Source organism: Pseudopodoces humilis, chromosome 26 (assembly GCF_049639895.1).
Source record: "Pseudopodoces humilis isolate 2021_Gansu_Grassland_sample_001 chromosome 26, ASM4963989v1, whole genome shotgun sequence".
Lineage (NCBI taxonomy): Eukaryota > Metazoa > Chordata > Aves > Passeriformes > Paridae > Pseudopodoces > Pseudopodoces humilis.
The window spans coordinates 5,168,371-5,301,104 of record NC_142225.1 but is presented as its reverse complement, the minus strand read 5'-3'; the positions used below and the strand labels follow the sequence as shown (position 1 = coordinate 5,301,104).

General features: G+C 56.0%; 5 protein-coding genes across 19 annotated transcripts; all 5 read left to right on the top strand.

The window, feature by feature from the left end:
- Positions 1-7,106: 7,106 nt before the first annotated feature.
- Positions 7,107-16,360, top strand: PRELP (proline and arginine rich end leucine rich repeat protein). Its single transcript, XM_005529298.3, has 3 exons — positions 7,107-7,233; positions 11,996-12,947; positions 14,972-16,360. Exons 2-3 carry the CDS (start codon positions 12,011-12,013, stop codon positions 15,148-15,150), a joined length of 1,116 nt encoding a protein of 371 aa, XP_005529355.2. The 5' UTR covers positions 7,107-7,233; positions 11,996-12,010; the 3' UTR covers positions 15,151-16,360.
- A 5,124-nt stretch (positions 16,361-21,484) lies between these two features.
- Positions 21,485-26,551, top strand: OPTC (opticin). Its single transcript, XM_088067056.1, has 6 exons — positions 21,485-21,706; positions 22,043-22,178; positions 23,713-23,871; positions 24,993-25,195; positions 25,933-26,028; positions 26,381-26,551. Exons 1-6 carry the CDS (start codon positions 21,485-21,487, stop codon positions 26,549-26,551), a joined length of 987 nt encoding a protein of 328 aa, XP_087923182.1.
- Positions 26,552-53,316: 26,765 nt separating this feature from the next.
- Positions 53,317-109,931, top strand: ATP2B4 (ATPase plasma membrane Ca2+ transporting 4). Of its 13 annotated transcripts, none has more exons than XM_088067050.1 (22): positions 53,317-53,462; positions 76,556-77,037; positions 82,215-82,412; positions 83,761-84,018; positions 84,868-84,993; positions 85,205-85,330; positions 86,753-86,788; positions 88,692-88,826; positions 88,913-89,127; positions 89,201-89,443; positions 89,523-89,764; positions 90,116-90,350; positions 91,039-91,218; positions 91,873-91,960; positions 92,062-92,168; positions 93,510-93,701; positions 95,052-95,265; positions 96,180-96,391; positions 97,287-97,394; positions 98,423-98,605; positions 100,425-100,514; positions 105,033-109,931. In XM_088067050.1, the coding sequence occupies exons 2-22, from the start codon at positions 76,842-76,844 to the stop codon at positions 105,327-105,329; spliced, it is 3,681 nt and encodes a 1,226-aa protein (XP_087923176.1). In that variant the 5' UTR covers positions 53,317-53,462; positions 76,556-76,841; the 3' UTR covers positions 105,330-109,931. The 13 variants fall into 13 exon arrangements, with proteins under 13 accessions (XP_087923176.1, XP_014113628.1, XP_014113632.1 ...); XM_014258153.2 differs by having other exon boundaries at positions 88,665-88,826; XM_014258157.2 differs by having other exon boundaries at positions 88,665-88,826; positions 100,425-100,617; positions 105,033-105,192.
- Positions 109,932-111,431: 1,500 nt separating this feature from the next.
- ZC3H11A (zinc finger CCCH-type containing 11A) lies at positions 111,432-127,559 on the top strand. Of its 3 annotated transcripts, none has more exons than XM_014258179.2 (18): positions 111,432-111,518; positions 115,284-115,336; positions 116,612-116,795; positions 117,652-117,771; positions 118,422-118,545; positions 118,856-119,053; positions 119,264-119,380; positions 119,888-119,968; positions 120,203-120,313; positions 120,581-120,643; positions 120,837-120,938; positions 121,202-121,267; positions 121,782-122,270; positions 123,424-123,497; positions 124,149-124,443; positions 125,040-125,185; positions 125,484-125,551; positions 126,381-127,559. In XM_014258179.2, exons 3-18 carry the CDS (start codon positions 116,742-116,744, stop codon positions 126,655-126,657), a joined length of 2,385 nt encoding a protein of 794 aa, XP_014113654.2. In that variant the 5' UTR covers positions 111,432-111,518; positions 115,284-115,336; positions 116,612-116,741; the 3' UTR covers positions 126,658-127,559. The 3 variants fall into 3 exon arrangements, with proteins under 3 accessions (XP_014113654.2, XP_087923178.1, XP_014113656.2); XM_088067052.1 differs by lacking the exon at positions 111,432-111,518 and adding an exon at positions 111,885-113,985; XM_014258181.2 differs by lacking the exon at positions 111,432-111,518 and having other exon boundaries at positions 119,888-119,965.
- Positions 127,560-128,380: 821 nt separating this feature from the next.
- On the top strand, positions 128,381-130,838 carry SNRPE (small nuclear ribonucleoprotein polypeptide E). The gene is made up of 5 exons (XM_005529300.3): positions 128,381-128,943; positions 129,174-129,200; positions 129,919-129,981; positions 130,148-130,226; positions 130,650-130,838. Exons 1-5 carry the CDS (start codon positions 128,890-128,892, stop codon positions 130,703-130,705), a joined length of 279 nt encoding a protein of 92 aa, XP_005529357.1. The 5' UTR covers positions 128,381-128,889; the 3' UTR covers positions 130,706-130,838.
- Positions 130,839-132,734: the final 1,896 nt, after the last annotated feature.

Sequence of the window (132,734 nt, the reverse complement as noted above, 5' to 3'; positions counted from 1 at the left end):
GTGGGGAATAAATCCCGGGGTTTTTTTTCCTCTAGGAATGCCGCAGACTTGAGCTGCGAGCAGGGAGTGATGGATGTCCTGGAAAGGGCAGGGAACCAGGATTGAGGAGGCTCCCTTGGGTGGGAGCTGGAACCCGCTGGGAGGGGCAGGAGCTGCGGTGATTAACGGCAGTAATTAAGAGAATTAAAGCCGTTATTAAAGAGGGGGGAGAGGAGGGTCCGGAATGTGCAGGGAGAGCGGGAAGGAGCAGCGGGAGAGGGATGGAGCCCCGGGAGAGGGATGGAGCCCCGGGAGAGGGATGGAGCCCCGGGAGAGGGATGGAGCCGCGGGAGGAGCTCCGGCACCGCCGGGAGCGGGAGCGGAGCCGGGATGGGCCAGAGGGAGCTGGAATGCGGGAATACAGGGATACAGGGAATGCGGGAATGTGGGGATGCAGGGATGTGGGAATTCAGGGGTGCAGGGATACAGGGAATGTGGGGATGCAGGGATGTGGGAATTCGGGGGTGCAGGGATACAGGGAATGTGGGGATGCAGGGATACAGGGAATGTGTGAGTGTGGGGATGTGGGAATGTGGGGATGCAGGGATGTGGGAATTCAGGGATACAGGGATATGGGAATTCAGGGATACAGGAAATTCGGGAATGCAGGGATACAGGGAATGCAGGAATACAGGGATGTGGGACTTCGGAGATACAGGGAATGTGGGAATACAGGGATGTGGGAATTCAGGGATACAGGGATACAGGGAATACAGGGATGTGGGAATTCAGGGATACAGGGATGTTGGAATTCAGCAAAGCCCTTGGTGGGGAATGGAAGCTGTTTTTAGGGATGAGATTTCACTGGAATTCTTAGGGATTTCAGGATATTTGACCAAATCCTGCTCCCCCTCAAAGGTGTTACTCCGTTTTCAGGCAAAGCCTGGGGCTAAAAGAATAGAATGCTGTGGGGGTTTTTCCCACTTTGTGGGGGGGTGATTCCCAATTTCCCAGCTCCCAGTGCTGCTGCTGCAGCATCCAGGCGGAATTTGGTGCTCCTTTCCCTCTGGAATGGCTGAACTTATTCCTGCCCCATTTTCAGGCAAAGCCTGAATAAAGGGAATTCCAAGGGGAGGAGGGATCCCAGGGGAGAGCCCCAGCACGATGGTCCCGATGTCCCCATCCCTTCTCCAGGAGCTCCAGAGCAGCTGCTCGGCTTTGCAGGGATAAAAATGAGGAAAAAGCTCGGGATTCTGGCCTTGTGTCCCTGGGAGCCGCGAGCGGGATGATTTAATCCGGCAGAAATGCGAGCTTTGCTGAGCTCCGGATCCCGCCCTGCGCTTAAAGCGGCCACGGGGGCGGTGGGGATGGGTTTGGGGTTCAGGAGGGGCTGAGGTTCACAGGGATTTGGGATTCAGGAAGGGTTCATTCCCAAACCTTCCCCTCCCATTCCCAGCCCTCCCCTGTCCCCACGGCTCCCTGGCTCGCACTCCCAGCCTCTTCTCCCGGGAGATCTGCCCATGGATTTAATGCCCAGAGCAGCAACTGAGCTCCATCCAGGGCTATTCCTTGTTTTCCCTCTTTCCTTTAAACACCTGGCCGGGACCGGGAGCAGCTCCTTTGGCTGCTTTTCCCGCTTGGAAGTGAGCAGAGCTTGTTCTGTGCAGCCTGGCCCGGCCTCAGGCCAGCTGTGCTGGGAAACTGCACGTTCTGATCCTCGGGGATCCTGCTCCGGGCTCAGGGATCTGCTCCAGGCTCAGGGATCTGCTCCAGGCTCGGGGATCTGCTCCGGGCTCAGGGATCTGCTCCAGGCTCAGGGATATGCTCCAGGCTCAGGGATCTGCCCTGGGCTCAGAGATCTGCCCCAGGCTCAGGGATCTGCTCCAGGCTCAGAGATCCTGCTCTGGGCTCAGGGATCTGCTCCGGGCTCAGGGATCTGCTCCAGGCTCAGGGATCTGCCCTGGGCTCAGGGATCTGCTCCAGGCTCAGGGATATGCTCCAGGCTCGGGGATCTGCCCCGGGCTCAGGGATCTGCTCCAGGCTCAGGGATATGCTCCAGGCTCAGGGATCTGCCCTGGGCTCAGGGATCTGCTCCAGGCTCAGAGATCCTGCTCTGGGCTCAGGGATCTGCCCCGGGCTCAGGGATCTGCCCTGGGCTCAGGGATGCTCAGGGATTCATGGAGAGGCCAGGGAAGAAGGGATGGATATTTGGGATGGCTGGAATCTGCCCAGAATTCCTCCTCCTCCTTGTGCTGGGATAACCAAAGCGACACCGAGCCCGAGCTGAATTCCCAAATCCCAGCGCCTCTGGAGCCGGATTTGCTCCAGCACCTTCCACCCCCCACTGCCGGCTGTTTTGGGGATGGAAAGGTGGGAAGGGATTTGCTCCCCTCCCTTCACTGGGCTCCCCACGGCCACATCCGTGCCTTACATCCCGGAATTCTTTTCCCCTTCGCTCACTCCCAGCTCCAGAGCTTTTCCCGGAGCCAAGAGCTTCTCCCGGGTTCCCGGTGACGCTGTCCCGGCTCTGCCGTGCGGGGGCTGCCGGGGCTGGGCAGGAGCCTCTGCCCCGCTCCCCGCGGCCTCTGGGGGAAGCTGACCGGGATTTTCCAGCCTGGCACCACCGGGAACGCCCGGCAGAGCCCCGGGAAGGGCGGCACGGCCCCTTCCCACCGCATCCTGCGGGAATGGAGCCATCCCAAACTGCCAGACATCCTTTTGGGGTGATCCCTGCCCTCCCTTCCCTTCTGAGGCTCGGAGGTTTTGCTGCCAAACTCCCCAAATTTGACATTTTCCAGTTTTTCCTGGTTTTTTTGGCTGATTTTTTTGGTTTGGTTTGGTTTGGTTTTTTTTTTCTCTCTGCTTTTCTGAAATTCTTTTTTTTTTTTTTTTTTTTGAGCTCTCCAAATGGAATTTTGAAGATCTGGCCCTCGGAAAGATCCAGAAAGATCTTCATGGCACTGAGTGGAGGCTTGGCTTGGGGCAGGGATAACACCAGGAATCATCTCCCTGGAGCCAAAGCATCATTTTTAAGCGAATATTCCTGAGAAATCCTGGCTGGGATGTGGGGAAGATGAGCCTGGTTTGAGGACAGCTCTTTGCTCTGGAAAATTCCCATTCCTGAATCTCCTGGGCCTGGGATCGAGAGCTCCTGGCAATTCCATGACTGAGATCCACAACTCCTGGGGTCCTGTGGTGTCCCCAGGGCTGGGATTGGCAATTCCTGGTGATCCCAGGGCTGGGATTGACAATTCCTGGTGTCCCCAGAGCTGGGATTGGCAGTTCCTGGTGTTCCCAGGGCTGGGATTGACAATTCCTGGTGTCCCCAGAGCTGGGATTGGCAGTTCCTGGTGTCCCCAGAGCTGGGATTGGCAGTTCCTGGTGTTCCCAGGGATGAGATTGGCAGTTCCTGGTGTCCCCAGGGATGAGACTGACAATTCCTGGTGAGCTGTGGCGCTCCTGTAGTTTAATCCATGCAGAAAAATCCATAAAAATCAATTCCCAGGCTGCCACACCTGACAGGAGCTGCGGGCACCGTGGTCCAGGAGGGTGGATTTGGGATGCACAGAGGGGATGATGGAGGGATGGAGGGATGGATGGAGGGATGGATGGAGGGGATGATGGAGGGGATGGAGGGGATGATGATGGAGGGGATGATGGAAGGATGGAGGGGTGGATGGAGGGGATGAGGGCTCTCCCCCATTCCCAGCTGGAATGATGGAGTCACAGGTTGTGATGGGAATTCCCTGCTCCCACCCTGCCCTTCAACTCTGCTGCCTCTTGTCCAGCTTTCCTAAACTTGGGATGGCCAGAGTGACCAGGGGATGGTCAGGGTGACCAGGGGATGGCCAGAGTGACCAGGGCATGTCCAGAGTGACCAGAGAATGTCCAGAGTGACCAGGGAATGTCCAGAGTGACCAGGGAATGTCCAGAGTGACCAAAGAATGTCCAGAGTGACCAGGGAATGTCCAGAGTGACCAGGGAATGTCCAGAGTGACCAAAGAATGTCCAGAGTGACCAGGGAATGTCCAGAGTGACCAGGGCATGTCCAGAGTGACCAGAGCATGTCCAGAGTGACCAGGGAATGGTCAGAGTGACCAGGGGATGGTCAGAGTGACCAGGGGATGTCCAGAGTGACCAGAGAATGTCCGGAGTGACCAGAGAACGTCCAGAGTGACCAGAGCATGTCCAGAGTGACCAGGGCATGTCCAGAGTGACCAGAGAACGTCCAGAGTGACCAGAACATGTCCAGAGTGACCAGGGAATGTCCAGAGTGACCAGAGCATGGCCAGAGTGACCAGAGAATGGTCAGAGTGACCAGGGAATGGCCAGAGTGACCAGAACATGTCCAGAGTGACCAGAGCATGTCCAGAGTGACCAGGGAATGTCCAGAGTGACCAGAGAATGTCCAGAGTGACCAGAGCATGTCCAGAGTGACCAGAACATGTCCAGAGTGACCAGAGAATGTCCGGAGTGACCAGAACATGTCCAGAGTGACCAGGGAATGGCCAGAGTGACCAGAACATGTCCAGAGTGACCAGAGAATGTCCGGAGTGACCAGAACATGTCCAGAGTGACCAGGGCATGTCCAGAGTGACCAGAACATGTCCAGAGTGACCAGGGAATGGCCAGAGTGACCAAGGCTCCCCATTCCCGGAGGGACACACTGGGATCCACCAGGATCCAAATTCCTCCGTGTTCCCATTCCCTCCTCTGTCCCTCCTGCTGTCCTTGGTCCCTCTGGCTGTCCCCGCTGTCCTGGCCCCGTCCCCCGGCATTTCCACACTCCGGACATTCCTTCTCTCACCTCTGCCAGACCCAGGAGGGTTCTGGCTCCAAATCCCTGTGGGAAAAGGGGATCAACCAAGGTTGGGGACACCACGGCCACCCCCAGCACTCCCTTTCCCTGTGAGAACAGATTTTGCTCCAGACAGGGAAAAAACGGTGGCCGGAGCCACGTCCGAGGTTTGAAAAATGTAAATGGGCGCCTTTGAAGGTGGAACCGAAACTTGGCCGTGGCGGGGAAAGAATTCCTGCAGGGAGAAAATTCAACAAACAAAGTCCCCTGGCTGAGAGCAGCCGCTGGGAGGGGTCGGAGCCTCCCGAATTTGGAGCTTTCCTGGTGTGGGAGCAGCTCCGGAGGTCGGGCAGAGCATGGAAAAGGTCTGGGATGTGACACCTTTCCATGCCTGGCGTGCGAGGAGCTGCCCCGTTTGGTGCCTCAGTTTCTCCCTTTCCGTGCCCGGCTGAGCAGCTGTAAATTAGCAGGAAAAAAAAAAAAATAATAATAAAAAAAAAAATCCATGGAATCTCCACGGATTTGGGGATTTTTGGACCGGTTTTTAAAGGAATTAGTATCAAATTCCAGCAGCATCTCCTTTCCCTATTGATCCCGATCCTTTTCCAGCTGGCAAACTCGAGTCTCCATCCCGACTTTTTCTTTAAACAGCCTGGAATTCCTCCGTGGGTCCTCTCGATGCCTTTTCCTGGCTGGAATTCCATGATCCAGGAGAGGCTGTGGGATCATCCTGCTCCAGGCACCCCGCAAGGAGCAATCCCCCGGTTCTGGGGGTAAAAAACAAAAGCCCCGTGTTGGGAATAAAAACATTTAAGGCAAAACGGGGCGGTCCAGAGAGTGGGAATTTTGGGAAAAGCTCCGGTTTCGCTGCCAGCCGCTGCCAGCCCAGTGTGGAATTGCAGGAGCAGCCCCTGGCAGGGCCGGGATTGGGATTTCGAGGAGCCAGAGCAGCTCAGGTTTCCCGGTTCTGCTGCAGATGGAGAGAGGGGGATGATGGGGAGGGAGGGAGGGAGGGAGGGGGTCCTGGACCCCAAATCCCAGAGATTCCGGGATAGGGATGGCTGTGGGAGGGTGCCCCCAACTCCGGGATCTCTCAGAGCTCTGAACGAGCAACATGTCCCGGCTTCCTCTGATCCTCTCGTGGACAAAAATGTCCTTTTTGGAGCAGAAACGTCCCCCCCAGAGCCTTCCTGGCCTTGTCCCCTCGGTGTGGTGCTGTTTTCCAGCCAGGAAAATCCAGTGGCCGCAGGGCAGGGGACACTCAGCTCGTGCCACCACCGTGTCACCCCCTCCCCGTCTGCACCAAGTGCCACCAGGGTTTAAATTAAAGCTCATCCCCAGCTGGCAGCAAACCAAGCCCTGCGTCCCATCCTTCAGGCTCCATCTGCCAGGGGCCGGGAAATCGGGATGTGGGGACAGCCGGGAGTCCCTGTGGGTGGCGGCAGGGGACACCCACCCGCTGGAAAACTCCAGCCCGCTCCTGGGAAAGCGGAGCCGGCGGCGCGGGCAGGGCTTATTCTGTGATTAATTAGCTTTGTTTTGAAACAAGGAGCTGCCTCGGCAGCAGCAGCAGCAGCAGCGGGAGGAGGAGGAAGAGGAGGAGGAGGAGGAGGAGGAGGAATTGTTGCCGAGCGCCAGATCCGCGTGTGCGCCGAGCCCGCCGCGCTCGGTGCCAGAGAAAGACGTGATTGTTGTCACCGTGCCTCGCTCCCAGCCCTTCCTCCCAGCGCTCCCAGTGCTCCCAGTGCTCCCAGTGTTCCCAGTGCTCCCAGTGCCCCCAGTGCTCCCAGTGCCTCCAGTGCCCCCAGTGCTCCCAGTGTTCCCAGTGCTCCCAGTGCTCCCAGTGCCCCCAGTGCTCCCAGCCCTTCCTCCCAGTGCTCCCAGTGCTCCCAGTGCTCCCAGTGTTCCCAGTGCTCCCAGTGCCCCCAGTGCCCCCAGTGCTCCCAGTGCTCCCAGCCCTTCCTCCCAGCGCTCCCAGTGCCCCCAGTGCCTCCAGTGCTCCCTCCCAGTGCCCCCAGTGCCCCCCGTGCCCCCAGTGCTCCCAGTGCCCCCAGCCCTCCCTCCCAGTGCTCCCAGCCCTCCCTCCCAGTGCTCCCCGCCCTCCCTCCCAGTGCTCCCAGTGCTCCCAGTGCTCCCAGTGCTCCCAGTGCTCCCAGTGCTCCCAGTGCTCCCAGTGCCCCCAGCCCCCCCAGCCCTCCCTCCCAGTCCTCCCTCCCAGCCCTCCCTCCCAGTGCTCCCAGTCCTCCGCCCCCCTCGCTCCCACCGCTCCCAGCAACAAAACCCCCGCGCCCCGGCCGGGCTCGCTCGTGGCGGAGCTGGGAGGAGGAGGAGGAAGAGGAGGAGGAGGAGGAGGCGGTGGAGGAGGAGGAGGAGGTGGAGGAGGAGGGAGAGAGAAGCCAGAGAGAAACTTGTCTTGGGGATTAATAGGAGGCAGGAGGAGGGAGAGGTGCACACAGGTAAGCTCTGGGCAGGTGTTTCCCCCCACCCAGGCTCTTCTCACCTTGCCTGAGCCTCCCAGACAGGACTCCACGATGCTCCTGCCCTCTCCAGCCTCCCTTCCATCCCCAAAAACATCTGCTCGTCCTCTTTTTTCCCCCTCTCCTCTTGGTTCTTCTGTCCTGCAGCGCTCTGGAGTCTTTGTTCTTTCCCTCTGCTCCGGTTCCAGGAGTTTCTCTCGCCGCGGGATGGAGGGGGGGGGGGGGATTTGGGGGCTGTGGGGTCGCAGGGAAGCCCCGGGGGTGTGACAGCACTGCGGCCACTGCCAGGCGCGTTTTGGGGGACACTGAGGTGCCCTCTGTGTGTCCCCCACACCCCCAAACCCAGGATCTTTGTCTCTGCAGCCAAACAGGGGGGGGCGCGGGGGCTGCAGAGCCCAAACTGGGGGCGGCGGAGGCCGGAATTGGGGGAACCGCGGGGGTCGCACAGCCCCGGCCATGGCCAGGACAATCCCCCGCCCTGGAGAGCGGGAGGGAAAACAAGCGAGGAAAGGGAGAGAGGAGGAGGAGGGACCCCTCCGGAGCCAGGAATGCCACCAGGAGCTTTCGGGGACATCGGAACACCTTGTCCTGTGCGGAACAGGGGCTGAGCAGCCGGACCCGGCTTTGGGGGGGCTCTGGGGGGCTGCTCCCATCTCCCCGTGCCGAATTGGGAACAAGGAATTTCGGAAGGGACCCGAGCGAGGTGGGAGCGAGCAGCCCGACAACTCCAGGGCCGCCTCCAAGGGGCTGCTTTTCTGCCCAAAATGTAGGTGGTAAAGCCCTGCTTTCCTGCCTGGATCGCACCGCACATTCCCAGGACACGTAATCCCACTTTTCCTGCCCGGAGCCAGCTCAGCTCCAGGTGGGCGGGGAGGTGCAGCCCCCTCCCCGCGCCCCCCGCGGGGGTCCCGTTCGGAGCTGGCTCTTTGTCCCCGCTCCGCCAGGAGACGATGGGAGGAACGAGAGGGAAATGATGTTCACCGAAATCCCGGGAAAAACGGGTTTTGTTGCTTGGAAGAGGCTCATCCCAAAGCTGCCCTTCCCCGCCGGATGGAGAGGTTTAGGGAAAAGCAGCTCCAAAGAGAAACATGGGAATTCATCCCCCTGGAGAGCGGCACGCGAGGGCTTGGAAAGTTCCCTGGGATCCCGCGATCCTGGGATCCTGGGATCCCGCGATCCCGGCCCTGCCTCCTGTGGCTCCCAGAGCATCCCAGAGCTGCCTCCCGGGAAGCGCAGCGCCCTTTCCCGGGACAGCCGGAATGTGGGAATGGTATCCCCGGGGAATGAGGGATCCGCACTTCCAGCCGGGAAGAGATCAAAGCGCAGCCTTGGGAGGTTTCTCCTGCCCGTGGAAGAGGCTGGAGAGGAGGGAATGAGGCTTCGGAGCCGCTTCCCAGCCTGAGGGAGAAGCGGAGCGGGGCGAGGCGGCGGCTGGAGGGGGGAGCGGGGCGTGTGTGGGGTCCGGGCCGGCGGCGCTTTGGCAGCGGCTCCTGCCAGGATCCGCTTTTGTCCCTGTCCAGCCATTCCCACTGCGTGTGGCAGCGGGATCCCAGCCGGGAGCGGCGCTGGGAAGGGTCGGGACACGCAGGGAAGGAGGAATTGCTGACACCCAGAAAGCAGCGGGAAGGTGCTCCCTGCCAGGGCCGCCTTCCCACGGGCGCTGCCGCGGGAGGAGGGAGCAGAGGACGGGATGAACCCTTGGGAAGGATCCCGGGGACCGAGAGAACCCGGGAACAGAGGACGGGATGTACCCTTGGGAAGGATCCCGGGGACTGAGGGAACCCGGGAACAGAGGGAACCCGGGAACAGAGGACGGGATGAACCCTCGGGATGGATCCCGGCGACTGAGGGAACCCGGGAACACAGGAAAGGATGAACCTTTGGATCGGGAGCCCCGCGCTGTTGTCTCCCTGTCCTGGCTGAGCCCTGGCGGGTGTCCCCCATCCCTGCATGGACACAGCGCCTTTCCCAGCGGGAATGCGGCAGGACCGAGTCCCGGCTCCAGCCCGGCTCCGCTGCTCTCTGGGAAAGGGCGAGAACCGCGGGGTTGTTGCATCAGGGCTGCGCTTCCCAAGGGACTCAGGCGACGCCCGGGTGACAGCCTGGCTGCCCTCCCCCTTTTCCACGATTCCCAGCGCTCCAGACCCTCTGGATAACGAGCTCCGCGTTGGGCCAGGCTCTCGCAGAGACACGAGCGGGGTTGGACGCCAGGGAGGCCAAGGAATGAGCTTTGCCCGATCCTCGTGGTTATTTTTATCTTGCTCTCCCTGTTCTGCTCCGACATTCCCGCTCCCAGGCTGGAAGGAGGCTTTTCCCCCACCAGGGATGCTGGGAATTGCGGGAATGTACGAGAGGAGCTAACAACGGGCTGGAAAGGGGCCCTACTCCAGCCATCCAAGCTTTTCCTGCCTCTCCCAGAGTTCAAATTCCCTTTATCCCTCTGCGGGAGCTGGATCTTGGACAAATATCCGCATCCAGCTGCTCCCTCTCCCCTCACCGCTGCAGGAGGCACCCGAGGGACAGCGCGGGGGCTTCAGCCCGTGACGAATCCCCCGCACCGGGGCGACCTTTGTGCCGCTCCCTCTCGCCCGGGGTGGCGGCTTCTCCCTGCCCTTGGCTCCCATCCCGGGGCTGGCAGCCAGCGCCGCTGGGAGCTGGGGGTTACTGGGATGCAGGGAAGAGAAACTATGAGCAAAGCAAACCCCAGCGGCGTTCGGGGCTGGAATTTCCAGCTGCTGCGGCGATTTTTAATTTATTTTCTTTTATTGTCCGTTCTGACTGGGGCAGCTGAGGGAGCAGCTGGCTCCTTCTGGGAAAAACCCCGGGACCTGTTGGGTGCCTTGGTCTTGCAGCCAAGCCGAGCTCAGCGGCTCCGGAGGTGTCAGGACTGGTTTTATCCATGAATTGAGCCTTTTTTCCATGCCAGGCCGTCGGTTTCCTGAATTCCTCCGTTGCTCCATGACTTAACTTTGTTCCAGTGGCACGGATTCCTTGTGGGCAGCTGGAATCGGAGCTGTCCCGTCGGTCGGGAGCGAGGGCGAAGCTCGGGAGGGGAGGTTGGCAGAGCAGGGGCCGTGCTGGGGCTCCAGTCGGATCAGGGGGATCGGGAATTCGGCTCCCGGCATCCACGCCAGTAAATTCGACTGGATGGAGAACAGACTTCCAGCTTTTCCGGATCCAGGGGGGGCTGGCTTGGAATCTCCCAGCGGCTCGGAGGCGATTGTGACGCTTGTGGTGGCCTCGGGCTCGTCGCATCCCTGGTTTTTTGGGAATGTCACCGCTTTCCTGCAGTTTGCTTGGAAGTGGGTGCTGCTTTCCCCAGGCAGGCTGGGGACCCGCCCCGGGGAGGGGTGGTGGCAGTGCCATGGGGCTGGGACAGTCCCCACACGGATGTGGGGCGGGGTCGGCCTCCCGCCACAGGAGCCGAGTGACAAAATTCCACAGGATTTTGTCACTCTCCAGCCGGGATTCCTGGCTCTGGTGGCTGTTCCCGCTCTGTGCCGAGTCCCCAAACATCTGGGATGTCAAATCCTCCTGTGGAGGTGACGGGGCAGCCTCAGCGGGGTGACAGCACTGCCCTGGCCCCCACCCTGCTGGGACATTGCTGGGTGGCCTGAGTGGGTCCAACACCTGGATCACAGCGTGTCCCAGCTGGAATGTTGTGTCCTGGATGGAAGATCACGTCCCAGCTGGAATATCACCTCCCAGCTGGAATATCACCTCCCAGCTGGAATATTCTCAGCGCCCGACACTCCCCTGGGTGTTTGTGGGGGCTAAAATCCAGGTTCTGGAGCAGAGGAACCCCCTGGAAAGTTCTGGGACCCCATGGAAAGCTCTGGAACATCATGGAGCGAGATCCATGTGCTGTGGCCAGGGAAGGAGCGGGATGCTGGAGGAATGGGAAGGGCACCGCACAAACAGCAGATCCCATTTTCCCATTTTCCAGACACTGAATCCAGAATGCAGGGACAGGATCGCATCCATCCCCAGCCAGGACCTGCTGCAGCTCTGCTGGGCTCAGGATCCGGCGGCTCCGGGCTCCGCTGGCTCCTTCGCTGCTCCTCCCTTCCCCCAGCGAGATGCCAGAGCCCTGATGGAAAGCAGCCGGCTCGGGAGGCGTGCGGGGTTAACCAGAGCCAGATGGAGCCGGGAGGAACAGGCTGGGCCTGCAGGGGGGGCGAAAACGGGATCTTTTCCTGGAGAAAATCAATTCCTGGGAGCCCCAGGAAAGCGTGGGATCGCTCCGAAGGGAGCTGGGGCTGGCAGAGGTGGGGCTGAAGAGGGTGGCACATCCAGGGTGGGATGCAGATCCTGCTGGGGGTTGGTGTGGCCCGCTCCACGTTGGGTGGAGGTTTTTCCCTCTCCAGGGATGATGGAAATTGGGGGTTCCAGGTGTGAGGAGAGCTGGAAATGGGCTGGAAAAGGAGGGTGGACAGCGAATCCCACTCTGCTGTGCTGGATGGGAGAGCTGGAAGTGTCGCATTTCCCTCCAAAATTGGCACCAGCAGCCCCAGGGGCACCAAAGGCTTCTCCCATCTCAGCAGCACTTTCCCTTTTTCACTTTCACTTCCATTTCCCTTCTTCCTTTGGTTTTCCTCATGTTCCTCCCTCTCCCCTCTCTCCGTGCTCCTTCCCACCCTTCCTCTGCCTTGCCCGGCATCCGGCTCAGCTCTGATCCTGCCTGGGTGACGAATCCCGCTGGGAAAAGCCTGGTGAGCCCCCTCTCCTTGTGTCCCCTCAGGAAAACACCTGGACCATGAAGGTGGCCCTGGCCTTCCTTCTCCCACTCGTGCTCGCGCTGGTGCCAGCGGCCGGCGGGCAGCGGCGGAAACCCCCGCGCAGACCCACCCGGCCGCCCGCGCCCTTCGAGGAGCCGGCCGAGCCCACCGAGCTGCCCCCTCCCCTCCCTCCGGGCCCTCCGTCCATCTTCCCCGACTGCCCCCGGGAATGCTACTGCCCTCCGGACTTCCCGTCGGCGCTGTACTGCGACAGCCGCAACCTGCGCACGGTGCCGGTGATCCCGCCCCGCATCCACTACCTGTACCTGCAGAACAACTTCATCGCCGACCTGCCCGAGGAGTCCTTCCGCAACGCCACCGGCCTCAAATGGGTCAACCTGGACAACAACCGCATCCGCAAGGTGGACAGGAAGGTGCTGGAGAAGCTGGAAAACCTCATCTTCCTCTACATGGAGAGGAACCAGCTGAAGGAGGTGCCCGCCTTCCTGCCGCCCAACCTGGAGCAGCTGCGGCTCAGCAGGAACCAGATCTCCAAGATCCCCAGCGGCGTCTTCAACAAGCTGGAGAACCTGGTGCTGCTGGACCTGCACCACAACAAGCTGAGCGACGGCGTCTTCAACAAGAACACCTTCAAGGGGCTCAAGAACCTCATGCAGCTCAACCTGGCCCACAACATCCTGAGGAAGATGCCCCCCGGCGTGCCCAGCGCCATCCACCAGCTCTTCCTGGACAGGAACAACATTGAGGACATCCCCAGCGATTATTTCAAGGAGTTTCCCAACCTGGCCTTCATCCGGCTCAACTACAACCAGATCTCAGATAAGGGGCTGCCCAAAAATTCCTTCAACCTCACCAACCTGCTGGTGCTGCACCTGGCCCACAACAAGCTCACCAACGTGCCCTTCATCAGCTCCAAGCTGGAGCACCTCTACCTGAACAACAACTCCATCGAGAGTGAGTCCCAGGGGCTGGCTGGGGCATGTGGGGAGTTTTTTTTGGGGAAAAACCTTGGAAAGGTCATTTCTCACCTGGTGGGATGTGATCCCTTCAAAGGGGGAAGCGGCGGTGGGATGAGGTGGGAGCTGCAAGGGTCTGGGGGGGAAGGGGAGGAGCAGAGTGAAATCCACCCCCCCCCTGGTGCTGCAGGATTTTTCCTGGTTGTCTTCTTTGGGGCCACCTGCTCTTGGAAGAGCTCTTTCCCTGGAGAAAATCGGGATGTTTAACGAGGAGAGCCTGGGCACGTATTTCAGGACCAGATGCCAAACACACAGCTCGGGATGGTGAGGAAATATCCCAGCTCGGCTCCCGAGCGGAGCCGTGGGGGGAAGGAATGGGGAGAACAAGGCAGGGCAGCCAAGGCTGCTTCACACCATTCCAGGGAAATACAGCTGCAATTCCATGGGAGAGGAGCCTGGGATGTGTGGAAAGAGGGCAAGCACAGAGGAGGAGACAGAATCCCACTGCATTCCCATTTCGGCACCCAAAGGGGCTCCAGGAGAGCTGGAGGTGGATTTGGGGTGAGGGATGGAGGAACAGGACACAGGGAATGGCTTCCCAGTGCCAGAGGGCTGGGATAGATGGGATATTGGGATGAAATTCCTCTCTGGGAGAGATGTGAGGGTCTGGAACGGAATTCTCAGAGCAGCTGTGGCTGCCCCATCCCTGGAGGTGTCCAAGGCCAGGCTGGATGGGGCTTGGAGCAGCCTGGGATAATGGAAGGTGTCCCTGGGTGATCTTTATGTTCCCTTCCAACCCAAACCATTCCAGGATTCCTGGTCTCCCCTGATGTTTCCACTGTTGGATCTCCAGGACCCTGCTGTGATCACATCCACCTCCAACGCTCATTAATCTGAATTTTAATCAAACACCACAAAATCTGAGCCAGGAGGGACCTCGGGCTGCAGGTGGTGACTCCTGCTGGCTCCCCACACTCCCAGCATCCAGGTCCTGCCGGTGCTTTCCATGGACAGAAATCCTGTGCACGCCCTGACCCAGCTTCTCCTCTTCTGTTTCCCCGGTTTTTAAAAGGTTCCCATCCCTGGGGCCAGGTTCTGACATCAGAATCCCGGGGTTTATTTTCCATAACACAGGCCCCAGCTGGCCAGGGACACGTGGAATTCCAGAGGCGAGAACGAGCTGGGTGCTGACGTTATCTCCGGCGTGACGGGGCTGGAGCAGGATTCCTTGATGTTTTTTTGGGAAGCTCAGGGCTGGCTCGGCAGGTTCCGGGAGAGGGATGATCCCTTTTCTCCCCGGAATGTCACCGCATCCCTCACCACGCTCCGGAGGAACGTGACCTACTTCGCTCCTGATGAAAAGCCAGATTCTCCCTCTCGCTGGGGCTTTGGGAACAGCCTGGGATTGTCCCTTTTGCTGGCAAAACAGCCCCAGTTTGGGGTTCAATAACGGGGAGGGTTCAAAAATCCCCATCCACATTCCCTTTTCCCTAACCTACATCCCTCTGTTCCTCCTGTCCACATTCCCTTTTCCCTAACCCGCTGTTCCTCCTTCCCACAATCCATTTTCCCGAATCTACATCCCTCTGTTCTTCCTTCCCACATTCCTTTTTCCCTAACCTGCATCCCATTCTTCCTCCTGTCCACATCCCCTTTTCCTCAACCCTCTTTTTCCTCCTTCCCACATTCCCTTTTCCCTAACCCGCTTTTCCTCCTGCCTCCATTCCCTTTTCCCTAACCCTCTGTTCCTCCTCTCCACATTCCCTTTTCCCTAACCTGCATCCCGCTCTTCCTCCTCTCCACATTCCCTTTTCCCAACCCCTCTTTTTCCTCCTTCCCACATTCCCCTTTTCCCTAACCTACATCCCGTTCTTCCTCCTGCCTCCATTCCCTTTTCCCTAACCTACATCCCGCTCTTCCTCCTTCCCACATTCCATTTTCCCTAATCTACAACTCTCTATTCTTCCTGTCCACATTCCCTTTTCCCTAACCTGCATCCCGCTCTTCCTCCTCTCCCCACAGAAATCAACGGCACGCAGATCTGCCCCACCTCGCTGGTGTCCATCCAGGATTTCTCTCCCTCCGACCTGGACAGCGTCCCGCGGCTCCGCTACCTGCGGCTGGACGGGAACCTCCTGAAGCCGCCCATCCCTCTGGACCTGATGCTGTGTTTCCGCCTGCTGCAGTCCGTGGTGTTTTAGCCTCTCCCAGGCCCGGCTTTGCTCGGACATTTCACCCCCGGCGGCGTTTGACACGTGGGACCCTCTCTCCTCCCTCTCCCCCCTCTCCCTCCGCATCCCTCTCCCCGCTCCTCCCTTTCCTCCCCTGCAGGGACAGCCTTGGGGACCGCTCTCTGCAGGACAGCGCCGTGTCCCGGCTGCCACCCCAGCTCCTGTCCTTGTCCCCGAGCCCCCGAGCCGGCTCCGTCCGTCCCTTGGCACCCAGCAGAGTTCTGGGCGCGTTGGGTTCGCTCTGGATGGAGCTGCTGGAGGAGCTGGGCTTGGAGCGTGTCCCTGCTCCTGGGGAATGATTCCCGGTGGATTTTGGAGGCTGGACTGGCCTGGAGGGCGGGTGGGATCCATGGAAGTGGAGCGAGGATGGGCGATGTGGCCGTGCCAGGGGATGGGGACACTCCTGTCACCTGGGCCCTTCTGGAGAGCTTTGGCTCCACATTTCCCTGGAGGAGGAGGATCTAAATCCCTCCTGGAGCTGTGGATTTGCCGGGATGGAGCAGGAAGGGTGTCCTGCCCCTGGATCCTGCGCCCTGCGTGGGCCGCACCTTCCCACACCCCCTGGGCAAGACCCGCCCCTTCCCGGCTTCAAATCCCCCATCCCAGCACCGATCCATGGGGTCCCAGCCCCACCCCAAAATCCTGCACCTTTCCCTGTGAAATCTGGGATATCGGGCCACATCCACGGGGCCACAGCCCCATCCCAGCATCCTGAATCCTTCCCTGTAAAATCGGAGGATGCAGGGACACATCCATGGGGTCACAGCCCCATCCCAGCATCCTGAATCCTTCCCTGTAAAATCGGAGGACGCAGGGACACATCCATGGGGTCACAGCCCCATCCCAAAATCCTTCACTCTTCCCTCTGAGGATTCAGGGCCAAATCCACGGCTCAGTTTCTCTCTGGAGCCAATCACACATGACTGGGTTTTGCCCTTTTTTTTTTTTTTTATTAGAAATAAAAGGAAGGGGAAAGAAAAGGGAAGAATTATCCTTTGGAAGAGCTATTTTTATCCCTTCTCTTCCTCGTCCTCACATGTATCGCTTCCCCCTTCCATAGCTGTACCTGCATTTATAGGGTGTCCGGGTTTAGGGGGGATTATTCTCTTCTCTTCTTCCTGAGTCTCAGGATTTGGATTTAAAGGCCGAGCATTAGAGAGGGAAAAAAAACAAAACAAAATCCCACTGCAATGAGCATTAAATAAACCAAAGAAAGCTCCTTTGTGTCCAGCCAGCAGAACTGACCCTTCCCGGGATGGCCACGGACGGGCACCGTGTCCCTCTCCCTGCGGATGGCACAGGGATGCTCCCCTTTCCCCCTTAATTAAAACCTCGTGCTAATTAAGGAGGTTTTTCCAGACGATCAAATCCCTTTTCCAGCTCTCCCTGCAGTCGGGTGGGACAGGTTCCAGCCCTAAACCCGGACGGAGCCCCCGATAAATAGGATTTATCTATATTTATATCTGATGTGTATATAGACTGGTAGAATGTACAGATATTCCTAGAGCCACGTGTGCCTCCCAACCCGGCAACTTTATGGGATTTTCACTCCCACTCCCTGCAGCAGTGGAAATAAAATCATTCACAAGGGTCCCCGAGCTCTCCCTGATCCATCCTCGCCTTCCTCAGGCTCTGCTTCGTCCAGCAGCAAAATTTCCTTGCTTGGGGACAGCTCTCCCAATATTTTTGGGGGGTTGGTGGGTTTGGGGTTTTGGCTGCAGTGATGTTGAATTTGGGAAGGAATTCTTGTCTGGGAGGGTGGGGAGGGGCTGGGATGGGATTCCCAGAGAATCCGTGGCTGTCCTTGGATCCCTGGAAGTTTCTGGGGCCAGGCTGGAGCAGCCTGGGGGGGTGGAAGGTGGTGATGGAGTGGGATTTAAGGTGCCTTGACCCCAAACCAGGGTTTGAGGGGTTGGGCTCACAGCCCTGGAGTCAAAGGCAGTGTCACACGCTGCTGTCACCCCAGCAGAAGGTGACACCGAGCGTCGGGACAGGTGACAGCCATGAGCTGCTCCCGTGGCACCAGGGGAACTCCTAAAAACCTCCCTGGGGTGATTTTCCCAGTGGGAGCAGCATGGAGATCTCCAAAGCCGCTCTCCCACCCCTGGCAGCTGCCAGGATCCATCACGGGGTTCTATGGGATAACATCCCAAAATCCTGCATCCACATCCATGGGATAACATCCCAAAATCCTGCATCCACATCCATGGGATAACATCCCAAAATCCTGCATCCACATCCATGGGATAACATCCCAAAATCCTGCATCCACAAGCACGGGATAACATCCCAAAATCCTGCATCCACAAGCACGGGATAACATCCCAAAATCCTGCATCCACATCCATGGGATAACATCCCAAAATCCTGCATCCACATCCGTGGGATAACATCCCAAAATCCTGCATCCACATCTGTGGGATAACATCCCAAAATCCTGCATCCACATCTGTGGGATAACATCCCAAAATCCTGCATCCACATCCATGGGATAACATCCCAAAATCCTGCATCCACATCCACGGGATAACATCCCAAAATCCTGCATCCACATCCGTGGGATAACATCCCAAAATCCTGCATCCACATCCATGGGATAACATCCCAAAATCCTGCATCCACATCCATGGGATAACATCCCAAAATCCTGCATCCACATCCATGGGATAACATCCCAAAATCCTGCATCCACATCCACGGGATAACATCCCAAAATCCTGCATCCACATCCATGGGATAACATCCCAAAATCCTGCATCCACATCCACGGGATAACATCCCAAAATCCTGCATCCACATCCGTGGGATAACATCCCAAAATCCTGCATCCACATCCACGGGATAACATCCCAAAATCCTGCATCCACATCCATGGGATAACATCCCAAAATCCTGCATCCACATCCATGGGATAACATCCCAAAATCCTGCATCCACATCCGTGGGATAACATCCCAAAATCCTGCATCCACATCCATGGGATAACATCCCAAAATCCTGCATCCACATCCGTGGGATAACATCCCAAAATCCTGCATCCACATCCATGGGATAACATCCCAAAATCCTGCATCCACATCCACGGGATAACATCCCAAAATCCTGCATCCACATCCATGGGATAACATCCCAAAATCCTGCATCCACATCCGTGGGATAACATCCCAAAATCCTGCATCCACATCCATGGGATAACATCCCAAAATCCTGCATCCACATCCACGGGATAACATCCCAAAATCCTGCATCCACATCCATGGGATAACATCCCAAAATCCTGCATCCACATCCGTGGGATAACATCCCAAAATCCTGCATCCACATCCATGGGATAACATCCCAAAATCCTGCATCCACATCCGTGGGATAACATCCCAAAATCCTGCATCCACATACACGGGATAACAGCTCCATCCCAGCATCCACGTCCTTCCCTGTAAAATCTGGGATGCAGACCCCCATCCCTGGGGTCGCATCCCACCTCCACGGTGCTCTCCCAGCCCCGGCAGCCGCGGGGATCCGGGCTCGGGCTGCGCGTGTTCCCACACGAGCCGGGTGGGCGGCGGCAGCGGCTTCTCCTCCCGCGCGTCCCCTCAGCGTCCTCAAAGCCGCTCCTGCTGCCGCTGCCCCCACGCGAATCCCGAGTGGAGAGGGAGGACGGCTGTGGGGGAAGGTGTGAGGATGTGGGATGAGGCGTGGGGATGCTGCCGGGAGGGGCTGAGCGGCTTTGGGTGCGGCTGTGGGGCCGCCCCTCCCAGCCCCGATGTTTCGTAACCGGAGCGTGAATCCCCCAGTCGCGGCGGGGTTTTTTTCCCTCGCTCGGGATGTCAGACCCTTCTCCCACGGGAGCTGAGCACCCCAAAACTGCTCCCTGCAAACCCTCGGTGCTCCCCCTCGGGATTTGAGCTGATTTGGGAAGCTGCTCCTGTGGGGTGACGGGGAAGGCTGGGATTAGTGGTGTTAACCCCACATTAGAGGGGTGGGGACTCCTCAGCTGCTGTTCCCAGTGCTGGGAAGGTTCTGGATCCCCCAGGGGTTGGGATCAGGGGGAATTCTGGCTCCAGTCAATCCCCCCTCGCAGCTGGTGACGCCCCAACCCCATCTGTGGGTGCCGAACAGGGACCCCCCGCTCTGAGAGGCTTGGCACCCACCCTTCGGGGGATGCTGGGCGCTCAGGGACTTTTGGGACGGTGGCAGGCGCGGGGACCTTCCAGGTGACACCGACCATGCAGGGAACGCTGACGGGGGACAAGGGGAGGCTGCTGCTTGTGGGGACAAGGACAGGACATCATTCACGGGGACAGCACAGAAAAGCAAAGACCCCAAAGACCTCATAGCCCTGGGGACCCTTCAGTCCTGGGGACCCTTCACCCCTCGGGGACCCTTCACCCCTCGGGGAGCCTTCAGTCCTGGGGACCCCGCTGTCCTGGGGACCCGGGCCCAGCCCCTTTCCCCTGGCAGCGCTGTCGCCCCCCGAGCTGCCACATCGCCTCCCTCACGGTGCCCCCCGAGCCGCCTAATGAGGGGCTTAATGAAGATTAGCGGCCGCTCCGTGCTGAGCGGGGCTGTCCTGGCCGGGGCTGGGGGGGAGCACGGGGTGGGCTGGGGGCGCTGCGGATGCCGCCGGTGCCCACGGGGGGCTGGGGGGGCTGCGGGGGTGTCCCCGGCCGCCCCTCGAGCAGATGGGTGCTCCGGGAGGGTGGGTGGTGCGTGGGGGGCGATGCGCCGCTGGCGACAGGAACATTTTCGCGGCCGTGGGTGGGCACGAGGCTGCCCAGGAGGGGCTGCCGTGCTCGCTCTGCCCCTCCTGGGGAGTCCCAGCCCCGCGGTGACATCCCCCAGGAGGGGGGTGGCCCCCCGAGATAAGCCCTGGCCGGCGGTGGGGGGGTCTGTGCAGCCCCCCAAACCCTGGGATGGGGTCCCCCTGGTGCTTTGGGGCGTCCCCGGGGCCGGACCCAGCTTGGGGTCCCTCTTTGGTGGCACCAGCTGGGGTGGCGCTGGCTTTGTCGCCCTGCCCAGAGCCGTGTCCCCCTGCCTCTGGGGACACCAGGGAGCCATCAGCGCTCGTCCCCCTCTTCTGCCGCCCCTCTGAGCCCCAGCCCGGGCTGGAGCAGAGCCACCACCAGGGCCGGCTGGCCCTGGCGACAATGTAAGGTCGCAGCAGGGGACCGCCGGTTTGATTGGCCGCATCCTGCCTGTCCCCTCGGCCGGACCCCCAGAGCAGCCCCCCTCCTCCTCCTCCTCCTCCTCCTCCTCCTCCTCCTCCTGTCCGTGCTTTAAAAGCCCGGCAGCCCTTCCCCAGCAGCTCCCCCAGCCCCTGCCGCCGAGCGGGGCTCTCCACGCCGAGGAGGAGGAGGAGGAGGAAGAGGAAGGACAGGGGGTACGTCGGTGCCGGCTCCCTTTGGTTCCTCCAGAGCCCCCCCGGGCTGGGGCAGTTGGGGAATGGGAGGGTTTGGGGGGTGCCAGGGGGCTCAGCGCACTGGGAAAAGGCGGATCTAGGGGGAAACAGCAAGAATTTGGGAGCAGCATCCTCAGGACGGAGAGAAAAATCTCTGGGCTGAGTGGTGGATTTGGGATTTGGTATTTGGGATTTGGGTTGGGAGCCTCCCCCCACTCTGCCGTGGGTGTCCCATGGGAGGGAAGCCCGGAGGGAGGGAATTCTGTGGGAATGCGCCCTGGAGGTTCTGGATGTGGAGCTGCGAGGACTGGGGGGCTCCCCGTGCTGTCGCACGGATCCTGCGGCCTCTGGTTCCCCAGGATGTTGGAGAAGCAGAATCCCGGGATTCCGAGACCTGGATGTGGGAGCAGAAGGGGGGAGCAGCAGTTCCAGGGGCGGCTGGTTCCCCTCGGCTGCTGCTGGGCCAGGGACCGGACCCCCTCCCCATCCCCCGACCCCCTCATCACTCCCCGACCCCCTCATCACCCCCGACTCCCTTCCCATCTCCCAACCCCCTCCGCACTCCCCCGGGCTGGGAAAGCCGGGAAACACCGGCCGGGCCTCTCCTGCACAGCCGAGCGTGAAATGGGCTGAAAAGGGTCACCGAACAACCCCGGGGCTGGGGGCTGTCTGTCCCCTCTGGGGCTGGGGGGTTCCCTGTCCCCCCCGGGGCTGGGGGCTGTCTGTCCCTCCCCGGGGCTGGGGGGTGTCTCTATCCCCCCGAGGCTGGGGCTCTGTCCCCCCGGGGCTGGGGGCTGTCTGTTCCCCCCGGGCTGGCTCAGCCGCATCCCTGCCCCGCATCCATCCAGCTCTCGGTGCCCGTTCCAGGCCCCATCCCTCGGCGCGGTGACCCTGGCCGGGCGCAGGATGTGTCCCCTGGGCTGGCTGGGAGTGGCCAGCCTGTGCCTGGGGACGCTTTGGGCTGTCCCAGCCAAGGAGAGGAGGAAGGCGGAGAAGCCCAAGGCTGACCTGACCCTCTATGAAAACCCTGATTCGGACAACTACGACCTGACCTTGGATAACTACGGGGAGATCCTGGACCTGAGCAACTACGAGGAGCTCTACGACTACGGGGACCTTGTCCCGAAGGTGAGGGGGACGCAGGAGAGCCCCTGGGTGCATCCCGGGACAGGGATTTGGTGCCAGGGATGGATGTGGCACCGCAGGACGAGCAGCCTCTGGCAGCAGCAGCAGCAGCCCTGGCAGCTCTCCCGGTGCTGGGGAAGGTTTTACCCGAGCCAAACCTCTGCCAGCTCTTTGTCCCCCTGCCAGCGCCTGGATGTGAGGATTCTTTCATCCCTCTGGGCCAGGAGGGGTCCTTGGAGAGCTTGGAGAGCTTTCCAAGAAGGAAGTCCTAACCCCAACCCAGTGCCTGTGACCCCGGGGCGGGACGTCACCCACCCTCACGCCCAGCTGTGTTTGCAGATCGAGGTTGGCACCTTGGCTCCTCGCCCCAAGGACCCCAAAACCCACCCAGAGCTGAGTGAAACCACAGCTGGAACCCCAAAGCAGCCCCCGAGCGGCGCTGGCCCCACGCCCCCAGCTCCCATCCCCGGGCAGGGTGAGTTGTGTTCCCTCGGGATGCATCCCCACATCACAGGGGTGGAGTTTTTTTGGGGAAAAAAAGGGAATTCTTGTGCTGCCAGCAGCTCTTTGCAGGGTTTTGGGGTTGAGTCTGATCACACAGCGAGGCAGGAGGGCGACAGAGAGAGAAATTTCTGGGAAAAAAACAACTCCAGCAAAGCAGTGATGCTTTAATGAGCAGAGGCTTTGCCACAGTGGCAATTAAATTAGCAACAATTAAAATCCTGGAGCGAGGATAAATATCTTTATCCCTTTTCTGTCACTCCAGACCGGGACAAATTAAGTGGGAGGAGAAAGGAAATCTGTGCTGAGCTGTTTTGAACCCCCCCCGGAAGGGATGGGGAACCTGGGGGGGGATCGGGATGGAGCTCGGAGAGAGGAGGGGGATCAGGTGCAGGGGGTGGGCTCCGTTTTACTCCTCCTGCCCCCCATGCTGGGGCCTTTGGGGCCACTGGGACAGATTTTTCTTGATCTAAAATAATTTTCTTGAGTTCTGCTTCCTCCAGCGGGAAAATGGAAGGGGGCCAGGAGAGATTTGGGTGTAAAAAGCTGAATTTGGGGGCTTTAATCTCCCCTCCTCCTGCAGGAGGGATTTGGGCACTTCGTTTATTAACAGGAATTTTTGGCTGCGACGGTCTTGCCTGGGTGATGCTGGGGCTGTGACAGCTCCTGGGTGTCACAGACCCACAGCAGGGTGGGCAGATCCCTCTGTTGTGGGGTGTTTTATGGGGTCAGGGGGCTGTGACAGCTCTGGGTGTCACAGACCCACAGCAGGATGGGCAGATCCCGCTGTTGTGGGGTGTTTTATGGGGTCAGGGGGCTGTGACAGCTCTGGGTGTCACAGATCCATGTCCCCATGGCAGGGTGGGCAGATCCCGCTGTTGTGGGGTGTTTTATGGGGTCAGGGGGCTGTGACAGCTCCTGGGTGTCACAGACCCACAGCAGGGTGGGCAGATCCCGCTGTTGTGGGGTGTTTTATGGGGTCAGGGGGCTGTGACAGCTCTGGGTGTCACAAACCCACAACAGGGTGGGAAGATCCCGCTGTTGTGGGGTGTTTTATGGGGTCAGGGGGCTGTGACAGCTCTGGGTGTCACAGACCCACAGCAGGATGGGCAGATCCCGCTGTTGTGGGGTATTTTGTGGGGTCAGGGGGCTGTGACAGCTCTGGGTGTCACAGACCCACAGCAGGATGGGCAGATCCCACTGTTGTGGGGTGTTTTATGGGGTCAGGGGGCTGTGACAGCTCTGGGTGTCACAGACCCACAGCAGGATGGGCAGATCCCGCAGTTGTGGGGTGTTTTATGGGGTCAGGGGGCTGTGACAGCTCTGGGTGTCACAGACCCACAGCAGGATGGGCAGATCCCGCTGTTGTGGGGTGTTTTATGGGGTCAGGGGGCTGTGACAACTCTGGGTGTCACAAACCCACAACAGGGTGGGAAGATCCCACTGTTGTGGGGTATTTTGTGGGGTCAGGGGTGGTTTCCATGCCCAGGCTGTCTCTGCACCCCCAGGGCTGCCCAGCTGCCTGCTGTGCCTGTGCCTCGGCACCTCGGTGTACTGCGACGACGCCGACCTGGAGCAGATCCCGGCGCTGCCCCCGGACACCGCGTACCTGTACGCCCGCTTCAACCGCATCGCGGCCATCCGTGCCCGAGACTTCTCCGGCCTCGGTGCGTCCCGGTCGGCGGGACCCACAGGAAAAACCCCTCACAGCAGAGTTAGGGTAGAGCAGTTAAAAATCAGGATTTGATGGGAAGCTGGTGGTGATGGGCACAGCCGGGATTGAGTTTCTGCAGTTTTATCAGGTTAATTATTACCTGTCTGAAGGTGCATTTGAATTTCTGCAGTTTTATCAGGTTAATTGGTTGGGATATTTAATAGGTGCATGGAATAGGATTTGGTCGTTCCAGCCTCGCATCGACCCCATCCTGCCCCACTTCTTATCGTAGGTCCCCTCCTTGGAATAACACCAAACAATATCTCAGGAATATTGTTTGTTGAATATTATTCAGTATTATTGAATAGATGTATTCAAATAGATATTTTATATATATTAAATATATATAATATTATATATAGTATATATTATTATATTTATTATTTTAAAATATAAGTAATTTAAATATAAATAAATATAATATCTAATAATATAGAATATATATACTATATATAATATCTAATAATATAATATAATATCTAGTAATATAATATAATATCTAATAATATAATATCTAATATAATAATATATCTAATAATATAATATAATATAATATCTAGTAATATAATATAATATCTAATAATATAATATATAATAATATCTAATAATATAATATCTAATATAATATCTAATAATATAATATAATATAATATCTAATAATATAATATAATATAATATAATATAATATAATATAATATAATATAATATAATATAATATAATATAATATAATATAATATAATATAATATAATATAATATAATATAATATAATATAATATAATATAATATTATTTATTTATTTATTTTATATATATATATATGAATATAATCCAATATTATTGAACATTTCAGGAACATGTTTGGAAGGTCAGTTTATTGTTCCAGAACCTGAGAGAGAGGGTGGGAAAATTTCCAGAGTTGGTTAAGGAGCTGGATAATATCAGCCTACAGAGCTACAAATATATGAAAAACGCATAAAAATCATCTTTGGGCGGAGGGAAATGAACAGGATTTGGATGGGGAATGAGGGGAATAAACGGCCCTGGCTTTCTCCCTCTTTCCCTGCTCCCCTCAGAGAAGCTGAAGCGCATCGACCTGAGCAGCAATTCCATCTCGTGGGCGGACGTGGACGCGTTCCGGCTGCTGCCCAGCCTGCAGGAGCTGCTGCTGCCCGAGAACCGCCTGACGGCGCTGCCCGAGCTGCCCCGCAGCATCGTCCGCCTGGACGCCCGCCTCAACCGCATCCCCAGCGCCGGGCTGCGCCCCGAGGCCTTCCGCGTGCGTCCGGCATGGCAACCGCCAGGCCCGGGGGGACACGGGGGTGCAGAGGGGTGGGAGCTGGGGGGTCAGGTCTGGGGGGTGAGGTCTAGAGGGGTCAGGTCTATGGGGTCAGGTCTATGGGGTCAGGTCAGTGGGGACAGGTCTAGAGGGGTCAGGTCTAGAGGGGTCAGGTCTATGGGGTCAGCTCTAGGGGGTCAGGTCTATGGGGTCAGGTCTATGGGGTCAGGTCTAGAGGGGTCAGGTCTAGAGGGGTCAGGTCTAGAGGGGTCAGCTCAAGGGGGTCAGGTCAATGGGGACAGGTCTATGGGGTCAGGTCTAGCGGGGTCAGGTCTAGAGGGGTCAGGTCTAGAGGAGTCAGATCTATGGGGTCAGGTCTATGGGGTCAGGTCTAGAGGGGTCAGGTCTATGGGGTCAGGTCTATGGGGTCAGGACTATGGGGCCACGTCTAGAGGGGTCAGGTCTAGAGGGGTCAGATCTATGGGGTCAGCTCAAGGGGGTCAGGTCAATGGGGACAGGTCTATGGGGTCAGGTCTAGAGGGGTCAGGTCTAGAGGGGTCAGGTCTAGAGGGGTCAGCTCAAGGGGGTTCAGCTCTAGGGGGTTCATTGGTTCATCTCTAGGGGTTCGTTTCTATTTGGGTTCACCTCTCAGGGTTCATCTCTATTGGGGTTCATCTCTCAGGGTTCATCTCTCGGGGTTCATCCTTAGCAGGTTCCTCTCTGCCCTCTCCCCGCAGGATCTGAAGCAGCTGCAGTTCCTCCATCTCTCCGATAACCAGCTGGATTTTATCCCGGTGCCCCTTCCCGAGAGCCTGCGCTCACTGCACCTCCAGGTGGGACGGGGTTTGTCTGTGCCTGAGCAGAGCCCAGCCCTCCTCATCCTCCTCCTCATCCTCCTCCCCCTCCTCATCCTCCTCTTCCTTGTCCTGGTACTGGCCCTGATCCTGATCCTGGGCCTAGGCCTGGACCTGCTCTTCCTCCTCATCCCTTTGACTCAGATTTGTCCCTTTCCCTGCATCTCCAAGTGGGATGAGATTTATCTGAGTTTAGCAGATCCTGCCTTCTCCATCCTCTCCTCCTCCTCCTTCTCCTCCTCTTCATCCTCCTTCTCCTCATCTTCGTCCTCATTGTCCTGCTCCTGCTCCTGCTCCCTCTGACTCGTCCTCGCCCCTTTCCATGTTCCAGAACAACAACATCCAGACGATGCACGAGGACACGTTCTGTGACAGCCAGGACCAGGGCCAGATCCGCCGGGCGCTCGAGGACATCCGCCTGGACGGGAACCCCATCAACCTCAGCCTCTTCCCCAACGCCTTCTTCTGCCTGCCCCGCCTGCCCACCGGGCGCTTCTCCTGAGCCCCCGAGCTGGAAATGCGGGAAAATATTCCCAAATCCCGTCCCAGAGCTCTCGGCCCCTGCTGCTCCGTGGGAAATGTGGATAAGGCGGGGGTGTCTCACCCCAGTGTGAGCTCGGTGCTGGGGCAAACGCAGCGGGGAGTAATGAAATAAAAATAAAATGAAGATTTTTAAATGCACCCAAAGTCTTGTTCTTGGCAGTGAGAGTGGAGGGAAGTCCTCGGCCAGACCCAAATTTGCTTGAATTTGCACAGATGGGATTTCCCTGAGTCCTGTTTCTCCCTCCATTCCCTCCCAGAGCCTCGGGAAGATCCTGAGATCCTGTTCAGGGTGTCCTGGAATTGCTCCAGGGAGGTGACACTCGGGCCCTCTCAGGTGTGGTCCGTCCCCAGCTCCAGCTGTGCAGCTCCAGGGGGTGTTTCACATCCAGATGTGACCTCTGGGCACAGCTGGACAGTCCCCGTGTGCTCCCAGAGAGGATAAAATGGGAAATCCCTGCACAGGGAAACGGGAATTTTCCATCCCCTCATCCCAGACTCACTGCAGTCCCAGGAACAGGGACTGGGAGCTGTCCTGGCGTTGGGTGGGATCTCCAGCACCCCTGGATTTGGGAGGGCACCCCTGGATTTGGGAGGGCATCCCTGGATTTAGAACGGTATCCATGGATTTGAAACTGCGGAGAAACCTGGAAATCCTCACGTCCAACAGCCCCGCCAGGAGCAGCAGGAAAATCACTGGGATGGAGTTAAAATCTCTGGGATCATCCCGGCTTCCAGCAGCCGAGAGGAGCTGCCCAGTGGTGTGAGATATTTTTGACACGATGTATTCATCCCCTATATTTTTATCCACGTGTGAGGAACACCGCGAGGGGGATGACACATCCCCGGAGAATCCAAACCCCTGAACTGAAACCAAGGAGCTCAGCCCACATCCTCGGAGCCCGGGGAGGCATCCGAAGGCGGCTGGAGAAAACCTGGGAAGAGGATCCAGCTCCTCATCCATGGGGACCAGGAGCCCATGGCACAGCACGCAGAGGAGAGTGGCACCTTTATTTTTCCATGCAAAACCCAGCTCAGGCATGGATTGTTGACCCAAAATCCTTGGGAAATGGGAATTTGGAGCTGTTTTATCCAAAGTTCCGGGATTTGTTGCCGCTGTTGTCGTGTCACCCCTGAGACAGCTCAGCTCTGTCCCCGCATCCTCCTCCATCCCCATCCACCCTTTCAACACCTTCCCACCAGCATTTATCCCGCTGTTCCCATGGGATGGAGCCCCCAGTCCCAAATCCAGCCCCGCTTCTGCCCCTCCAGAGCTCTGGAAAAGGTGGGAATGCCCCTGTCCCATCCTGTTCCCTCCTCCCCGGGGGTGAGGGGACCCCAAAGCCGCCCAAGGCAACACAACGCCCCCAAACTTCATCTCTCTTCCAGCAAATCCCCCTCAGAGCTACTCATTTCTTTTGGAAAAGTTGGGATTTCTGCAAATCAGGCTCCAGCAGGATGGAACTGGCCGAATTTTCCCAGCCAGGTCCTTCGCGTTCGTCCCGCTAGAGGGCAAAGGCAGAGTGTCGGGAATGCCGGACCTTCCCTCCGGACCGCGCTCTCCCTCCTGGAGGCTTTGGGTCTCCCGGGAATGCCCGCCGGGATTGGGAATATCCCGGGAATTACCGGGGAAGGTTCAGAGGAGGCTGGGCTGCGGCAGGAGGGTGAGGGCAGGGCAGGGATGGCTCCCGGGTTTACAGAAACCCCAATTTTTCCGAGAGCAGGGAGGGGCTTTGGGGGGCTCTGCTGGGGCAGAGCTGAGATTCAGGGCGGGTGCCTTGGGTGGCTTTGGTGTCCCTGTCACCCCAGGGAGGAGGGATCCTGGCGGGACCCCAGGAGTGGCTGGTTATTGATTATTGGGGCAGTTATTGATCTCGCCCTCGTGTCCCCGCTGGGAACGGCCACCCCCTCCTGCCACTCCAGCCGGCAGGGGCTGTCCCCAGGCTGTCCTCGAGCCCCGGGACCCTGTCCTGGAGCAGCCAGGAGGGCACAGAGCCATTCCCCGGTGCATCCCTGTCCTCCCCTCCATCTCTCCTCCCTAGTCCGGGAGCATTCCCGTGCGGAATTCCTGGCTCTGCCTCCCTCCTCGCTGTGCTGCTCAAGGTCACCTTCCCCCGGCGGGGCTGGATTGTCGCATATTGTCACATATTGATCGCTGGGCTGTGGCAGCGCGGGCTCGCAGCGCTCCCGAGCCCCGCCAGCTCCGCATCCTGCGGCTCCCGGCGGATCCATATGGGCCCTCTCCCCCTCCTCCTCCTCCCCCTCCTCCTCCTCCTCTTCCTCCTCCTCCTCCTCCTCCATCCCGCCCGCCCCGCTCCGCTCCCAGCCCCGGCACCGAAGCACAGACCGGGAATTCTCCACATTTCCCGAGCCCCGGAGAGCGGGACCCGCTCCCTCTCTGCCTCCTGGGGGATGCGGCACCAGCACGGCCCTGCCCCTGAGGGGGCTCGGGGGAGCTGGGACAGCGAGTGACACCCCCGGGGACAGTGAGTGACACCCCTGAGACAGCGAGTGACACCCCTGAGACAGCGAGTGACACCCCTGGGGACAGCGAGTGACACCCTCGGGGACCTTTTGTGTGTCCAGGAGTTTGCTCCGTCCTCTTCTGCCCAGGAGTTTCCAAGTCCAACATTCCCAATCCCCCTTCCTCACCCCAATTTCCTCTCCCTTGTCCCCCCAGCGGGAGCAGCCGGTGTCCTTTGGCCACCACGCGGGGACAGAGCTGTCCCCTGGCGTCCCTCTGCAGCTCCTCAGCCAGGGCGGGCTCAGGGATGTGAAACAGGAATCGGGGAACGAGGATGGAATTTTCAGCCTCCAGGAAAAGCTGGGAAGATCCCCCAGAATGACCAAAACCTCATTTTCCTGCCTCAATCCCAATGGGGATTTTGGGGTCGCTGCTGGAGTCATTAACTCCCCCTGGGAATTAAGAAATTATTCTGATTATTGATGGTGCTGCTCCAATTCCGGACATTTTCCCTTTTTTCCCCCCCAGAATATCCCAGTGCTGGGATTGATTAGGTGGGAGCAGGGGATGAAAGGGCAGCCCGTGAATTATCCCTGAGGTGTGGACAGCTCTGGGGTCCCTCCAGGAAAACTCAACAATGGGAATGGGAATGGGAACAGGATGGGGGGAACAGCCTGAGCTTTTCTTCTCCTCATTTTCCCCTTCACCACTGGAAAAACAAACAAAAAATAAACAAAAAAAAAAAAAAGAAAAGAAAAAAAAAGGAGGGAAAAACACAGCAAAACGCAGCAAAACGCAGCAAACACATTCCTTGTTGTTTTGTTTTTTTTCACATCCCCCTCCCCCTCGAATTGTGTAAAAATAATCAGTAGAAATTCAGCTTTCTCCAGCTCAGCCCCCTCCCTGCAGCACTCCCAAGGGACTGGGGGTTCCTGCAGCATCCCGGGGCTTTCCTGGCTTTCCCTTGGATTGGGATCCCGCGCCCGGAGCGGCTCCGGGGTGGGAGATGTGACCACGACACCGCTATTTTTAGCAGCGACTCGTTAGGTCCTGTCAACAGGAGCCCTGAGAAAGCCTGGGAAAGGCTCCGGGATGGGAAGCGTGAATTCCCGGGAAGGGGGGCCTTGGATGAACCCGGTTCCTGCACAGGGAACGGCTCCAAGGGGCCTGGATTTGTGGGAAGGGGATGCAGGGATGAGGGATGGGACAGAGGATGCCGGGGAAAGGGAGGTGGTGGCCCTGTGGCAGCCAGGAGTGGCACTGTCACCTCCTTGGGGGGTGACAGCAGCGCGGCTCCCCAAAATCGGGAGCGTTCTCCCGCCCTGCTGCTGCTCCCAACCCAAGGGCTCCTGGATCCCACCCCAGGGCGTCCTGGAGCAGGGAAAATTCTCTCCAGCTCCCATTCCCAGGGGGATCCTTCCCCATCTGATTGTGGAGAAATGACGAAATGGAGGAAAACACCGGCTCTTCCATGCCGCAATCCCGGCTTTTCCAAGGAGCACATCCAGCATCCTGATGGGCACGAGGCCCTCCCCAACTGGGAATTCAGCGTTCCCCCATTTTTTGCTTTTAGATTTTTTAATTTTTATTTATTTTTTTAAAATTCTGAGGTGAATTCGAGCTCTTCCAAGAGGGATTTGGGTTGGTTTTGGGGGGGATGCTGTGCTCAGGAGGGGTTTGGGGGGCAGCACCGTGTCGGGGAGCGGAGGATCCGGACGGGAGGAGGGGACCTCTGATTGATCGGCGTCTTTTAAAATAACCACGCGGAGCCTGGATCTTCCCTTTCTGTGGGATGTGGAAAACCTGGAGAGGGGGAAGAGAGAAACAGCTCCGAGCGAGCCGAGTGCAAGGATCGCTAATTTATGATCAGAGAAATGCTGGAGTTGGAGGATTGCAGGGAAAGGACATGGCGTTCAGCTGAGGAGAAATCTGTTTTCTCCAGGCCTCGGGAAAAGGCTTCCCCACAGGGAAAATTGTGGGAACACTGAGCGTGCTTAGCCCAAATTGCTGCTCGAGGAATTATTCCTGCCTTTCCCTCCCCGCTGCTTCCAGCTGCACCGGGAGGTTCGGCTTTTCCTGGCCCTGCCCGTTGGGATGCAATTCCCCGTGAGGATTTGGGGATCACTGCCAGCCCTGAGAATTCCTCTTTCCCTGTTTATTTTTTTTGGGGGGGTGGATGATATTCCTTTGTGCACCCAGAGCAGGGCGGGGGAATTGGAATTCCCACATCTTTCCATCCGGGCCCTGCAGGACATTGATTTTTCCCCCTGGGAATGTGTGACCCGCTTGCTGTGGCCGCTGGTGACGGCGCCGGTGGCCCCGTTGTCGCTGTCCCCGCGGGCTCGTGGCCGTGAGGTGATGTGGGGGTTTTACCTTCATTAAATGTCCCTGAGGAGCCGGTTGAGCATCACAGCACATCCTAGGGATCACTCCTTCCTCCTCCTCCTCCTCCTCCTCCTCCTCCTCCTCCTCCTCCTCGTGTCCCCTCCCTCCCAGTGCCATCCTTAAAATTACACCCCATGGGTTCATGGACGCACCTTAGCGCGGTGTGAAATGTGAGGAGGACCTGATGGCAGAGATTTTTCCTGGCGGCTGCCACCATGGGAATGAAAAGCCACGAGGAAACTTGTTTTTTCCAGTGGAAAACTCTCCATGGAACCACAAGATGAAACTCCTCTCTCGCTACAAAGGCTGGTGGAAAGACTTTTGTGTAGTTGGGACTGCTTTAGCATCCCAGGTTTTGTCCCTGTGCTGTCAGCTGGACAAGGGATGGGAGTTGGCCCTGGAAGATCCTTGGAATGGTTTGGAGAACCCTTAAAATGGCTCAGAGAACCCTTGGAATGGCTCAGAGAATCCTTGGAATGGCTCAGAGAACCCTTGGAATGGCTCAGAGAACCCTTGGAATGGCTCGGAGTAGCCTTGGAATGACTCAGAGAAGCCTTGGAATGGCTCAGAGAAGCCTTGGAATGGCTTGGAGAATCCTTGGAATGGCTTGGAGAATCCTTGGAATGGTTTGAAGAATCCCTGGAATGACCCAAGTTGGGTGGGAGGGGAGAAGATGTTTCTGGAAGTTTTATTTTGGTTTCTTGTAGTTCTGTTAATAAATTTTCTTTATTCTTTTTAAGTTTTGAGCCTTTTTTTTGCCCTTCTCCCAATCCCTACCCAATGAGTAAATATTCTGGTGATTTTTTAGATCATCAGGTTTAAATGTCCAGATTGTTATTGCTAAAAACCACCACATTATTTGGTGCGTGGAAACGGAAATCAGTGAATCTAAACTACCCCAGCCTGTCCTCATCCAGAGGCTCTGGGGTTTGCCAAAGGTGCCGAGGAATGGGGACAAGGGGACACCGTGGATGGACAGACACTGGGACACCTCTTGGAGAAGGAAAAGTGGGATGAGCCGAGCTCCAGCAGCTCGTTAGCTGGCTTTGGCAAGCAGCTAATTAGCCCTGGAAGATCCTTGGAATGGTTTGGAGAACCCTTAAAATGGCTCAGAGAACCCTTGGAATGGCTCAGAGAATCCTTGGAATGGCTCAGAGAACCCTTGGAATGGCTTGGAGAATCCTTGGAATGGCTCAGAGAACCCTTGGAATGGCTCAGAGAACCCTTGGAATGGCTCAGAGAAGCCTTGGAATGGCTTGGAGAACCCTTGGAATGGCTCGGAGAACCCTTGGAATGGCTTGGAGAATCCTTGGAATGGCTTGGAGAACCCTTGGAATGGTTTGAAGAATCCCTGGAATGGTTTGAAGAATCCCTGGAATAGTTTGGAAAATCCCTGGAATAGTTTGAAAAATCCCTGGAATGGTTTGAAGAATCCCTGGAATAGTTTGGAAAATCCCTGGAATAGTTTGAAAAATCCCTGGAATGGTTTGAAGAATCCTTGGAATGGTTTGAAGAATCCCTGGAATGGTTTGAAGAATCCCTGGAATGGTTTGGAGAATCCCTGGAATGGTTTGGAGAATCCCTGGAATGGCCCATCCTGCCCTTCCCCGCCCGGCTGTGCCCGGGTTCGGCTCACACGGCTCCAACCCCCGGAGGAAATGCCGGGAAATCGATGTCTGTGCTCATGAGTTATTGATCCCCGGGTGGATCGATGCCTGCTGAATTCCTGCTGGAGCGGGAAAGGCCGGGAATGTGCTGCTCCAGCGCCTCCTGCACCTGGATTTATTTCTCTTTAAAGTCGATTTATTCGGGGTTTAAGCTGCCGGAAGTGATTCCCAGCGGGTGCTGGTTGTTTTTGGGAGAGGGATGGATTTTGGGAAGGACTCCACGAACAAGGAATTTCTGATGGATCCCCAGGTGGCACTCCCAACAATTATCTCCACAATTAAAGCCTTTTTTTCCCCCCCCCAAAAAAATTCCATGAGGAGCTGGCGCTGATCCCGGGATTTGGGGGAAGTTCAGCCTTGGGCGTGTCCCTCTCCGCCACCCCCGATGTCACCGGGGACACCGGGCTGTCCCCCCCGCTGGGTTTTGTCCTTGTCACCGCGGCCGTGTTGGCGCAGTCCCGCATCCCTGATGAAATCCAAATCAATAAATTCCCGGGAATCGGGATGAAATCCCGGTTAGGGGGAGAAACGACGGCGGCGCCATGGATCAGCTTCGACCGCATCCCGCTCTCCCCGTTCGCCGTCGGCAGAGCCGCGCTTTGGAAAATTTGGCTTGGAATCCTTAATTAATGGGAATTTGGGAATGTGCTGGATGCTGTCTCCACGTGGGAGCAGGGCTGAGATTCATGGGATTTGTTTATCCCGCCCTAAAGCAGGAAGAAAATGGAAAAATTGAGATTATTGGGGGGAAATTCCTGCTCTGGCCCATCTCGATTTTTCCTGCAGGGATTGAGAGTGGCAGGAACAGGAGGGAGGGGATTTCTGGTGCCATTAAGTGAGGAAAAAAAAATCAAAATCAATTAATAATCGTGGTCCCATCGATCCGCGCTCTTCCTGCTCTTCCCTGCACTGGGAGCAGATGGAGCTGGGGGGATGGAATGGTGCCAGAACTTTTCAGGTGAAAAATAGGGAATTTTTTTTCCTGAAATAAAATGTGAATTTTTCCATAAATCAAGTAGGAGCTGCGGGGTCTGGAGAGGGATGGTTTTGTTTCTCCGGGGTTTTCCCCAGGAGCCCCCAACTACAAAAAAAACAACTTGAATCCCGAATTTTTGCAGCTGGAAGTGCTGGAAGTGCTTCCAGAAATTGGGAATGGCCTGATGAAGCTCAAGGAAGGACAGGAACGTTTGGGGGGAAAATTCAAACCATGGGAATGAGACCAGACCCAGGGAAAACCAGATTTTAGTGATTGGAATAGAAAACCGAATTGGCTTTTTTCTGGGAAAATGGGGATTTGCTGAAACCTCACAATATTTATTGATTTCCACAGATTCCTGCTTTCCAGTGGGTTTTTTAGGGGTTTTTGGGGAAGGGAAATCTTCCCAAATTTCCAGAAGATCCCAGGCGAGAAGATTCTGCTGGAGCAGAATCCATTCCTCAGCTCCCAAAATTACTTTCTCATTTTGCTCTGGGTGTTGCAAAATCCCCTTGGAAGGGGCTGAAATCCTGCTGGGAATGGCTGGGAAGGATCTCAGGCAGGCTGGGATTAACTCCTTCCGTCCTGGGCTCTGGGATTTTCCAGATATGTCACTTTTTCCCTCCCCTTTCTTTTCCAGGAGAGTTTTTCATCCCATCCCATCCCAAATCCCATTGATCCCATCCCATGGATCCCATCCCACCCCAAATCCCATCCCATCTCATGGATCCCATCCCATGGATCCCATCCCATCCCATCCCATGGATCCCATCCCATCCCACCCCAAATCCCATCCCATCCCATCCCATGGATCCCATCCCACCCCAAATCCCATCCCATCCCATGGATCCCATCCCATGGATCCCATCCCATCCCATCCCATCCCATCCCACCCCATCCCATCCCATCCCATGGATCCCATCCCATGGATCCCACCCCATCCCATCCCATGGATCCCATCCCATGGATCCCATCCCATCCCATCCCATCCACCCCATCCCATCCCATGGATCCCATCCCACCCCAAATCCCATCCCATCTCATGGATCCCATCCCATGGATCCCATCCCATCCCATGGATCCCATCCCATCCCATGGATCCCATCCCATCCCATCCCATCCCATCCCATCCACCCCATCCCATTCCATGGATCCCATCCCATTCCCTGCCCCATTTCCACAACCAAACCCCCAGGGATTCCTCCAACCCTTCCAGGAATTTTACCAAACCCCTGAGATCATTCCCAAACACATTCCCAGATTTTCCTGGGAAAGGCAGCGGCGCTGGGATCCTGCTCCTCTCCGTGACCGTTCTGCCCCCATCCCAAACCCTTTTCCCCCTAAATCCCCTCCACATTTTCATCCTCATCCTTTCTGGATCCTGCTTTTTTTTTTTTTTTTCCCAGGGATTTCACTCCCTCTTGCCTCCTTGCAAAACCTTTTTCCCCGAGAACTTTGCCACGGAAAAAAAAAAAATTGGGAAAGAAGAACCATCGCCTTGTTCTGAGGCTGCTCTGGCTCTTTTTCCAGTCACAAGGGTGAGCTGGAGCAAAACTTTCCATCCCCGGCAGGAACAGAGAGGGAAAGGGAAGGAACCAACCCTCCCTCAAAAAAAACCAAAAAAAAAAAAAGTTTAAGATTCCCCAAAATTGGCAAAGCTGATTTTTTGGGGGGAAAATCAGGGAATTTGTGGCTTTAAGCAGGAGGAGATTCCGGAGTTCTTTGGGATGGGAGGGGTGAGGGGATGGAGAACAAATGATGGCAAATATTGGTGGGTTTAGGTTCCCAGGGACACTGGGAGCCATCCTGGATCCCAGCGCTGGAGCCAGGGCACCAGGGACCTTGAAATCCAGGGATTTAAGGGATTTTTTTGGGAGAGACAGGGCCGAAGAGGTGGAGATGTGGTTTAAATTCCGAAGGTCCTCACGCAGCCTCAGAATTCCAGGAACTGGGGTTGTGGGAACACCCTGCCCGAGGAGAAGTGGGATCAGGCGCTGCCTTTCCAGCTGGGAATTGTCTGGGAGCACCCAGGGAGGCCTTGGAGAGGGGAAGGGATGTTTGGACACAGGGATTTTTTGGGAATGTTTGCTCTGGGGCATCTTTGGCTTGACAGGGGTGCTCGGGAGGGGCGATCCCGGCTGGAAGCTGGCAGGGAAAGGCACAACCCTGGATATCCCGGAGCAACGGGAACACAATTCCAGCCTCCTGGAGCCGCTCCCAGCCCTGCTCCATGGGGACAGCAGCGACGGCCTTAAAAGGGGTGACAGGAGCAGCGGGATGCTCCAGAGGTGGCAATTCCCCAAGAATTCCCAACATCAGATCCCAACATCCCCTGGGGGCATCTCGGGAGCGCGGGGGGCGGGGGATGGGGCTGCCGAGCCTGGGATGGCCCCAAATTCCACAGGGACACGTCCTGGCTGTGACATCCGCAGCCAAAATCTCCGCCCTTGGTTTGCAGGGGTAAAAGTGGGAGTGCCGAGGGATGAAAATCCACCCCCCCTCCTCTGGGAGTCACCCTCCCTGGGGACACGGAAATTCCCGGGAGATGCCTTCGATCCCGAAATTCTGAAACTCCTGAAATCGAGCTGCGACTCGGGACAAACAGGGGAAAAAATAAGGGGGGGAAAGGGGAATAAAATAAGGGAAAAAAGAGGAATAAAATAAGGAAAAGAAGGGGAATAAAATGAAGGGGGAAAGGGGAACAAGATAAGGGGGAAAAGGGGAGTAAAATAAGGGGGAAAGGGGGATAAAATAAGGAATAAAAGTGGAATAAAATAAGGAATAAAAGTGGAATAAAGTAAGGAATAAAAGTGGAATAAAATAAGGAAAAAGAGAGAGATGTGAGCAAATGAATGCAGGCAAAAAGATCCAGGCAGCTGGATCTGGGGACGGGGATGCTGGGAAGGGTCTGGATTGGGAATTTTCTCCAAAGGGGCTTTTCCAAAGGTTCCCAGTGACCCAGGAGGCTGACGGGAGTGGCACGGAGCCGCCGGGATTCCCTGACCCAAATCCCGCTGGTTTTTAAGCCCCACATCCCCTCTGGCAATGATGGGGACGCCCAGGGCAGGGTCGCATCCCTTGGAGCGTTTCCCAGCTGGATTTCTGGCCTCAAACCCATCCGATTTTTTGAGGTCGCTTTGTCACCGCCGCCCCGAGTGCCAGCGGGGCCGGGTGACACCGCCAGCCCCAGGGGACCGTCCGGGTGGCACCGGCTGCTCCCACACCCCGTGATTTTCCCGAATCCAGGGTTGATTCCGTGCTGTGGGATGGCGGAATGTCCCTTCCCTCTCAACCCCAGTTTATTTTGAGCCTTTTCCCGGCTCGTGCTGCCACGGGACTCTCTGGGAGCCCACGGTGTCCCCGAGTGTCCCTCGCCACCCCCAGCCCATTCCTGAACTTTCATCAGCTCCGGGAAGCAGCTCCATAAATCACCGGAGAGCCGGGAAATTAAAATCGTTACGGTGATAAATGGGGTTTATTTCGCTTTTAAGGAGCGGGATCGTGGAAAAGAGCCGGGCAGGAGCAGGAAAAAGGAGGTGCTGCCTTTTCCAGCTGGGAAAAACTGTGGGATAAAGGTGATGGGAGGGGGAGAACCGAGGGAATGCAGAGGATTCCTTGAAGGGACAAAGGGAATTTGGGAAGGTGTGAGGGTTTTCCAGGCGGCTCCGCGTTTTTGGGGTGCTGTGCTGCACTGCTCAGGGGTGTGAACGCCCCACAGGAGTTTTCCTGGCTGTGGAATGGTCCAACTCCACAAGGAAATGTTATCCTTGGATCCAGCAGGGGTGATTATCCTGGGCCTCACCAGTGCCTGCAGCACCCGCGTCCTGCGGCACCCAAATCCTGCAGCTCCCAAATCCCACGGGATCCAAATCCTGCAGAACCCAAATCCCACGGGATCCAAATCCTGCAGAACCCAAATCCCACAGGATCCAAATCCTGCAGAACCCAAATCCCACGGGATCCAAATCCTGCAGAACCCAAATCCCACAGGATCCACATCCTGCAGCTCCCAAATCCCACGGGATCCAAATCCTGCAGAACCCAAATCCCACGGGATCCAAATCCTGCAGAACCCAAATCCCACGGGATCCAAATCCTGCAGAACCCAAATCCCACGGGATCCACATCCTGCAGCTCCCAAATCCCATGGGATCCAAATCCTGCAGCTCCCAAATCCCACAGGATCCACATCCTGCAGAACCCAAATCCCACAGGATCCACATCCTGCAGAACCCAAATCCCACGGGATCCACATCCTGCAGAACCCAAATCCCACAGGATCCAAATCCTGCAGCTCCCAAATCCCACGGGATCCACATCCTGCAGAACCCAAATCCCACAGGATCCACATCCTGCAGCTCCCAAATCCCACAGGATCCACATCCTGCAGCTCCCAAATCCCATGGGATCCACATCCTGCAGAACCCAAATCCCAGGGGATCCACATCCTGCAGCTCCCAAATCCCACGGGATCCACATCCTGCAGAACCCAAATCCCAGGGGATCCACATCCTGCAGAACCCAAATCCCACAGGATCCAAATCCTGCAGAACCCAAATCCCACAGGATCCACATCCTGCAGAACCCAAATCCCACGGGATCCACATCCTGCAGAACCCAAATCCCAGGGGATCCACATCCTGCAGAACCCAAATCCCATGGGATCCACATCCTGCAGAACCCAAATCCCACAGGATCCAAATCCTGCAGAACCCAAATCCCACGGGATCCAAATCCTGCAGAACCCAAATCCCACGGGATCCAAATCCTGCAGAACCCAAATCCCACAGGATCCACATCCTGCAGAACCCAAATCCCTCCCCACATCCCAACAATTCCTGCATCCCCCAGCACCCACAGCCCGCTCAGCCCCAGCCGGGCTCCGTGGCCACCGCGGGCTCAGGCAGCGCCTCCCTCAGCCAAGCTCTGCCTGGAATCACTTCAGGATTTGGCCCAGGATGGTGGGGATGGGAGCCCGGATTCATAAATCCTCGCTGACCCTATCACAGGGCATTTCCTGGGATTAATGACCGGCTCCAGGAGGAGTTGGTGACTTGGGATGAGGCCAAAAATCCCATTTACCCCACCCGGCGCTGAGTCCCTCCACACTTTTTGTGCCAAGGTCAGAAACACCTTTTCCAGCCAATTTTTAAAATTATTATTAATAAAAATAATCAAGTGCTGGAAATGGATTTTCATTCCCACCACAGTGATGCCGCCAGGTTCCTGCAGAGCAACGGTGGGGTGGAAACCCCTCACATTAAAAATGGAAATGGAAAGAGCATCCCTGTCCCCCAGGAGCCTTTTCCTGGCTCTCCCAGCAACAGGAGAGTGCTTGGGACACTCCTTGGCCTCTCCTGGGGTTCCCAGCGGGATTTGACACCCTGGAATTGCCGGGAAGGGATGGGGCAGGGAAAAGCCGGTCCCGGGTGGAGCAGGATGCGGGTTCTGTGTGATTCTCCCGATGGATGCTTGCAGGTTGCCGCAGCAACGGGAGAGCCGGGCTAATCCCGGCTTTCCTTTCTTCAGAGGGAAGAAAGTTTTGTGCTCCTGTCTGCAGGCTCCCAGCGTCCCAGCTCCCATGTCCTCAGTTCCCAGTGTCCCAATTCCCAGTATCCCCAGTTCCCAGTGTCCCCAGTTCCCAGTGTCCCAAATTCCCAGTGTCCCCAGTTCCCAGTGTCCCCAGTTCCCAGTGTCCCCAGCTCCTGGTATCCCCAGTTCCCAGTGTCCCCAGTTCCCAGTGTCCCCAGTTCCCGGTGTCCCCAGTTCCCACTCCAGTCAAACCTTGGGATTTGGTCTCTCCGTCACCAACTCCACAGCCTCAGCAGCAAATCCAAGGAGCAGAGGGAAGCGGGTGAGGGTGGAAATCAGGGAGCAGGTTGGATCTGCAGCGTGTCCCAGCATTCCCTCCATCCCAGTCAGGCTCCCCTGGCACCGGTCACCTCTCTCTCCCTGCCTGAGCCTTCCAAGGAATTCCAATGGTTTTCCAGAGAAGCAGCTTCATTCCTGGAGGTTTTTCCCTCCGGCCTCTCTGCCCAGGATTCCCAGCCTGTCCCGGCACATCCGTGCTCCACGTGGCCGCCGTGTCCTCCGGTGCCACACGGCCGCAGCCGCCCCGGCCTCGCCTGCCCTTCCCTGCTGAATTATTGAAAGCTCCAGCGGCAGCCACGAATATTTAATCCCTGCTTCATCAAAAATTTACCCTGGTTTGAGCTGCCGGTGGCAGAGATGTGTGACAGGGCTGGGGGCAGAGGGGAGGGCACATGGACCATAAAAGATCGGGAATTTGGGATGTTATGGGGCAGGGGGATGTCTGGGGGTGGGACCCTCCTTGCTGAGTACAGAGGGTCAAAAGCCAGCCAAGTGTGGCAGTGCCACCAAATCCTGCTCAGGGTCCCCTGTCCCCTGCCAGGGGAGGGCACAGTGTGGGCTCAGCCACTCCGCTGAATTCCCAGTCCCATATTCCTGTCCCAAAGCCATGCCAGGGCTCTCCAGGGTCCCATTGGATGAACCTGGGGTGACTCCAAATCCATCCTGTCCCCACTGCCACCCTAAATTCATCCTGTCCCCAAATCCACTCCAAATTCCACCTGTCCCCCAGACTACCCCAAATTCATCCTGTCCCCCAAACTACCCCAATCCAGCCTGTCCCACTGATACCCCAAATCCAGCCTGTCCCAAAAAACACCCAAAACCAGCTTGTACCCAAAACCAACCCAAATCCAGCCTGTCCCCACGGCCACCCCAAATCCATCCTGTTCCCATCGATACCCCCAAATCCAGCCTGTCCCCACTGCCACCCCAAATCCATCCTGTCCCCCAAACCACCCCAAATCCATCCTGTCCTCAAAACCACCCCAAATGCATCCTGTCCCCACTGATACCCCAAATCCATCCTGTCCCCCAAACCACCCCAAATCCATCCTGTCCCCAAAACCACCCCAAAACCATGGGTCTGGGAGCTAGGGCAGCCCCGCTCCACCGCCGGTGCCAGGCGGGCAGAGGGGACAGCGCTGTGACCCGGAGCCAGCAGCAGCGATGGCAGCAGGGACAGAAAAGGCCGCCCTACTTAGCAGGGTTTATATAAGGAGCCATCTCCGCGGCGGGATGGGAAAACAGACGGGATTGGGAAAAGCTGCTGGGAGCAGGGGAATCCCGGCTGATGGGAGAGGTGGCGCCCGGGACCCGCGGTGACACCCGCGGAGGGCACAGCCACCCCCTGCCTTGTCCTCACCGTGGAGCAGGGGTGCTCCTGCAGTGGGGGCACAGCCAGCTCCTCCCCCCCTTAGCGCCAATTAACACTCATTCATTAATTAACGGTCCCTCCGCCTTCAGGGCTGTCCCCAGCACGTCCTTCCCACGTTTGGGGTGAGCAGCGGAGGTGCTGCCGTGGCGTGGGTTTGGGCACATCCCAAAATCGGGGATTTTTGCCGCAGCCTTTCCCTGGCTGGCCCGCGGTGACCGCCGGGCTGGAAAGGAGCCGGGACAGCGGCACCTCGGCCAGCAGGTTCGCTCCCCTTATGGAAAGGCATTTGGGATGTGTTTATTCCTGTCGGAGCCCTTGGCCCGTGGCAGGGAGCGGGATTAATCCGGGAGGAGCGGGCACCTGCTGCCAAGAGGCGCAAGAGGCTGGATTTGGGGGGCTCCGGGCGGCGGGGAACAACTGGGGGGTCCCGTTGGAGGAGGGGGGTGATGGGTGGATGCTCCCTCTTCTCTAGGGGATCCCAGGAGGTGCAGCCACAGCGGGAAATTGAAGTGGAGGAAAGGGAGGAGAAATCCGCCGGGATCACTTTGGGTTCTGGAGCGGAGTTTTGGGACAGATTCTGCCCCAGCCTGGCTGCTCCTCGGTCAGGGCACGGTCACAGCCGGGCTGGGCGAGCTCCGGAACTCCAAAGAGGCAGGAATCGGGAGAGGATGTCCTTAAATCCCCATTCCCAGCGGGATCTCCTGGGGGGACACACGGGTGACACCCGAGCAGGGCACGGAGCGCCACTGGAGACCCGCCCCGGCTGCCTCGGCCGGATCCAGGCGCTGCCACCCCCTGCGCTCCGTGGCATCCCGAGCAGCCTGGCACGGCCGCTGCTGGCAAAGCAGGATGATGTCGTGGTGGCCCCGGGGCTGGCGGTGACCCCGGGCCAGCGGAAACAGCGGGAAGGGCTGGACCGACTTTATTCCCTGAACCCCGGAGTTTGTTAATTACCCCAACTCATGATTATCGCTTATTATCGCCAACAATTATCATGTTGACAATTATCGCTGTGAATACGCGACAATTGTCATTATCCTTGGCTCTTCGGGGACATTGGCACCTTCTGCCCGTCCTGTGGCACCCTCCGCATCCATCACTGCCCTCTCCTGCCTGTCCATGCCCAGCCGTGCCATTATCCATGGATTTCCTCGCGTTTATCACTTCCCCCATCCTCCTGTCCCAGGGCCCGAAGGGATCTTTAGGGGATTTCTCCCTCTCCGAGCCCTCCAGGGTTATCCTCACCCTCCTCAGGCGGGCAGGAAATCCCTCCTTGGCAGCTGCCGCAGGATTCAGGGATGCCCTGCAGAGCCCGCCTGCCCCAGGGAATTTTCTGAACCCCCAACCCGGCTGGAAAATCTGGATATTGCTGGGAAAACGCGATTTTGTGAGGATGGCGGCGGCTCAGGCGGAACTCTGTCCCCTCTGAGAGCGGGGTCCCGTCACGGAGCCCATCCCTGGGGTCTGATCACTCAGCCTGGAGCCGCACCAGTCCCCGGGAGAGCTGGGACCAGTTGGCCGATGCCAGCGTGAGTCACGGCGGCCTCGCTGCCATCCAGCCATAAACATTCCGGCTTAGGAGCCGCGTCCCAGTTTCTCCTCGTGCTGTTTGCATTGATCTGCCTTCCAGGCTCTGCTCTGCTCCAGTTTTTCATGTAACTTCACCAGCCATCAGCCCAGAACGCTGCTCTGCCCCTCCCTCACTTCACAGCGGTTTTTCACCATTTTTTCCCCCTAACTTTTTCCTAAATTTTTCCCTTTCCCCCGATATCTCTATTTGAGATCGCCTCAGCAGCAAAACCCTCACGGTTTTTTTGGGACCCTCACCACGACCTGTCAAAAGCAGGAGCTTTGTGCCTCCCCAAACCTGCCCAATCCTGCTCAAACTGCTGCCAAAACAGCCCAGAGAGCCTCCTTGACCTTCTGGAAGCTTCTCCAAACCCTTGGGAATGACCCTTCACTTCACCCAGATGATTTCACCGGTGATTTCCTGGAGGGTCTGGGTGTGTGGGGGGTGTTATTTTTTTTTTTTTCCACGCTGAGGGAAAATGAAAATGCTGAGGCACAGAAAGACTCTCACTTCCCTAAATCCTAATTATAGCACCCGGCGCTTTCGGGCTCATCGGGTGCCCCGAGCCTCGTGCAGCCTGCGGGGGTGGGAAACTGAGGCACGGGAGCTCTCAGATGGATTTAAGGAGGTTTGGGAAAGGGTTGAGCTCCTCCTGAGTTTGCCCCGAGCGTGGTGGCGGTGCCACGGGGTGGGGAACATTCCCTGTCCTTCCCCGGGCGGATTTCCCAGGGCACAGGGAAAAATCGTGGGGGGGAAAAAAATGAGGGAAACGGGATCCTGGTGTCCCAAAAGCTCGTGGGGAGGAATCAGAGAATCAGAGCCCCCAGCTCCAACCGCGGCTCCCTCGGGGCTCGGTGACAAGGAGCGGGCAGGCGGGGACACGGGGTGAGCGGGGACACGGGTGTCACGCCAAGCCACAGCCCCTGGGGCTGCCAGCGCCCACGGGCAGCGGCTCCAGAGCCGGGAAAAAATGCCCAAATCCCGCTTGTCCCAAAGCCAACTTTCCACTGGAAGCCACCAGCTGTCCCCCGGCCAGGTACAGGGACTTTGCCACGGGGCTGGACGCTCCCCTCATTAGTTAACCTGATTAATTACCCTGCTGCCTCCTCTCCCAAACAGACCTGGGTATCCAGGCACTAATGAACAACTCCAGCAATTAATTGCAGGGATAGTCCACTCCTAATTAGGAGCAGATTTAGGGAATGAGGGCTGGGAGAGCTTTCTTTGGCTGCCGGTGCCCGTGCTGGAGCGCGGGCTGCGGATTCCAACCTGCGGCTCTCTAATGATTAATTGAGGAGTTGATTAAATCCCAGCTCGAGCCGGAGATGTCACCAGGGGTTTGTGTCAGCGAGGCTGGCTGGGAATCGGGCAGGATCCAGCAGGGATCCAGACAGAATCCAGCAGGGATCCAGCCAGAATCCAGCAGGGATCCAGCAGGGATCCAGCCTCACTGGAGTGGTTTTGCTGCCAGGAAAGGAGGGGTGAAGGTGGCCGTGAGCTGAGGGGTGCCCAGCTCTGCTGAGGAACTCCAGTGAGGCTCTCCGTGGGTGGGAACCTTTTTACAGCTGCCTCCAGAGCCCCAAAATATGCTCAAATATCTGAATTTCCCGCTGTGTTATCGGAGTGTCACCTGGGGGCGACAGGGCTGTCCCTTTTGGATGATGAACCCCACGCTGCGCCAGAGGCGATGCTTTGTCCTCCAAGGGTCAGCCAGGGCTGGGGGGACAGCTGGAAATTAAAAAAATTAAAAAGTTAAAATTAAGAAAAAACAACACCCAAACACCCTGGAGAGGGAGGGCCAGAGAGAGGCCGAGTTTCCATCAGCGCTGGGTCACTGGAAAATCTGAGTGCGAGCGAGAGGGAAGGAGCGAACTTCTCCTTCCTGAGAGCGGCTCCTGCCAGGGAGGGAGTGGCTCGTGGTGGGCTGAGAGCCTCGGGACCTTCCCCAGGCTCCCCTTCCCTCCGAAAACACCGCGGGAATGAGGATCCCGGCTCCCGGCACTGCGGGGCTGCTGGGACAGAGAGCAGCTGATGTGTCCCCACACCGGACAGTGATGTGTCCCCAGGCCGGACACTGATGTGTCCCCACACCAGACACTGATGTGACCCCAGGCTGGACACTGATGTCACCCCACACTGGACACTGATGTGTCCCCAGGCTGGACACTGATGTCACCCCACACCAGACACTGATGTGACCCCACACTGGACACTGATGTGTCCCCAGACCGGACACTGATGTGACCCCAGGCCGGACACTGATGTGACCCCACACTGGACACTGATGTGTCCCCAGGCTGGACACTGATGTGACCCCACACTGGACACTGATGTGACCCCAGGCTGGACACTGATGTGACCCCACACTGGACACTGATGTGACCCCAGGCTGGACACTGATGTGTCCCCAGGCCGGACACTGATGTGTCCCCACACCGGACACTGATGTGTCCCCAGACCGGACACTGATGTGACCCCAGGCCGGACACTGATGTGTCCCCACACTGGACACTGATGTGTCCCCACACTGGACACTGATGTGACCCCACACTGGACACTGATGTGTCCCCAGGCTGGACACTGATGTGTCCCCACACTGGACACTGATGTGACCCCACACTGGACACTGATGTGACCCCAGGCTGGACACTGATGTGTCCCCAGGCCGGACACTGATGTGTCCCCAGACCAGACACTGATGTGTCCCCAGGCTGGACACTGATGTGACCCCAGGCTGGACACTGATGTGTCCCCAGGCTGGACACTGATGTGTCCCCAGACCGGACACTGATGTGTCCCCAGGCTGGACACTGATCCTCCAAGCTGCAGCTGCTGGGTCTCCTCCAGGATCTGTGCTGGAGAGCCTCGATCCCGATCCCGGCTGGGATTCCGGGAAGAATGGGAGGAAGGATACACAAAGGACACGGGCCTGCGAGCCGGACAGCGCTGGGGGGTTCAATCCCTCCCAGTCCCATTCCCACAGGGAATCTCTGCCTCCTGCCCCTGCTGCCTGCCTGGGCTCCTCCCTGCCGGGCTTTGCTGGGCAGAGCTGAGCCCGCACCTGCTGCCGTGGTGCCCCGAGGGACCGCACGAAGCCTTCTCCTCCTCCTCCTCCTCCTCCTCCTCATCATCCTCATCCTCCTCCTCCTCCTCCTGCTGCTGCTGCTGCTCCTCCTCCCCGTCTGCTCGCGGCGCTGCCCACAGCTCCTGCCTGGAAGGAGAGTCTGTTCCCAGAGTTGGGATCCGCAGCCAATTCCAGCTCTGCGGAGCAGAACCGGCTCCGTGAGCCGCGGGAGGGGCGCGGAGGCTGCGGCTCCCCGGAGGCCGCGCTGCCCCTTGTGGGTCCCTCCCTGCAAACCAAGGAGTTCCGGGGATCCCAGGGATTCCCCACCTGGGGAATGCTGCACCGGCCGTGGAATCCGGGAATGGACGGGAAAGGTCGCCCAGAGCCACCCCTGCCATGGCAGGGACACCTCCCACCATCCCCGGCTGCTCCAGCCTGGCCTTGGGCACTTCCAGGGATCCAGGGGCAGCCACAGCTGCTCTGGGAATTCCATCCCGGCCCTCCCCACCCTCACAGGGAGGAATTCCTTCCCAATATCCCATCCATCCCTGCCCTCTGGAAGCCATTCCGGTCCCTCCAGTTCTCCTCACAGCTCTCCTGGAGCCCCCTGGAAGAGGCTCCAGGCTCTCCCATCCCGATCAGCCCAGCTGCCCTTTGCCATCCCCCTGCACAGCATCCCAGAAGCGCTTCCATCACCAAATGTCCTCTGGGATCAGCCAGTGGAGCTGATCCCAAACCTGGACTCAGGTTTGGATCCTGGAGCACACCTGGACAGGGTTTTGGCTCCGGGAGCACACCCGGACTCAGGTTGGGATCCCAGAACACACCTGAACTCAAATTTCCATCCCCACCTCCAACACCCACCCTGGATCTTTGCCCCTTCACCCCCCAGTCCTGCAGAGACCCTTCACCCCCATCCCCTGGGCTGCAGCGTCCCCTTCCCGGGCTTTGGGGACAGATTCTCCCTCCCCTCCTGCCCTTCCTTGGTTGGATTTTTTCCCGGGAGCTCATCCATCACCATCCTTTATGGATGAGATGTGTCACTGCTGACCCGGGTTCACCGCCCCGGCTGCCAGGGACGCTGCCAGCCCAGCCCGTGGCCCTCATTAGCTTAATTGCTCCTGGGGAGGCCTCCCGGTGCCAGGCCCGGGGCCTCCCGGTGCTCCATCACCGCCTGTCACCTCCTGCGCCGAGCAAAGCGGGGCTTGGCAGGGGGAAAAAATCCGGGAAAAGCAGCTGGGTGGCACTGGAAATGAAGATTCCCACGTCAGAGCCGGGAGCAGGGATCGGCTGTCTCAGCAGCCAGCGGGGACAGGAGCTGCTGGCGTCACCGCTGATGCGCGACACTGGCACCGGAGGAGGGAGGGAGGGAGGGGACATCTGTGCCAGACCCTCCGCCGATCCCCATATCCGAGGTGATTCCTGCAGCCCGACGTGTTCCCAGAATCCCAGGCCAGGATGGAGAACCTCTCCAGGATGGTGGAGTCCTGCACCTCCCAGAGCAAACCCCAAACTTTTCCCTCGGGAGCCGTGGGTGCCGCCACGTGCTCCTGGAGGAAAGTTTCTCCTCCGTTTTTGTGATTAATTCCTTCCTCCCACCACAGCCGCCCGCAATCCCATCTATATCCATGGCTCCCCACTCCTCCTCGCCTGTAAAATATTTATAAATCCCTACATTTTTTTCCATTTTTCATTTTTTTCCTGCCATTTCCTCCCCCCCCCCCCCTCTGCCTTCCACCCGGGCTCCCCGGCTCTGCCGAGCTCCAGGAACCGCTTCATTTCCATAAATCTCGGGGAAGCTGCGAGGAATAATTTCATTTTTTTTATTTTTTTTTTTTGCTCGGGGAATGCGCTGCTTTTTTTTTTTTTTAATTGCGTTCATCTGCAGCTCCTCGGCGATGCATTATTGATGGGGATTATTCCAATAAAGGAGCCGCTCCAGGTTGGTTTTTCCAGGGATGGATTTGGGAAGATGCCTGGTTTTCCCTCTTCCCTTTTTCTCCCTGTTTTGATGGAAGAGGTCACCTTTGCATCCGAGATTTTTCCACCCATTTTCACACCTTTTTTGGGTATTTCACTCCTCTTCTAGGTATTTCACTCCTTTTTAGGGTATTTAACTCCTTTTTAGTTTATTTCACTCCTTTTTAGGGTATTTAACTCCTTTTTAGTTTATTTCACTCCTTTTTAGTTTATTTCACTCCTTTTTAGGGTATTTCACTCCTTTTTAGGGTATTTAACTCCTTTTTAGTTTATTTCACTCCTTTTTAGGGTATTTAACTCCTCTTTAGTTTATTTCACTCCTTTTTAGGGTATTTAACTCCTTTTTAGTTTATTTCACTCTTTTTTAGGGTATTTAACTCCTCTTTAGTTTATTTCACTCCTTTTTAACTTATTTTACTCCTTTTTAGCTTATTTTACTCCTTTTTTTTGGGTATTTTACCCCTTTTTAGGGTATTTCACCCCTTTTTAGGGTATTTCACCCCTCTTTTGGGTATTTCACTCCTCTTTTGGGTATTTCACCCCTCTTTTGGGTATTTCACCCATCTTTTGGGTGCTGCCCTGTGGCACCAACATCGGTGATGTCCCCTTATTGTCACCCAGCGTCCCCCAAGGACCCGAAGGTGGGGTTGGGGGAAAAATCGACCTTTCCAGAAGCAGGAATCCGGAGGATCCTGGAGGACGGGAACGTCCGGAGGCTCCGGGTGGCTTTGCTGGGACACCACGGGGAGCTGCCCCTGGGGTTTTCACCGCTGCTTTGGCCTCCAAATTTTGGATTTCGGGAGCGTCTTGGGAATCTGCTCCTCTGGGAAAGCTGCTCCCGACCCCACAGCTCTGTGCAGGTGACAAAAGTGGCCCGGCTGGGGTCATCCCTGCCCTTGCTGTGGCATCCCGGGATTCCAGCCCCGCGCTCTGCGGGGCATCCAGGTGGGACCGAGGGCATCTCCAGCCCTTCCAGCACCTTTCCCTGGAGGGAAGAGCGGCCCCAAAGTGGGTCTGGGGAGCTCCTCCGCCTCGCCAGCTCGGGGCTGACAGCTCGGGAGTGACGGGCAGAGCGTTTTTCCCTCTCTGTCACTTCGCTCCCCTCCCTTTCAGCACCGCCCACCGCGCTGTCACCGCCGGCAGCGGGGACTTTCCTCGGGCCCACCAAGGTCCCCGAGCTGTTAGCGCGCTGCAAACACCGAGTACGAGGTTCCTCCTTGATGTGAGGAATGAAACGAGGTCGGAACTGGAGGGAAAAATGTTCATTTCGGGAGGGAGGGAGAGGAGGATCTCGGGGGGGTTTTCCCTGGAGTTGTTTCCCTGGGAATTGCTCGGGAGGGATCCATGGAAAAGCACGGATCCAGCATCCTGGAAATTCCCTTTATTTCCACCCAGGGATGCTCGGGAAGGAGCAGCCCAGAGGCTCCTCCTGAGCTGTCACGAATTTTGAGGGTTTAATAACAGGCCCTACACAGATTTATCAACCCTGCCGTGCTTCCAAGCGGGAATGTGCAGGGATGGGGAAGGAAAAGACTCACAGGCACTTTGGGGATGAATTCCGTAGGTGAGCAAACAATTTCCTCATCCAGTTACAGCCATAAAGAAAAAATCCCTCCCAATCCCCAAATTCCTCCTCTCGCCTTTTCGCTTCTCCAGTCAAGCCCCTTGATGAAGGAGCTGCTTAATTAGGAATTAACGGGGCTGTTGGAGTAATTTGGAGCAGAAATGGGCTAGGAGAGGTTCATTAGTGCGGTGATGGGTAATTAGCAGTTCCGTGGCTGCCGGAATTTTTTTTTGAGGCCTCCAAAGGCTTTGGAGCGAGGGGAAAGCCGGGAGCAGAGCAGGGAATCGCTGTGGATGCTCATGGGACCGGGATGGGACCTTTCCCATTGGCATCCCGAATTCCAGGCAGGAATCCCAGCCTTGAACGGGCACCTCTGGGTGCTGCAGCTCAGGGATGAGCAGGGAGAGGGGGAAGAGGAAGGAAAAAAAATCCTTTAAATCCCTTTTCCCGCAGCTGCGGGAGCATCCCCAGCTCCGCAGCACCCCCAGGACCCCCGGCATTCCCGGCAGAGCTTTTCCAGGGTTTATTTATCCCCGAGCACCGCGAGCCACAGCGCTGGCGCTCTCTCCCCCTATATTTAGCCCTTGAATGGAGAGAGATTTTACAGACGCCTGACTCTGCCTTGTGCTCAAAAGTCACTCAGTGTTTCCATGAGAAACCCGGGGGGTCCAATCCGGAGCTCCGCTCGCCGGCACCGTGACAAAAAAAATCCTTCCCCGCGTCTTCCAGCGGCGCTGGATTTACCCCCTCCGCCCCCTCCGGGGATGAGATCAGGATCTGGCCCCGGGTTTTGATGGGTTTGTAACTTGGTTGATACAACTCGGCTGATTTAATTCATTTTTCGGGCTAAAAAAACTCCACCTACAAGTTCCCAGCCTGGGAGGCATTAAAGGCAAATTAATCCAAATATTAGAGGCTGGGTTTAAAGGGAAATCATCAGGGAAGCGGGATATTTTTTTTTTTTAATTATTATTTTTATTTTTTCTTAGGGAAGAGCCCGGTGGAGACTTTTTTCTATTTTGGGGTTATTTATTTTACCTTGGTGCTGCTGGGTCTCCTCGAGGCCTGGCACTGCCTTCCAGAAAAGCGCTGGGAGAAGAAAAGAGGTGGCAAAAATCGGGATAACAGCGGAGATTCCCATCGGGATTTAGGTCCCTGGTGGAGAACTCGGGCGCTGCCGGTCACTGGGGGAGTTTGGATGATTTTCCATGGAATGGGAAGGGAGAGGACTTTTATTTTTTTATTTGGGGTGTGGTGCGGATCCAGAGGAGCCTGCAGCAGGTTCTGGGTGCAAGGAACAAGGAGAATCCAGCCAGGAATCCCTCCTGCATCCAGGAGAGGGTTCCCGGCTGCGAAGGGGGGTTTGATCCCCGCATCCCTGACCAGAGCTATGAAGAAAAGGGAATAAATACCAATAAATACCAACAGATAACAATAAATACCAATCCAGCCATGATCCGAGGAGGATGAGGAGGAGGAAGGCACAGCACAGCCCTGCAGGGACTTCCCTGGGGGGAACATCCTTCTCCTTCCTGCTCCGGTCGCAGGGTGGGGACACCTCTGTCACCACCCCGGGGGTGGTGGCACCACCAGGAGGAGCAGGTGGCACCAGCAGAGACACACAAAGGGTCCCAAAATATTCCATGAAGGAATTTTTCCGCTCTGCAGCTCGGTGCTGGCTCGGCCGTGACCCTCCATGTGCTTCTTAAACACGGCCTGGAAGAGGCTCCGGGGTTGCTCGTGGCTCTGGGCTGGAATCGCCTCCCGTCACTGCGTGGGAATCACATTTCCCACATGGATTTTGGCTGCTCCCTCCCCGGGTGGAAAACCTGCTTTTCCTCCGTTTCAACCCAAACCCAGGAGCCCGAGGAGGCTGCAAATCCCCGGCACTGCCGAGCTGCCCTGCTCACACGGCTTCCCTGAGGCAGGAAGGCTGATTTCCTTCCAGGAGCCCGAATCCAGATGGTCAGAGATTCCTTCCAAGCTCCCAGAACCTGTTGGAAAAGGCCATTATGTCTCAATAGCAGTTTTGCATCCCGGCCCGTTGGAAGTGGCGCCTGCCAGCTGCTCCAACACCTCTTTTCCAAGCTGTTCTGCGCTCACGGGGAACCAGTCTGGTCAGGGCTGGCTGATTTTGCTGGAGGGATAAAATCCGTGTGTTTATTCCCCGTTTTTTTTTTGTGTCGGGGAAGCGCGGAGCCGTTCAGAGGAAGAGGCCAGAGGTTGTTTTTTGAGACTCAATGTTTGTCTCGTCACGAGAATCTCCAGCCCCTGAAATATTTTATTTTCAGAAGGAATAACCCTGTGAACTCCCCAAGAAGATGCCAAGGAGGAATTGAGGCGGAATTCCCAGTCCAGGGCATTTCCCTCTTCTCAAAGCAAAGCTCGGGGCCAGGTCGTGCTCCAAAGGACGCGGAGATGGAATCAAACCCAAGCTGGGCAGCTCTGATGTCACTCAGGTGACTTCAAACAACATTCCCTGCTCCCAAAAAAACCCTGGATCAGCTCAGCTGAGCGGGAAGGTCCATCCCGGTGAGCTGAGGGAGGGATTTTGCTGGAAAATGGGAAAGAGGAATTCCCAGGGTCGGGCTCTGTTTCCAAGCCCGGCTCCTGTGCAGCACCGCGGCGGCCGGGGAGCGCTCGGGAATGTGGAATTCTGGAGGTGCGGGCCCTCGAGGGGGGAAAAATCCGTTCGGGAGCGCTAATGAGGGGCTGTGCCCGCACGGGCGTTCCACTGGTTTAACTGGAACCGCTGCGAGCCCAAACTGGGCCTCGGGGAGGGGATTTAAGGTGCCCCCTGCCAGCCCCGCTGGCCCCGAGGCCACCGCGTTCTCGTGCTTTGGGAAGGATTCCATGAGGAATTTGATGCCGGTTCCTGTAAAAATAAAAAAGGGGGTGAGGGTGAGATCTGGGATTGAGGGGGGTCGTGCTGGACCCTCGTGGCTCTCAGGGTGACAGTGACCCCAAAGTGATGCTGTCCCATGAGGGGACAGCCGCTCCCAGGGTGGGTCAGACACCAAAACTGCCATAACCCCACAAAAAAACCCAATTTTGACGCAGGTCATGAAGTTCCTTCTGCCTCCCCCACACATGGAGTGGGGAGGGGTTTGGGAATGGGGCTGCCCTCGCTTTTTGGGGTGCCCGCACTGCCCTGGGGGGGTCCCCACATTGCCCGGGGGTGTCCCCACTCTTCGCGGGGGTGTCCCCACATTGCCCGGGGATGTCCCCACGTTATTTCGGGTCACACGCCCCACTCTTTCCGTGGGGTCCTCCCACCGTTTGGGGTGTGCACATTCTCTTGTCCTGGGGGGTCCCCAAAATTTCCGGGGGTGCACCCGCTGCCCAGTCCAGTGTGTCCCCATCCTGCCCAGGGGTCCCCACATTGCCCGGGGGTGTCCCCACATTGCCCAGGGGTGTCCCCACATCATCTGGGGGTGTCCCCACTCCGTCCCGGGTGTGTCCCCACATTGCCCGGGGGTGTCCCCACATTACCCAGGGATGTCCCCACATTGCCCAGGGGTGTCCCCAATCTTCTCGGGGGTGCCCCAAATCTTCCCGGGGGTGTCCCCACTCTGCCCCGGGGGTGTCCCCACTCTGCCCCGGGGGTGTTCCAAGCGTGCACCCCCCACTCTGCCCGTGGGCTCCCGCCCTGTTTTGGGGCTCCCCACGCCGCTGTCCCCCCGCGCTGGGCCGTTCACCCCGTTCCTTTCGCCGTCCCCCTTAAGCAGCCGTCGGGGCGTGCAGCCACCTTAAGGGAGCCCCTCCCCCGGCGGGCTGGGACGAGCCCTCCCCCTCCCTGCCCGCCGTCCCCTCCCTCGCCGGCCCGGCCCCGCACGGCCCCGCACGGCACGGGGGTTGCCATGACAAGCATTTTCTCCCGTTAGCTCCGGGACCGCTGCCCCTCCATCCCATGGCCAGTCGCGGGGGCTCCGCCGCCAGCCGGTGGGACCGGAGCCGGTGAGTGCGCGGGGGGACCCCGGCAGCGGGGTACGGGGGGTCCCGCGGGGGGTTGAGGTGCCGGGGGACACGCTGGGGACACGCGGGAGCGGCGTGGGGCGGTCGGCGAGGGGGTTCTTTGTAGGGGCGGGGGGCGCGGGTGGGTGGGAGCATCGCTGGCAGCGCTCTGCCGGGGCGGGTGGGGCGCTGGCAGCGGGGATTTCACCCGCTCCGTCCCGGTGCAGCAGGTGGGTTTGGGAGGGGTGGGCTTGGCGTGGGTTCCTAAATCATGGGGGGGGCTCAGCGTGGGACCCCCCCAGACCCCAATCCCGCGTGGGAGAGGCGGGGGGTGATGGGGTGACCGCGGTCCGGCCGCTCCGGGGCGTGGGCGGCCGCGGGGGGTGCAGCCCCCAAACAGCTCGTGGGGGGCAAGCCCGGCAGCCCCCCGGTATTTGGGGAGAAGGGGACGCTCCGCTCGGATCCTACAACTTGTTGCCCGCCCTTGGGGCGGCGGGGGACGCGGGGCTCCCGGCCGCGCGTGGTGCTGGATTTTTTTGGGAGGCAGCGAGTTGTGGCATTGCGGGGAGGAGGAGGAGGATGAGGATGATGGAGGAAGGAAGAGGCGGGGGAAAGGGAGGGGGGCTTGCGGCAGCCCAAGGACAGAGCGGGGAAGGTGCTGCGTGGGTGGGTTTGGGGTGGTTTTTCCCCACCCGTGGGGCAGCGAAGGGGGGCTGCTCCCTGCCTGGAGCGGGGAGACTCGGGTGGGGGGCGCGTGGGGAGGGTGGGATGCGGTGGGGAGGTGCGTGGGGGATGCCCACGCCACGGCTGGGCACGTCCCCCTCCTGCCTGCACCAATCCAGCTGGGCAGAGCCACGGCAGAGAAAACAGGAGTGGGGAGGCGGAAAATAAATTAAAAAATAAATCAGGAAATCTATTGGAAGCCCGGCCAGGCTCTGGCCTCGTCTGCCTCCTCCGGCCTCTGCCCTCAGCGCTCTCCCTGCATCCCGGCCCCGGCTCTGGAGCCTCCCAGCATCCCTGGCCTGGCTCGGTGGGTCGGGGGCTGCCCGGCGGCGGGGGCGGGGGGCTGTGCGGAGCTGGGTGGTCGCTCTCTGCCCGGCCAGAGGCGAGTGGAGATGTTGGGAGGGGAGGAGGGACAATAGGTTATTGTGCTCTTATCGCTGGAGACCTGAGCTTGGGTGGGGGTTTGCGTTGCGAAGCGCAAACCAGTGCAGCCAGTTTCTGCCCGTGGCCGTGGAGCGGCGGCCCTGGACGTGGGTGGACTGGCAGGAGCCGAGGGCAGCGAGCTGGGGTGGAGGTGAGTGCTCGGAGCTCGCCAAGGGGCACCCAGAGCCGTCCTGGGGCCGGGGGACCCCGAGCTGAGCCCCCCACCCCAAACCCCCTGTGCTGCGTGGAAGAGGCAGGGGCTGCACCGCTGCCGGGCTCCAGACACTGCCCTCAATCTTTCGCTTCCCTGAGCACTGAAACGCACCTAAATTATTAAATCATGAGCGAGAGAGGCTGACGCCCCCGCGCTCCGCCAGCCCCACCCCGCCGCGCCCCGGGGATCCCTCCCCGGCCCCGGGCTCCTCTCCCCGGCTGCTCCCTCGGGTGACCCCCCCGGAGCCCCACCCGCGGGCTCAGGGGGGCTGCAGGTGTCCCTCGGATCTGGGGGGTGGAGGAAGGACCCTCCCTCAATGGTGGGCGCCGGGTGGGCTTGGAGGCCTCTGAGATCCGCGCCGCGACCGCCCCCGGCCGTGGCAGTGCCCGGGGTGCGCGGCACGGTGCCGGTGCCGGTGCCGGGATGCTGCAGGTGGAGCTGGGGAGCGCCCGGGGCAGGCAGGAGGCAGCGCTTCCCCGTTCCTGCCCTCGCTCCGCGCATTCCCCGCGGGCTCCGGCCCCGTCCCACCCCGGCTGCCGGCGGGGCCGTGGCTGCCGCTCCCCGTCCCATCCCCGGCTCCTTTCCTGCTCCCTTCCCGGCTGGAAAAGCGCTGGGAAGTGCTGCGAGCGCTGCAGGTAGAGAGCTTTGAGAGGGCTCAGGCTGTTGTTGGGTGTTGGTTCATTTCTTTTTTTTTTTTTTTTTTTATTATTTTTTCCCCTTTTTTTTTTTTTCCGCTGGCGATGATGACGGAGGGAATTCCCTGCGCTGCCGGCTCGCCGCTCGCGTGCCGTGGGTCCGCATCTCTTCCCGGGGGATCTGTCGCTGTCACCCGAGCCTTGCGCCTCCGGAGCCGGGAGCCGCCGTGCCCGAGCACCCGGGCAGAGGCCGGGCAGGGCGGGGGCAGCCCAAGGGTGGCACCGGTCCTTGTGCAGGATGAGTAAGAGCAGGGAGGGACGGCTGCTCCTCTCCACTATTGTTTAGCAGTCGAAAGCGCCGGGGTGGAGCCGAGCCCGGAGTTTCCCCTTGTCCCCAAGCCCTGCGAGACGAACCCGCTCCTTCCCCGCCTGCCCCCCGCTCCTTCCCTGCCCCTTCCTGGCTTCTCCGCGCGTTCCCTGCTCCTCTCTGGGGTTGCGGTTTGGGGTTTGTTTTTTTTTCCCCTTTTCCTGTTTCTCCTCCCTGCTAGGCCACGAGCGGAGTTTTCCCGCAGTGGCCACACGCGCCCGTTCCAGCAGCGCGGGTTGGAGCCTGCGGGGATTTGGGGACCCCAATCCCTGCGCTGGGGGGGACTCGCGGCCGCCGCCCGCTCGCCGCTGCTGCCGCTCCCCGAGCAGGGCCCGGGGAAAGGCTGGCAGCTCCGGCTTCCTCCTCGCCCACGGCTCCTCCCCGCCGGGCACGGCTGCGCCGTGCTGGGAAAGGAGCCGGAGGAAAAACCGGGGTGAGAGCCCGGGGACCCCGCTGGGTCCGGGAGCGGCTGGGCAGGGACGGGGAGCCCCGGCAGGGAGGCTCGGAGTGGCCGTGGAAATGGGTGCAGGTCCTTTGTGGAGTGACCAGGGGTCAGTGTGAGCACGGCAGTGGGTGCAGATCCCGGGATGGGAAGTGAGCCGTGCTCCGTGGCGATGGGAAGTGACCGATGCTCAGTGTGGCCGTGGAAATGGGATGCAGCCCTTAGAAGGGGAGGTGACCAGTGCTCAGTGTGACCAGTGCCCGGTGTGACCAGTGCTCGGTGTGACCAGTGCCTGGTGTGACCAGTGCCCGGTGTGACCAGTGCTCGGTGTGACCAGTGCTCGGTGTGACCAGTGCCTGGTGTGACCAGTGCCTGGTGTGACCAGTGCTCAGTGTGACCAGTGCTCAGTGTGACCAGTGTCTGGTGTGACCAGTGCTCAGTGTGACCAGTGCCCGGTGTGACCAGTGTCTGGTGTGACCAGTGCCCGGTGTGACCAGTGCTCGGTGTGACCAGTGCTCGGTGTGACCAGTGCCTGGTGTGACCAGTGCTCAGTGTGACCAGTGCCCGGTGTGACCAGTGCTCGGTGTGACCAGTGCCTGGTGTGACCAGTGCCTGGTGTGACCAGTGCTCAGTGTGACCAGTGCTCAGTGTGACCAGTGCTCAGTGTGACCAGTGCCCAGTGTGACCAGTGCTCAGTGTGACCAGTGTCTGGTGTGACCAGTGCTCGGTGTGACCAGTGCTCGGTGTGACCAGTGCCCGGTGTGACCAGTGCCCGGTGTGACCAGTGCTCAGTGTGACCAGTGCTCGGTGTGACCAGTGCTCGGTGTGACCAGTGCTCGGTGTGACCAGTGTCTGGTGTGACCAGTGCCCGGTGTGACCAGTGCCTGGTGTGACCAGTGCTCAGTGTGACCAGTGCTCAGTGTGACCAGTGCCCGGTGTGACCAGTGCTCAGTGTGACCAGTGCTCGGTGTGACCAGTGCCTGGTGTGACCAGTGCCCGGTGTGACCAGTGCTCGGTGTGACCAGTGCCTGGTGTGACCAGTGCCTGGTGTGACCAGTGCTCAGTGTGACCAGTGCCTGGTGTGACCAGTGCTCAGTGTGACCAGTGCCTGGTGTGACCAGTGCTCGGTGTGACCAGTGCCCGGTGTGACCAGTGCTCGGTGTGACCAGTGCCTGGTGTGACCAGTGCTCAGTGTGACCAGTGCTCAGTGTGACCAGTGCCCGGTGTGACCAGTGCCTGGTGTGACCAGTGCCCGGTGTGACCAGTGCCTGGTGTGACCAGTGTCTGGTGTGACCAGTGCTCGGTGTGACCAGTGCCCGGTGTGACCAGTGCTCAGTGTGACCAGTGCCCGGTGTGACCAGTGCCTGGTGTGACCAGTGCTCGGTGTGACCCTGGCAGTGGATGTAGGCCCTCAGGTGGGAAGTGGCCACTGCAGCACGAGCAGTGCCGCTTTCCCCTGCTGCTCCCCCTCTCCTGTGGCTTGCTGGGATCTCCCGGATCCAGGGATGCTGCTGGATGCCCGCAGCATTCCCAGTAAGGAACGGCTGCTCTGGCACACCGGAGGGGAGCTGGTGTACAGAGGAGGACATCAATCAGTGGGGGCCAGCTGGGAATTTGATCCCATCCCTTTCCCCCTCGTGTTGTGCCGGGTGGGAATGGGGATCCCATGGGGCTGGAGATGCTCCTGGGGGAAGCAGCTTTGATGGCAGAGGGTGGCAGAGCTGTCCCCAACCTCCCTCCTCTCCACACTGCTGCAGGCAAAGGTGGCAGGATCCTGCCCAGCCCAGTGGTTTTCCAGAGGTTTTCCCAGTGGCACCGGGACAGGGAATGTGTTTTGGGGTGCAGGGCCAGCCCTGGGGTCCCTGGGAGCAGTGACAGCCACAATCTCTGTGTCACCATCCCAATCACCTCCTCCCAGCGCCGAGGCCGAGCTAATGAACCCTGCGACTTTGATGTTTTAATTAGTTGCTTTTGGCTTTAATGCATGGGGATAATAGAGTTTCCATGGACTTATAAACCCTGCCCCTCTGCTGGATCATTAGGAAAAGGGAGAAAAAGACACAAGGTAAGGCTGGGTCGGGGCAGGAGGGAAGCTGGAGCCCTGCAGAGCACATGACACCCGCTGGGGTGTCACCCACCTGGCTGGTGACTCTTTCAAACCGCTAATTAAGCACCTTAAATCCTGGGAGAGCTCTCTGTGAGTAACAGCTGAGTTCAGAGTCCTCCTGCGTTTTTGTGAGCTTCAGGGAGGGGTCTCAGGTTTGAGCGTGGGAAGCTGATGGCACAGCAGGGCCCCTGGAATCAGGAACTGGGGTTGTGGGGTTCCCTTTTGGGGCTGTTCCCTCCAGGGTGGCCAGGCCACCGTGGCCCAGGCTGCTGGTGAGGGACATGGGGACCCTGGTGGGGTGTTCCTGGGCAGCTTCCTGGGGTCAGGTCCTAAATGGGGACCTAAATACGGACCGGGAGGGTGCAGGCCGGGGAGGGGACACAGCTGTGCCACAGGAACCCTCTGCCCAAATCCCACAGCTTGGGAGCCAGGGAAGGGAGGTGGGATGGATCATCCCGTCACCCAGTGCGAATGGGACAGCTCCTGGCCTCGGGAATCCCTCCCCCTTCCCTGCGGCACCAGGGGCTGTGACAGCCCCGGGGCCACCCCAGGGCCACACTGTGGGGACTGGGGCATCCCAGTGCCACCCCAGTGCCACCCCAGTGCCACACTGGGGGGACTGGGGCATCCCAGTGCCACCCCAGTGCCACACTGCAGGGACCGGGCCACTCCAGTGCCACCCCAGTGCCACACTGCAGGGACCGGGCCTGTCCCCTGCCACTCCCGCCCACTGCGGCCGCCCGTGGCCGGGCCCTGGCGTGTCCCCAGCGTGGGGAGCTCCCGGCCAGGGCAGCAGCAGCCAAGGGGAAGCTTCGGCCAAGTGTCCGCGTTTTGTGCTGACGGGGAAACTTTTCCTTCCACGCTTCCACGGCAGGGATGAGTCGGCAGCTGGGCTGAGCCGAGCGGGGCGCCGGGGGCCAGGATCGGTCCCGATTTTCCCATTCCCAGCCGTATCCCTGCGTTCTGCCGCCGCCGGGGCTGCGGGAAGGAGCAGCGGGGCCGTGCCCGGGCAGAGCGCGGCGCGTAGGAGTCCCCACCCGGAAGAGTTTGTCCGGCGGGGCCGGGCAGGAGGAATCCGATCCCTCCTTTTCCCAGGCTGGGATCCCAGCGCGCTTGGCTCTCCGTGGCCTTGGCCGGCTCCCCGCAGCCGATCCCCCCGCGGCGTGGGGCTGGCCCCCCGCTCATCCCGCCGGCAAGGGAAGGGTCCCGCGGCGCAGCAGCGATTCCCGACATCTCCTCTTTGTCTGCAAAGGTCAGCCCTGCCTCGCTCCCTCGAGGAGCTGCGAATAATCCCGCTCCTTGTGCCGCGGGGCCGGCTCCAGGGCTGAGCCCAGCATCCTCCTCCTCCTCCTCCTCCCCGTGGAGGAGCCGTGCCAGGGCAGGCGCTGCCGGCCCGGGGGGGACGCGGCGCTGCGGAGCCGGGGGGCGGCGGGGCGCGGGGGGAGCAGCGGCGTGTCCCATGCCAAGGGCAAGAGTCGGGATGGCTGCTCCCGGCTCCTGCCTTCTCCAGGCTAAAAATAAGCCGCTGGCCCTCACCGTGCTGCCTCTGCTCGGTCTGGGGGGGCTGCTGTGGGCAGGGGGTGAATGCGGGCAGCGGGGGGACCGCGGGGCAGGGTCTGTGTGGGGTTGGAAGTGACCTTTGCTCTTTGAGCATCGGGGTCGGCGATCGGATTTTCAGGTCCGGGCTCGGATTTCGGGCAGAAGGTGTCTGATTTTCGGCGCCGTTTCTCGAGATGCTAATTAAGGACCCTGCTGCAGCAGCTGGAGCTTTAGTGTCCCTTCGCCACCCCTCGCTCAGCCGGGAGGTGCCCGTGGCCCCTGGAATGCCCTCGGCTTTTCGCTGCTTTCTCGCCTTTTCTTCCTGCATGGGAATGCCGATGCCTCGCCTCTCTGGGGCTCCAGCCTTTCCAGAGGCTTCTCCTCGCCTCCCTCCCCACCTTCTCAAAAATAACCCCGCGCTGCTGGGGGCACATCCCAGGATCCGCCGGGAATGCGGCTGTCCCGCTCCTGCCATTCCACAGGCAGCCCGGGGATGAGCCAGGAGACGGCTCAGTCCTCCAGCAGCGTCCCCTCTCATCCTTGCTGTGTCTCAGCCCCCTGATTTTGGGATGAGCCTCGGGGAGATGGGACGGCTCCGAGCTGCGGGATTCCCGCGGCACCTGCACAGCTCAGCCCGGCTGCAGCGTCCCGATCCCGGGCGTGACGGATCGCTGCAGCCGGCAGCGCCCGGTGCTCGGAGCTCCCCGCTTCCAGAGGGGCTTCCTGCCGGAGCCGGGCACGTGGCCGGGCCAGCAGCGGGGATCCGGCATGGCCTCGGTGATGGGGACACGCCTGGGGCTGACCCGGGCTGGGAGTGAGCTCGTGCTCCGGCGTGAACCTGAGTTAAACATTATTCCTGCCTCTGGAGCCGGCAGGGATTAGCGCAAGGAGGGAGAGCTCGGTGCAAGGAGGGGGAGCGCGGGGAAATGAGGGCAGGCTGGATTTGTGGCCGTGCCGGCAGCTGGGAATGCCAGGCTGGTGCTGGAGGAGCCCCGGGATGGCCGGAGCGAGGCTGGAAGAGGGTGTCACAGTGCGGGTGACAGCCTCTGGAGCAGCGGGAAAGCTGGAATGACAGCCGGGATTTATCCCGATGGCACAGGCCTGGCTGCCCTCACCCCGGGCTGAATCAGCTGCAGGGAGCCGGGATCAGAAACTTGGGAGAAGCTGGGAAGCGTGGCTGGGATCTTTCCTGGGTGTCCCTCTGCAGACGTGGCTCTGAGTCACCACATCCTGCCCGGGAAAGGTTTGGGTCCCCACTTTTCCATCGGAGCAGCCGGGCAGGGCTCTGGGACGGGCTCTCAGAGGATCCTGGTGGATTCCTTGTGGGAACAGGGCTGTGCTCATCCCTGGGGATAAATCCATGGGGCTGGGGGCCACAAACCCCCGCCAGCAGGCTGGGGCTGGGAGAGGCTGAAGCTCCACATCCTGCATTTTCCAGTGTGACTGGTGCTGGCTATTTTTAGTTGTCCAAATTAAGCTCGCCTTAAATGCTGTCTTTTGAGGTTTCTCTGAGGGAGGAGGCCTTGGAGTGGTGTTATTTCCCAAGTGACGGATTGCTCTCCAATCTGACCCCAGCTGGACTGGCCGAAAAAACGAAGGGAAGGACCAAAGCTGTGGCTGGGAAGTGTCTCCTCCCCGCAGAGCTGTTCCCGAGGGTGTTTCCCGAGCCAGCGGGAGATTTCCTGGGGGAAGGAGAAAGCAAACAGCCGAGCCCTGCTCGCATCACCGTGGTGAAATCTAGCTGGAAAACCTCATCCCGCTACCTGCTCTGGCATCCCCCGGGTGTGCTGTGCCCCTGGGAGGTGTTAAATCCATGGGATTCTCACCTCAGGGGCATTCTGGATTTATTGCAGAGTGCTGGGTGCTGGTTGGGGCTCCCAGAGGAGGTGGGGAAGGCTGGAACCACGGGCGGGCTGCTGAGATGCTGCTGCTCCCTGTTTTGGGGGAGGCTCATCCAGAGCGGGCTGTCCTGCTATCCATGGATTCTCCAGGATGGGCACAGCCGATCCCACGGGCCCAAAATCCATCCACGCCGTGCTCCAGCTCCGTGTCCACCGCCGCATTCCGTCGTGCCGCCTCCTGACCCCGCTGCCTTTTCATCCCTTCCCGTTCCCCGCTTCCCTTCTCGGCGCCGTTTTCCCACCTCTCCCCATCCCTGGATGCGCTCCGTGCCTCAGCGGGCCCTGCTGGAGCATCCCAGGCGCGGATCCGGCTGCAGGATCGGCTTTTCCCCGCTCGCTGCCTCCCTCCCGCAGCAGCCGGGCGTTTCCGAGCAGGTCAGCAGCCCGGGGATCTCCGGCTCCTGCAGTCGGACGTGAAGTGCATGGAATCCCGGGAAGATGCTGCAGCGCCGCGGGGGACGGGCCCCGAGGGCGGGCACGGCGCGGACAGAGGAGCCTGGAAGTGTTTCCTGGCGTTTCCTGGCGTTTCCTGGCGCTTCCAGGCACGGGATTGTCCCTTTTCCCTCTGGAAAGGACAATGAGGGAGCCTCCCTTCCTGCTGAGCCCGGCCTCGGGGTGTCCCGGGAGCTCGCTGGGATCTGTCCCCTCTCGGGATCAGCCTCTGGACACAGGGGCGCTGGGAAGGGATCCAGGAAAAGGCAGCAGGGAGCAGAGGGATTTTCCCAAATCTCAGCCTCCTCACCCGGGACCTGCCTCCCATTGAGTGTGGGAGCAGCCAAGGTGGAGCTGGGGGATCCCAGACAGTTCTGGGGATCCCAAAATGTTCTGGGAGATCCCAAACACTGCTGGGGGATCCCAAACACTGCTGGGGGATCTCAAACTGTTCTGGGAGATCCCAAACACTGCTGGGGGATCCCAAACTGTTCTGGGAAATCCCAAACACTGCTGGGGGATCCCAAACTGTTCTGGGAAATCCCAAACACTGCTGGGGGATCCCAAACTGTTCTGGGAAATCCCAAACACTGCTGGGGGGATCTCAAACTGTTCTGGGGATCTCAAACACTGCTGGGGGATCCCAAACTGTTCTGGGAGATCCCAAACACTGCTGGGGGATCCCAAACTGTTCTGGGGATCTCAAACACTGCTGGGGAATCCCAAACTGTTCTGGGGATCTCAAACAGTTCTGGGTGACCCCAAACAGTGCTGGGTGACCCCAGTCCAAGCTGCCACCCTGCATTCCCACTCTCCCGGTTATTCCAAGTGCAAACCCCCGTGCCCGGGCTCTGTGAAGGTGCAAAGGCTGGTGGAGAGGGTGAGGAAAGCCCCTGATACTGCAGGGAAAACGCTGGGAAAGGGAAGAGCAGCCAAAGCCTTGGGAATGGAGGGGATTCCGGCAGGCAGAGCAATCCTGGGGGGACAGCTGGACTGGAGGGGGAATCCTGGCCGTGGGTTTGGCATTTTTCCATTGGGATGGGGAGCGGGAATCGGCACCTCGGGCTGCGGGTGTGCTGGGCTCCGGTGTCCGGGGATCCCTCGCTGTGTTCCCAGGATCCCTCACGGTATTCCTGCAGATCCCTCACTGTATTCCTGGGATCCCTCACTGTATTCCCAGGATCTCTCACTGTATTCCTGCAGATCCCTCACTGTATTCCTGGGATCTCTCACTGTATTCCCGGAATCCCTCACTGTATTCCCGGGATCCCTCACTGTATTTCCGGGATCCCTCACTGTATTCCCAGGATCTCTCACTGTATTCCTGCAGATCCCTCACTGTATTCCCGGGATCTCTCACTGTATTCCCGGGATCTCTCACTGTATTCCCGGGATCCCTCACTGTATTCCCGGGATCTCTCACTGTATTCCTGCAGATCCCTCACTGTATTCCCGGGATCCCTCACTGTATTTCCGGGATCCCTCACTGTATTCCCGGGATCTCTCACTGTATTCCCGGGATCTCTCACTGTATCCCGCAGATCCCTCACTGTATTCCCGGGATCTCTCACTGTATTCCTGGGATCTCTCACTGTATCCTGCGGATCCCTCACTGTATTCCCAGGATCTCTCGCTGTATTCCAGGGATCCCTCACTGTATCCTGCAGATCCCTTGCTGTATTCCTGGGATCTCTCGCTGTATTCCCAGGATCTCTTGCTGTATCCCGCGGATCCCTCTCTCCCCTGGCCCGCTCGGTGCCAGCAGCGCCCCAAACCCCCGGATTTTCGCGGTAATCGGGGCCGTATCGCTGCCAAATCCGCAATTATCCCGGGATTAGCGCTGCTGCTGATTAGGGACCCACCTGGAGCAGGGCCGGATCCTCTGGCAGCTCTGGCCGGGACAGAGCGCCCGGTCCCCGCTGTCACCTCGGCTGACCCCGTGTCCCCCTCGCACGGAGGCCTGCGGGGTTTTGGGGGGCATCCTTTGGGGTGTCCCCCCCTGGCACCGCCGTGTCCTTGTCCCCGTTGTGTCTGAGGACGGGGCTTGGAGCACCCTGGGATAGTGGGAGGTGTTCCCTGCCCATGGAATGGGATGAGCTCTAAGGTCTCCTTCATCCCAAACCCCTCTGGGATTCTGCCCCATTCTGGGATTCGTTTTGGGTGGGTTTTTTTGGGGGTGAGCTGGGATTTGTGGCACTTTTATCCCTGGTTTTGGGGCCGTGCTCGAGTGGCTGGAAGGCCCCAAATCCCTCCCTGCAGGGATGGGGGAGGTGGGAGCTGTGCCAGCAGCTCCGAGGGAGGGGATATCCCAGTTTGAGGGGGTTACCGGTGTAACTGGGAAGGGATATCCCAGTTTGAGGGAGTCACTGGTGTAACTGGGAAGGGATATCCCAGTTTGAGGGGGTCACTGGTGTGACTGGGAAGGGATATCCCAGTTTGAGGGGGTCACTGGTGTGACTGGGAAGGGATATCCCAGTTTGAGGGGGTCACTGGTGTGACTGGGAAGGGATATCCCAGTTTGAGGGGGTTACTGGTGTGACTGGGAAGGGATATCCCAGTTTGAGGGGGTCACTGGTGTGACTGGGAAGGGATATCCCAGTTTGAGGGATCCCAGTTTGAGTGGGTTACTGGTGTGGATGGGAGGCTATGGGAAGGGATATCCCAGTTTGAGAAGGTTACTGGTGCAGTTGGGAAGGGATATCCCAGTTTGAGGGGGTCTCTGGTGTAACTGGGATGCTCTGGGAAGGGATATCCCAGTTTGAGGGGGTTACTGGTGTGACTGGGAAGGGATATCCCAGTTTGAGGGGGTTACTGGTGTGACTGGGAAGGGATATCCCAGTTTGAGGGATCCCAGTTTGAGGGGGTCACTGGTGTGACTGGGAAGGGATATCCCAGTTTGAGGGGGTCACTGGTGTGACTGGGAAGGGATATCCCAGTTTGAGGGGGTCACTGGTGTGACTGGGAAGGGATATCCCAGTTTGAGGGGGTCACTGGTGTGACTGGGAAGGGATATCCCAGTTTGAGGGGGTCTCTGGTGTAACTGGGATGCTCTGGGAAGGGATATCCCAGTTTGAGGGGGTCACTGGTGTGACTGGGATGCTCTGGGGTGCCGGGAGCAGGGAACACGCGGGGTTGGATGCGGAATAAACAGGATGGCAGCTCAGGACTGTGCCGGGAGCTGCAGGACGGGGGTGCGGAGGTGGGGCTGGGAATGACGGAGCTGGGAATGATGGAGCTGGGAATGACAGAACTGGGAATGACAGAACTGGGAATGACAGAACTGGGAATGATGGAACCGGGAATGATGGAGCTGGGAATGACAGAACTGGGAATGACGGAGCTGGGAATGATGGAGCTGGGAATGACAGAACTGGGAATGATGGAACCGGGAATGACGGAGCTGGGAATGACAGAACTGGGAATGACAGAACCAGGAATGATGGAACTGGGAATGATGGAGCTGGGAATGACAGAACCAGGAATGATGGAGCTGGGAATGATGGAGCTGGGAATGACAGAACTGGGAATGACAACCAGGAATGACAGAACTGGGAATGACAGATCCAGGAATGATGGAGCTGGGAATGACAGAACTGGGAATGATGGAACCGGGAATGATGGAACCGGGAATGACAGAACTGGGAATGACAACCAGGAATGACAGAACTGGGAATGACAGATCCAGGAATGATGGAGCTGGGAATGGTGGAGCTGGGAATGACAGAATTGGGAATGACAACCAGGAATGACAGAACTGTGAATGACAGAACCAGGAATGATGGAACCGGGAATGATGGAACCGGGAATGATGGAACCAGGAATGATGGAACCGGGAATGATGGAGCTGGGAATGACAGAACTGGGAATGACAACCGGGAATGACAACCCAAACTCCAAGGCTCCAGATCTGGGTAGCAGCAGGACAAAATCCAATTTTAGGGAGCTTCCCCATCCAGCGGGAAGCAATGCTGTGATGGTGACGGAGCCTCTCCCCAGCTCGGCAACTCTTAAATATAATCAGTGTTTAATTAAAGCACGCTAACGGTTTTTAATTGCTCTGATCCCCCGGGACAGGCCCCGGTAACCGGGAATGCGGTGCCTGCTCTGGATTATGGCAGTGCCTGGCGCTGGTGGGAAGCACAACTCCAACAAAGCGCCTCTGAAAAGCAGATCCAGGCTTTTTCCAAGGTTTTTTTCCATCCCTCTGGACGCAAGGAGAGGTCCCCCAGGACGCGGGTGGGGTTCAGCTGGGTGTCGGGGTGGGGTGAGAGCCTGGGGGTCACCCCCTGAGTGGGTGGGTGCCCCTTCCCAGCCTCTCCCACCCACCCCGGACCCCTCACGGTGCCTCCAGCCATTTCCCAACCTCCCCCAAGCCCCTTCCCGGCCGCGTAAATTCGCTTTCCTATTTATTTTCCAAGCTCATTCCCGCTGTTTACTCAGATCCTCGCTTCTCCCACCTCGGGGGGGATGGGGAAGGAGGACCTTGGGAGGCTCCCGGGGGGTGGCTGTGCCCCCTCCCACCCCATCCTGCCTCATATCCCGGCTCACAGGAGCATTCCCTCCTCCCTGCCCTGCCCCTTCCCTGGCCCATCTGCCTCTCCCCTCCTATTTCTCCATATTTTCCAACCTCCGATTTGCCTGGATTTTTTTATATTTTTTTTCCCCCCCTTTCTTTTTCTTTTTATTTTTTTTTTTTCGTCATCTCCACCACGCCACCACGGGACAATTTTTTTTTTTTTTTTTTCTTTCTCCTTAAATCATTTATTTGATATCATTCCCCTTCCTGGGCGAGGGTCGGGATTTGGGGATGGGGAGGGGTGGGTTTTCTTTTCTCCGGGATAAATACCGCCTTTCCCCTGCTCGCCTGGCTCCCTTTAATTAGACTTCTTACTGCATGGAACAGTTCGCAGTTATATATGGAAAACAGCCCACACTTTCCCAGGAGCGGAGCATGTTGGGAAGGGAAACGGGAGCAGCCGGCGCGCTCTTCCCTGGGAGCCGCGTGTGTTTTTCCTATCGCTTTTCCCGACTTTATTTTTTTTAACCCTTTGCGGCAGCGAAAAGCGCTCGCAGCCCTTGGATTTTGGGGTTTTTTTGGGGTTTTTTTTTGGTTTTTTTTTTTTACCTTTCTCCCATCCCTTTCGCTTAGAGGATCCCCCGCTAGGCTCGGGGTTTTTGGAGGGGGGAAAAAAAATATGGATTTAGGGCTGGAGGAGAGTGGGGAGAGGGATCGGAGCTAGGCGGGACGGCAGGAGCTGGGCAGGGATGTGATCCAGAGGGGGATTCCCGGAGCAGGGACCCCCATCAGTGGCAGGAGGGGGACACTGCTGTCCCCAAGCCTTTGTCCCCGTGTCCCCAGGGCTGCTGCTGCCACCCCCCCGCATCCGATCCCGCTCTGGAATCCCGGTTTTAGGATTAAAATTAGGATTTTTAGAGATCCCCCTCTCTCCGAGCAGCCCCAGTTTCCCTCTGCCGTCCCAGCTCCGCCTCTGCTGCCTCAGTTTCCCCCGCCGTGCTCCACAGGGGGATTTTTGGGAGGGGTTGCCGCCGCTTTGGGTTTGTTTTTTATTTTTTTCCACGGGATTCTCCACGGAGCAGGGAAGAGGAAACGGCTCCGGTGACAAGGTGAGCCCCCAGGGTGTCCCGAGCACCCCAAAACCCGCGGGCTCCCCCTCTCCTCCTCCTGCCTTCCCCGAGCAGCAGATGCTTCTCCCGGCTGCTGCTGGAGGAAGTGACGGGACCTATTTTCATCCCCCAGGGATCTTCGGGGTAGGAATCCCCTGTCCCTGTGTAATCCTGCTAAAAATACCGTGCCTGTGGCTGCTCGTCCTGCCCGGTGGCTCTCCCGTCCCCCGAGCGCTGTTTTGCCTCTCGGACGGCCCCGTGCTCTGGGTCGGGCTTTGCCTGCTGGGTTTGGCTTAATTTTGAGCCGAGTTTAACATTCCTGCGCTTTCCGAAGGGAATGTGGGAGGGTGGGAGTCGGGGTTGGTGGGATCGGGTGTGTGTGGGGTGAGGTGGACCGCAGCTGCCCCATCCCACGGGAGAGCTGGGAATGCCGGAGCATCCCTGCCCTAGGATGGGATATACCAGGCTCTGCCCCAGCTCCTGCCAAAATCCTGGGATGGCCTGGCATCCAAAAAATCCCAAATCCTGGCTGTGGCTGTGCCCGGGGCTCTGGAGCAGAGAGCTCCGGGCTCCTCCGGTGCTGCCCTCGGCACCATCCCAGCCTTGGATCCCTGTGGCCTCTCCTCCGGCCAGGCTAGCTCGGACACTGCTCCCAGCCTTTCCCTGCTCCTCAGGGCCCTCCTGGGACAGCATCCAAGTGTTGGGAACGGGATCCCCACCCTGCCAGGATTCCCGGTGTCCCCTCCCTCCTGGCCAGGTGTGCTGGGAGCTGGGAGGCTCCAGGGCTGGGATGTGGCCGCTGCTCCGTGTCCATCCTGGCCGTGCTGCCAGAGCCGCCCCAGGGCCTGCTTTGCTGCCCTGTTCTTATCCTCCGCAATTCCGAGCTGCCCAAATCCCAAAGCTCGGCTTTGGACGGGCTCTGGGCTGTGAATCCGCGCTAAGCCAAGCCCAGGATGGGTCTGGAGGAGGGAGGAGAGGCGCTGGGGGCAGCGGGGTGGGAGCTGCCGCCCCGGACACCTCCCTGCAGCAGATTCACCCCGAGGGAAGGGACAAGAGGAGGAAAGGGTCACCCACAGTGTGCCAGCCGCTGCCAGATCGCCCCGTGCTGGCTTCCCGCTGCTCCCAGGCTGGGAAGAACGCATTTCCCGCTGCCAAGTGGGATGGAGAAGGAGTGGACAAAACCTCGTGCTGCCATCCAGGGCAACCCTCCTAACCCGGCAGCGTCACTGTCACCTCCCCGGCGACCAAGTGGCAGAGGGGACACGCAGGGGACGCCGTGGCCCTGCAGAGGGTGAGGCCAGCAGGTGTTTGCCGCTGCAGGAGAGGCCGGGTTTGCTCCTCATCCTCCCGCATTCCTGCACCGGCCGTGCTACCTTGTAAAGCTCAGAGAATAATGAGAGGAGCTGCGCTGATTTAGTGCAGGCGCCCGCCGGAGAAATACCAAGGCCTTAGATGGAAACATTCCCCCTGACAGCTCGCCTGGAGGCTCCCTGCTTTTCTTTTCCTTCCACCCCCCCTGGAATTCCTGGGCTGCTGCACTCTGAGGAGCGGGGAAGCCCCGGCCGGGGGCGAGGGCAGATTCCTGACCCCCGGCACCGCGGCCGTGGCAGCTGCGCCGGTGGCTTTGGCACATGGATGTGACGCTTTTGGAGGCCTGGACAACAGGAGCCGGGCTTGTCACAGCCCCTGGTGGCAGCAGGCTCGGAGCTCTGGGGTTTGGGGCTCAGGGCTGTGGGTTTGGGGGCGCAGGGTTGAAGATTTTGGGGGTTTGGGGAGCCACATCCTGGATCACCGCACTCATGCGAAGGCCGTGCCCGGTGTTCCGCCTCCAGCCTCTTCCCTGCCCTTTGCAGGAGTTAATTGCTGGCTTGGGCACGCCAAAAACCAGCAGTTTTCCAACGTCAATTAGCAGGAGGCAAAATAGGAGCAAAATGGGAGCCAGGGCAGCTGGAATGAGCGGGGTGGTGGCAGCCACGTGAGTGCCCTGCAGGGTGGTGGCAGGGACATTCGTTTTGGGGAATGTCACCTCCTCCTGCCTTCTCCTTGTGCTTTCCCTGTGACCTTGGCCCTGCCGCCATCCCTCCTCTCAGTCCCACGGCCTGGCAGGAGGAAGGAGAGGAGGAGGAGGATGGTGTGACACAGCCAGGGGTGGGACAATGCCCTGCTGGCCTCCCCGCCCGTGGTGTCACCTGAGGGGGTGACAGCCGCCTTGGGGACAGGCCCCCAGCGTGGCGCCCTGCACGTGGCAGCCGCGTGGCCGCGCTGCTGGCACCGGGAATTGGCACCGTGGGGGACGGTGACATCGGCGCTGCTGTGACACGGCGGGGCCAGCGGCTCCCTGCCCGCGGCGAGCGGCCCCCGGAGCCTGCGGTAACCGGTGGCTTGTGGCGTGTCCCCTCCCTTGTCCCCAGCCCCATGTGGCGGACGGGGAGGTGCGGGGGAGCCGCGTGGGAGTCGGGAATTGTCGCTGGTGGGAGTCGGGAATTGTCGCTGGTGGGAGTCGGGAATTGTCGCTCGTGGGATTGGGAATTGTCGCTGGTGGGATCGGGAATTGTCGCTCGTGGGATTGGGAATTGTCGCTGGTGGGAATCGGGAATTGTCGCTCGCAGGAATCGGGAATTGTCGCTCGCGGGATCGGGAATTGTCGCTGGTAGGGATGCGGGACGAGGGGACCCTGCCGTGCCCTGCCCTGCCCGCGGGGGCTGGCGAGGAGCAGCCTCAGGCGCCGCATCCCAACAGAGAATTCCCGCTGGAATTCCCGGGCGGCGGCGCCAGCCCTGCGCCCTGGGCTCAGCCGCTGCTCCGTGGCTGCTTTGTCACCCGCTGTGTCACTCGGCTGGTGACTCGCCCGGTGACTCAGTTTCCCTGGCACAGCGCTCCGTGAGGCCCCAGCGCCTCCTGCGCCTTTCCCTGCTCCTTTTCCAGGGAAAATACCGCGTGTATTCCCCCCACCCGTGCAGGACCCGCTTCCCCCCCGGCCCCGGAGGGAATGCGGGGGTTTGGCCGCCGCCGGGGTCTCCCCCGTGGCGGGGTCTGGCTCTGCTGTGTCCCCAGGGTGTGGCGGGGGTGACCCCTGTGGCAGGGCGGTGTCGCTGTCCCCGCGGAGGAAGCGGATGCTGCGGAGCGTCCCGCGGGTGCCACAGGTGGCTGTCCCCGGGAGCCCCGGCTGCCACCGCTTCTGCTTTCAGCACCTGCAGCGGGGTGAGGGACCGCGGGGAGGGGACGGATCCCCCTGAGCCCCACGGGGACAGACTCTCCTGAGCCGTGCGGGTGCTGCCACACGGTCCCCGAGGGTCAGGAGGGCTGTCCCGGCTGTCGCAGCCCGGCTTTGTCCCCTTGGCCTCTCCGGGATGAAGGTTCCGCCACCGTGACCTTCTGCCATCCCGTCCCTCCTCCCCTGGAAGCTCTTCACCCCGAGGGTGACAATCCCCGGCGGGATGTCCCCTGAGCCTGCGAGGCGGCCCTGAGCGCGAGGGTGGTGGCTGTGAGCCGCGGGAGGGGACAGAGCCCCGCGGTGTCCCCTGCGGGCGGCCCGGCGGCGGAGGGGTTAAGGAGGGAAGGCTTCCCTTGCCAGGGGTGTTGCTGGGAACAGGCAGGAGCGGGAGCGGGAGCCGCTGCCATCTGCACATTGCGATTTGGTGAGTGTGCACGGGAGGGGCCCCCCAAGGGCTGCGGGGCCCCCCCAGCGCTGCCCGCGGCGGCTCCGTGGGGCGGGGGAGTGGGGACCCCATAAAATCCCCTAAAATCCCCCAAAAGAGCCGCTGTCACCGCGGGCTGGCCACCGCGTGCTCCACGTGGCCGCCGTGGGACGCGGAGCCGGCTGAGCCCCGGCTGTGTCCCCTCTGTCCCCTCCCTGTCCCCGAGGCTGTCGCCTGTTGGGACGCGCCCGGTGCGCAGCCCTGGTGCCACATTCCCGCTGGGAAAGGGAATTCCCCCCGCTCCGGGGGGCTGCGGGGGGGTCTCGTCCCCCTCCTCAGCCGCGGGGTTGGGGCTCTCCCGGTGATTTTTTCCCTGGATTCGGCCATTCCAGGGGGTTTTCAGCGCCTCTCCCAGCAGCGAGCGGGGTCCGTGTGCTGGGGAGGCAGAGCAGTGCGGCCTCTCCAGGGGCAGTTCCCAGCCGGCAGGGCACGAAAGGTGCCCCAAGCCCATTTTTTTTCTGCTTTAATTGGCTCTTGGAGTCCGTTTGTCCATCTGGAGAGAGGCTCTGGCCGTGCAGCTTCTCTCATCCCACTGCGGATGCAGCTTCGGATTCCCAAGGAGAAAAATCTCCAGCCCGAGCCTAGGAAGGGTAATTCTGGGGGAGTTGATTTTTTATTTATTTTTTTTTTTTAATTTTTTTTTTCCCTTCCTCCCCACTTGGCAATACCAACAGCACGCCTGAGAGCTTTACATTGAGTTTGCCATGGCAACCTCCAGCAGCCAAGTGTTCCCAACACCCCATTCCCAAAGTGGGAGAGGAGATGGACCCCGGTGGGAGCTGCCGAGAGGGGCAGAGTTTGGGGCTGGGATCCAGGTGCTTGGGGAAGGTGATTCCACCTTGATCCACCTGATCCAAGCTGGGATTTGTGGCTCTGGGCAGGGAATGTGGTGGCTGGGGATGCTTTTCCTTGGCCTGCTGGTGGGAGATGTCCCAGCTGGAGGAGCTGAGCTGGGGCGTGGATTTCATCCTCCTTCGTGTGTCGATGGAAAATCCTCCTGAGCTCGGGCAGGGGTTGCTCCATCTCCGATCATCCGTGGGAGGACGGAGCAGCGCTCCCGGGTCTGATCCGATGTCCTGAGGCAGGAGGATCCCTGTCCTTGCCCAGCACGTGCCAGGCTCCCGGTGCCACCGGCGTGGCAGCAGGGCCACCCACGGCGTGGCCGAAGTTGTCACTTGCGGCGTCTCCAGCTGATTGATTTCTCCTCGTCGCTTTGCCGCCTCCCAGGTTAAATCCAGCGGGGACTGAGGCCGGGATGGGCACGGGGGACGCTCGGCCGGTGGCCCTGGCCACGGGCACTGTCCCTGGCAGGACGGAGGTGCCGTGCTGCCGTTTATTATTCCGGGCAGGTTCAGCTGCAGCACCGCGGCGGCTCCGCTGCTCCTCGCCAGCTCCTCCTGCCTGGAGCCTGCACGAGCCTCCCCTCGAGGCTCCGGGGATGGATCCCCAGCTCCTGGGCCAGCTCGGGGAGGTGACACAGCTGGTGACACAGCACGGGGAGCTCAGCTCCCTGCTCCTCTCCCGCCTGGGCTGTTTGCTTCCCTCAGGGAGAACTCCTTCCTCTCCTCGTTCCTGGGGGCTCTGGGAATGAATTCCCGGGGGCTCTGGGAATGAATTCCCGGGGTGAAGCCACTGGCAGCTCCTCAGAGCGATGGCTCTGGTCCGGGTGGATCCTTCCCAGCTCGGCCAGGGAGCCTGTGCTGGTGGGAAGGGGCAGGGATGGGAATGGGGCTGTGATCCCAAAAGGGCTGGGGGAGGATGCTCAGGGCGGACAGGAGCCATCCCACACCTCGGTCCCAGGCTGGAATTACAGGTGGGACACGGATGGTGCTGATCCCTCCTTTCCGCCGAGGATGGAGCCAGTTCCAGGCTGGAATGTCAGAGTGGGACACAGGGACGGTGCTGATCGCTGCCCCCTGAGCTGGGTCAGGGGTAATTAAGGGCTAGGCCGATACAGTTTTAATTAACTGTCTCCCTCTTAACCTCTGAGCTCTCCTCAGACAGCGCCGGTTGCTATGAAAGAGGAGGAAATGAGCGTGGTGGGGTGGGGGAATTATGGTTTTTTCTCTTAATCAGCAGGAGCCTGCTTAATTGGGCCTGCCACCTCCTGCTTCCCGCTGCCGGGAGCTGCTGCCGTGCAGGGATGGATGAGCTCAGCTCCATGAGGAGCCGTGGGATAACGGGCTGGGAACGGGCAGGGATGCGGGAGCCAGGGATCCCTGCTGGATGGGGCAGCAGCAGTGCTCTGGCCTGAGGGTGGGAGCTGCAGTGTCCCCATCCCAGTGTCCCCATCCCTGTCCCCCATCCCTGTGTCCCATCCCTGTGTCACATCCCTGTGTCCCCATCCCTGTGTCCCCATCCCAGTGTCCCCATCCCTGTCCCCATCCCTGTGTCCCATCCCTGTGTCACATCCCTGTGTCCCCCATCCCTGTGTCCCCATCCCAGTGTCCCCATCCCTGTGTCACATCCCAGTGTCCCCATCCCAGTGTCCCCATCCCTGTCCCCATCCCTGTGTCCCATCCCAGTGTCCCCATCCCTGTCCCCCATCCCTGTGTCCCATCCCTGTGTCCCATCCCAGTGTTCCCCATCCCTGTGTCCCCATCCCTGTGTCCCATCCCTGTGTCCCCATCCCTGTGTCCCCATCCCTGTGCTCCCATCCCAGTGTCCCCATCCCAGTGTCCCCATCCCTGTCCCCATCCCTGTGTCCCATCCCTGTGTCCCATCCCAGTGTCCCCCATCCCTGTGTCCCATCCCTGTGTCCCATCCCAGTGTCCCCATCCCTGTCCCCCATCCCTGTGTCCCATCCCTGTGTCCCATCCCTGTGTCCCATCCCTGTGTCCCCATCCCTCTGTCCCATCCCTGTGTCCCCATCCCTGTGTCACATCCCTGTGTCCCCATCCCTGTGTCCCCCATCCCTGTCCCCCATCCCTGTGTCCCATCCCAGTGTCCCCATCCCAGTGTCCCCATCCCTGTGTCCTCATTCCTGTGTCCCATCCCTCTGTCCCATCCCTGTGTCCTCATCCCTGTGTCCCATCCCAGTGTCCCCATCCCTGTGTCCCATCCCAGTGTCCCCATCCCAGTGTCCCCATCCTTGTGTCCCATCCCTGCAGCTGGGCCACAGCTCCCTCCCGAGGTGGGGACATTCTGGCGAGGTGGGGACATTCTGTCGCTGTCACTGCTGTCCCTGAGGTTCAGTTGGTGCCTGTGGTGCCCTGATAATGCCGGGAGCTGCCCCGGGGGTGCTGCAGGCGGGATAAGGAGCTGCTCCCGAGGGCCAGGCAGGGAGAGCTGGGGTTCCTTGGGGTTCCTTGGGGTTCCTTGGGGTTCCTTGGGGTTCCTTGGGGTTCAATCACCCAGAGACTGAAAAGTCCCTGTGGCTGGGGCTGGGACTGGGGTGATTTGGGACACCCTTGGTGATGGGATTGGGGTGATTTGGGACACCCCTGGGGCTGGGATCGGGGTCATTTGGGACACCCCTGTGCTGATTTGGTGCCTTTCTGCGGGCTGTGTGAGGTCTGGTGAACACCTCTGGGGTTGTCACCTCTGGGGTTGTCACCTCCAGGACAGAGCCATGTGAAGGTGATGTCCTGGGATCAGCAGTGGACATTCCCCCTCCTCCCTCCTGTCCTTCCCTGTCCCTCCCCAGCCTGCTCTGCCACCCCTGGGCCCCGTCTCGGGCGGAGCAGCCGTTCCCCTGTTGTTCTTTATTTCTTTTGCCCTCGGAAGAATTTTATTTTCTCTCCATGAGAGCCTCCCCTCGCAGCCTTTTTGCCTCTGGAGCGCCGGCAGCTTCCCTGGAGCTTGGGAACGCAGCTAACCCTGGCTGACAAAAAGCCCTCTGGCCTGTGCTGTTCCCTCTGTGTCCCTGTTTGTCCCTAGAACTCTGAAATGCCAGCAGGGAATCCCAGCCCCCGAATCCCTGAGGAATGGGGGAGCTGTGGGATGCTCGTGGTCCCTGCCTGGATTGGTTGAAGAGTTTTTGGGGCTGTCCTGTCCTTGCTGGAGGGGGTTGTGACCTGGGTGGAAGCGTTTAGGGACACTGAGAGTGCTCTGGGTGTCACCTCCGCGCCGGTCATTGATGGAAAAAACCTCGATTTCCGAGAAATTCCCAGCTTTTGGTGGCTTCTCTGCCACTTTTCTCTTCCCCTTCATGGTTCCTGTGGCATCTCCAGGCGGATGTAGAACCCGTGGGGTGCTGCAGCCCCTTTCCCATGGATATTGGGATTTTGGGACATTGGGATATCAGGATTTGGGATATTGGGACGTTGAGATATCGGGATATTGGATTTTGGGACATTGGGATATTGGGATATCAGGACACTGGGATATCAGGATATTGGGATATCGGGATATTGGGATTTTGGAATATTGGTATATTAGGATTTTGGGACATTGGGATATCAGGATATTGGGATATCGGGATATTGGGATTTTGAATTGGTATATTAGGATTTTGGGACATTGGGATATCAGGATATTGGGATATCAGGACATTGGGATATCAGGATATCGGGATATTGGGATTTTGGGATATTGGTATATTAGGATTTTGGGACATTGGGATATCAGGATATTGGGATATCAGGATATTGGGATTTTGGGATACTGGGATCATTCCCTACCTGCCGGCAGGGCAAGGAGCGATGCTCCAGCCCCGGCGTCCTGCCCAGGGGAGGAAGCAGCTGTTTCCCACTGCCGAAGGGTATTTTTAACCCAAAATCAAGGGCAGGGTTTGTCTGGGCTGAAAGTGAAGAACCACCTGGGCTCCTTTCCTGCCCGGCCCCGCAGCTGCCGCTTTTCCCCGCTCCGCACTCCGAGCTCAACTTCTCACCCAGGAATTTTTTGCCCAAACGGCGCCGCCGCCGCGTTCTCCCTAAAAATCCCCGCCTTGGGGGTAGCGCCGCTCCCCTCTCCCACCCCACGGGGCGCCTCGCCGGTTCCCAAGCGCTGCTAACGCGGATATTTTTGTTTCCCACGGTTGTTTTCGCAGCTCCAGTTGCTGTGGTATCCAGGGAGCCCCCCTCCTCCTCCTCCTCCTCCTCCTCCTCCTCCTCCTCCCGCTGCAGGAGCTGCACGCCGGGCGTTGCTAAGGTCGCCTCCGCGGTAACATGCACATCCTGTTTACACCTTCATCCCGACAACTTGGGCTCGGATAGAGCCGCCCGTTCCCCCCGGGAAGCCCCCAGGGAAAGGGGCCGCACGGAGCATCCCCTGCCGGAGCCGCGAGCGAGGCCGCCCCAGGAGCGCCGCGCCGGCGGCACCGTCACTGTGACAAGATGACGAACAACGTGGCCGACCACCACCCCGGGAACTCGGTGGCCGAGGGCAACCATGAGGGGGACTTTGGGTGCTCCATGGTGGAGCTCAGGAACCTCATGGAGCTGAGGAGCGCCGAGGCCGTGGCCCGGCTCAACGACTCCTATGGTGGCGTCCAGAACGTCTGCAAGAGGTTGAAGACGTCGCCGGTTGAAGGTGAGTGGCCCTGCCGTGGTCTGGGGTTGTCACCTCTGGGGTTGTCACCTCCGGGACGGAGCCATGTGAAGATGATGTCCAAGAGTGGTGGCTTCCATGGGCTGGGGTTGTCACCTCCGGGGTTGTCACCTCTGCAGTTGTCACCTCCAGGACAGAGCCATGTGAAGGTGATGTCCAAGGGTGGTTGCTTGCATGGTCTGGGGTTGTCACCTCCGGGGCTGTCACCTCCGGGACGGAGCCATGTGAAGATGATGTCCAAGAGTGGTGGCTTCCATGGGCTGGGGTTGTCACCTCCGGGGTTGTCACCTCTGCAGTTGTCACCTCCAGGACAGAGCCATGTGAAGGTGATGTCCAAGGGTGGTGGCTCCCATGGTCTGGGGTTGTCACCTCCGGGGCTGTCACCTCCGGGACGGAGCCATGTGAAGATGATGTCCAAGGGTGGTGGCTCCCATGGTCTGGGGTTGTCACCTCTGGGGTTGTCACCTCTGGCGTTGTCACCTCCAGGACAGAGCCATGTGAAGGTGATGTCCAAGGGTGGTGGCTCCCATGGTCTGGGGTTGTCACCTCTGGGGTTGTCACCTCTGGCGTTGTCACCTCCAGGACGGAGCCATGTCAATGGTGGTGGCTCCAATGGCTGTCATGTGGTCTGGGGTTGTCACTTTTGGGATGGGGATACACGAAGGTGACGCTCGAAGGTGGTGTCTCCATGGGCTGTCTCATGGTCTGGGGTTGTCACCTCTGGGGTTGTCACCTCTGGGATGGAGCCATGTGAAGGTGACATCCAAGGGTGGTGGCTCCCATGGTGTGGGGTTGTCACCTCTGGGGTTGTCACCTCTGAGATGGAGCCACACAAAGGTCACATCCAAGGGTGGTGGCTGCAGTGGCCATGCCGTTGTCTGGGGTTGTCACCTCTGGGATGGAGCCACGTGAAGGTGACACCCGAGGGTGGTGGCTCCAGCAGCTGAGCTCGGTTGGTCCCATCACGCTCGGTGTCCGTCATGGAGGCGGCTCCTGGTGCGTGGTGAAATGGTCATTCGGGGTGGAAGAGGAGGAAGAAGGAGGGGAAGTGTCTTCCCAGGGGTTCCCTGAGGTGTAACCCCGATCCCCTGGGAGGCTGGAGCACCTGTGGGGTGTGGGGTGTGGGGTGTGGGATGTGGGGTGTGGGATGCGGGGTGTGGGGTGTGGGGTGTGGGATGTGGGGTGTGGGATGCGGGGTGCGGGATGTGGGGTTTGGGGTGCCGGGGTGTGGGGTGTGTGGGGTGTGGGATGTGGGGTGTGGGGTGTGGGGTGCAGGGTGTGGGGTGTGGGGTGCGGGGTGTGGGATGTGAGATGTGGGATGTGGGGTGCAGGGTGTGGGGTGCGGGGTGCGGGGTGTGAGATGTGGGATGTGGGTGGGGGATGTGGGATGTGGGGTGTGGGAGGTGGGAGGCGGGGGGTGGGATGTGGGGTGCGGGGTGTGGGGTTTGGGGTGCCGGGTGTGGGGTGTGTGGGGTGTGGGATGCGGGGTGTGGGGTGCAGGGTGTGGGATGTGGGGTGCGGGGTGCGGGGTGTGGGATGTGAGATGTGGGGTGCGGGGTGCGGGGTGCAGGGTGTGGGGTGTGGGGTGTGGGGTGGGGTGAGGAGCTCCTCCCCACAGCCCAGCTGCCGCTCCAGCTGTTCCGTTAAATCCTTTATGGAGTTGGGGGTGGGAGGGGAGCTGTGAAGCTCGGAGGGCGCTGGCGAGGTGGCCGAGTGACACCTGCAGCTGTTGGTGGCACTTGGGGCAAGGGACGGGGACAGCACGTCCCCAAGGGGGGTGGGGGATGCACCCGGGGTGGGGAGATGGGCTCATCCTGGTCTGGGGATTCTCCAAGGAAAACCTGGAGCAGTGGCAGTGACACCTGGGGTCACCTCTGGGACCCCTCTGGATGTCACCTCTGCCCTCACAGGCTGGGCTGGCCTTTGGGGTCCCCTCATCAGCGAGGCTGGTGGCACTGGTGGGCACTGGTGGCACTGGGGGTGCCTTGGCACAGCAGTGGAGCTTCCCTGGCACCGAGGGGTGCAGGGGACAGAGAGACCCCAATTCCAGATCCAAGGGTTTTCCTGGATCCATGGGATGAGAGTTCACCCCTGGATCCATGGGATGAGAGGGATGAGAGTTCACCCCTGGATCCATGGGATGGGGGTTCAGTCCTGGATCCATGGGATGAGAGTTCAGTCCTGGATCCATGGGATGAGAGTTCACCCCTGGATCCATGGGATGAGAGTTCACCCCCGGATCCATGGGATGAGAGTTCACCCCCGGATCCATGGGATGGCTGAGCCCCGGCTGGGACAATCCGTGGGATATTTTTAGTGCTGCGAGGGGGGGATTCGAAGCTTTCCAGCTGCGAGCGGGACCGGGAAGGAGAGACAATATCGGGATGTCGTTAGAGAAGGGGGGAAATCCCGGTGGAAATCCAAAGCCCAGGTCACAGAACAATGTGCTCGTGCCTGCCAAAGTGGGATCACGCAGCTTTGGGGTGGGAGGAGAGGCAGGAGGAGCGCCCGTGGCGTTTGGGATCCGTGGCGACCCTCCCGTGTCCCCGCGTGTCCCCCACGTGTGTCCCCACGTGTGTCCCCGCGGCTCCCCGGCCATGAGCCGCATTTTCCATGGGCTGGGTGGGAATCGAGGCCGGGACATCCCAGGATTCCGCTCAGCCTCCTCCTCCTCCTCAGGGCTGGGTGGGGACACCCCGGCTGCTGCCAGCTGCCAGCTGTCCCCTCCCTGCAGCTGGGCTGGAGTCACAGCGGGAGCAGGGAATGGGATCTGGGAATGGGATCCGGGAATGGGGTCTGGGAATGGGGTCTGGGAATGGGATCCGGGAATGGGATCAGGGAATGGGGTCTGGGAATGGGATCCGGGAATGGGATCAGGGAATGGGGTCTGGGAATGGGGTCTGGGAATGGGATCCGGGAATGGGATCAGGGAATGGGATCTGGGAATGGGAGCAAGGAATGGGATCTGGGAATGGGGTCTGGGAATGGGATCCGGGAATGGGATCCGGGAATGGGAGCAAGGAATGGGATCCATCCCGCTCCATCCCGCTGCTGCTTCCTGCTCCGAGCGACACTGGGCTGGCACAGAGGTGTCCCCAGAGTGGCACGGGGCTGGCACAGAGGTGTCCCCAGTGGGCTGGCACAGAGGTGTCCCCCAGGGTAACACCAGGCTGGCACAGAGGTGTCCCCAGAGTGACACCGGGCTGGCACAGAGGTGTCCCCAGAGTGACACCGGGCTGGCACAGAGGTGTCCCCAGAGTGACATAGGGCTGGCACAGAGGTGTCCCCTGGAATGACACGAGGCTGGCACAGAGGTGTCCCCAGGGTAACACCAGGCTGGCACAGAGGTGTCCCCCGGAATGACACAGGGCTGTCCCTTGAACCCGAGGCCCGGCTCCCTGTCACTGCCAGGCTGCTCCAGGCACCACCGGGATGCGTCCAGGGCCATTCCCGGAGCATCCCGGGACCTGGCAGCGGCCCCAGGGACATCTTAAGGTGGAAAAGAATTGGGGGGGTCCCTTAAGGAGGTGCTGGGCAGGGGGGGCTTCTCCCTCCGGGGACCCCCTCAGCATTCATGGCTTTATTTGGGGTGGCCGTGGCGCATTGCCGCTGTCCCCCATCGCTGCCTGGGCGGGCTCTCGAGGGGCTCAGCACCCCTTTTGTTCCACATTTCCCCCAAATCCTCGCTCCCAGCTCCGTGTCCCGCTCTCTCCCTGTCTCCCACACTTTTCCAGCAGCACCAGCCCAAATCCTCCTCCATCTCCGGGTTTGGGTCCGGTGTCCCCGGGGCTGGAGACGCTCCAGGCGCTGCCAGGGGACAGGGCTGAGGTGCCTGAGGTGCCGCCAGTGCCAGAATTGCCCAGATTTGCCCAGATTTGCCCAGATTTGCCCAGATTTGCCCGGATTTTATGGCTCATTTGATGTAAACAAAGGCACCGGTGCCAGCTGGCAGCGCCTGGGCACTCGCCAGGCTGCAGCCCTGGTGTCCCTGCAGCCAGCCTGGGTGAACAGAGGCTTTTGAAGAGAAGCTTCAGTTCCTGAAGACAAAAAAACCCTTTAGAATGTTTTAAAATTTTGTGTGTTTTGTAATTTAATTTGTTTATATTTGTATTTATATTTTACTAATTTATCTACTGCTTATTACGATTTAATTGTATTTTATTTACTTATGCATTATTTGTTTTCATTATTATTTATTTATATTTATACATTATTTATTATGTTTTATTATTTTATTATTTTATTTAGATATTATTATTTATATTTATACATAATAATATTCACATATTATTTAATGTTATGTATTATTTATTATTTTACTTATATTTTATTTATTTTTTATTTATGTATGTTTTTATTACATTTTATATTATTTAATTAATTAATTTTTTGTTTATGTTTTTATCTATATTTCATTTATAAATACATATTTATAAATCTTTATTAATTTATTATTTATATTAATATTTCTAAATAAATAGATTTATTAACAACATATTTATTCAAAAGAAATGAATACTTATTTATATTATTTATTTTATTAATCTTATTTATATTTATATTATATATATTTTTATATATTTATATATTTATATATTTATATATTTATATATTTATGTATAAATATTTTTATATGAATATAGTATATTATGTAATTTAAGTATATTATATTATATTATATTATGTTATTTATATTATATTATATTATTTATATTAATTATATTTATTATATTTTGTTAATTATATTATATTATATTATATTATATTATATTATATTATATTATATTATATTATATTATATTATATTATATTATATTATATTATATTATTTATATTATATTATTTATATTAATTATATTTATTATATTTTGTTAATTTTATTATATTATATTACATTACATTATATTATGTTATATTATATTATATTATTATATTATATTACATTATATTATTATATTATATTATATTATATTATATTATATTATATTATATTATATTATATTATATTATATTATATTATATTATATTATATTATATTATATTATATTATTTATAATTGGCTCCTTGCTGGCAGCAGCTCACTCCAGGGTGGGCATGGATGGATTCCATGGGGATAACAGTGGGATTTTCCCTGATCCCTGTTTTCCCCACGCCTCCAGGCCTGTCCGGGAACCCCACGGACCTGGAGAAGAGGCGTCAGGTCTTCGGCCAGAACTTCATCCCCCCAAAAAAGGCCAAGACGTTCCTGCAGCTGGTGTGGGAGGCGCTGCAGGACGTGACGCTGATCATCCTGGAGATCGCTGCCATCATCTCCCTGGGGCTCTCCTTCTACCACCCCCCGGGAGGGGACAACGAGCGTGAGTCTGGGCTGGGGCTCTGGGATCTGCCCCGGTCCCTGGGGGAATCTGGGGTCTGGGGTGGGGCTCTGGGATCTGCCCCGGTCCCTGGGGGAATCTGGGGTCTGGGGTGTTGGCTCTGGGATCTGCCCAATTCCCTGGGGGAATCTGGGATCTGCCCCGTTCCCTGTGGGATCAGGAGTTTGGGATGTGCCCCATTCCCCTTGGGAGCAGGAGTTTGGGATCTGCCCCGTTCCCTGTGGGATCAGGAGTTTGGGATCTGCCCCATTCCCCTTGGGAGCAGGGGTTTGGGATGTGCCCCATTCCCTGGGGGAGCAGGAGTTTGGGATCTGCCCCATTCCCCTTGGGAGCAGGGGTTTGGGATGTGCCCCATTCCCTGGGGGAGCAGGAGTTTGGGATCTGCCCCATTCCCCTTGGGAGCAGGAGTTTGGGATCTGCCCCATTCCCCTTGGGAGCAGGAGTTTGGGATCTGCCCCATTCCCCTTGGGAGCAGGAGTTTGGGATCTGCCCCATTCCCCTTGGGAGCAGGAGTTTGGGATGTGTCCCATTCCCCTTAGGAGCAGGAGTTTGGGATGTGCCCCATTCCCCTTAGGAGCAGGAGTTTGGGATGTGCCCCATTCCCCTTGGGAGCAGGGGTTTGGGATGTGCCCCATTCCCCGTGGGAGCAGGGGTTTGGGATGTGCCCCATTCCCTGGGGGAGAGGGTTTGGGATGGGGTGGTCGCCCCGTGGTGCAGATGGAGTTGGGTGGTGGCATCTCCCCATCCTTGGGGGAGCTCAGGGAGGAGGAGGAAGGAGGAGGAATTGTTCTCTGGGATCACATGAGTTGGATCAGGGCAGGTTTTGGTTCTGGAAAGGAGTTTTATGGGGTTGTGGAAATGGGAATTCCCTGCTCCAGGCAGTGTGTGGGGTTCTCCAGTGAGGAATTCCCTGCTCCAGGCAGTGTTTGGGGTTCTCCAGTGAGGAATTCCCTGCTCCAGGCAGTGTTTGGGGTTCTCCAGTCAGGAATTCCCTGCTCCAGGCAGGGTTTGGGGTTCTCCAGAAGGGAATTCCCTGCTCCAGGCAGTGTGTGGGGTTATCCAGTGAGGAATTCCCTGCTCCAGGCAGTGTTTGGGGCTATCCAGTGAGGAATTCCCTGCTCCAGGCAGTGTTTGGGGCTATCCAGTGAGGAATTCCCTGCTCCAGGCAGTGTTTGGGGCTATCCAGTGAGGAATTCCCTGCTCCAGGCAGTGTTTGGGGTTCTCCAGTGAGGAATTCCCTGCTCCAGGCAGTGTTTGGGGTTCTCCAGTGGGGAATTCCCTGCTCCAGGCAGGGTTTGGGGTTCTCCAGTGGGGAATTCTCTCCGCGCAGTGTGCGGGCAGTCCGCGGGCGGCGTGGAGGACGAGGGCGAGGCACAGGCGGGCTGGATCGAGGGCGCTGCCATCCTCTTCTCCGTCATCATCGTGGTGCTGGTGACGGCCTTCAACGACTGGAGCAAGGAGAAGCAGTTCCGGGGCCTCCAGAGCCGCATCGAGCAGGAGCAGAAGTTCACGGTGATCCGCAAGGGCCAGGTGATCCAGATCCCCGTGGCCGAGATCGTGGTGGGGGACATCGCCCAGATCAAGTACGGTGAGTGAGGGTGGATCTGTCCTTCCCCTCGGGATCCTCCTCCCTGCTTCTCCAGCCCTTCTTCCTCCAGGAGAGCCATCAGCTCCTCTCTGCTCCGTGGAAATGCTCCCGTGGAGGCGATGGAGCTTCACTCACCTTCTCTCCTCGCCCTGGAGCTGCGCTGGCCGCTTAATTCTGGATCGGAATTAGTTTGTTTTCCCAACCTTGTCCCTCTTGAGGATATTCCCTTATCCAGGAGATGCTGAGGAGCATTTCCTTGGCCAGGAGATGTTGGGGGGTGTTTCCTCATCCAGGAGGTTTTGGGGAATGTTTCCTTATCCAGATGTTGCTGGATATTTCCTCATCCAGGAGATGCTGGGGAATATTTCCTTATCCAGGAGATGCTGGGGAATATTTCCTTATCCAGGAGATGCTGGGGAATATTTCCTTGGCCTGGAGGTGTTGGTGGATGTTTCATTTTCCAGGAGCTTGGGATAAATCAGGCCCTGCTCCTCATTTCCCAGGGGGAGTATTCCTCCCGTTCAGGAAGGAGATTGATCCAACACCATGTTCCCAAGGGCCCAATTCCATAGTTGGCAGGTGGATACGGTGGATTTTGGATGCATCAGGAGCTCTGGGAAAGATTCATTAAAACCAGATGGGGAAGCACTGAGCAAAATCCTCCCCAGGACTCTCCTTGCACCAGCGAGGATTTGGGAGCTCTTGGATTTCGTTTTATTGCACCTGTCCCTTCCAAAGCCCAGCCGCTGCTTCTCCTCCCTCTGGAGCTGCTCTGAGCCTGAGTTTTGGATCCCATGGGATGGAGCAGAGCCCAGGCGGGGCTGATCCCGGTTTTTCCTCCTCTCCCAGGTGATCTCTTGCCAGCGGACGGGATCCTGATCCAGGGCAATGACCTGAAGATAGACGAGAGCTCGCTGACCGGGGAGTCAGACCAGGTCAAGAAATCAATGGATAAAGACCCCATGCTGCTGTCAGGTGAGGGGTCTGGGATGAGTTTGGATTGGGATCCTGGTCTCAGGGAGGTGTCCAAGGCCAGGCTGGACGGGGCTTGGAGCAGTCTGGGATGGGGGAAGTTGTCCCTGCCCATGCAGGGGGATGGATGGGGATGGGGTTGGAGGTCCCTTCCAAGCTGGGATTGTGTGGGATGGGAATTGGGGGTCTCACCACGACATTCCTGCCGTGCCAGGTACCCACGTGATGGAGGGCTCGGGCAGGATGGTGGTGACTGCTGTGGGCATCAACTCCCAGACAGGGATCATCTTCACCCTCTTGGGAGCAGGAGAAGGCGACGAGGAGAAGAAAGTGAAGAAAGGTAACAAAATGCCCTGAACCTGCCTTTTCCCTCCTTTCTCCCGTTCCTGGGAAGCATCCACAGGCTCCCCCCACAGCGGGGTCAGCTCCCCTGGCCCAGGCAGGAACAGGGAGGGGTTGGGGTTCCCTGTCCCCTCCACCGTGCTCCCAGACCTCTTTGGGAGCTTCTCCAGCTCCCTCCTCTCCATCCTGGATTGTGGGGTGGGGGGATCAAGGATCCCAGGGGAAGAGGGGCCGGTGGCAGTGCCACCCCAAGGTGGTGGGAAGGTGAGTCCAGGGTGCCCACAGGGCGTTTTTATCCCACCCAAACCCTGGAGAACTTGGCTGAGGATCCCCTGAGCATTTCCTGAGCTCCCTGGGGGAAAGGAGGGGATGGCAGGAGGCAGAGGAGGGGTGGGACAGCAGCCAGGCTGAGGTGTTCCTGTCATGCTGGGATTCTCCCGTCTCAGCTTTCACATCCAGCTGCTTATTCCCTGCTGGGGAAGCTCGGGAAGCTCCCTGTGTCCCTGATCCCCTGCTCAGCAGGTTTGGCCTCCCCGGGATCAGGCGCTGGCAGCAGCATCAGGCTGGCACCGCATCCCCGCGCCGGGGAGCCCTTCCCGGGAGGCGATGCCAGGGAGAGGCTTCCCGGGCTGTGCTGGCTGCCAGCTCCAGCTCTGTGCGGGGATCCTGGCTTCCCCAGCTCCGGGATCGCCGGGATTTGGGAGCTGCGGAGCTCCCGGGTTCGGCTGCCGCCATGGAGGTGGCAGGACAAGGTGGTCTGGGAGTGGCACCGGGAATGGCACCAGGAATGGCACCGGGAGTGGCACCGGGAGTGGCACTGCCGTGGGTGCCTCCAGTGCTTGGAGCTTTCCCAGTCTTCAAGCTCAATGGTTTTGGGAGCAGAGCAGGTCAGGGTTGTGCCACCACAGTTTGTCCCCACTGGAGCTGGGGGTGACATAAAGCCCTTGTCACCTGAGGCTGGTTGAGGTGCAGCAGCCCTGGGCACCCCCCGTGAGCCACCTGGGCAGATTTTGGGGGGTCAGACCTCCCTGCTCCGGGCCTGGCGCTGCCCACAGTGGGGGACAAGTCTGCGCTTCCCATACGGATCTATGGCAGCAGGAGGGAGGGACCTGAAGCTGCAGGAAGGTTTCTTCTCCCAAAAATCTGCTCTGTGGAGCCCCGTGATTTCTCCTCCTGAAAATCTGAGGCCACCTCCAGCACCTTTGATGCACTGCTGGGGTCGTGGGGGTGATTTACAGGCAGGGAAAACCGGAATCCTTGGGAATGGGGTGCCCAGGGCAGCCCGGGAGCTGCGGAGCCTGGTGGAGCAAGGCGTGGTGTCCAGAGGGTGCCCACTGGAGTGGCCCCTGGGAGCGTCCCAAGCTGGATGGGGAAGGCGGCTCCGTGTGCTCAGCCCTCCCCCCTTTCTCTCTTTGAACAGGTAAAAAAAGCGGAGCCCCCGAAAACCGCAACAAAGGTAACGCCAGCCTCTCCATCCTTTGAACCAGCACCACACTAACTACCGAGCATTCCTCCTTCCTTCTTCCTTCCTTCTCCTCATCAGTCTGTGCTCTTTGCTGCTCCGGCGGGACTCTCGCCTCGTTTTTCTGGGAAAAGGTGCAACGGTCCCGTGGCCGGTGGCCCTGGCGCGGCATCGTGGTGTCCCCAGAGCCCCAGCCCTGCTGGTGGCACCTTTTGGGGCTCCCTAAAAACAGAGTGAAAGGAATAAAAAGCAGTTCTATTTGTTGAAGGGCCTCCAGGTAGATTTTGGGCAGGCAAAGCCCCTCCCCGGGGGCTGCACCCAGAAACGGACCACGGGTTTTCACGTGGTCCATTTGGATGTTGGGGGTTAATCTTAATTACAGCTTCAGGTGATGAAGGAATTTGCGCCAATTTGCTGCCCCCAGCTCACTTTTGTTTACATTTCTCAGGCCTGAGGCACTGAGGTGTCCTTGATTCCCAGGCCTGCAGAGGAATTGTTGTGTCTGCCCGAAAGGGGAAAGCAGCAGCTGACACTGCACATAAAATTTAGAGTTACACACTGAACAACTGCAGGACTGTAAATGTATGGAAAACAGAAAAGCTAAAATTCATCACTGGATGAGCCTTCCTGTTGTCCCTGCATGGGGAAAAGCCGTATTTCAGGGAGGACAGGGCTCTTCCAGCAGGACTTTTGGCGCAGCATCGCCTTCCTGGGATAACTCCACGAGTCGCAGCGGGGATTTGGTGGTTTAAAGCTCTTGTGCCCGTGTCACGCTGTCCCTGCACAGGGTTGGTGCTCGGGGCAGAGCTGGAAGTGCCCTCCTGGCATTCCTGGGATGAGATCTCCCCCAGGGCTGGGCCCACGGGACGCTTGCACCCTGTCCTGCCATGGCCTCGACTCCGTGAGCGTCTCCTCGCCAGTGTTTCTCACACTGTTCTTTGCAGGCTGTGGAGGAAGCCCCATTTCTGCACCTCTCTCTCCACCCCTCTCTCTCTTTCTCTCTCTCTCTCTTTCTCTCTCCTCTCAGCAGTTTGAGTTGCCCTCCTTGCCGTCAGATGTGTCCGGGTGCTTTGTTGTGTCCGTGTCGGGTCTGTTGTCACCGTGGAGGTTCCTCTGCGGAGCTGCTCCGGGGTGGCCTCCAGCCCAGCAGGGGACAGGTCCCGGGGTGGCCCTGGGGCCGCTGCTGCTCCTCCAGCTCCAGCAGCTGAGGAGGAACCTCTGGGGGGGGCTTCCCATCCCTCTCCAAAGCTTCCAGGGTTTCCCCAGGGCCTTCCAGCTGGATTAGCCCCATTTTAGGAACGGGAAGCCGGGCTGTCTCGGCTCCCAGAGGCGTGGTGGATGGCTCCGGGCTGGGATTCGAGGATTCCTGGCTCCCTGCTCTTCAGTCTCCATCCCAATTTCTAACCCTCCCCTCCATCTCGCCCCCTCGGTCGCTTCCTGCTGGGCTGCCCACGGGGCGCTGCAGAGGTGGCACCGGGGACGCTCAGCGAGGCACTGGGGACACTGGAGCATCTCTGGGCTCACCCCACAGCGCTGCCAGTCCTCCGCAGGCTTGGAAGAGACCCCAAAATCTGGCCTAGAGGGTTTCTCGCAGAGGTGTGACCGGTTCCAGAGTCACCTCTGAGGATCCCTAATCCGTGGGCAGGGGGTAGATGACAGAAAGCCGCCCCGGAGAGAGGTGGCAGGGCCCTGGGACACGGAGCTTCCATGTGCTCGGACGCGTGTGTGGTCGGGAGTGGTTCTTGTCCTGGGATTTCTCTCTCGCTCGCTCTCTGCCACCACCATCCTCCTCCTCAGTGGTGTCCTCCGGGCTTTCCCGGCTCTCTCTCCTATTCACACGTGGTGTCTTGTTTTGCCCCCCGGGCTGTAGCTAAAACTCAGGATGGTGTGGCCTTAGAGATCCAGCCCCTGAAGAGCCAGGAGGGGGTGGAAAACGAAGAGAAGGAGAAGAAGAAGGTGAAGGTGCCCAAGAAGGAGAAGTCGGTGCTGCAGGGGAAGCTCACGCGCCTGGCAGTGCAGATCGGGAAGGCAGGTGAGTGACAGTGACAGTGACCCCAGAGCAGCTGGGGCAGGGCTGTCCCTGTCCCCGTTGTCCCCTCACCTCATCCTCGTCCCCAGGGCTGATCATGTCGGCCATCACCGTCATCATCTTGGTGCTCTACTTCGTCATCGACACCTTCGGGGTGCAGAAGAGGCCCTGGCTGGCCGAGTGCACCCCCATCTACATCCAGTACTTCGTCAAGTTCTTCATCATCGGCGTCACCGTGCTGGTGGTGGCCGTGCCCGAGGGGCTCCCGCTGGCCGTCACCATCTCGCTGGCCTACTCCGTCAAGGTGAGGCCTGGGCGTGGCGTGAGGGGGGCGAGGAGGGGAATCCTGCCGGGCCTGACCTCCTCGGTGCTTGCAGAAAATGATGAAGGACAACAACCTGGTGAGGCACCTGGACGCCTGCGAGACCATGGGCAACGCCACGGCCATCTGCTCGGACAAGACGGGCACGCTGACCATGAACCGCATGACCGTGGTGCAGGCCTACGTGGGGGACACGCACTACCGCCAGATCCCCGACCCCGAGGCCATCCTGCCCAAAATCCTGGACCTCATCGTGCACGGCGTGGCCATCAACTCCGCCTACACCTCCAAAATCCTGGTGAGCCGCGGCGCCGAGCCTGGTGGCCGTCCGTAGCTCCGCGGCCGGGCTCGGCATGGCTTTTCCGTCCTTTCCGCAGCCGCCGGAGAAGGAAGGGGGGCTGCCCCGGCAGGTGGGCAACAAGACCGAGTGCGCCCTGCTGGGCTTCGTGCTGGACCTGAAGCAGGACTACCAGGCCGTGCGCAACGAGGTGCCCGAGGAGAAGCTCTACAAGGTCTACACCTTCAACTCCGTGCGCAAGTCCATGAGCACCGTGCTGAGGAGCAGCGGCGGCGGCTTCCGCATGTACAGCAAGGGCGCCTCCGAGATCATCCTGCGCAAGTAAATCCCGCTCCTGCTCCTCGTCCCGCCGGATTGACGGGATCCGGCCGCCCCGGGGGGCGAGGGTGGATGGTGGGAGGGTTTTTGGGTGGGTTTTTGGGGGAGCTGGAGGGGGTTGTGGGGAAGGGGATGTCCAGGTGGGGTGTCGCGAAGGTGCCGAGTGGTTTTTGGGTGGGTTTAGGAAAGCTGGAGGGGGTTGTGGAAGGGGAATGTGCTCCTTTTGTGCCAGGAATGTGCCGAGTGTTTTTTTTTGGGTGGGTTTGGGAAGGCTGGAGGGAGCTGTGGACGAGGGGACAGCCCTGTCCTGCAGAGGGGGTGCCAGGACTGTGACGCTGCCTCGCCTCCCCTCAGGTGCACCAAGATCCTGGACAAGAACGGCGAGCCGCGGGTGTTCAAGGTGAAGGACAGGGACGAGATGGTGAAGAAGGTGATCGAGCCCATGGCCTGCCACGGGCTCAGGACCATCTGCCTGGCCTTCCGGGATTTCCCTGCGGACGCCGAGCCCGACTGGGACAGCGAGAACGAGATCCTGTCCGATCTGACCTGTATCGCCGTGGTGGGGATCGAGGATCCCGTGCGGCCTGAGGTACCAAATCCCACCTGTCCCCCCTGGCCTGTGCTATTCCCAGCCCTTTTCCTGCTGCTCAGGGCCATGATCCCCTCAGGAATTCCATGATGTGCCCCCAGCTCCCTGCTGCGGCACTCCTCTCCCGTTTTTGGACAGAACAACCCCGTGGCAGCATGTTCCCACCCAAAATTCCCGATCTGTGGGGTCTGTGCTGCTCCAGGCTGCACCGAAGGTGGATGGAAACAGCCAGGAAGAATCCCTGGGCTCCTGGAGCTGTTTTTTCCCTCTGAGCTGTCTGCTGGCCTAATGCAATAATCCCCCTCGTTCCTGCCCCTGGATTCCAGTTTGGAGCTCGCCCCCCCTGCTCTCCTGGTCCCTGATGAGATGTTCAGGGATCTGGCAGTCTGGGAATTGCATTATGGATCCCCTGGCTGCAGCGGCTCTGGAGGCTCCTGATTGGATTTGCTCATTCCTCATCTAATTCCCTCTCTTCCCACACTGCTCCCTGATGGATAAACCCATTAGCGGGGCGGGAGAGGATGAAATTCCTGTTTTTGTGGCTGGCCTCAGCGCCCAGGGGGGTGACAGCGAAGCCCCTTCCCCCTGGGGTGGCAGACGCAGCTCCCTCACCCCTCCAGAGCCTTTTCCAGATCTTTTTGGGGATCAGGAGCTGCCTGGTCCAGCGCCAACCCCGCCCTGCCCGCAGGTGCCCGATGCCATCCTGAAGTGCCAGCGCGCCGGCATCACCGTCCGCATGGTGACAGGGGACAACATCAACACCGCCCGGGCCATCGCCACCAAGTGCGGCATCCTGCTGCCCGGGGAGGACTTCCTGTGCCTGGAGGGGAAGGAATTCAACCGGCTCATCCGCAACGAGAAGGGAGAGGTGGGAGAGCTCTGCCCTGCACGGGGGAGGGAGGCTTCTCCAGCGGCAAAAGGCACCAAATCCGGCTGGGCTTTCCAAATCCTGATGGGTTTTCCAAATCCTGATGGGTTTTCCAAATCCTGATGGGTTTTCCAAATCCTGATGGGTTTTCCAAATCCTGATGGGCTTTCCAAATCCTGATGGGTTTTCCAAATCCTGCTGGGTTTTCCAAATCCTGCTGGGTTTTCCAAATCCTGCCGGGTTTTCCAAATCCTGCTGGGTTTTCCAAGTCCTGCTGGGCTTTCAGAATCCTGCTGGATTTTTTGAATCCTGCTGGGCTTCCCAAATCATGATGGGATTTCTGAGTCCTGATGGGTTTCCCAAATCCTACGGGGTTTTCCAGATCCTGCTGAGTTTCCCAAATGCTGCTGGTTTCCCAAATCCTACCCAGTTTCCCAGATCCTGCTGAGTTTCCCAAATCCTGCTGGGTTTTCCAGATCCTGCTGAGTTTCCCAAATGCTGCTGGATTTTCCTCTTCTCCTTGCATACGGAAGCTGCTGGGGTGCTCAGCAGTGTTTGGGGTGAAGCCACTGTCCTGTCCCGGTTGGGATTTGCTCCCTGGTGGAGCAGAAGATTCCTGGGGGGAATTCACTTCCCTTTTTCCTGGTCCTGCAGGTGGAGCAGGAGCAGCTGGACAAGATCTGGCCCAAGCTGCGGGTGCTGGCGCGTTCCTCCCCTACGGACAAGCACACCCTGGTGAAAGGTGGGCACTGCCCCTCCCCAGGGGCTCATCCCTGGGGTTTTTCCAGCCTGATCCAGGCTGGGAGCTTTCCCTTGGGGTTTAATTCCTCGTTTCCACCGCAGGAATCATCGACAGCACCGTGGGTGACCAGAGGCAGGTGGTGGCCGTGACAGGAGACGGGACCAACGATGGCCCAGCCCTGAAGAAAGCAGATGTTGGGTTTGCCATGGTAGGGCCAGCCTGGGGGTTCTCCTTCGCTCCACGGGGTTATTCCACTGGAATTGCTTCCAGACCATGGAAACTTTTCCAAATCTACGCCACAGCCTAAAAACCCAAAAAGGAATTTTCTAAGGGTGTTGGATTTGAGTCTGAGCTGCACAGGACCGTGAGCAAGGGATTGGGAATTCCGTGGAAGTCCTGGTGTCTCTCCTGGATCCAGGAAAGCTGTGGGAGCCCCAGGATTTGGTTTTCCCTGCAGCTCTTCACCCCAGTTCCAGGCACGGTGCTGGATCAGGCTTTGGGAATTTATTTATGGTGGGAAACTCTGGTTTGATGTTTTTATCCTGTGTGAAAGGAGCAGTGAGATAAACCTGTTTTTAACAGGTTTGATGTGGATTAATTTCAGGGACATGAGCAGGAGCTGGGTGGGGAGGATGCACAGGCAGTTTTGAGCAAATGAAAAGATTTTTTGGGAAGTGTTTTTAGGAATGTGTTGAACATCCAAGTGCAATTCCAGAGCCTTTAGGATGAGCAGGGAAGGCTGTTCCCCTAAACCTGCAACAGGCAGGGATTTCCTGTTTGTGCTGGGATTGGGATCCGGGCAATCCGGGAAAACGCCAGGGAATGGGCTCCTTTTGGAATTCCTGCATGGAATTCCTGTAGGGTGAGCGCCTCGCTGTGCTGGCGCTGGGAAGCACAGCCCGACCTGGTTCCCTGGAGATGCTGCTGGAGAAATTTGGGAAGCTGTGGGGCCGTTCTCACCTCGGGGATGGGGCAGAAACCTCTGGGCTGGGCTCTCCCTCCTTCGGGATTCCAGCAGAGCTGCCCAGCCCGGGATGGAGCCATTCCCTGGCATGAGGAGGCAGCTGTTTTCCAGTTGTTTTCCAGCTGTTTTCCGGTTGTTTCCTGTCTGTTTTCCAGCCATTTCCCAGCTGTTTTCTGGCTTTTTTTCTGTTTCACAGCTGTTTTCCAGCTCTTTCCCCAGCTGTTTTCCAGCTGTTTCCTGTCTGTTTTCCCGTCTGTTTTCCAGTTGTTTTCCAGCTTTGTTCCAGCTGTTTCCCAGCTGTTTTCTGGCTGTTTCCTGTCTGTTTTCCAGCCATTTCCCAGCTGTTTTCTGGCTGTTTTCCAGCTGCTTCCTGACTTTCTTTCTGGCTGTTTCCCAGCTGTTTCCCAGCTTTTCTTCACCGTGGCTCTGTCTGGGATGTGCCCAGGGAAAGCTGGGCTGCCTCAGAGCCCGGCCTTGCCGATCACGGATCAGCAGCGGCTCCGTGGGCTTCTCCCGCTGGGAACATTCCTGGGAAGCAGCGGAGCCAGGCAGGCACCGTGACTCACCCCTGGCTCTGTCCCCCAGGGCATCGCGGGCACGGACGTGGCCAAGGAGGCCTCGGACATCATCCTGACCGACGACAACTTCACCAGCATCGTCAAGGCCGTCATGTGGGGCCGCAACGTCTACGACAGCATCTCCAAGTTCCTGCAGTTCCAGCTGACCGTCAACGTGGTGGCCGTCATCGTGGCCTTCACCGGCGCCTGCATCACCCAGGTGAGATCACCTGGCCAGGTGGGACACGGGGTCTTCACCACGGTGATCACCTCGTCACTTGGAGAGGAGGGGGATGAATGAACGTGTTGGATTTCAAAGGTTTAGTCTGGGGTGTTTTCCAGTGGAGCAGGAGGATAAATGTCTTGGTTTGAACAGGTTTCCAGTGGATTCTTTTCCAGTGGAGCAGAACAAACCTGTAGGATTTCACAGGTTTTCAGTGAGTTGTTCTTCACTGGAGAAGAAGAATAAATGTCTTGGTTTGAAGAGTTTTCCAGTGGATTCTTTTCCAGTGGAGCAGGAGAACAAACCTGTTGGATTTCACAGGTTTCCTCTGGGTTGTTTTTGCAGTGGAGCAGGAGATAAAACTGGTTGGATTTCGCAGGTTTTCAGTGAACTGTTCTTCACTGGAGAAGGAGAATAAATGGCTTGGTTTGAAGAGTTTTCATGTGGATTCTTTTCCAGTGGAGCAGGAGATTAAACTGGTTTGATTTCACAGGCTTTCAATGGATTGTTTCTCAGTGGAGCAGGAGAATAAATGTCTTGATTTTTAACAGATTTCCAGTGGGTTGTTTTGTAGTGGAGCAGGAAAACAAGTTTCATGGATTTAAGAGGTTTTCAGTGAGTTGTTCTTCACTGGAGGAGGAGAATAAATGTCTTGGTTTGAAGAGTTTTCCAGTGGATTCTTTTCCAGTGGAGCAGGAGAACAAACCTGTTGGATTTCACAGGTTTCCAGTGGGTTGTTCCTCACTGGAGCAGGAGAATACACAAACCCTTTGGATTTAGCAGGTTTCCCATGGATTGTTGGAGTTTAGGGATGTGACCAAGAGCCAGGGGTCGGGAGATGCCTTGTGAGGCCGTGCAGGGAGCTCGGAGCAAAGGAGAAATGTCTTGGGAGCGGTTTGGGAAAGTTTTAGAGATCCCAGAGCAATTCTGGGGTTGTTTTCATGAGGAGAGTGAAACAAAGAGGAAAGAAAAGGTTTATTTAGTTGATGTGACATGTTCTCCCACGCTTTACCTGCAGGACTCTCCCCTGGGGAGCTCAGGGCAAAGGAGAAACGTCTTGGGAATGTTTTAGGAAGGTGTTAATGATTCCAGACCAATTCTGGAGCTGTTCTCATGAGGAGAATGAAACAAGGAAGGGAAGAAGGGTTGATTTTGGTGGCTTGATGTGTTCTCCCCCTGCAGGACTCTCCGCTGAAGGCAGTGCAGGGAGCTCAGGGCAAAGGAGCAACGTTTGGGAATGTTTTATAAAGATCCCAGACCAATTCTGGAGCTGTTCTCTTGAGAAGAACGAAACAAGGAAGGGAAGAAGGGTTGATTTTGATGGCTTGATGTGTTCTCCCCCTGCAGGACTCTCCCCTGAAGGCGGTGCAGATGCTGTGGGTGAACCTGATCATGGACACCTTCGCCTCGCTGGCGCTGGCCACGGAGCCGCCGTCGGAGTCGCTGCTGCTGCGCAAACCCTACGGCCGCAACAAGCCGCTCATCTCCCGCACCATGATGAAGAACATCCTGGGCCACGCCGTCTACCAGCTCACCATCATCTTCACACTGCTCTTCGCCGGTGAGCACGCGGCTCCGGAGGGTGCTGGGGACAAGGGGAGAAGGGGGAAATAAAGGGGGAGGGAAAAATGGAAAAGGGAAGGGAAAGGAGAAAAGGAAAAGGAGTAAAGGGAAGGAGAGAAGGAAAAAAAGGAGAAGGAAGAAAAGGGGAAGGGAAGGGAAGAAAAGGGGAAGGGAAGGGAAGGGAAGGGAAGGGAAGGGAAGGGAAGGGAAGGGAAGGGAAGGGAAGGGAAGGGAAGGGAAGGGAAGGGAAGGGAAGGGAAGGGAAGGGAAGGGAAGGGAAGGGAAGGGAAGGGAAGGGAAGGGAAGGGAAGGGAAGGGAAGGGAAGGGAAGGGAAGGGAAGGGAAGGGAAGGGAAGGGAAGGGAAGGGAAGGGAAGGGAAGGGAAGGGAAGGGAAGGGAAGGGAAGGGGAGAAAAGGAAGGGGAGAAAAGGAAGGGGAGAAAAGGAAGGGGAGAAAAGAGGGAAAAAAAGAAGGAAAAGGGGAAAAGGGAAAGGAGAAAAAAGAAGGGAAAGGAGAAAAGGGAAAAAAGAAGGAAGAGGAAAGGGAAAGGAGCAAAGAAAAAGGAGAAAAGGAAAAGGGAAGGGGCAGAGTCCCCTCCCTGCACACAGCCCACCAGGGGCAGCCTTGCAGTCGCTGTCACAGTGCCCTCGTGCAGGACAGAGCTTTGTGAGTGGTGGCTGGGAAGCAGGGGCTGACCCAGAGAGAGATTTTTGCTCCTGGATGCACAGCTGGAGCTTTTCAGCACTTTTACGGATATTTAGGTTCAGTGGGGCTGGCAGAGGGTCAGGGCACCCTAATCCCACGCCCCCAGGATGGAGCAGAAGGAAGGAGCAGAAGGAAGGAGCAGGAGGAAGAAGCAGCATCTCATCCTCTGCTCTCTTCCCTTCCCCAAATCCCCTTTTTCCTGCGCAGGGGAGAAGTTTTTCGACATTGACAGCGGCCGGAACGCTCCCCTGCACTCTCCCCCCACCGAGCACTACACCATCGTCTTCAACACCTTCGTGATGATGCAGCTCTTCAACGAGATCAACGCCCGCAAGATCCACGGCGAGAGGAACGTCTTCGAGGGCATCTACCGCAACCCCATCTTCTGCGCCGTGGTGCTGGGCACCTTCACCGCCCAGGTGAGGCCGCGGGGCTGCCGGGGGCTGTCACACCCGGGCTCGGCTCTGTCCCCCTGCAGCGTCTTGGTGGCACAGGAACCACCCTGGATGTGCTCAAGGCTGGGGTGGGTGGAGATCAGAGCGACCTGAGCTGGTGGGAGGTGTCCCAGCGCATGGATCTGGGTGGGGTTTAAATCCCTTCCAGCCCAAAACATCCTGGGATTCCATGATTTGGGGTCTAGAGCGTGTTGGGAGGTGAATCTGGTGTTGCATGGAGTTCCTGGTCTGGGGGTGAAGTCCCTGCTCTTTTCTGGTGTTCCTCAGAATTTGCAATGTGGATATGAGGTCATTGCTCCTAAAATTCCCAGCCTGGATGTGAGGTCCCTGCTTCTTTTTGGTGTTCCTCAAAATTCCCAGCCTGGGTGTGAGGTTCCTCCTCCTTTCTGGTGTTCCTCAAAATTCCCAGCCTGGGTGTGAGGTTCCTGCTCCTTTCTGGTGTTCCTCAAAATTCCCAGCCTGGGTGTGAGGTTCCTGCTCCTTTCTGGTGTTCCTCAAAATTCCCAGCCTGGGTGTGAGGTTCCTCCTCCTTTCTGGTGTTCCTCAAAATTCCCAGCCTGGGTGTGAGGTTCCTCCTCCTTTCTGGTGTTCCTCAAAAATTGCAATGTGGATATGAGGTTCTTGCTCCTAAAATCCCCAGCCTGGATGTGAGGTCCCTGCTCCTTTCTGATTTCCCATAAACTTTCCAGTCTGGATGAGAAGTCTTTGCATCTCTCTGGTGTTCCAGAAAATTCCCAGCCTGGAATTGAGGGCCTTGCTCCTGCTGTAATCACAGGAAAGAGGGAAAAGTGTGGCCCAAGGGGACCTCTCCATGCCCTCAGAGCTGCCCAGGGTGTGACTCTTGTCTCCTGTGCCGCAGATCATCATCGTGGAGTTTGGTGGGAAGCCCTTCAGCTGCTCCGGGCTCACCCTGAGCCAGTGGTTCTGGTGCATTTTCATTGGAGTGGGAGAGCTCCTGTGGGGCCAGGTAAGGGCCAATCCCAAAATCCTGCCCCGTTCTCCCTGGATTTCCTCCAGGACGGCTCCTTAGGAAAAAGAGAAAAGGGAAAAAAAGAGAAGGAAAAGGAGAAAAGGGAAAGGAGAAAAAAGAAGGAAGAGGAAAGGGAAAGGAGAAAATAAAAAGGAGAAAAGGAAAAGGGAAGGGGCAGATATTTAGGAGGGGGCTGATGTCCCACCCCAGCAGCAGGAGAGGAGGTTGCTCAGCCCCACCCTGCTGCAGGTGTGACACACCCAGATGTGACAGTGACATCCCCCGCTGGCTCCCGACACCTCCCCGGGGCTGGTGGCACTGCCACGACCTCAGTCTAACTATCAGTATTATATTACATAAAAAATTATACATGAGTACCTAAGTTATAAATTATATAAAATATAATACATATAAAATATGTATAATAATATATATAATATATTATATATAATTATAATATTATATAAATTATATAAAATATAATACATATAAAATATGTGTAATAATATATAATATATAGTATACAATATATATTTATATTATTATATAATATATTAAAAATATAATGCATATAAAATATAATACAATATATATAAATAATTATATATATGATATAATGATATATAAATACTAAATATATAATAGTAAATAAATAATAATAAAATAAATAAGAAATAATAAATAAATAATAAAATATGTATAAATAATGATATATATGATATAATGTATAAATAATATATATAATAAATAAATTATAATAAACTAAATAAAAAATAAATAATAAATAGATAATAAATAATAAAAATATATAAATAATTATATATATGATATAAATAATAAATATATAATGATGAAGAAATAATAATAAAATAAATAATAAATAAATAAATGACTAAATAAATAAATAATGAACAATAATAAAATATATATAAATAATTATATATATATATATGTATGATATAATGATATATATATAAGTGATACACAACAGTAACAGCCGCTGCCATGTCCCCGAATGTCCCCAGCTGATCTCCACCGTCCCGACGAGCCACCTGAAGTTCCTGAAGGAGGCCGGGCACGGCATCACCAAGGAGGAGATCCCCGAGGAGGAGCTGCCCGAGGACGTGGACGAGATCGACCACGCGGAGATGGAGCTGCGGCGGGGGCAGATCCTGTGGTTCCGGGGGCTCAACAGGATCCAGACCCAGGTACTGGGGGGGCAGCGGGGCTGGGGGGGCTCTGCCTTCTCTGTCTCCTGTCTCTCCCTCTCCAGGATGCCATCGCCCCCCCAGGCCAGGCTTCCACTGTGCCTTCCCAGGGAACCTGGAAAACCTGGATTTTGGGATGGCTGGGGGGAGGCTGTTGTGCTGCAGATGCTGGGCAGTCCAGCAGGAGGCTGGAGGTGCTGCTGATGGTCAGCTCACAGCACGGGGGGCTGTGCGGGGTCCATGGAGCCCCCCAGGCTCTGCCGTGCTCTTGGTGGCTGCTGGGACGCTGTTCCCAGTGGGAATGTGCCCAGCAGGGACCTGTCAGACCCTCCCTGCTCTCGCTCCTTGTGCCACCCCTCTGTGCCAGCTCCACGCCCGGAGCTCTCAGCCCTGCGGCACAGGAGGGGAGAAAAACCTCTCAGCCTTGTTACATCAGTTGGTTTTCTCTGATGTTTTTCCCTGCTGTTTCCCTTTTTCCCCACCCCAAAAGGATGGGGTTTTTTTTTGCTCCCACCAAGCAGGGAGAGCTTTGTGCCCCTCACTTTCCTTGGAGGCCAGGGAAGGGCTGTCCCACGGAGGGAGGTCCTGGTGTCCCCGGGCACGAAGAGCTGCTGGGTCACCTTTGTTCCTCCTCCTTTCTGTCCCTGTGACAAACAGCCCGGGCACAGGGGCTGGGGCAGATTCCCTTTCCTTCTCCTCGGTGAGCTGTCCCCTCCACGGTGTCACCTCGGTGGCTTCGAGGTGAAGCTCAGCCTCGTGAGCACTGAGGGGCAGCCGGGCTTCTTGTGAGGGGTAACCAGTGTTTCACTCAGGTGAAAAACATGCTGGGAGCTTCCAGGATCTTCTGGAAGTGCTCCAGATGTGCTGGAAATCTGGGAGCTCTGAAGGGCTGTGGTGCCAGAGGTGCCCCTGGGGCTGAGCCTGGAGCTTCCCAGGTGTTTCCCTGTGGTGGAGCTGAGATGAGCTCTCGCCACGGGAGAAATGCTCCTGGGTGTTGGCACCTCCTGGCGCCTCTTTAGGGTCCAACCTGAGCACTGGGGGGGCTCCTGTCCCCACTTGGGGTGTCTGAACAGGGCACAGGGCTCTTCCCCCCAGGCCAGGGGAAAAGAGGGACAGCAGAGCAAGGCAGGAGCGAAGCCGTGTGTGAAACACCTCCAGAGCTGGGGCTGGAGGAGGTGTCCAAAAAGCACCACAAAGCGCCCAGGAAGCCACGGTGGCCATGCTGCTCAGTTCCTCAAGCCTTGGGACACATCCACAGGGCAGCCACCAGGATGCTGCATCCCCAGCGGCCCCCAGGCCTGGGAGAGGGGCTGGAACACCTCCTGCTGCCACGGGAGCTGTGGAGAACCCACGGAGCGGTCCCACAGGGCTGAGGCACCAGCAGCCCTTTCACACCGGCTGCCCGCTCGCACCTCTGCCCATCCTCTCTGCCTCTTTCTGCTCCTCCTGCAGATTTTCGGGATAACCCCAGGTGTTTCCTCTGCTGCTGCCTCCCACCACAGCCTTTTTCCCGGTGGGGGGATCAACCCCGCTGCTCTCGCTGCCGTGGGAAGGGCAGAGCCGGGCGTTCTCTCTCTGCTCCCCCCCTCCAGCACCACCAGCAAAACCCCCCGTGGGTTTCGGGGAGCCTGGGGTGGGCTGGGGGGGGTGCTCTCTCCTCCTTCCTCCTCCTCTTCCTCGCCTCTCCATCCTCCTCCTTCCTTTCTGTGTGTGTGTCTGCCCTCCCTGCTCCCGCCCACCCCCCTCTCCCTGTCCCTGTCCCTGTCCCTGTCCCTGTCCCTGGCCGGGCGTTGCTATCTCACTCTCTGGTTCTTTGCAGATGGACGTAGTTTACACATTCCAGACCGGCGCCTCCTCTTTGCAGGGAGCCCTCAGGAGACAGCCTTCCATCGTGAGCCAGCACCACGATGTAAAAAATGTTTCTAGCCCAACCCATGTAGCTCTTTCCTCCGTCAATTCCACTCCCACCACTTCTGCTGTTGCTGCTGCTGCTGCATCTCCTCCTGCGGGCAGTGAGTGATGGTCTATTACAATGCATGACTTCTAATAACCACAGAGAGCACCTGCACCCACCTAACCCCGCCTGTTCTCGCTCCCTCTCAGCCTTGACTTGCACACTCAGTTCCTAACCTGAAGGATGGGGCGGGAAAACCGTTCAAAACCCCAGTTTTTATGCTGTTAACAAAGTTACGAACCTTTCTGGTCCTTTCCCACCCCGTTCCTTGTTGTTTTCCTCCAGTTTTACCTCTTCTCCTCCTTTGCAGGGCTGGTGTTTGAGTCCACCCTCCTGAGGGCGGGCAAAAATTGGCGGTTCTTGCTCAAAAAACCCCCGAGTTCACAAGCATTGCTGGGAGAAGGGCAAGGCTGAGCCCAAATCCTGCCAGTTCTTTCCACTGCCCAGCCCTGGGACACCCCAGGGACGGGCAGAGGCGTTGCTTGAAATCTCTTTTGGAGGCAGAGTGGCCACTGGGACTGTCCCCAGGGCTGGCTGAGCCACGGGGAGGAGGGACAGGCAGGATTTGCTCCTGCCATGGGTGCTGCCTGTGGAAAACCCTGCCTGTGGCTCAGCTGGTGACACCTCGGGGCTGCTGTCCCCCTCTCTGTCCCCACCTGGGGACTTGCATGGCCTGGGGACAGAGCTGAGCCATCCCTGTGCTGCCCTGGGGACATCCCAGGGCTCTGTGGGGACATCCCAGGGCTCTGTGGGGACATCCCCTGGCTCTGTGGGGACATCCCCGGGGCTCTGCTGGTGCCCAGGGCAGCCAGAGGATGCTCGGTGCCCACCTTGCTCTGCACACTCTGGATCTTGGGGTGTGCAGACACCGCTCTGCATGGAAGCAGGCACGGAAAACAATTCCTGCTGGATCCCGGTGGGAATGCTGGGTGCTAGATCTGGGTTTCCAGACCCCAAAAAAAGCCCTTTCTGTGTGTGTGTGTTCATCGTGGGCTGCTCTGCACACGCCGGGGATCCCGGGGTGTGCAGACACACAACTGTGCATGGGAACGGGCATGGAAAACAATTCCTGCTGGGTATCAACGGGAATGCTGGATCCTGGCTTTCCAGACCCCCCAAAAAAAGGCCCTGTCTGATGTCAAACCCCTCTGTGTGTGGGTTGTTGGGGCTGGTGAGCACGTGGATTCTGTCTGCAGGCTGGGAGCAGGGAATGTGTCTCTGCTGGATAATTGGCTTTTTTATTGCACAGTCACTTATCCCCGTTCTCTGATTAGAGAAATACCCTCGGTGACTTTCTGGAGAGCTTTCAGGCTCCGCTGTTTATGCACTGTGGGGGAGGAGAGAGAATTTGGGATAATTTTGTTTTCTCTCTGTTTAGCTGACTCTGAGGCTGGCAGCTGATTGAGTTTAACCCCAGCGATTCTGGAGCAGCACAGCTGCCTCCTGCTCCCGCCTGCATCTGGGAAAACCTCCAGGATTTTCTAATGGAATCAAATCTGCTTAGAGCAGCCCAGAGCAGAGGGGTTGGTGGGGGGGGATGAGACCAAAATGCAGCTTTTTTGCAGTCTGTGGATCCGTGTTTTCCCCATTTTGCAGCGAGGGGTTAGAAAACTTGGATAGAGTCGTGCAAACTTCTCCAGGAGCTAACCCAGGTCTCCAAATCTTCCCGCTGTTTTCTTGCCTGGATTTCTCTCGTTTCCCTCTGCTGCTTCCCTCTCTCCCAAAGCTCCTCTTCCCTCCACGCAGATCCGTGGTGCCTCCCCTCCCGTGGATGAGTTTTTCCAGGGCTGGATTTGCTGTGTCCCTCCTGGAATTGCTGGAGAGCTCTCGGGAATGATGTTCAGGTTCTGCAGAGCCGAGCTGCTCCCACTGGGAATTCTGCCCTGGACTGATGGAGCTGGGCAGAGCCAGGGGATGTAATTCCCGTGGGGCACGTGGAGGTTTCACGGGAATGAATTCCAAGCCTGGAGGTTGCATTTGAAGTTTCCAGGTGGAGAGGAGGCGGGAGCCGGCTGTGGGAGGGAGGGAGGGGCGGCTCCAGCCTGGAATTCAGCTTTGCTGGCACTGCCTGGCTCATTCAGAACACATTTCCTCGCTGTTCCCTTCCCTTGACGAGGGAACAGCTGAATTCTTCTCGCAGCAGGCGATGGAGGATGGAGGAAAATCTGAGGGAAGCTGCAGCAGGAGCTCCTTGAGGGGGCTGAGCAGGAGACTGAGCACAAATTCCCTGGAATTGCTCCAGGGAGCTTTCCCTGCTGCTCCCAGCAGTGCTGGACAAATCTCCAGTGCTCTGGAGGTGATTCCTTGGGAGAGGAGATCTGGTCCCACATGAGCTGCTCCTAAACCTGAGTTTGTAGGTGCCATCCCCTCCTGGCCCTGGCAGTCCCTGGGCTCTCCTTGGCCACCACCTCGTGGCCCTGGCAGTCCCTGGGCTCTCCTTGGCTTGCTTGGATTCGTTGTCCTTGGCTCAGCTGGTTTTTTGGGGGTCAGGACTTGCTGTTCTCGAGTCGTTGCTGATGTGACAGATCCTCAGTGGCCTCGGTGGTGTCCTGTGCATTCACCTGAATTGATCCCAGGGTTACCAGCGCACAAATCCAGCTCTGAATTGCTTCCCAGCTCCCTCCAATTCCCGTTTTTCCAGGCCAGCGGTGCTCCAGCACTGGGGATACCCAGCCCATGCCATCCCCTGTGCTCCAGCTCGGGTGTGTGGCCCTGCTCCCTGTGCAGGAGCTCCTGGGGCTGCTTCCAGCTGGGATGAGCCGATCCCGTGCTGGGAAATGCCTCCTGATCCTGAGCCAGGTGCAAAACACACGTGGAAAGGCGTCCTTGGTGAGAGGGGGCAGGGAGAACTTCCAGGGTTCCAGGCACAAGGAAGGAATTCCCTGCTCTGGTTTTGTGGGATCAGAGATCCTCAGGAGGTTTTGGGCTGTGCTGGGGGGGGTGAATTCCCAGCTGGAGGAGTGCCACACCCAGGGACAGTGTCAATAAAGGGAATTGAAATAAAAGGACAGTTTAAATAAAGGGAGTTTAAACAAAGGGACAGTTTAGCCCAGCCCATCTCAGCAGGGTTTGGGGTGAGGTCTCTGCTCCCCCAGCACACCTGCAGCCCACAGAGGTGGCAGAACACCCACAGCTCCTCATTTCCCTCTCACCAAGGGGATTTCGGGATCGTTCCCCCTCCAGCTCCCTCAGCGGGGAGGATTCCCACAGGGATGCTGCTCCCCCGCCGTTTTTGTGGGATCTCCTCCCTTTTGGGGCGCAGTTTCAGCCACGGGGACGTCCTGGGAGCAGGCAGTGGATGTTCCTCAGGGGTGGGGAGCACTGGAGGCAGCTGAGGAAGAGCAGAGCTCCTTCCACAGGGCAGGAGATGGAGCACAACGACTGAAATTGAGCCTTTCCTGGTGCTTCCAGCGCTGCTGGAAAATCTTCAGGGCTCTGGAGGTGATTCCATGGGACAGCAGATCTCCTGTCCCTCATGAGCTCTTCCGAGGCTTCTGTGGAGCTTCCCTAAAATCCCCGCAGAGCTGGGATTGTCACCCACCTGATCCAAAATCCGTGAGCTGGAAGGGCGTGAGGCTGGAATTGCAGAGGATCAGGAGGGAGCAGGGAATCCACCGCCAGGCGTGTTCCCAGAGCTCTCCCTTCCAGTGCAGCCATCCCCTGGTGCTCCAAAACAGGCTCTGGATCTCCTGCTTGAGCCTGGATTTTGGTGGAGCCGCCCCAGGGGCCTCCCAGGATTGTGTGTGCCTTTAGAATATCCAACAGAATGTGAGTTGGCTCCCAGCTCCATCAAATTCCCATTTTTCCGTGCCAGCGGAGCTGCCTTTGGAAACCACTGGGAAGGACCCAGAGCTCCAGCAGTGTGGGGAAACCCACAGAGAGCTGGACCCGGTTCCCTCCTCACGGCACCCTTGCGCTTCCCACGGGCTCCCAAAAAGCTGGAGACGCCTTTGGGCAGCCCCATTCCTTTCCAGAGGTGTAGGATCGACCCTGCCCAACCCCACTGACGGCTCCCACGGTAGAGTTTGCCCCGCTGTTTGCCTAACCCACCTCTTTTTGGAGCCGTAGTTGCCCCCACCTCGTTGTCCTCGTGTCTGTCCACCCCGAGGCGCGCGCGCACACACACACCGACTTAACGAGCGACTAATTAACGCATTTTTGGCTTCCATCCATCCAGACCCGTGATGTTGGGGTGGTGGTTTTGAGTCGTCCCGTGTCTTTTCTTGCAGCTTCTGAGGCCGCCCCGTAGCCGGTGGGTTCCCACCACCCCCGTAGTGCCTGACTCTGCCCCCAGTTCACCGTAGATGTCTCATTTTTTGACCGAGCTGTCTGTTCAGTGGTGGTTTTGTTGCTGTGGTCGTGCTGTATTTTTGTTCGATGGTTGTCTCTCATCAGTTATTTTCACTTTCTCCCTCGAGCTCTGCCCTCTGGCAGCCCCACTGACCCCTGTTTTTTCCTCCCCACGCCGCCCAGATCAAAGTGGTGAATGCGTTCCGTAGCTCCCTGTACGAAGGCCTCGAGAAACCTGAATCCAGAAGCTCCATCCATAACTTCATGACTCACCCAGAGTTCATCCTGGAGGAAGACGAGCCTCGGACACCATTCCTTGATGGCACCGAAGACGAGCCCGAGCCTGACGGACTCCAAAAACGAGGTGGGGGCAGCCCGGCGGGGTCGACGGCCCTGAACAGAAACAACAACGCTGTGGACAGCGAGTTCAGCTTCCCAGAGCCTGGGAGCCCCTTCCACAGCCTGGAGACATCCGTTTGACCTTAGAACTTGGAATTCCTCCTCCTCCTCCTCCTCCTCGTCCTCGTCCACCTCGGCCCTGTGTGATCCCGGCAGCAGTAACTGGTCACACGCTGCGGTCACTCCGTGTCAAACTGCTCATGCCTGTGTCATCATCTGGGTTGGTTTTTTTTTTTTTTTGGGGGGGTGGGGGAAATGATCTGTTTTTTTCTCTTTTTTGTTTCATTTTTGTTTTGTTTTGTTTTGTTTTTTTACCAGTCTTTAGCAGTGGGAACCAGAGTACCACCACGCTGGGTGTTGGGAGAGAGGCTAAGCCAAACAAAAAAAAAAACCAAAAAAACCACAGAATTGTGCATCTCCATCCCTGATTTTTTGTGGTACTCACCCAGGGGAAGCTGCCAGCTTCTTTCCTCTCCAAGAGTTGGGCTCCAGGCACCTGGAGCCAGGGGGTTTTCACTTTGGAAAAATGCATGTTCCAAGGAAATTCAAATTGTTGTAGTCTTACACGCCCTCAGCCCAAAGGCTGGGGGTGCACTTGTGACTTGATTTTATTTTTTATTATTTTGGTGGGGTTTGTTAGTTGTTTTTTTTTTCTCCACTCGTGGTTTTTAGAGGTTTTCTCTTCTAATGTTGGGGTTTGCTCTTTGCTTGTGGGGTTTGCCCCCTTACCCAGTGGGAAGTGGGATGGGGCAGTCAGCGCTCCAGTGCGAAAATTAAGGAATAAACTAAAAAATCCCAGCCAGAGGAAGGTGTTTACTCCAAGGTTGAGAGATCCAGGGATGCCCACCAGTCTTCCACCTTTGAAAAATGGTACCTGGGTTTTTTCCAGCTCCCCCTCTGTGTGTGCCCACACGTTTTTCTCTCTCTGTTTCCAAACTGGGAGATGAGAAATGAAGTTGGCTTGGCTCTAACCTTGCTGGAGGGGAGAGATTCAGATTTTCCTGCAAATGTGGAGGTGAAACTGCCAGGGAAAAGGTGGAGAGACCCCCCCCAGTTGTGAGGGATGCAGCTTCTTCCTGAGGAATTTTAGGAGAGGCCTCTCTGCTGCTCCTGGTCAGGGGGAAACTCTTGGTGAGAGGGTTTTTGCAGCTCTCCCAGCTCCTGCCCTCCAGAGCGGAGGGATTTTTTCCCTCTTTTCTGTGCTGTCGGGGTCCAGCACCCCTCAGCCTCGCAGTGCCGGCTCCAGGGAAGCGCTGAGGGATCCAGGAGATGCCCAAAAGCCGTGGGAGGCTGAGTGGAGAACACTGAGGGCACAGCAGGTCCTGAATCCTGGGAGGGATCAATCTGGCTGATGATCCAGCGGAAGGCAGGGAGGCCCAGGGATGATCCCTGATTTTCCTGGAGGCTTGGCTTGGATGGCTGCAGCTCTTCCAGAGAAGGCGCTGCTGGAGGCTTGGCCTCATTTCGCTGCTTTATTTGGAGGCCATCTCCTCCTCTCCAGCCTCGCCTCCACCCCTGGGAACAACCCTGGGAGAATCCCTTTCCTTGGAGCTGGATTGTCCCTCTGGTGATCCCTGGAGCAGGCGGCGGGGTGGGGGCTTCTCCTTGTTGTGACCCCAGCCTGGAGGAAGCTCTGCCCCCTCTCTGCCCTCCTCCATCCCCTCTGGCTCGCTCGGGGATGCGCTGGAAGCGCCTGTGCGAGGTCATTCCCATCCCTGGGAGCGCAGAGGACGTTGTTTTTTTGTTTGGGAAAGGCTGGCTCTGGCTGGGTTCTCCTCCCCTTTCCCGTCAGGAACGCACAGCGGAATCTCCCGTGCCTTGTCCGAGCACTGCCTGCAGCACCTCCTGCCACGCCAGGGCCCAGATCTTTGCCGAGATTTAAGTGTTCCTTAAACCACACCGCAAACCAAGTGTCTTGGCTTCGCCCCCCGGCACCGCCTCGCCCTCCCCGTGGCGAAGGAAAGGTCCTTAAATCCCAAAAATCCCAAATATCCCCAGTGTCCCACCCTGGTGCTGGCGAGCTGGGCGTTGTTCACTGCCAACAGCGAGAAGGAATTGCCACCACTGCCCGTCCCCAGTGCAAATTCAGTGTCCACCCCATGCCCAGCTCCTCCTTCCCTCCCTCCCCCCAAAAAATAACCCAGGGGAGCGAGGGGATCTTGGGTTAAACACCGGGAAATACAAAACAAAACAAAAAAAAACCCAAATAAGGGGTGGTTGTGGGGTTTTGGTTCTGTGCTAAAGGTGACGTTGCTTAAAAAAAAAAAAAAAAAAAAAAACAACTAATTTTTTTTTCTATTTTAAATACATGCAAAAAAAAACAACAAAAAAAATATATGGTGTTCTTACAAGCTTACATAAATATTTATTAAATACTTTTTTGGGGGGGGATGCACCGATTTTTTTTTTTTTTCTTTTGATATTTTTTTAATACCTCAGACCTGTTGAAAGAAATAAATAAATAAAAAAAAAATAAAAAAGAAAGACTCAAACCAACAACAACTTCAAGCCAACTTTGGAGGCTCTCAAAGTCACTCCCAGAAATCTGTGACTGGCAGGGTTTGCCACAAAGGGTCTGGTCGTTCCTTTAGTTTGCTCTATTTTTGTCGTCCTAGTTTCCATTTTAGGAGTGGGGGGAGGGAGAAATAATGCTATATAAATATTATGCAAAAAAAAAAAAAAAAAGAAGAAAAAAAAAAAGAAAAAGAAAAAAATTCTAGTTTTCTTTAGCTCAGAAACTGATATTTTTACGTCAGCCATATGTATTTTGTTTAAAGAAAAAAAGAAAATAAAGAAATCTCCAGTCCCACCACTGTGTGAGGGCAGTTGCGAGGGACACTTTAATTAATTCCGTGGATTAATTAATTCAGCCATCGGATGCCAGTCAGCTTCCTTTTCTCTGAGCAGCCATCTTTCTACTAGATGTGAGTTGGATGACACAAATGGGTTTTTTTTATATAAATATCTATAAATTTTGTTGGTGTATGGCTGGTTGCTTCAAGTATAAATGTTTCTTGTGCAAATTTCCTGTAAAGTTACTCTTTTTTTTTTCTTCGTTTGGGTTAAGTTTCAGTGATATCCTGGCAGCAGCTGACTCTTGGCTTAAGTTATTGAGGACATTACACAAAAAAAAAAAAAGGAAAAAAAAAAAAAAGAGAGATTTGGGGGAGATTGGTGCTCCAAAAATACAAAAAGGCATGGTCAGTGGCACGGACTTTTGGGGACTCTCTGCAACATGCCTTGACTAGGGGGAGATATAAATATATATATAAATATATATTATTATGAATATTTCTGGGGGTTTTTTTTTCCTGCTTGGTTTGAACTGCCACGAGTGCGCACGGAGCAGGGGAGGGACAAAGCGCCATGCCCGCCAGGAAGCAAAGCCACCCCCCCTCCCCTCCTCGTTGTGTGATCCATGTTCAACTTACCTTGGAATGCTTTGTTATTAAAACACTCTGAACATCCTTCTGCATCCGGTTCTTCATCCCAGCAGGGCCCCTCAGTGGATTTTCCGTGGATTTTCCGTGGAGTTGGCGGATTGGTACCAAAGACATCCCTGGTTTGCTGGCCAGGCAGCTCTCGAGGCGTTTTTCTCCTGCTGAGGTTTCTATGATTTGCACAGGGAGAAGGGTGTGGGGAGGGAGGTTAATTTCAGGTTTTATTTCCTTTTCTCCCCCCCAAAAGGTTTTTTCCGTGCAATAAAGCTTCCGAGTGAAATTTCCCCACCGATCTCAAGAAGGAAACAAACTAAACCACATTTTAGCATGGGCGGCCTTCGCGGCTTTTCCCGCCCGCCGGGCCTGGAGGGCTCAGCCCCTCTCTGAGGGTGACCTGAGGGGAAGGCTGATAAAAAAAACCCCATCCCAAATTCAGGGGGGCATCCCCGAGGTGCCAGCACAGCTCCTGTCACCCTCTGGGACCGCAGACCCCAAATCCCTGCAGGGTTTTTGTCCCTCTGTGGGGACACCTGGACCTGCATCGCTTCTGCTCCGTCCCCAAGCCCTCGTGGAGCCCCCAAAACGCTCCTCTACACCCCCAGATTTCCCCTTGGGGCACAGGGATGTGGAGGAAGCTTTTTCCTGCTCCTTTTCCACCCAAACTGGGGGATTTTGGCACCTCTTCCTCTCCAGCATTCCCCCCTCACCCCGACTCTGCTCTGTCCCGCTCCCCAAATCCCTCAATTTTCATCCAGCAAAGCCCATGGCTAAAACTGCCTTTAGTTTCTTTCCTCCCCTTCAATAAATATATATATATATACAGTCTGAACTCAACATTTATGTGTGTGTATATATATTTATCCAATGCTCTCACAAAACAAAAACACTTTCTTTTGAAGAGGGCACGTGGAGCTGAGTTTTTCTTTTTTTTTTTTTTTTCCCAGTAACTCAGTATAATAAGCACTGGTATTTTTATATAAAAAACGGGAGGAAAAAGAAAAAAAAAAACCAAAACAAAATACAAAACAAAAGACTGAATATTATGTGGTATGCATGACATTAAAAAACAAAACAATGGTGGTTTCAAAGCAATATGTACCCTGGTGTGTTTGCCATATCCTAGAGTCCAGCTTAAAGTGCACCTGATCTGTATTGCATTTTGATATTAATCTCTATGTACAATGTTTTGCATGTAATTTATATGGATCTTGGGAGAAAAAAAAAAACAACAAAATAATCTGAATGAATTGTCTGTTGGCTTCTTCCGAGAAAACAGACTCCAAGCAGAGATAAATACTCCAAAGTGGAAGCAGCAGAGTGGTTGAGAGGTGGGAAAAAGTGGTGCAGTAAAAAAAAAAAAAATGGAGAAGGAGAAGGGGAACGGTTTGGAATCAATAAAGCTTTGGCTGTTGAGCAGAAACAATGCGAGTGCATCCAGAGAATAAAATGTGCCCACATGTAACCGTGCCGTGCTCCGTGTGTCCGGCAGCTCGGGGAGTCTGTCCCAAACCCTCCCTGAGGATCGGCTCCATCCCGGTGGGGTGGAAAGAGGGATGGGGATCCAACCCCAGCTCACCTCAGCGCGGGGTTTCTGTCATTTGGTTGCTTCTTCTTCCACCACCTCCAAGTAAAATCCCCCAAATGCCACCAGAAAGGTGCTGCTGGGTCCTGAGGGGCCGCGCTGGGTCCGGGATTCTCCTTTCCCCATTCCTGGCTGGCTTTGGTGGAGTTGGGATTTCCTTCCAAACCCAGAGTCCTTTCCCTACAAAGAGGAATTTTTTTTGTCCAGAAAAGAAGAGGAATGGGAAATAAAATCAACCAGCCCCTTAAATCCTCTCATTCCCAAGCATTGATTGCACTGTAGCTGTTTTTTTATGGAGAAGAAGCATCTTCTCCAGTCTTCTCCAGTCTTCAATACCCCAGGGCCATGATGAGGAAATCGCAGTGGGCTGAAAGAAAATTTAAACCCAAACATCTCCAAGTTGAACCTTGGAGCTGATTCTGAAGGACAAGAACAGGGTGTAAAACTTTGTTGTTCGATGTCACCCTTCTTCTCTTCCCTGCTTTCCCAAGGAGACGTCCATGGCCACAGCTTTTAAATAAACATAACAGCCACAATGCCTTTTTTTTATTTTCCTTTTTTTTTTTTTTTTTTTCTTTTTGGTAACCATAATCCGGCTCCATACAAAGAAAAAAAAGAATCCTAAAAAAGGCCTGGGAACTCAAAATACCTTCCAGTTTGGAATTCTCATCCCTGAGGCGGCGTGAGGGAGAGGACGGCACCGCCGCGGCTGAGGGCAGCGGGGCTCTGGCAAGGACTGGGGACAATTCTCGGGACATCGGGAGGAATTTAATCATGGAAAGGGTGGCCAGGCTTCGGAAGGGGCTGCCCGGGGAGGTTTGGAGTCCTCCTCCATCCCTGGAGGGGAAAGACTGGCCATGGCACTGAGGGCTCTGGGGGTTCGGGAAACAACTTGATCCTGCAGGGATTTCCCAACCTTAATTCTGAGGGTGCAGAGTAGGGTGAAGAACAACGATCCTGTTCGCTTCACAGAGAAAAGCTTTACCCTCACTTCTGAGGCTTTTGGAAGGATTTTTGAAGCGCGGGTGAAGCGAAAGCACAGTAAAACCCGCCCCCGCTCCGCCTCATGGCTCCGCCCGCCCTCTCCGTCGGGAGGATGAAGCCATTTCCGGCCGCCATCTTGGCAGAGGGCGCGTTGAGGCTGCGCGCGCGCCGGGCGCCATCTTTGAGCCGGGCACTGGGGACACGGCGGCGGCGGCGGCCCCGGCGGAGCGCGGCGACAGCGACACGGCGGCCCCCGGGGGCTCGGTAAAACTCCCCGATCGACCGTAAATAGAGCGCTTCGGAGCCCCGCGGCGGCTGGTGGGAGATGGGGGGACGCGGAAGGGCGGAGGCGGCGGTGGCGGTGGTGGGGGGTGCTAGCCCAGCTCCGGCCCCAGCCCCTCCACAGGCCGCGCGTCCCCCGAGCTGTCCCCACAGCGTCGGGGGTGAGGTGGGATGAGGTGGAATTAGTGGGATTAGGTGGGAATAAAGCCGGGATAAGGTGGGTTTCCTGCTCCCGGGGGCTTTGGGGAGGGAGGGGAGGGCTGCGTGCCCGGGGTAGGCCCGAGGCCTTTCCTTAGGGCTTGTTCCCCCCCCCCCCCCCCCCCTCCCCCCCCCCCCCCCCCCCCCCCCCCCCCCCCCTCTAAATTAGCGCTCCCAACGCAGGTGCTTTATAAATCTCCTCAATTTCAGGTAAAACCTCGTTCCTTCCTGTTGTAGCAACGCGTCTAAAGGGCATTTCTAATGTAGTCACCTAATTACTCCTCATTCCCTAAAGGAACTTCAGGAGCTGAGTAACTCTGGATGCAGCCGGGCTGAATTCCTCCCGTAGGTTGTTAAAACAACGCAATTCGGTGAATTTTTGGGGGTTTCTCTTGTTTTAAAGGTTGGAGCTGAGAGGTTTCTGCTTTCTGATGTCGAATTTTGTTATGGAAACGCCAAAAGGAGTAGGTTTTTGTTGTTGTTGCAGGGATCAGAGCCTCCAGGTTATTCCCAGAATTGCACTCAGGGTCACACTTGCTATGGAAAACCCGGCTTTATTTGGCTGTAAAAAAAAAAAAAAATAAGAGGTTTCTTGGTGAATAAAGGATTTTGGGGTTGAATTTGGGCACACCTGAAGTAGAGCAGATGAGCTGGAGGTGTTGCTGGATGTGTCCAGGAGTTTTCCAGGTAAAACTTCCTGGTGTTGTCACTTCCTGGCTCCAATGACACTTTTCCAAGGTGAAATCCAGGGGAAATCAAGTCTTTCTTGGGATTTAATGATTTAATAAAATATTCCCGTGAGAGGGAGGAATTGTCATAGGAAATTGCTGCCAGGCTCTGGGGTTGAGCTCAGAAATACAGGGGAGGAAAATAAGTTTATTTTCTTTAATTATTCCTGTTTTATTCAAGAATGGACGGAGCAGCAGGTTTGGGATTGATTCCTGAGGAGGGTAAGCTGGAGGACAGTGAATAAAATGGCTAAAAAGGGAGTTAAAATATGGAATTCCCGGTGCTTTTCCTTCTTTGCCACCTGATAAACAGGAGGTGAATCATCAAATGGCCTTGTCAGGAATTCAAGGCACAAATGAAGCAGCAGGAGAGACTTTTCCAGGGAAATCTGGGGGCTTTAAATCCAAGAATTCCTCGCAGGGAGGTGCAGGAAAACTTCTGTTGGGTGTTTTTATTTATTTTCCCTTTAAAATTAAAAAGTTCGTGTTGTTTTGGCCCAGTTTTTGCTGACCCTCAGCTGCTGCATTTTTTATTTGATTTTTTTACAAATGATTGGTTTAAAAATATTTTACTACAAAAATTTTAATGGAATTCTGGACAAAAAAGAGTTTAAAATTCTCTTAAATTGATACAAGACCTGCTCAGTGCACCAGAGTTACTCATTTTTATTCAGATTTTATTTTTAAATTTTTTTTTTTGATTGCCACCTTGACACCAGTTTAAAATTAGAGAGAAAAAACCGGTTTTTAATGAACCTTTTAATAATTAAGTTACCTTGATGGAGTTTAGAACTTTGAGGGGTTTTGGAGGGGGGGGGGGGGTTAGTTGTTTTTTTTCTGTTGTTGTTTATTTTCAAGGTTTTATTCCCACTCTTTAAACAAGATTCACCCTCTGAACTGGAATATGGAAAAATGTGGAAGGCAAACTGCTGATGTAGTTTAAAAAGGAATTAAATCTGAAGGGATTTTCTTTCCCCCCAGGGTGGTGGATGTAGGAATGTTGCATTTTTAGGTGTGTCTGACTGCCTGAGGAAAGGAAATTTCACCTTCCAGCCTGGGGATTCCTCCTGATTTGGGTTGGAATTCCTGCTCCCAGCCAGGAATGACCCCTAATTCCCAAGGATTTCAGTGTTGGCTTGAGCAAACCGAAGAATTTGGGCTTGAAATTGAATTTTAACTCCCAAGAGCGTTGGGGAAAACACCTGGAAAAATGTTGAACTTCCACAAGAGCGAGCTCCAGGAGTTTTTAGGAGTAGATCCCTGGGAATCTCCATGACCCAAAATCTGATTTTAAAGGTCCAAAAGTGAATCTAACCCCGTGGAAATGGAAGAAGGGGAGGGAACCCTGCACTTAATTCCTGTTTTATTCCCTTTGTCAAGCAGTCAAAAAAAAGAAAACAAACAGCAAACCCAATCACTAACATGAGAATCCAACTTTTCCGCTCTTTATTTTAGATTTGGGAAAATTTCCTGGCCAAAAAAAAAAAAAAACAAATCCTGGGAAAATTCACTATAGTGTTTGTGTGAGTAAAAGGTTCCAACCATTTCTTCTTAAGCTGTAAAGAACAATTTCATTCGGTTTTGTCCTCCCCAAAGAGTCAGAAACCCTTTGCACAGGAATGTCAGAGGGGTAAAATTGACTTTTATTTGGATTTCAGCTGGTTTGGTTGCAGGTTGTATGGAAAAAGAACCCTAAAAATCTGATTTTTATGAGAATATCCAAAAGAAAATTGGGATTCGCATGAAAAAAATTATTGAATTAAATCAATTTTTGGTGGTATCAGAAACCCCAATCAGTTGCTGAATTGGATCCGAGGCAAGATAATGATGGATAAATGGATTAGGGACCAGCACAAACGGCAAAATTGTAATATTTGATGGAAAAACCGAGTAATTCCTGACCCAAATTCCCAATCCGTGCAGCCACGCCGCTCCCAAAGCAATCCCTGCTTCCCAAAGCTCGCTGCTCCTGCTTTTCCTTGGACCAGGGATCGAGGCATTCCCGAGGGATGGATGGATGGGGATGGATGGGGATGGATGTGTTTGTCCCCTGGGCTGTCACCGTGTCCCCAAATCCCCTCTCACCGCCTTCACCTCATCCAAAATTCCAGAAATAATCTCATTTTCCCCGAGTGAGAGACTGACCTGCACTTCCATGTGGGAAATGGGCCAAAATTCCTGATTTTTTTTATTTTTATTTGCCGGTTTTCTCCTTGTTTTGCTGTCCTTCCCTCTTTTGGGGTGTGTATAAACACGATGGTGGGTTTATACACACAAATTTGGGGTGGGGGAGGTTTTGCTGCACAGGTCATAAAGACGGGGGAAGGTTTTTGTGTTTTCTTAATAGGTGAAGAAATCTCAGAAGACCTGAAATTGCAACTTACTGAATTAAAATAATTAAAAAAAATAATTTTAAAAAAAAAATTAGAAATTTCCCCAGCTGTGGAAGATGGAGCCTCATTTTTGCAGCCACTTTGAATCCCGAGTTCATCTTTAAAACAAAAAAAGGCGCTGGGGCATTTTTTTAAAAAATTTTTTGTTGCTTTTTTTTTATGGTTCTTTTTGGTTTTGTTTTTTTAATTTTTTTTTTTGGAAGAGCTAAAATATCCCTGGCTGTCTCCAGCGTGCCACTTTTGCCATGGACTCAATTCCTCCATTAGTTGTCAGATTGTTCTGAGAGCGCCTCAGAGTTTGGAATTGTTGGCTGAGAGGTTCCCTTGGAATTGTCAGGAGGAAAAACAAAAAACACAAAAAAAAAAAAAAAAGGAAAAAATTCTTTCTGCCCCTTTGTTATTCATTGACGGATCCCTTCGGCCTACAGGAGAGGGGAACCGCATGGCTGGGAAGATCAAAGCCTGTGCTCAGCCTGGCCAGGTGGGTGAGCTCCAAAATCCTCTGGGATTGGGGAAAAAAAATCTGGGAATGCGGAGCTGGGATGTCGCCGGAATACGCAATGTGATGAATCCAAATATTCCCAATTAGCAGTGGAAATACTTTGGAAATATTCCAATGTATTGGGAATATTTTGGTAATATTCCAATATATTGGAAATATTTTGGAAATATTCTGATATATTGGAAATATGCTGATATATTGGAAATATTTTGGGAATATTCTGATGTATTGGAAGTATTCTGATATATTGGAAGCATTTTGGGAATATTCTGATATTTTGGAAATATTCTGATGTATTGGAAATGTTTTGGAAATATTCTGATGTATTGGAAGTATTTTGGAAATATTCTGATATATTGGAAATATTCTGATATGTTGGAAATATTCTGATGTATTGGAAATATTTTGGAAATATTCTGATGTATTGGAAATATTTTGGGAATATTCAAATGTATTGGAAATATTTTGGAAATATTCTGATATATTGGAAATATTTTGAGAATATTCTGATATATTGGAAATATTTTGAGAATATTCCGATATATTGGAAATATTTAAATAAAATCTTCTTTCAGCATCCATTGTTAAGGTTTGATGTTGAGGTATTGTAGAGGTGTGGTGTCATTGTGTGATGATGTAATCATTATTAATATCTAATTATTAAAGTTGAATTCACCTTCAATAAGAAATAACATGTATTAATAATATGGAATAATATATGTTCCATGTATATATATTACATATGTGCTATTATAATAATATATATTGTTGCATTATATTCCATTATATTTATTATAATAGATTTACTGTTTTTATTATGTTTATTACATTATGCTACATTGCATTATATATAATAATACATATAATTATATAGTATTTGTAATATATATTCTATTTATAATATATATAATTCCATAATAATATGGAATAAGATGTGATGGTAATGTGATTTTTAAAGAGATTGGCTCACATCCTCGAATTAAAGTTTCATTTCAAATGTGGAAGAACAGATGGTATTAATAATACAGTGTGAAATAATATAATAATAAAATATTCTTGTATCATTAATAACTCAAAATTACACACAAGTTTTGAAGAAGTGCCTCTCTTTTGGGTCCCCCCTTAATTTTTCTCTGCTTAAGACCCAGAACTGTTATTAAGGTCCCAAATTAGAATTTATGCTGACAAAATTCCTGCAGTTTTGGACAAATCTGCCTAAAAATGACCATTTTTGTTGGGGATCCCTTTCTCTAGGGTTACTTTTAAAAAGAAGCTGTCACTGCTAAGCCAGGAGAAGCCTTTGGAGCGAAGCCAATTCTTGCCCAGGCTGGAGGAGAGCCCTGGCAGGGAGCAAACCCGGAGCTTTCCCAAGGATTCCTGCAGCATGTCCAACCAGGGAGACGACTGCTACTTCTACTTCTACTCCACCTGCAACAAGGTGAGCTCTGCCATTCCTTCATTCCCTTCGGAATTCCCAAGCAAAGAACAGGAAGAGTGAGGAAACAAATTCCTCTTCACTCATTAATTGTACAGCTCCCAGTTCTGAAAACTGGACTTTTTTTAAGCTGGGTGATTTCCCTTTCCAACACCATTTTTTTAACCTGTGTGCTTTTCCCATCCCATTTTTAACCTGTGTGCTTTTCCCATCCCATTTTTAACCTGTGTGCTTTTCCCATTCCATATTTTTCACCTGTGTGCTTTTCCCATTCCAATTTTTGACCTGTGTGCTTTTCCCATTCCAATTTTTAACCTCTGTGCTTATCCCATCCCATTTTTTTGTTATTTTCCCACCCCATTTTTAACCTCTCTGCTTTTCCCATTGCAGTTTTTAACCTCTGTGCTTTTCCCATCCCATTTTTTTGTTATTTTCCCATCCCATTTTTAACCTCTCTGCTTTTCCCATTGCAGTTTTTAACCTCTGTGCTTTTCCCATCCCATTTTTTTGTTATTTTCCCATTCCCATTTTTAACCTCTGTGCTTTTCCCATCCCATTTTTTTCACCTGTGTGCTTTTCCCATTCCAATTTTTAACCTCTGTGCTTTTCCCATCCCATTTTTTTGTTACTTTCCCATTCCAATTCTTAACCTATGTGCTTTTCCCATCCCATTTTTAACCCCTCTGCTTTCCCATCCCATTTTTTTATTATCCCATTCCAATTTTTAACCTCTCTGCTTTCCCATCCCATGTTTTTTTTTTTTTTAACCTGTTTATTCTCCTTTCCAAACCTGTTTATATTTTGAAGCTGAATGGGGTTTTTTTTTCCCTGTTTTTTGCTGATTTCCTGGGAATTTCAGGGAGATTCCTGTGCCTTCCGCCACTGCGAGGCCGCCCTGGGCAGCGAGACCGTGTGCACCCTGTGGCAGGAGGGCCGGTGCTTCAGGAATGTCTGCAGGTTCAGGCACATGGAAATCGATGTGAGTGCTCCCTAAAAATCCTCCCAAATCCCAAAAAATCCCTGGCAGAGCTTCCCAGGGATGTAGGGGGGGATAAATGACCTTTTCCAGCAGGGATTTTGGGAGTTGGACAGGAAAAAATGAATTTTTTAAGTTGTTTCACAGGAGGAAATGATTGTATTAAATGCTGTTATTCCCAACATTTTTGCCAGAGCACCCACTTGGATCCCACTCCTGAAAAGTGGTGGGAAACAGATTCCTGAGAGCTGGAATTTCTCTGGATTTCTGCCCCAAACTTTAAACCTGAGCTCTTGGAATTATACAGGGCAGGGAGGGAAAAGAAAATGATGGGAAAGAGCTAAAACTCTGAAAGATAAAGTCAGGTGAATTTCACCAGCAATTGAAAGCTGAAAACTGAAATGTTTCCCTGTGAATGATCCCATTGTTTTGAATTCTGTATTCATTTAACTCAGTGCCCTGTCTTTTCCAGCTGAATGATAGGAAATAAATCCAGATAAATTCCATTTCCCCAGCCTCCCAAACCTTGTCTCTACACCCTGAAATATTTTTATTCATTGCTCTTCGCAATGAACTTCACCCTGTTGACAAACTGAGTGAGTTTGCAGATCCAAGGGGGAATTCTGAGCTTGGATTTGTGTTTTTTCCATCAGAAAAAGCGGAGTGAGATCGCCTGTTACTGGGAGAACCAACCTGGAGGCTGCCAGAAGCACAACTGCGCTTTCCACCACACCAAGGGGCGCTACGTGGACGGGCTCTTCCTTCCCCCCAGCAAAAGTGAGTTTTCCACCTCCTTTTTCCTCAAAATACCCAAGAATTCATGGTGAATATTCCATAAAATTGAATGTGGAGGCTCAAGGATTTATTTTATGGCTGAAGGGCAGTTTGTAGTCAGGGGAATGGAGTGAAATTCTGATTTTTGGAATTTTTTTCTTGCTCTCTCTTTGGTGATTTTTGTTTTCAAGGCTCCTTTTCCCTTCTCCTTTAATCCCTTTATGGGTGGGGAATAAAGAACTGAACCCAGATGTGTTCTTTTATCAGATTTTCAACTTCAGGGTCAAAGTTTGGAATATTTTTCCTTTTCCAGCCACTCTTCCGAGCCCCCCTGAGGCTGCAGAGGACGAGGTGAAAATGGTGCAGCTGCAGCAGAACAAACTCTCGGTCCAGTCCAACCCCTCCCCACAGCTCAGGGGGGTGATGAAGGTGGAAAACTCAGAGAATGTCCCCAGTCCCACCCATCCCCCAGTGGTCATCAATGCTGCAGATGATGATGAAGATGATGATGGTGAGAAATCTTAAATTTATTTCTGTTATTTCCGCTTTAAATCGAGATCCAAATCACAAAATTGGTGAATTGCGCAGCGGTTTCAGCCTCAGAGAAGAGGCATAAATATTTGGATGGGTTGAGATATTAAACCACCTAAAAATGAAAGAAATTTGGTCTAAATCTCTACTCCATAAATGATTTAATTTTGGGTTTGATTTCCCTTTCCAGACCAGCTTTCTGAAGAAGGAGAAGAAACCAAAACCCCAGTCCAGGCACCACCCACAGAAAGCCACAACGGGCTGAGGGTGATTTCCACCAGGAAACCCAACCCCAGTGCAAAGCAAGGTATTCCAGGAGCTGTGGGAGGAGAAATTGGCAATTAAAACCAAAATATTCCTAAAATAAAATGGAACCCAGGGATGCTGAGTGGAATCCAGGAGCTCGTTCCCACCTAATCACATTCCCAAAACAGGGAAAATCCTCCTGGTTTAGTTTTGTGGGACAAAATAGGGTTTAAATGGGATTAAAAAGAGTTTAGGTGAAGTTTAAAAGAGTTTAGATGGAGTTTAAAGAGTTTAGGTGGAGTTTAAAGAGTTTAAATAGCTGAAAACGTCCCTTCAGGCATTGTGGAAATCCAGATCTAAAGAATACAGCAATCTTTAATCCCTCTCCATGAATTTGTGCTCCAAAAAGTGTGTGGATTTTCCCCTGGAGGGTGAAAAAAAAGCTGCCACTTTTCCAAAACCCCACCTGTTCTGGGGCTGGTTAATTCCTGGCGAGTGTTGGCAGGTTTTATTCCCAATATTTTGGGAAGGATTTACCTCAATATCCTGAACTATTTTGTGCTTCCAGATGACAACTTAAATTTCGGGATAAAAACCTTGGAAGAGATCAAACTGAAGAAACTCAAGGAAAAAGCCAAAAAACAAGGTGGTGAGTTAATATCCCTCAAATCCCTCCTTCCTTATCCTTCATTGTTCATCCTTGGGTTTAATCCTGATTTTCCTTGGATAATTCACAAGGGAAGGTATTTTTTTTTACAACTTGAGAGATCCCGCAGGGACACTTCCATGTTTTTGGAGGGGCTGCTCTGGCATTGAGAGCTGTTTGGAATTCCAAGGGGAAATCCAAGGGGAATTTGCTGAATATCCTGATTTTTCCATGCAGAAGGTCCTTCAGGAGTGGCTGTGGATCCCCTCCAAGCCCGGAGCATTCCCGTGCCAGAGAAGGAAAACGTCCGGACCGTGCTGAGAACTGTGACCCTCTCCTCCAAGGAAGGTAACCCCAAAATTCCCATTCCCCTAAATCAAATTCTTTCTAATTAGGATAATTGAGATGTGCTGCTGCCTTTCCCAATTTGAATTTGTGTTGGAAAAGTTGGGAATTTGTTTGGAATTAAAGCTCAGGAAGTTTTATCATCAAAATCATTTCTCCTCCCAGTCCTTCTTCAGTTCCTGTGTTTTGGCAGCCAGAAAATGTCATTTTTTTGGGATGAGGGGATTGGGAACGCTTTTGGTGCACTGCAAAGATTATTCCTTGTTTTAGGGGAGGACCCCGTGATCCAGCTGAACATTCCTGACAGACTGGGAAAAAGGAAAACCCTCACAGGTGAGAGCTTTTTGGGGAGTATTTACATCAAAACCAGCAAATTCTGATAGCAAATAAAAACTTAAAAATTTAATTTAATTTAAAAATTAAATTAAAAATTCATCTATGAGGATTCAAGTTCCTGGGGGATTGTTCTAAACCCTCCTGCAGGGGAATATTCTGAAAGAATTCCTCATTTTGTGTCTTTTTGAAGCTGGGAAAACTTTCCTTCCCCTGAGGAGGAACGTTGCTGACAGGCTGGGGAGGAAGGCAGAGCTGCAGGGCAACGCTGACAAGGCCCCAAAGAGAGGCACAGGTACCAAAACCATGGAATTTCTGTTGGGAATTTGTGTTTGGGATTTTCTGTCCAGGTTTTTTTTCTGTTAGGACTTCTGTCTGGGTTTCCTGTCCAGGTTTTCCCTTTGGATTTTCTGTTCCTCTTTTCTTCTCTTGCTGTTTTTGCCTGTTGATTGAGGGTTCAGGGTCGCTCTGAATCCCACTGAGGTTCTCTCCTGTCTCATTTCCCACCCAAAACTGGGATTTTTTTGCCACTTGTTAACTTTTCCTCTTGTTTTTCAGTTCAAGTCCTGAAGTCTCTGAAGGAGAGGCTGGGGCTGCCCTCAGAGCAGAGCAGCACCGAGACAGGTAAAGATGAGATTTGAAATATCCCTCCTTTTTTGTTTTCTTCCCAAGAACTCCCACACAGCCTTAAATTGGGAATTTCAAAGGATGACTGGCTCTGATGTTCCAAATCCAAGTGGTTTAAAGGCGGGAGGGATGTTGGTTGTTCAGGGAATTGGGATTCCTGAATTTTGGGATGATCTCACTGTGGCCTGAGGGGAACCTGCAGGAGAGGTGGACAGGGAATATTCCCAGGGAATGGAGGGGCAGGTTTAGATGGGATTTTGGGAAGGAATCCTTCCCTGGGAAGGGCTGGAATGGAATTCCCAGAGGAGCTGTGGCTGCTCCATCCCTGGGAATGTCCCAGGCCAGGCTGGAGCACTCTGGGATAGGGAAAGATATCCCTGGATCATCCTTAAAGTCCAAGGAGCACTGAGAGCCCTCAATCCCCAACTCCCTCATTGCTGGGAGGAATTCTGGGAACATTTCCCACTCCTGAGCTCTCTCTCATTTCCTGCCTCGATGTCTCTGCCCACAGACAAAGCTGCCAAGCCCATCGAGGAGATCCGGGTGAAAACCCTGGAGGAAATCCGGCTGGAAAAAGCCAACCAGAGGCGAGGGGAGCCCCCAGCCAAAATCTCAGGAGAAAGCAGGAAAACGGAAGATTCGGGAGCGAGACCCTCCCCGGCCGCCCGCGCCAAATCCCTGGCGGGAGCCCTGGCGGAAAAAAACCACAAAAGGTTGGGAGAGGAGAAGGAAAAACCCGAGGAATTCCCCAGCAGGGCCAAAGCTGAGGCCGGTCCCAGGAAACAGAACATTCCTGCTCCAGCAATGCCGGGCAGGGCGCAGCCGGCGGAGCCGGGAAGAGCCAAAGGAACCGGAGAGGTTCGGATCAAAACCTTGGAGGAGATCAAGAGGGAGAAGGCGCTGAGGATGCAGCAGGGCGGGGAGAACGGCCCGGCCCCTCCCGGCCAACCCCAGGCAGCCCTGAGGGGCAGGAAGCTGCTCCGGGTCACCAAGCTCGTAGGTGAGCAGGAATTCTGCTTCCTCCTTGGAATTCTGCTTTACCCCCCCTGGGAATTCTGCTTCCTCTCCCCGGGAATTCTGCTTTACCCCCCCTGGGAATTCTGCTTCCTCTCCCCGGGAATTCTGCTTCCCCCTTGGAATTCTGCTTTCCCCCCCCGGGAATTCTGCTCCCCCCTTGGGAATTCTGCTTCTCCCCTGGGAATTCTGCTTTCACCCTAGGAATTGTGCTTCCCCCCTCCCTGGGAATTGTGCTTCCCCTCCCTGGGAATTCTGCTTCCTCTCCCCGGGAATTCTGCTTCCCCCTTGGAATTCTGCTTTCCCCCCCCGGGAATTCTGCTTCCCACCCTGGGAATTGTACTTCCCCTCCCTGGGAATTCTGCTTCCCCCCTTGGGAATTCTGCTTCCCCCCCTGGGAATTGTACTTCCCCTCCCTGGGAATTCTGCTTCCCCCCTTGGAATTCTGCTTTCCCCCCCTGGGAATTCTGCTTCCCCCACCGTGGGAATTTTGCTTCCCCCACCGTGGGAATTTTGCTTCCCCCCCCTGGGAATTGTGCTTCCCCCCTGGGAATTCTGCTTCCCCCCGGGAATGAATCCTGTTGGCTCAGGAACCGCTTGGATTTGTCCTTCTGGGTGCGTTTGAAAGGGTTTCAGAGTTTTAAAAGGATCACAGGATTCTCCATGAATTCCCACTGGAAGACTCATTCCTTGAGCTTCCAGACTTCAGAGTTAAAAGGATCGTGGGATTTTCCATTAATTCCATGATAGTTTCCTTGAGGAAAATTAATTTCTTCCAGAGTTAAAAGGATCACGGGAGTCTCCATGAATTCCATGATAGCTTCCTGTGTTTCCCACTGGAAAATTAATTCTTTAAAGAGCTTTCTGGTGTAAATTCCATCTTTTTTCTGCCCTTGGATTTATGAGGTGGGGTCTTCCCTGTGCTGGAATCCATCCCATTCCCCTTTGGAATATTATTTGTGAAGGATTTATCAGCACAAGGGTATTAAAAAATTTCATCCTTTATTATTTAATCCACAATGGGACTGAAGAAGAGAGAAAATCCTGCAGGAATTGCTTCCTGTTCATAAAAATAGGGAAATAACCCCCCCCAATAAACCAAAAAACCAATTTTGGGATGTTTTTTTCCTGGATTAAAGCACCTGGAAGAGAAGAAAAAATGATTGTGGAGCTGAACAAACCTTCTCCCAAAGGGGTCTCTGCGCCTGCTGAGGTGAGTGAACAAATTCCTCATCAAAAATTGAATTTCAGAGCATTTTGGGCATAAAATAAGAATTTTCCCAACAATTTTGGCATTTTTTGCTTCCTGCTCCCTGTTTTTTCCTCGTTGGGGGATTGTGGTGAAACCCTAAATGCTGTAGGGAAAATTCCCAAGAAACAAATCCTCCCTTTAAATTAATTCATTACTAATTAATGAATTATTTAGATTATACCTGACAATAAAAACCAGAGGTGGGCAAAAGATTTTTCTTTTCAGTGATTTTTCCCTGAATTTTTTTTTTTTTTTTTTTCCCATTTTTAAAATCCTGAGCTGGATATTTCAACCCAAAAAGTTGGAATTTTAGAGGAAATCAGGCTCCATGGAGGAGCTTGGATTGTTTTATATTCCCTAAAAAGATTGGATAGGCTACAGGCAGAGCCTTCTGCTCCATGAAGACTTGGGGTTTTTTTGGGAATTGCAGTTTTAAAAGTGCATTTCCACAGGAGGGATCCTGGAAAAAAAAAAAGGTGGATTTTAATGTTGTCACACGGAGCCATTTTGAAGGGATTGCTGCCCAAAATTCCTTAGTGAATCCATGGAATTTTATCCATGGATTTTTACCCTAATAACCCTCTTGGGGTTGTTTATTTTTTTCCTTCTCAGAACTCAGGGAATTCTGGAATTCAGGTGAAGAGCCTGGAGGAAATCATGTGGGAGAAACGTCAGCTGAAACAACGCCAGGAGGAGAAACTCCAGAAAGGAGCCGGGGCAATTCCAGCTGAAAAACAGGAGAAAAACAAGGAGAAAACCCCGGGATCTGGGAGCCCCGAGCCTGCTGTGGGATCAGCTCATCAGCTGGGCAGGAGGAAAGTGGGGAAATCCCAGGAGGATGCAGCGGGAAGCCCGGAGAAAGATCCAGGGAAAAAGGGAGCTCAGCTGCCCGAGAGGAAAACCAGAAGTAGGTGTTGGGTGTTCCCTTTGGGAATGTTCTGGGAGCAGGGATTGATGGAAGAATTCCAGTGGGAGGCAGCTGGGGTTGTTCCCTGCTGGGAGATATCCGTGGGTTGTGTCCAGGGAATGTGGGAATTCCTGGTGGGAATGGTGCCCGCAGGATGAAGAGGGTTGGGAATGTTTGCGGGGATTGGAGCTGTGGAGGTGGGAATGTTGGGAATGTTCACCTGGAGAAGGATCCAGGGAGAGCTGAGAGCTCCTTCCAGGAGAAAAAGGAGCTCCAGGAGAGTTTTGGGATAAAGAGCAGGGGGACAGGACACAGGGACTGGATTTAAAATGGGAAAAGGGAGGGATTTTGGGCAGGAATTTCTCCCTGTGAAGGTGCTGAGGGAATGGGATGGAATTCCCAGAGAATCCCTGGTTTCCCCATCCCTGGCAGTGCCCAAGGCCAGGCTGGATCACCTTGGGAGCATCCCTGGAGCACAGAGGGTGCCCCTGCCTGATCCTACCCCAACCCAGCCTGGAATTTGGTGCTTATCAACAAAACCTGGGGCTTCCTTTTTCCCTCAAGCTGCATCATTCCACCTTTTCCCTGCATTCCAGCCAAATCCAAGGTGTGCCTGAAGCCTCTGGATGGCCCAGCCTCGGCCAGGCAGCCCCTGAAGAGGAAGAGCCCCGAGGGCCCGGCCGTGGTGGCCGTGCGGCCACTCGGTGCCACCAGCGCGGCCACCCCGGAGCCCTCAGCCCAGGTGAGCCCCAAAACCCCCCCTGCTTCCCAAAAAAACCTGGAAAATTTAAACCTCCTCCAGCTCTCCCATCCCTTTTCACCTCAGGAGCAGCACATTCCTGCTTTGGAAGCAGCTCAAGGATTCCCTGCTGGGATTTTAGGGGTTTTTTTAGGATTTTAGGTTTTTGTCCGTTCCGAGGTAAAAATTCCTTCAAGAAAAAGAAAATTCTTTATTTTGGGCATTCTCTGCTTCAGGTGAAGAAGAATCCTAAAATTTGGGGGTTTGATACCATAAAAATTGTCGTGCTCCTCATTCCCAGGTTGTTGTTCCCGCTTCTCCAGAGGACAGCCCGGGCTCCAAACCTCGGAGTGAGAATTCCCAGAAGAGGTAATCCCAAACCCCAGCTTTTCCTTCTCCTTCCTCATCCCAGGAATGGGATGGGGGGGTGACCACGAGTTAGAAATTCCAGGTTTGAGGGAATCAAAATCCAGCAGAGGAAGCTGGAATGGAATTTTTGGAATTCCTGTATGTGCAGCTGAGCTGGTTTGGGTTTCCTTCAAACGCTGCACTTGGACAAAACTTCCCAGGGGCTTTTTGGGATTTCTTTCCAGTGACTTTTGGGGTTTTTTTCCCAGTGACTTTTGGGGTTTTTTTTCCAGTGACTTTTGGGGTTTTTTTCCCAGTTACTTTTGGGGTTTTTTCTCAGTGACTTTTGGGGTTTTTTCCCTGTGACTTTGGAGGAGTTTTTTCCAGTGATACTTTTGGGGTTTTGGTGAGTTTGTGGGATTTCTTCCCTGTGACTTTTTGGTTTTTTTTTTTTCAGTGCCTTTGAGGTTTATTTTCAGTGGTTTTTTGGGATTTCTTTCCAGTGACCTTTGGGGTTTCTGTTTAGTGATTTTTTTTTGGATTTCTTCCCAGTAGCTTTATAAGCTTTTATTGACTTTCTGCATTTTTTTCTAGTGACTTTGGGGTTCCTTCTTTCCTCTTTCCCCCCACATTCCAGCTGTGTTTCCTCCTGGCTAAATCCCCAAACCCTGAATCGACCCCACTCATCCTGGACTCCCAAAACCAATCCAGGACTCCCCCAAAACCAATCCCAGCCTCTCAACCCATCCCCAAAACCCCCGGAATCCCCACGCCAGTGTAAAACTCAAGTGTCCATCTCCACCTCAGTGACCTCCCACGCTGATTTTTCCCTTCTCCCTGTTTTCCCCAGCCCCGAGCTGCAGGCTGGCAACCAGGGGGAATCTCAGGCACAGTCGGAGGTGTCCGGATCTTCCTCCTCCTTCTCCTCTTCCTCGCTGGAGGTGCCGGTGAAGCTGCGGCGCCTGAGCTCCGCCGGCGCCGCCAAACCCGCCCTGTCCATGGAGGACGACTTCGAGAAGCTCATCTGGGAGATCTCCGGGGGAAAACTGGAAGCAGAAATCGACCTGGATCCAGGGAAGGATGAGGATGATCTCCTGCTGGAACTCTCGGAGATGATTGACAGCTGAGAGGGGGAGTTTGGTTTTTTTGTTTTGTTTTTTTTTTTAAAAAAAGAAGCGGAAAAAAAACGCGACACCAAAAAAAAAATTCCTAAAAAAAAAAAAAAAAAAAGGCAAAATTCCGCCCCCACCCTCGTCCCCCCATATCCTGTAAATATTGTTGGATCTGTGGAGGGGATCCTTTTTCCCAGCTGGAAGCACAGTTGGATTGTTAGGAATAGTCAGAGTCTGCACTCAGTTATCCCGAAATTCCGGGGAGTTTGTCCCGCACGGGACAGGACAAAGCACTTGGAATTCCCTCGGGGTGGCGGGAGGACACGGATCCCATCTCCAGAGCCATCCCAGCTCCCTCCTGGACAGTGAATCCCAAAAATGCTGGAGTTACTATGTCAACTCTGGAACTGCCGGATGGACGCTGCCTCTGGACTCGGAATTGGGGGAAATTGAGGAAAAACCACGAGAGGGAGCAGCCGAGTCGGGATTTTGGACCAAACTCTGCCAGGACGAGAGCCTGACTCGGAATGAGCCGGGGGCGGATTTTTTTCCTGATGGCACCGGGATCCTGGGCTAGGCAGCCAAAATTCCTCCTGGCTGCCTGCAGGAATTTGGGAAAAGGAGGATTGCTTCAAGTGCCTCTCGCTTCTGAGGATCCCTCCCTGCCGAAGGACTGGAATGAGCCTCCCACACACACGGCCGGGATCATTTTGGGAGGAAGGAAAAGCACTTGGAATGTTCCTCCTTTGGCTGCTTCCCTCTTTTCCAGCCTCTTGGAGATGGGATTGGGTGGAATCCCCGTGGTTTTTGGGGTTTTTGTTTTTTTTCTCCCTGTAAATATTTTATTCTTCCATTTTATATTTGTATGATTCTATTTAAGGGATTAAAGGTAGGCTGCTCACTCTGGTGTCCATGCAGAGCTCTCTGCTTTCCATGCTTTATTGAAGGAATGGGATCAAACAGGTTGGGATTTATGTTAATTAGAAATTAATGAGGCACAGGAGCAGTGGGTGGGGTTGTGGGATCATCCAGAGGAAGGGAAAGGGTTTGGAGAATCCTGAGGGAGCTGGGGAAGGCTCAGCCTAGAGGAAAGGAGGCTCAGGGCGAATTTGGGATCTTATCCCAGGGAACAGGGACAGGAGGGATGGGGGATATTTCAGTGACTTTGGCTTCTCACATTTTTGTGACCTTCTGTGACAAATGAACAGCAAAACTTGCCTGTAAGAGCACAAAAAGCCGCTCGATTTTAAAGCCGGGCACCTGAAGGCTCTGCTATAGCTCAGAGCCAGGGGAATATTTTAATTGATTTTTTTTTCCTATGAATTGTTATTAAAAACAAAGAAAATAATACTTTAAATAATAGCGGAAAAAAAGCAAACCTCTACTAACAGCATAAAAGAACAAACTAAATATAATGATAAAAAAAAATAGGAAAAGTCTGCCGCCATCCCACAGTGCACCGCGAGTTGTTCCCCTCACAGCGCCGCCATCCCACAGTCCCCCGCGCGCTTCCTTCCCCTCACAGCGCCGCCATTCCACCGTGCACCGCTCCCCTCACAGCGCCGCCATTCCACCGTGCACCGCTCCCCTCACAGCGCCGCCATTCCACCGTGCACCGCTCCCCTCACAGCGCCGCCATTCCACCGTGCACCGCTCCCCTCACAGCGCCGCCATTCCACCGTGCACCGCTCCCCTCACAGCTCCGCCATCCCACCGTGCACCGCTCCCCTCACAGCGCCGCCATTCCACCGTGCACCGCTCCCCTCACAGCGCCGCCATTCCACCGTGCGCTGCGCTCCGTCCCCTCACAGCGCCGCCATTCCACCGTGCACCGCTCCCCTCACAGCGCCGCCATTCCACCGTGCACCGCTCCCCTCACAGCGCCGCCATTCCACCGTGCACCGCTCCCCTCACAGCGCCGCCATTCCAACGTGCACCGCGAGCTTCTTTCCCCTCACACCGCCGCCATCCCGCCGTTCCCCGCGCTCCGTCCCCTCACGGGACGCCTCCTGTCCCCTCACACCGCCGCTATCCCACCCTGCACCGCGCACTTCCTTCCCTCACACCGCCTCCATCCCACAGTGCCCCGCTCCCCTCACAGCGTCGCCATCCCACGTCCATCCCACTGCATCCCACAGTGCACCGCGCTCCGTCCCCTCACGGCGCCGCCATCCCACCGTTCCCCGCGCTCCGTCCCCTCCCCTCACACCGCCGCCATCCCGCCGCGCCCCGCGGCCCCGCGCAGCCATGGCGTACCGCGGGCAGGGCCAGAAGGTGCAGAAGGTGATGGTGCAGCCCATCGTATCCTGCCTCCAGCCCCTCAAGGCGCCGGCGGAGCGCGGGGCGGCCGGGGAGGGTGCGGGAGTCCCCGGAGGAGCGGCTCCGTGCAGGGGAATCGCGGCTTTCACCGCCGCGGGTTCCCCCTCAGCGGGGTCGGGTGCAGCTCTGGGGGGGCGCGGGTGATGCCGGGGGTGGCGGGTGCCGTGCCCGGGAGCTCCTGCTTGTGTTGTGCCTTTAACCCTCGGCTCCAGAACCTGATCTTCCGATACCTGCAGAATGTGAGTAGCGGCAGCGCGGCCCGGCTGCAGCGCGGGGTTCGGGAGCCCAAATCCCATCCAGTGCCACCATCCCACGGCCAGGGACACCTTCCCCATCCCAGCCTGGCTTGGGACGCTCCCAGGGATGGAGCAGCCACGGATCCTCTGGGAATTCCATCCCAGCCCCTCCCCACCCTCCCAGGGAAGGATTTATTCCCAATATCCCACCCAAAGCAGCACAGGGAATCCTGGAATGGTCTGGGTTGGAAGGGATCATCCAATCCCATGGGCAGGGACACCTCCCACTATACCAGGCTGCCATTTTCTCCTTTTTATCAATTTTTTATCCACTTTATCCCTTTTACCCTTTTTATCCCTTTTATCCCCTGTCCAACCTGGCCTTGGACACTTCCAGGGCTGGAGCAGCCATGGATCCTCTGGGAATTCCATTCCAGCCCCTCCCCACCCTCCCAGAGAAGGAAATTCCTTCCCAATATCCGATCTCCATCCCGTTTCTTTCCGTTTAAAATCATTTAAACAGGAGAGGAGTGCAGGGTGCTCCTCCATGCTGCAATCCCATGGGATATTCCCATGAAACCCCACACTGGCTTGGGGTGGGGAGGAACCTTAAAACACCCGAGGACAGAGCAGAGATCCCTCCGAGCTGGGGACAGCGAGGGAGCCAAACTCCTTCAGCTGTTCCCATCCCTGCTTTTCTCTCCCTCTCCACGATTTCCAGAGATCCAGGATCCAGGTGTGGCTCTATGAGCAGGTGAACATGAGGATAGAAGGCTGCATCATCGTGAGTGCCACTGTCCTTTTGTCACCCCTCTGCTTTTTTCCCCATTTCTTCCTCGTTTTCCATGAAAAAAAAGCAGTGTAGGGGTGGGAATGTTCCTGTTTCTCCTGGGAATTGTGGGTTTTTGGGGGTTTGAGGTGCCTGGCTGAGGTTGGTGCTGCTCTTGCAGGGCTTTGACGAGTACATGAACCTGGTGCTGGACGATGCTGAGGAAATTCACTCCAAAACCAAGTCCAGGAAGCAGCTGGGTAGGTCAGGGGGGGTTGAGAGCCTGGAATCTGGGTGTGGGATGGGAAATTTGGGTGTGGGATCCTGGGATCCAGGTGTGGGATCCTGAAATCCAGCTGTGGGATCCTGGAACCTGGATGTGGGACCTTAAATCCAGGTGTGAGCCTAAAATCCAGGTGTTGGAACATGGGATCCAGCTGTGGGATCCCAGAACCGGGGTGTGGGACATGAAATCCAGGTTTGGGATCTAAAATCGTGGTGTAACACCTGCAGCCCAGGTGTGGAACATGAAAACCCATGTGGGGAGCCCCAAAATCCAGATGTGGGACCTCAAATCCAGGTGTTGGAGCTGAAAATGGAGGGTTGGGAGTGGAATCCAGCTGTGGGGAGGGCGGGGTCTGTCCCAAAGCATTAATTCCCACATTCCCTGATCGTGATTCCAGGTCGGATCATGCTGAAGGGGGACAACATCACCCTCCTGCAGAGCGTCTCCAGTTAGGATCAAGCTGGAAAATCGGGATTGGGAGCTCTGGAAAACCGGGATGAGCCGGAGCTGGAACTCCCCGCTCTTTCTTTGGGAATTCTGTTTTGTAGTTTGGGGCTTTGGGAAATAAAAATGTTTTTTGACAAAACCTGGGGATGGGATTTCTGTCTCAAGACTGGGGGGAAGTATTTTTCCAGGGGTTTTTCCTTGTGGGATTGGATCCTGGAGCTTCCAGGATTTCCCAAGCCAAGCCCTTTATCCCAAAAGCAATCCCATGTTCCACAAATCCATCCCTTCTTTCTAAAACCCGTCCCTTCTTCCCAAAAAGAATCCTTTCTTTCCCAAAGCAAATCCCTTTCTCCCAAAAAATCCCTTTTTCCAAAACCAGTCCCATCTTCCCCAAAATAATCCGTTTTTCCCCCAAAAGCAATCTCTATCCCAAAATCAAATCCATTTTTCCCAAGAAATCCCTTCCCGGTACTTCCCCAGGCTCTGCCTCACCCGGGGGCGGATCCCGGGATTTTTACCCCTTCCAGCATTCCCAGCTGGGATTCCTTTCCCGAGCCGCGGGAATTCTGCCTGGAGCATCCCAAATTCCTGCCAGAACGGGGAAAAAACTTCCAGAGGGCTCCGGACAGAAGGGGGAGCTGCGGGCTCGGCTCTCCGCGATCCCAATCCCGGCAGGAATTCCCGGGATGAGGAGGAGGAGCAGGGCAGAGATTCCAAGGGGGCACCGCTTTTCCCAAAACCTTTTCCTTGGATTTTTCTGCTGCCTTTGCTTTTGAGCTGAGCTTGATCTGGGCCTCTCCAGGCTGGGTTTATCCCCCAGGCTGGGTTTGTCGCCGCGGGGCTCATCCCGGCTGGAATTCCTGCCTTTCCCGGCTGCTGGGAGCAGCAGGGGCGTCCCTGGGCACAGCGGATCCTGTTCCTGCTCCATCCAGGAGCTGCGGAGGGGCTGGAATTCCACTCCTCTGCTCCTGGAATTCCGCTCCTTCCCCGGTCCTGGAATTCCGCTCCTTCCCCTCTCCTGGAATCCTGCTCCTTCCCCCTCCCGCAGCCTTTGCCCGGCGCCTCGGTTGAATTTTCCCGAGGGAGCAGCCGTGGGAATCTGCCCCGGGATGCACCGGGAGCGCTCCGGCCCGGGCTGGCCCTTCCCGAGCGCTTCTGGCGGTGCCCGGGAGCTTTTCCTGGGCTCTGCAGGGGTCAAACCCCTGATTTGGGGCTGGGGGATCCGAGCGATGGAAAATCGGGATATTGCCAGCTGGATGCTCCGGCAGGCAGAAGCGGTTTCGTCTCCCACCAAAATCCCGGCTGGGTTTTGCGCCCTCGCCCTGGAATCTGCAGGGATGGAGGGATGGAGAATGAATTCCCCCCGCTCTCAGCCCATCCCTGCAGGGTCTGGGGGTCTCTGGGTGCTCCCAGCCCCTCTGCCCGGGCCGGGCTGAGCTTTTCCAGGCAAAAAAAAGGGGGTGGGGAAGGAAAAACATTCCTGCCTCGTTGTTCTCGAGCGTCCCACACACGGAGCCGGCCCTCGGGAAAGCTCCGTGCGCGGCCGGGATCTGCAGGGAGAGCAAACAATGGGATCCCCAGGGACAACAATGCCCCATTGTCCTTTGAAGCCCGAACAATGAGACAATGGCCCTCAGTCTGCTCCCTCCATTCCCAGGGAATTCATTCCACGCCCCCCCCGCGGCCCCGGGACCGGCTGGGGCCGGGGGCTCCCGCTGGCCCCGAGCAGCCACCGCGGTCGCCGCTCGCTGTCCCCTCGTCCCGCTCGGTCCCTCGCAGCCGGGGTGAGTCTCGGGGGTCTGTCCCCCTCGGGTGGGGTGTGCCCGGCACAGCAGCAGCAGAAGGAGGAGGTTTCTCTCCCATCCTCGGGGTTTCGGCGGCGGGGAGGGGATGGAAAAGTCCCGTCGGGTCACGCGGGCCGTGCCCGGAGAACAGCGGGGCTTTGTTGTCTCCGGGGGTGGCCGCTTGTCAGCTCGCCCTGAAGGATTCCCGGGGAATCCGAATCCCAGTCCTCCTCCTCCTCCTCCTCGCGGCG

Coding starts and splice junctions, on each gene's coding strand:
- PRELP (XM_005529298.3), top strand. CDS start 12,011: ATGAAGGTGGCCCTGGCCTTCCTTCTCCCACTCGTGCTCGCGCTGGTG. Junction 12,948..14,971: donor GAACAACAACTCCATCGAGA/GTGAGTCCCAGG, acceptor CTCTCCCCACAG/AAATCAACGGCACGCAGATC.
- OPTC (XM_088067056.1), top strand. CDS start 21,485: ATGTGTCCCCTGGGCTGGCTGGGAGTGGCCAGCCTGTGCCTGGGGACG. Junction 21,707..22,042: donor ACGGGGACCTTGTCCCGAAG/GTGAGGGGGACG, acceptor CTGTGTTTGCAG/ATCGAGGTTGGCACCTTGGC. Junction 26,029..26,380: donor TGCGCTCACTGCACCTCCAG/GTGGGACGGGGT, acceptor TCCATGTTCCAG/AACAACAACATCCAGACGAT.
- ZC3H11A (XM_014258179.2), top strand. CDS start 116,742: ATGTCCAACCAGGGAGACGACTGCTACTTCTACTTCTACTCCACCTGC. Junction 116,796..117,651: donor TCTACTCCACCTGCAACAAG/GTGAGCTCTGCC, acceptor TGGGAATTTCAG/GGAGATTCCTGTGCCTTCCG. Junction 117,772..118,421: donor TCAGGCACATGGAAATCGAT/GTGAGTGCTCCC, acceptor TTTTTCCATCAG/AAAAAGCGGAGTGAGATCGC.
- ATP2B4 (XM_014258153.2), top strand. CDS start 76,842: ATGACGAACAACGTGGCCGACCACCACCCCGGGAACTCGGTGGCCGAG. Junction 84,994..85,204: donor AGACCCCATGCTGCTGTCAG/GTGAGGGGTCTG, acceptor CTGCCGTGCCAG/GTACCCACGTGATGGAGGGC. Junction 90,351..91,038: donor AGGATCCCGTGCGGCCTGAG/GTACCAAATCCC, acceptor CCCTGCCCGCAG/GTGCCCGATGCCATCCTGAA.
- SNRPE (XM_005529300.3), top strand. CDS start 128,890: ATGGCGTACCGCGGGCAGGGCCAGAAGGTGCAGAAGGTGATGGTGCAG. Junction 128,944..129,173: donor AGGTGATGGTGCAGCCCATC/GTATCCTGCCTC, acceptor CCTCGGCTCCAG/AACCTGATCTTCCGATACCT. Junction 129,201..129,918: donor TCTTCCGATACCTGCAGAAT/GTGAGTAGCGGC, acceptor CACGATTTCCAG/AGATCCAGGATCCAGGTGTG.